General features: G+C 43.5%; 1 protein-coding gene across 6 annotated transcripts; it reads right to left on the bottom strand.

Moving 5' to 3' along the window:
• Window positions 1-21685: 21685 nt before the first annotated feature.
• On the bottom strand, window positions 21686-113714 carry BLM (BLM RecQ like helicase). 6 transcript variants are annotated; one of them, XM_044933423.2, is made up of 23 exons: window positions 113534-113713; window positions 89293-89428; window positions 87891-87992; window positions 85966-86666; window positions 84042-84201; window positions 81270-81391; window positions 77555-77687; window positions 75923-76626; window positions 73771-73962; window positions 72220-72338; window positions 71167-71280; window positions 68254-68352; window positions 67886-68034; window positions 58899-59005; window positions 57220-57380; window positions 48241-48436; window positions 44675-44865; window positions 37883-38030; window positions 31740-31939; window positions 31082-31274; window positions 28135-28257; window positions 25939-26140; window positions 21686-22027 (listed from the first exon to the last, which is right to left on the bottom strand). In XM_044933423.2, exons 3-23 carry the CDS (start codon window positions 87986-87988, stop codon window positions 21850-21852), a joined length of 4290 nt encoding a protein of 1429 aa, XP_044789358.2. In that variant the 5' UTR covers window positions 87989-87992; window positions 89293-89428; window positions 113534-113713; the 3' UTR covers window positions 21686-21849. The 6 variants fall into 6 exon arrangements, with proteins under 6 accessions (XP_044789358.2, XP_006058333.4, XP_044789359.2 ...); XM_006058271.4 differs by lacking the exon at window positions 89293-89428; XM_044933424.2 differs by lacking the exons at window positions 89293-89428; window positions 113534-113713 and adding an exon at window positions 105757-105779.
• Between the last annotated feature and the right edge of the window lie 4557 nt (window positions 113715-118271).

Genomic DNA, 118271 nt, shown 5'->3' with positions numbered 1-118271 from the left:
CCAGGCTTCCCTGTCCTTCACTATCTCCCAGAGTTTTCTCAAACTCACGTCCATTGAGTCAGTGATGCCATCCAACCATCTCATCCTCTGTCGTCCCTTTCTCCTCTTGCCTTCAATCTTTCCCAGCATCAGAGTCTTTTCCAATGAGCAATCCCTCTGCATCAGATGGTCAAAGTATTGGAGCTTCAGCATCAGTCCTTCCAATGAATATTCAGGGCTGATTTCCTCTAGGATTGACTGGTTTGATCTCCTTGCAGTTCAATGGACTCTCAAGAGTCTTCTCCAGCACAATTTAAAAGCATCAATTCTTTGGCGCTCAACCTTCTTTATGGTTCAACACCTCCCCCCTCCAACCACCACCCCAGGTCTCCTGCATTGCAGGCAGATTCTTTACCATCTGAGCCACCAGGGAAGCCATGGGGGCAGCTAGAATAAAACAAAAACATTGTTGTTTAGTCACTAAGTTGTGTTTGACTCTTTTGTGACCCCATGGACTGTAGCCCGCCAGGCTCCTCTGTCCATGGAATTCTCCAGGCAAGAACACTGGAATGGTTTGCCATTTCCTTCTCTGGCAAATCTTCCCAACCCAGAGATTGAATCCAGGTCTCCTGCATTGTGGTGGATTCTTTACCACTGAGCCACCAGGGAAGCCCAGAACAAAAAACATGCTAATGATCAATTGACAGGCATCGATGTGCATGGAAACTGAATATTGCTTGGCTCCGTGTCACCTCCCAATTGGCATGTCTGCAGAGGAGCTGAACATGACTCTTCTCTGGTGAGATCCATAACATCTTCTGACGCTGCCATCTATTCCTCAACAACAGTCAGGGAGCAGACAACAGGCACAGCTAATTTGTTTAATGAGCTCGCCGTGAGCATAGATGCAGGCAAAACTCACCAAGAACAGAGGTGAGCAGGGACACCTGAAGCCTGTGTCTGAAAAGAGGCTTGTTAGAATCGCCAATCTAGGCACCAGAGCCCATAAGATAATTAGCTAAAAAACAATTCCTGAAATGCGCCAAAGAAGGTGAGAGAAACTGGACTGTCTATCTAGGAACGTCATGTAATGTAGGCATTATTTGAAGGAAGCTGGCCTGGGCTCTTCCAGCCTCACCCCACAGGCCTCGGGCTCCAGGAAAGGATTTCTTCATTTCTCTTCCTCCTCCCTCTTCTTCATGTGCTGCTAGTACCTCTGGCCGGAGAGCTGATGGAGCCCCATTTCTTGTCCTCCCTGGGGCCGGGCCCTGCTTAGGGGCCCTCGGCCAGACACGACTTTGCCCCACTCCCTGTCAGTGTGGGACTGGGAGGGTTTCCAGTGGGCCGGAGCACTGGGCATGTATGATGTACCCAGGCTCTGTGCCGGTGCCCATGACCTAGACCCATTCACTGTGCAGAAGGGTCAGGACTGTGGGCACAGGGGCGCCCCCATCAAATATTCCTGCAATACCCAGGGACTCTGTGTAGGCATCTGAGGAGCCAGAATTGGCAAAGGGCAAGGAAATGGCCACACAGGCTCAGCACCCGCCCAGACTGGCTTCTGAGCTCTCTGGAGGGACTCCAGGAACGCAGGATCTGGGGTGATGGCTGGACCCGTTTCCCTGGGTCCGGGTGGTCACTGTACCTTCCTTGAACCCCTCAGGACTCCTGCAGGGGTGGGGTCCCTAAGGTCCCCTTCCTCCCTGGCAGGCAACCCAGCAGGAAAGTGCCCCTGATCCCCAAGCTTGGCTTTCTCATCTGATTTGCTTAACAATCTGCCCAGACCAGCTCTGTCCATTGAGCACCCAGGGCCGGAGCCCAGCACTGCCCTTTGGCCAAAACCCCAACCAGCCAAACAAACAAACCTCTGATGTAAGGACAGGCTATCGGTGGTTCCTGGGCAGTCTTTCTGGGGAGCTGTCTCCTGGGGACTGGCTGGCTTTGGAGTAAGCTTGGGTCAGTCCCAAGTGAGGGGCCCTCCTGGAAACTGCATCCTCCTGGCGAGAGGCCCACCATCCCATCTGTGGGGCTGGAGGGAACCCTGGGAGAATCTGTCTCACACACACACACACACAGAGGCACGGAGAGGGATGTCATCACAGCATTACCTGTCTTAGCAAGACTAGAAATAACCTCCTCCGTGTCCACGAGTCGGGGAGGGGATCAGGGATTCTGGGCTTCCCTGGCAACTCAGTGGTAAAGAATCCCCTGGCCAACTCAGGAGATGTAGATTCGACTCCTGGGTCCGGAAGATCCCCTGGAGAAGGAAATGGCAACCCACTCCAGTAGTTTTGCATGAAAATTCCATAGACAGTGGAGCCTGGTGGGCTACATACAGTCCATGGGGTCGCAAAGAGTAGAACATGACGTAGCACGCAAGCACACATTTCTGTGGAGTACTGCAAGCCCAGAAAAGGAATGAGGGTCTCCAGAGTGTGCTCACAAGGGGAGAGGGTAGCTTCTTCGCGCCCATCCCCTCAGTGCACTCAGTGGCTCAGTCACGCCCAACTCTTTGTGACCCCATTGACTATAGCTCTCTAGGCTCCTCTGTCCATGAGATTCTCCAGGCAAGAATACTGGAGTGTGTTGCCATTTCCTCCTCCAGGGGATCTTCCCAACCCAGGGATAGAACCTGCATCTCTTGCATCTCCTGCATTGGCAGGTGGATTCTTTACCACTGAGCCACCTGGGGAGCCCCCCCATTTCCTTAGAGGCTGCCATAAACCCTGTAGCCAGGCTCCCATGTCCCTCAGAGACCCCCCTCCCTGTGCAGCCTCACTCAGTGCTCCCTGTGTCTCATGACCCTGTTTCAGCCCATCCCTGGGACTGGGGCAGAAGAGTGAGGCAGAAGAGCTCAGAGCTGGGTAGGCCTGCCAATCTCATCTGGGTGACCTAGAGCAACCCAGAGCCTGCTCTTTGCCTCAGTCTCCCTACCTGTAGAATGGGGACAATCTCCCCAACTCGCAGGTGAGATGAGCTCCTGGTTCACAGAGTAGGAGTCCAATAGGGGTGAATGTGACTTAAGTTTTGCTCCCTGGGAACTCCGGGGGTGCAGACCAGAGGCTGGGGGGTCGGGAAGGTGGGGGAGCCGTGGGCGGGGGTGGAGCAGGGGCTCAGACGGCAGCCTTGCCTGTCACACGCTCTGCGTGTGTGTCAGGGGTGCTGAGCCCAGCTCCTCGGGCCGCCCCCACAGCAGACGAGGGGAAGAGTTCACGCCACCGTTTCCTGGCGGAGCGGGGAGGAGGCGCATCAGGCGACACAGGATGACGGCCCCAGTCCTCCCGCCTGCCCCCGGCCTGCTCCAAGAGTCACCCAGCGCTGCTGGAGCGGGGAGACCTCAATTCACCCACGGGCACTGAGGGCTTTGTCCCGGAGCCACGTTTGCTCGGTGAGCTCACTACATGAATAGAGACAACGGTTTTAGGGAACTTCTTGGGGAGCTGATGGACACTGTGTGGGATGATCATTCCCGGGGCTTTGAACAGGGCTGAGCTAGAAAAGCTGGGAGTCTGAGAATGAAGTTCCCACTGGGCCTGCAGGAGGGGGTGCCCAGCCCTGCCCGTGATCTTCCATGAGCCTGATGGCGTCCAACCCCTGGACTGCAGACCGGCAGTGGGCTTTGGAGGGATTTTCTGTCCCCCCTGGAAAGTTAGACTTTTTTTCCCAATTAAACCTTTCCAACTTGATGATTTATTTTCCCCTTTCACTTCCCCCTCCTCCTTTAAGTGCATATCTCATTGCTATTCTTGCAACAGACCTTAAAATAAAGCAATATGAATTATATTCTTTATTCCCTTCGAGCGCCCCATGAGGAAGACTTGACAATGTCCTTGTTTTTCAGATGAGGAAACAGTCAGCAAGGACCAGGGACCTCGCTGAGGTCACCCCGATGGTAAGGGGCTAAGGCCCAGTCTCACCCACACGCTTTCCTGCCTCCCGGACAGCAGGCCCGGCTGGCACTGGGCTGTCCCAGGGGGCACTCAGCCCACAGCCAGAGGGCAGGGGCCTTACCTGAGGGGTTGGGAGGTACATCAGGGAGGCTTCCAGAGGAAGGGGTCTGGGGATCTAGGGGCAAGGGAAGGAGGCAGGAAGAGGGTTCTGGTGGAGGAAAAAAGTGTGTGTAAAGGCAGGGTGGTGTGGGGAGGGTGGACTTAGGTTGAGGTGGCTAGAGTGAGGGGACAAACGGAGAAGGGTGGGGTCAGGGCTCCGCTCAAGAGGTGGGAGTGAGGAACTTCCTTGGAGGTCCAGTGACTAAGAATCCACCTTCGGGGCTTCCCTGGTGGCTCAGTGGTAGAGAATCTGCCTGCCAGTGAAGAGGACACAGGTTCGATCCCTGGTCCAGGATGATGCCACATGCCTCGGAGCAACTAAGCCCCTGCACTACAGCTACTGAGCCTGTGCTCTAGAGCCCAGGAGCCGCAACTCCTGAAGCCACCCTAGAGCCTGAGCTCCACAAGAGAAACCACTGCAGTGAGAACCCCATGCTCCTCAACTAGCAAGTAACCCCCACTCCCTGCAACTAGAGAAAAGTCTGTGCAGCAACAAAGACCCAGCACAGCCAAAAATAAATAAAATTAAGAAAAAAAAGAAATGCCCTTCCAATGCAGGGACATGGATTCAATTCCTGGTTGAGGAGCTAAGATCCTGCCTGCCTCAAAGTGTGGCCAAAAATTTAAAAAAAAAAAAAGAGGTGGGAGTGGGAGGTGAGGGCAGTGGAGTCAGATGGGGCTCAGGCGTCCCCAGGGCTGAGGGAGGAGAACCCTGGCCAGGCACATCCCAGACACTTAGCAAGACTGGGCTGGGCCCCCAGCTGCCTGGTTCCGGCGTCTGTCTCATAGGCTTAGGATCCCAGGGCAAGGATGGGAACCTCTGGCTGAGGGGCTCAGGAGACAAGCTCAGAGATTCTTTCAGCTGAGGGGGTCTGAAGACCTCGGGACCACCTCCCCTCTTCAGCTCTTCCCAGGAGTCAGGTTCCCCAGGTTGGGATCTGCAGAGACTCTGGGTCCTCATGCTGACTTTCTAAAAACCTTATTTACACTAAAGTGTTAATGACTCATATTGCTCACAAGGTAGTGGTTCTCAACTCTGTTCAGAAAAGTCATCTGAGGTGTGTGTGAAGGTAATGACTGCTGTTTTTATAAGAATGATACATGCTCCTCAGACAAAACAAGCAAGTTAGAAAAGTACAAAGAAGGAAGCCATAAATCCCCTGGCTAGAATGCCAACTTCCTGAGCGCAGGAGCTTTATCTCTTTTGTTCTGTACTGTGTTCCCAGATCCTAGAACTTTCTGGCATGGAGTAGATGCTTAATACAGCCAATTATCCACTGCTAACATTTGGTGAATGTCAACTGTACACAGAGAGCTTGGGGGAGATAATGAGGTACAGGTAGAAAGGTAAATCGGTGGTTGTCATTTAGTGGCTAAGTCGAGTCTGACTCTTTGTGACCCCATAAACTGTAGCCCATCAGGGTTCTTTGTCCATGGGTTTCTGCAGACAAGAATATTGGAGTGGGTTGGCATTTACTCCTCCAGGGATTGAACCCTACGTCTCCTGCCTTGCAGGCAGATTCTTCACCACTGACCACCTGGGAAGTCGAAATAATTTTAAAACGTGGGATTGTATCACGCCTGCTCTATTTTAAACAAAAAGTATTTAATTTTTATTGAGTTTAATGGAAAGAAAATGAAAAAATTGCTGAATCTTAAATAAACTTTTATTTTCCACAGAGATATTCGTTCATAATGAATTTATGAAACATAAAGGAAAAAATCATGAAACCCATTAAGAGACTGGAGTCTTGGGGAAAAAGAACAAACCCTTCACTTTGGGCAGGCTCAGTATGTCTTGGGATCACTTCCTCCTTTCCCACTCCCCACAGCTCCTGGTTTTGATGTTAATATTTTCACTTTGTCAGGGTTTATAACACTTATACTCTGTTCTGCATCTATAATTCTCCTAGTATTTTGGCTTAGTTCTGTACTTAAATAGATTTCATTCTTTCTTTTGAGCACATCGCGTCCCTGAATTTTGCATTTGGAGTCATCTCCCAGTTGAATCAGTAAAACCTGTGAAAGACTTTGAATTTGGACCAACAAAAACAACAAAAGATTGGTGGGTGTCCTGTATCTAGAAATGCAAATTGGTTTTGTCCAGTGGAATGCAATTGACTGCTGTTTGTGGCCGTTGAACAGTTCCTGCTCGTACATGTAAATTCATTTCAGTATTTATTTGCCTATATATGTGTGTGTGTTGTTCCAATTTTCCTTTGAACTAGTTGGAAAATATTACTTGTTCTTCATTACTTAAGGAGTTTAATAAAAATTTTGACATGTGTTCATTTTATATTGTCTGAGAGTCATGATTTTACCTTTTTTAAAAAATAAAACAATATTTATTTATTTGGTTGTTTCGGGTCTTAGTCGTGGGGCATTGACTCTAGCTGTGATGTGGGGCTCAGGTGGCAGGTGGATCGAACGGCGTGCATGGCGAGGCGGATTCTTAACCACTGGACCACAAGGGAAATCCTTGATTTTACCTTTGGAAAAAATGGACACTTTTTTTGGGTGGGGGTATCGCTCTGCATGGCTGGTAGGATCTTAGTTCTCCAGCCAGGGAATGAACCCCAGGCCATGGCAGTGGAAGCGCTGAGCCCTAACCACTGGACTGCCAGGGAATTCCCCAAAACGAACACTTCTAACGGTTAGCTGGATTCATGACTACTTTTTTTTTTTTCCCCTTCAAAAAAAGGCTCAAGAATACTATTTCCATGGTGTCTATGAATCCAAACAACCCCAGCGGGTGTAACATTCTTGGTTTCCCCTTTCCATACCACTGTGAACACTCAGCTCTCTTGTCTTCTGGTCTTGAACGTTGCTGTAGAAGAACCTGAGGTTGTCCACCAAAAAAAACAAAACAAAACAAAACAGGGAAGGCTACAAATAAGAAAAGAGTATATTGGGGATCTTAAGAAGCTTAAGTCAGAAGAGATAGACTTGGGCAAAACTGAGTGTTCAGGAAAGAGGAAGAGTTGGGGGCTTGTAAAGACAAAAGCCACAAGGCTGGTCTCTGACACAAGAAAGGAAATTATTTGTACTTAAGGGATGGGCTGTTATGAGTTATTTTAGGGTAAGGGCCCAACAAGTATCTGGAGTTTCTGGAACATGGGCAGATGTGTTGAGTAGATTCCATTTGGGCCATGTGTGGGTGCTTGGTTGCTCAGTCGTGTCTGCCTCTTTTCAACCCCATGTGCTGCAGCCCAGGGCTTCCCACATGGTACTAGTAGTAAACAACCCGCCTGCCAATGCAGAAGACATAAAAGATACGAGTTTGATCCCTGAGTGGGGAAGATCCCCTGGAGGAGGGCATGGCAACCCACTCAAGTATTCTTGTCTGGAGAATCCCCAAGGACAGAGGAGCTTGGCCAGCTACAGTCCATGGGGTCGCAAAGAGTTGGACCAGACTGAAGAGACTTAGCACACATGCACAGACTGTTGCCCGCCAGGCTCCTCTGTCTATGGGATTTCCCAGGCAAGAATACTGGAGTGGGTTGCCATTCCCTTCTCCAGGGGATCTTCCTGACCCAGGGATCAAACTCTGTCTCCTGCATTGCCAGGCAGATTCTTTACCACTGTGCCACCAATTAACAATGCTGTGGAAGTTTTAGGTGAAGAGTGAAGGGACTCAGCCACACACATACATGTATCCATTCTCCCCAGACTCCCCTCCCATCCAGGCTGCCACACAACATTGAGCAGAATTCCCTGTAGTTCAATAGTAGGTCCTTGTTAGTTACCCATTTAAAATATAGCAGTGTGTACCTGTCCATCCCAAACTCACTAATTGTTGCTTCCTCCCCTCTCCCCCAGCATCCCCCACCATAATGACATGCCTTAAAGGTGGAATTCAAAAAGAAGTGATACAAATGAGCTTCATTACAAAACAGAAAGAGACTCACAGACTGGAGAACGAACTCCTGTGCTCTTTTTCCACTCCACTCATCTTATTGACATTTCTCTCTCCTAAAGCTATTAGTTTCAAGGAAGCTGCCTTTGATCCTCAGCCCCATCCCCTTCCAGCCATGCCCTCATGTGATTTCCTTCCCTTTCCTGGTGGTTGGCAGGGTGGCCTTGCAAGTTCTTTTCATCTTGCTCAGTTAATTCAAGCATCTCCTGCAAATGGTCCACTTCTCACTCGGGAACCACGCTGCCTTCCCCTGGAAGGATGGTTTCGAGGGCTGTGTTGTTCTCAGTTTTTGGGAGCCCCAAGTGTGCAGGGGTTGGGGGAGAGGCCCCCCTTGCTCAAGGCATGGGTCTTCTGTTTCTTGCCCTTCACATACCCTGCACCCCAGACCCCTTCTGGCCAGCCAGGCCTGTGTCCTCCTCCTGGGATCCAAGAGATCAGGGGGCCCTGGAGTCCTCTGCTGGAGACTGTTTTCTTAGTGTGTTGATTCATCTCTCATAATCGGTCATTCTTGTTCACGTTGTCAGGTACTGGGGTAGGGAGAGTCTGTGTTCTCCTCTCAGTCTGCCTTCTAAAGCCTGAACTCCTCTCCTAGGCAGTCTCTTTGAAAGCAATTAAAAAATATATTTTTTTATTTTATTCTTTACCATCTGAGCCACCAGGGAAACTTCAGATAGAAAAGAATCCATCTGCAATGCATGAGACCTGGGTTTGATCCCTGGGTTGGGAAGATCCCCTGGAGAAGGGAATGGCAGCCCACTCCAGTACTCTTGCCTGGGAAATCCCAAGGACAGAGGAGCCTGGCAGGCTACAGTCCATGGGGTCACAAAGAGTTGGACACGACTGAGTGACTAACACTGTTATTTTATTTATTTTTCTGGCTGCCTCTGGTCTTAGTTGCATCATGCAGGATCTAGTTCCCTGACCAGGGATGGGTCCCCTGTGTTGGGAGCGAGGAGTCTTAGCCACCGGACCACTAGGGAGGTCCCTGGGCAGCCTCTTAATGCAGATCTCCTTGCCCTGCTCACCCAGAGGCCCAGAGCCTCAGATTCTGTGAGTCTGGGTGGGACCTCTCCCTCTCTACTCTGAGAGAAATGGGTGGACAGGCCAGGGTTGAAGACTGCTGAGTCATCTACCAGGGTCATTTGCATTTTTGTCAAGTTAAAAGAATGTGGTTCGGATTATGTAAAATCACATATCTATAAACATATCACAGTTTTGGAATGTCCTAACAGATGGGCATATTGGATCGTTCGTTCTAATGATGAGGCCACTGAGGCCCAGAGAGGGGAAGTGACTTGCCCAAGGTCACCCAGCATGTCAGCAACAGGTCTGAAGACATGGAAGTGCCAATCCCAGATGTGGGGCCTCGGGATCAGGGTAGCCCACCTTGAGGGCAGGCCTGTAGTAAGAGCAGCTCCCTTCCCACCTTGGGGCCTTGGAGAGAAGATATGGATGTGGCCTTTCCCCGGGGGCATCGCTGGGGAGGGTGGCCAGGCCAGGAGGCATACCACCAGTCCAGGAAGAGTGACCCCACTTCCCCTCCTGCCTGCCTCACCCCATCACCCACTGCCCCAAAGCCACGCTCTCCGCATGAGCACCAGATCTGCTCAGGACCATGGGCCGGGCAGTAGGTTGAGCTGTCCTGGTGAGAAAGCAGCCTCAGAACAGGTGGGGAACCTGGGATGAGGGCTGGAGAGGGGTCGGTCAGCCCTTTCTGGGAGGGACACCTGCTTGCCCAGGGAAGGGGCTGCTGGCGCAGTTGGGCCATGACCAGGCAACACAGCTTGACCATCTATCAAGAGGATGGGCCAGGGACTTGCCTGGCAGTCCAGTGGTTAAGACTCTGAGCTTCTGCTGGAGGGGGCACAGGTTCGATTCCTGGTCAGGGAAGGTTCCTGCCTGCTGAGTGGCTTGGGCGGAAAAAAAAAAAAAAAATAAGGATGGGCCAGGACCCTCAGGCATTTAGGTCAGCCATGCTGAGTGTCCTGGATGTTATCAGCCCCCGGCCTTTTTCCTCCCAGGCTTGCTGTAGAGCCAGGAAGCCCATGCACATGGTGATGTGGTCAAGGCTGGCTGCAGCAGCAGCTGAACGTGCATCCCGAGTTGGCACCTCCTCCCTGGACGCCATGTCTGATGGAGTCACAGTGGTCCTGCCATGGGGTCACTTCCCTGTACTTCCCAGAGCGCAGCAAGCGGAGTACAAGCCCTGGCCTCCCTCATGATTCACATACTCCCTGGGACATTCGCACGCTCCCTGGGACTCTGGCCAGCCTGATGACATTGGGCAGCGTGGGAAGAATCTGGACCCAACCCTGCCTGGTTTGATGGCTCCACCGCCTGCCTCAGAGACATGCAGGACTCTCTCCCAGGTGGCGGGGAGGGTAGATTCCTGTAAGGTGCTCTCCTGAGCTCAGAACAGATCCATTCCACAGGGAAACAAGAAATGCTTCACTGGAGTATTTTTGCGAGGAGTTGAAAAGGAATCTCGCCATTCACCATAATGAAGCTGCAGCTGAGTTTCTCTCCGGGATGTCTCTGCTCTTTCTTTGCTCAACGCGCCCCCAACCCTGTCCTCTCCCGCTCCCGCCTGACCTGGAGTTACCTCTACTGTTCAGCCTCAGCCCTCTGTTTGCACAGCTCTTACCACAACTGGGGGTGCTGACAGTGGCCCCTGAGGGTGCCCCGGGGAGCGTGCGAATCACGAGGGCGGCCGGGGCTTGCACGGGGCTCGCCGCGCTCTGGCAAGTACAGGGAAGTGACCCCATGGCAGGACCGCCGTGACTTCATCAGACACAGGGCGCCCGGGGAGGAGGTGCCAACTCGGGATGCACACTCAGCTGCTGCTGCAGCCAGCCTTGACCACATCACCATGTGCAAGGGCTCCCTGGCTCTACAGCAAGCCCAGGAGGAGACAGGCCAGGTGTCTATCAGCGTCCCCCAAGTCCCATTTTTCAGATGAGGGAATGAGGCTCAGGGAAGCTGAGGGCTCATGTGGCTGAGACACCCCAGAGACTGTGCGCACCTTGCTCTGCAAGTCCTTGGGCGGTTTTAGTCTGACTGCACCATGGACTCCAAGCACCTCTCCACACCCGGCCTCCCAGCTGTCCCAGCCACTTTGCCTAGCTTGCCATCCGCTGGGTTTGTGACAGGGCAGCTCGACTCCCTCTTCTCCAAGTCTTGTCTCCTCCTCGACATCGCAGGCAGCTGGTCATTATGCCCAGTTGTCATCAGACATTTTTTTTTTGTCATCAGACATTTTTGCCTGGGGTTTTACACTTTCTAATTTGCTCTCATTTTTAATTTTTTGGCTGCGCCACAGCATGCTGTGTGCCAGTGGCAAGTGACTGAGCCCCTGAGCCTCAGTGTTCTCATCTGTAAAATAGGAGTATCCTGTATATTAGCAGTATCCTAGGGCTTCATCGGAGAAGGCAATGGCACCCCACTCCAGTACTCTTGCCTGGAAAATCCCAGGGACGGAGGAGCCTGGAAGGCTGCAGTCCATGGGGTCGCTGAGGGTCGGACATGACTGAGCGACTTCACTTTCACTTTTCACTTTCATGCATTGGAGAAGGAAATGGCAACCCACTCCAGTGTTCTTGCCTGGAGAATCCCAGGGAGGGGGGAGCCTGGTGGGCTGCCGTCTATGGGGTCGCACAGAGTCGGACACGACTGAAGCGACTTAGCAGCAGCAGCAGGGCTTCATAGGTGGCTCATGGTAAAGAATCTGCCTGCCAAGTAGGAGACACAGGTTCAACCACTGGGTCAGAAAGATCCCCTGGAGAAGGAAATGGCAATCCACTCCAGTATTCTTGCATGGAGAATCCCATGCACAGTGGAGCCTGGCGGGCTGCAGTCCATGGAGTCACAGAGTTGGACGTGACTTAGTGACTAAACTACAACAGCACGTTGGATCTTAGTTCTCTGACCAGGGATCAAACCCACGCCCCCTGATTGGAAGTGCCGAGTCTTAAGCACCAAACCACCAGGGAAGTCCCGCTCTCATCATTTTATAGTGGAGAGTCCTCTCCTCACTGTGAAGAAGGCTTGGTTCTCAGGGAAGGAGATGCAGAGCTGAGCTGCTCCCATATTCTTCCCGGGTCTTGGTTTCAGGGATTCCCTGTGTGATCCTCGGAGGGGCTATACTGTCCAGGGAGTCTGCTGAGGACTTCTTCAGCCTCTGAGGCAGGGTCTCTGGACCTTCCAGGTGTGCTGGCCTTTCTGACCATCTGATGAAGGTCTTGGCCCCTCTCCCAGAAATCTGCACAGATATACAGAAACAGTACATACACTTTAGGGGTTTATACACCCTCTGCCATCCATCCCTGGATCTTCCAAGGGCTCCTAGAGTCTGCAAGGAGACCTCTTATGTTAGGAGGTGCTGTCTGCCAATCTCCAGAACCCAGAATCTGGCTGCTTATGATAGTTAGAGGACTGGATGCGTCCACACCTGAAGGAGGCTTCTTTTACTGAGAGAGCAATTTCAAAAAAAGAGCAGGTTGAGGGGGGCTTCCCTGGTGGTCCAGTGGGTAAGAATCCACCTGACAGTGCAGGGGACATGGGTGGGATCTCTGGTCCTGGAAGATCCCACATGCCTCGGAGTAACAAAGCCAGTGCACCCCAACTACTGAGCCTGAGCCCTACAGCCCCAGTTCCACAACAAGAGATGCCACTTCAATGAGAGGCCTGAACTCGGCAACTTGAGAGTGCCCTTGAGCAGCAACAAAGACCCAGCACAGCCAAGGAAAAAAAAAAGAATCAGGTTGAGAGTGGCTGAGCCCACTGAGTGACAGCGAAGTCCAGCGTATTCACCAGTCAACTTCTGCACAGATATATGCAACAGAAAACACAAACATAGGGGGGTCTGTGCCACAGGACCAACAGTTCATGTTCAGTGAGCGCCAGGCATGGCACTGCCTGCCGACCATGCATTATCTCATTAAACACTCATAAAAGTAAATCTCACAGGGGTTATGCTCTTACGAGCACTCTGAGGCACAAAGAAGTTAAGGAGCTTACTCGAGGTCACACAGTAAATTGTTTCAGTTGGCCTCTGACCTCAAGCACTCTGATTCCAGAACCACCTGATAGTCCTCGTGCCTTTATAAAAGTGAAAGTGTTAGACTCTCAGTCGTGTCTGACTCTTTGCGATCCCCATGGGCTGTAGCCCGTCAGGCTCCTCTGTCCATGGGATTTCTCAGGTACGAATACTGGAATGGGTTGCCATTCCCTTCTCCAAGGGATCTTCCTGACCCAGGGGTTGAACCCAGGTCTCCCAGATTGCAAGCAGATTCTTTACCATCTGAGCCACATTTCACAGCGGGTGGTGAAACACAGCCAGTGGGGTGGGGGCCTGGGGGCGGGGGACTGGCCTTATCCTCTCCTGAGACGTGGCTTTGGATGTTGTGGGGTCAAGGCAAGGAGAGCAGGCTCTAAGTGGATGCTGAAATGGTAGTGTTCTGGAAAGCCTCTGTAGCACGTTGGTGCCCCCAGCCCTGTATCATGAAGTGGTGTTTGCCTGGCTTGGCAGGGAGACAGAACTCCACTTCCCCCCGCAAATTTGGGTGGTGATGTGACCCCATTTGACCTCACAGGCTGGCAAAGCCTGCGGAATATCAGCCTACACTCCTTTCTAGTGCTTTTAAGTTTCCCTTTACCTCCAGTGCTCTTTGCAAACTGCCTGTGGGAAACCATGTTCCTGTCCCTGCTTCCTTGGTGAAGGCAGACTTGGGTGCTGGAGGAGCTTTTTTCATGAGGCCAGACCACTTCCTGCAAATGGCTTTCCCACCCATGCATTCCTAAACACCCTCTGGAGGCTTCCGGCCCACCTGACAGGCTCAGCTGACGTTGGGGGGGAAATCAAGGCTGAAAGAGGTTGCCTTGGACTTCCCTGGTGGTACTGTGGATAAGAGTCCGCTTGCCAATGTAGGAGACACAGGTTTGTTCCCTGGTCCGGGAAAATGCCACATGGCGCAGAGCAACTAAGCCTACATGCTGCAACTACTGAGCTTGTGTACCCAGAGTCTGTGCTTTGAAACAAGAGAAGCCTGTGCACCACGACCAGAGAGCAGCCCCCGCTCACAGCAACCAGAGAAAGCTCAGGGGCAGCGGTGAAGACCCAGCACAGCCTAAATAAATAAGAAAGAGGTTGCCTTGCCCACAGCCCAAAGCTACATTTCCAGCAGCCGAAGTTTGTATTCACCCTGAGGGCTGACTCCTGGGGCTCTCCCGCTGCCCGAGGCCAGCGGTTCTCAAAATGTGGGCCCCGGGGAGACTGATGGCCTCAGCATCACCAGGGAGCTTGTTAGAAATGCAGACCCTTTGGCCTCTCAGCCCAGATCTTCTGAATCAGAAACTGTGTTTACCCTGCCCTCCAGGGATGCTGAAGCTTTGAGAACCGCTGCCCTGGGCTTCTGCCTTCTCCGCTGGGATGAAGCTCTGCACACATATCGATGATTGAAGGTTGAATTCCAAGCCCTCCCTGCATCGTGGTCCTCCCCAAAGCCTTCCCCATAAGACAGTGAAAACTCCACGTGCAGAGGCTAGAATGGGGAGCTAGAAGCAGATGCGGGTGGTTGTACGAACCTTAGCAAGCGGTGAATGGTGCACCTCTAAATCAGTAAACAAGGAAATCAGCTAGTTTTCTGAGAACAAACAAGACACTGAGAGCCAAAAACAACAATGCACACATACAAAAGGAAATGTAAGTGAATACCAAGGCCAAGAAAGTTGAGAAAAGATGAAAGTGTTAGTTGTTTAGTCGTGTCTGATTCTTCTAGACTCCATGGACCATAGCCCGCCCGGCTCCTCTGTCCCTGGAATTCTCCAGGAAAGGGTAGTGGAGTGGGTTACCATGTCCTCCTCCAGGGGATCTTCCCAACCCAGGGATCAAGCCCAGGTCTCCCGCACTGCGGGCGGATTCTCTACTGTCTGAGCCACCGGGGAAGCCACTGAGGCCAACTGGAAGGCAGCTTTCACTTGGTGAAGCCAACAGACGTGGTGAGGGGGGAGTGTCCCCACAGGCCTGGCAGTGCCAAGTGGGCAGCGAGATTCTAAGATCCAGCAGGCCCCAGGCCCCGGTCCCCATCCTGCTATCTTACCCCCCATGGGGAGGGGAGCCTGGGCAGGCGCCTTCGTATCGGCCCCTTCGCCCACTCATCCGTGAATATCATCTGGCGCCTGCTGTGTGCCAGGTCTTCTCAGCCAGAACCCTGGTCTGGGGCAAAGCACAGACCTCAGCTAAGGACTATGAGGGGAGTGGCAGGACTTGTAGGGTGGGGGTCCTTGCAAGCCATCTGGGGTCCTCTTCTCCTTGCCCCTGGGCACCACCCTCTCCTTGAGCCAGAGTTCCACTGTGCTCCTGGTTGTCACCTAGTCAGGAGACCCAGCCCAGGGCACTTGTCCCCTCGAAGTGAGAAGGATGGCCAGGTGGGAAGTATTGCTTTCTGTTCAGGAATGGGCAGGGTGGCCCCATCGGCGATGGCCAGACCCTGGGCTCCCCGGCCTGGAGGCCACGGGGCCACTCCAGCCTCAGCACCCTGTGCAAGTTAAAGTTCACTGACATCTGTTGGCTTTGCTTGGTCCTGGCTGGTGCCAGCCCTGGGCAGGGGCGTGCTCGTTCCTGGCCCCACGGCCTGTTCCTAGTCCACTGGAGGTTCCGACCCCACCGCCCCCAGCCCTCCTGAGCAAAACTGAACCCCAGAGTGTCTGAACCCCAAAGTGTCCCTTGCTTTCTTCTGATTATAAAAATGATACAGGGCTTCCCTGGTGGTGCTCAGTGGCAAAGAATCCATCATGCCAAGGTGGGAGACACGGATTCAGTCTCTGGTCCCAGAAGATCCCGCATGCTGTGGAGCAACTGAGCCCATGCATCACAACTTCTGAGCCTGTGCTCTAGAGCCCGGGAGCTGAGCCGGTGTGCTGCAGCTAGTAAAGCCCGTGTGCCTAGAGCCTGTGCTCTGCAACGAGAGAAGCCACCAGCATGAGAAGCCTGCGCACTGCAAGTAGAGAGTAGCCCCTGCTCGCTACAACTAGAGAAAAGCCTGTGCAGCAACAAAGACCCAGCCCAGCCATAAATAAATAAATAAGGAAGTCTCAAAATTAAAAAAAAAAAAAAGATATAGAGCTTTTTTGTAAAAAGTCAGGCAATTCAGAGAAGTAAAAATCATCTCAATCGCACCAACTGTTAATATTTTGGTGAGCAACCCTTTATCTAAACACATACACACACACAGATAAAGTGACAAAATCTTAACTAGCCATGTTGTTCTATAGCCTGCTTTAAAAAAAAAATAACAAAAACAAAACGAGCTGTCGTTTAAGATGTCAACGCCAAGTGGGCTATGCCTATGACATGGCCCTCCCTGCAGACCATGAGGGACCCGGGGTCCCGGGCTGGGCAATTGGGGGCAGGGACTTACAGCAAAGCAATGGGACCCTGTTTGGCTCCTCAGACACGTGCTGTGAATGATTTTCTAGGTCAATCAGCACAGCGTTCATTACATGCTCTTAAATATAAAAAATAAATTAGCACAGAGCTGGCTTTGTTGGTGGGGTGCTGGTGCGGCCTCTGAGGATTACTTGCCAAGCTCAGAGGAGGCCACGTGGGCTGCACAGACCACCATCACGCGCACACCAGGCACACCCCATACTTCGCAGGATATGGCGGACCCGGGGCTCCCAAACTGACCCCTCGGGCAACAAAGCCTCTTCCTGCCTGGGAAGGGCAGGGTCTGTTGGTGTCCCTGTTGTGGGAGCGCCATCTCTCTGGGATGTCTTCAAAGCACGTCAACAGCCCCTGTCCCCACCCCATGTCCCCTCCTTGCCGGTGGGATCTGGCTTCTCCTGCCACCTGTTACTCCGAGAACTGCTGCTTCTCTTCCTGGACAAGCATGAGCCTCCTGCCTCTCTGCTGGCGTCTGGCCTCACCCAACTCAATCCTTTTCTGACCCTGTGATCAGAGTCATTTTTCAAACACAAATTGGATCATGTCTCTCTGGCTTCAGAGCCTTCCCCGGGGACAGGTCCCCACTCCTCAGCCAGGACCATCATGGCTGGCTCGTCCACCTCCCTCCCTTGATTGGCTCGTCCTTCACCCCAGGGCAGTCCCCTCGGGCTAGGCTCCATCGCACCTCCTGCCTTTACCTCTGCGGTTCCCTGGGGTCTCCTCCTCCTGTTCTGAATTCCTACTCATTCTCCAAGGCTCGAACTTCAGGCTGGACTAGGTCTCCCTTGGGTCCCGTGGCACCCCGTTCACCCAGTGCTGCTTCTCCTCTCCTTCCCCAGTGGTGAGTGAGCACGGCTTCCCTCTCTGATTGTGAAATCGCCCAAAGCCACGGCCATGCCGGGGTCTCTGGTTTCAGACCGGCAAACATTTGCGGGGCCTCTGACCAGAGGATACCATCACCACCTTGGGCGGCAGGGCTGGCTGTTAACGATTCCCATGCAGATGAGAAGCTGAGGCTCAGGAAGGCCAGGGGGCTTGCAAAGGTCACTCAGCGCGTGTGAAACGAGCAGGGCCGCGGGGCTGGGAGCTGGGGCCAGCGGTGACGCGTGGAGGGTGGTCCCCCACCGCCCCCACCCCCACCACAGTCCCTCGTGGCGGAGCGCGTGCAGCTGCAGGTGGCGGCCCTTGGGGCTGGCGAGGGCGGCCTGCTCTCGGCTGTAACTGTCAAACCACGGCCGCCACAGACGTTCACACTTCCGTCTTGAGGTTGACGGGGTTCCCTGTCCCTCGGGTCACAAGATGCTTGGGGCCCTTGCTGGGGAAGGGTGCTGGGTGTGAGCGGGACTCCAGCCACAGGGCTCGTTTCTCAGACATGCCTCCTTCCAGGCTAGGGCTCCAGACCTCTCCTCCTGAGAGCAGTGAAGACCACCAGGTTCCAACGCCTACCATGTGCCCAGAGGTGTGTGGCTCATTCCTGCCCCTCAGAGGGGACCTGCGTGCTCTGCTCCCGCCCGGAGCTGGGCCGGGGACCCCGACCTCTGTGGGGGCTTGAGGCTCCTGCCAGTGGCCGAGTCCCTCGGGCTGCGGAAGAGGCTGTGTGTGGGGGACCCAGGGGGATAGACGGAGCCCCACTGCGGGGGCGTCCATATCCAGAGTAGGCTGAGGGGCCACCCTAGTCACTGATGGTCACCACAGCCTCTGTGGGATGGGGCACCCATGCAGCTGAGCTGTTATGACACCAAAACCCCATCACCCACACCTCTGAGCAACAAGGATGAGCCTCAGACCCTCCTCCCTGCTTGGGAAACGCCTCCCTGCCCGAGGGTCTGCGGACTCAAGATCCGGCTTCTGCCCAGCCTCTCATCCTGTCCTCTGTCCTCTGCCCAGAACAGAGGCCCCATGGCCCACTCCAGCCTCTATGGGATTTTGTTCCCTCCTTCCTTTCTCTCGCCGACAGGGAACATAGGTCTGGCTGAGAAAAGCTGTTCTGGGGGTGGAGAGAACAGGAGAGTAAGTGCTTTTTGAAAAGCAGGAGCTTTCTAAAGGCCAAGGGTGCTGGTTCGAGCTGCTCTGGTGATGCCTGGCACAGCTGTAGAAGCGGAGCCCTTGATGCCTAGCCAGTCGGGGCTGGGTCCACGGCCTGGGGAACCTAGCAGGGGCCGGTTGAGGCTGGGGTCCCCCGAGCGTGTCCCACCAGCCTGCTTCTCCGAGTCCTGTCTGTGCAGCTATGCGGGGGACATGACTGCTGTCCTGAGGGAAAAGCGATGCCTCTTCGGGTCTCCGCTGAGGGCCCAGGGGCAATGGCCCCCTGCTCAGAGGCCTCCACCAGGGTGGGAGCCCCCGAGTTCACTGAGATTCACCCCAGCATCAACCCAGACTGCTGCTCAGAGGAGAGCCAGGTTGGGGACCCAGCAAGCCTCTCGGCACAGGGTGGGCCCTGGGGACTTCGAGCAGCTCCAGGTTGTAGGAAGAGAGGCAGTGTCTTGAGCAGAGCGAGGGGGCCTGGACCACAGCCTCTGCTTTCTCTTCTGGAGAAAAACCACAGTTCAGCTGTGCTGGCTGATAAGCTCTGCTGCTTCTGTGCCTCGAGCCTGCCCCAAGGTTCTGAAGTTTTGAGCCCTAGGGTGGTCCTTGGGGCTTTGGGAGGGAAAACAGGCTGGGAGAGGAGGCTGGATTGTCCAGGGAAAGAGCACAGACCTGGATTCCTTATAATTTAGCATCGAAACTAGAGCACTTTCAAGAATTGAAAGGGAGTTGTCTTAATTATTACACCAGGGCAGCAGATACCAATTGGGACTCCTCAGGGCAAACCGAGACGTATGTTACCCTACTTACTAGCATTTCTGAGCTGTGTGCATTTGGGCAATTACATAACCTCTCTGAATTCCAATTTCTGCATAAAGGCTGATCCTGTGTGCCTGCCTCCCAGGGCTGGTGGAGGGAATATTGTTTAGTTGGTAAGTCCTGTCCAACTCTTTGTGACTCCATGAACTGCAGCACACCAGGCTTCGCTGTCCTTCACCATCTCTTGGAGTTTGCTCAAACTCATGTCCATTGGGTTGGTGATGCCATCCAACCATCTCGTCCCCTGTTGTCCCCTTTTCCTCTTGCCCTTGCTCTTTCTCAGCATCAGGCTGTTTTCACATCAGGTGGCCACAGTATCGGAGCTGAGGGATTGAAGGAGGCCATTAAGTTATGTGAAAATGCCTGAACAGCCCTCAGCATAGACTGGGCTCTCCGGTTGTTCTCTTTCAGTGAGGAAGGGGGCTCCTTGTCCTTGGAGGGAAGCAGGGACCTGTCACTCTCTGGAGGGACTTCTCATGGGGAGCGGCCAGGGAAGGCGTGTATGCAGCTGGACAGTCAGATTCCAGTCTTCGCTGTGCCTTCCCGCAGGGTGACGGTGTGGCCCCAGCACTGCCCCATCCTCAGGCCGACCTGTACCTGGGGACAGCGGGCCAGTGAAGGGTCCTAGGTGGCAACTCCCTTGTGGACTTGTCCACTGCCCTCCTCCGAGGTGGCGGTCTTTGGTACTCATGGAGGACCCCTCCCAGCACCTGGCCTGAAATGGCTTTGCTTTCTGCCAGAGGTCCCAGTTTTGGTTCAGAGAAAGCCTGTGTACTTCTGTTCTCTGAGGTTGCCCTGTATGAACACAGCTGTTTTCTGGGAGGTCCAGGAAGAATTTAAGGAGGCTACCTCCATTTCCTGCGGCTGCTCCTGGGGACTGAGAAATTGATCAGAACCTGTGCCAACCCAGCATTTTGAACGAGGTGAGTGTGGGACCTGCCTCTGCCCCTTGACCCCGGGCTAGCCTGAGGTCTCCAGGCCCCAGGTTCCTGCAGGGAGTGCCTCCTCTGGGCTTGATGACAGGCGTGGGTGGTGCTGCCCTGCTCAAATCCTCTGCATTTCACCCCAGGGCCCCCAGGCACCACCTTCACCTGCCCCCTCCCCTCCACTGCCCTGGGAGCCCCTGAAGGCAGAGTGGGCACTGTGGAGAGGACAATTAGCTGAGTCTGGAGAGAGGTGCCCAGTAGAGGACTGAATGAGTGCCGTCAGACCTGGGAAGCAGCCCAGTGTGTGGCACACTCTGCATGGAGGCTGCCCCCACATCCTCTCTGTCCCCAAAGCTAGAGCTGCTGCAGGTGGAAGGTGCCAGATGCCCACATGCACGGTCAGCTCTCCATGGAGGCCTCAGGCCAGCAACATGAACCCTACAGTCCAGACCACTGGCTACTTTGTTCTCCACTTCCTCCTCTCACCCCAGGGAGGCTCTTGCGGCCACCTGAGTCAGGACTTGCTGGAAAAGTGGTTTCTGAAAAGGTCTGCTCCGGGAGGCATCTGATCTAACAGTGCATGGCCCTCAGCAGACTTCTGCCTCCCAGTCTCCTCCATTAAACGAAGGCCCAAGGCCTCAGTGGCAGGGGTAGGCATGCAGCTCCGAGGGCGACCCCTCGGGGTGGGTGCAGGGTCAGCCTCAGCGTCGTCTTCGGGCCAAGGCCACAGACTCCCAGCCAACTCCTTCTTTAACAAGTTTGGCTCAGGCAAGGGCTCCCCAGCTCTATCCTCTTGACAAAGGACAAGAAGTGGGGTACCCAACAGGTGTCACCAAGATTACATGATAGCTGAGAAAAGATGTCTCCAAAAATGAGGGGCTGGAACTGCAAGAAGAGGTGCCAAAATCCCACTGTAAGACTTTCTGGCTGATCAGCCAGTTCAGGGAGGGTCTTGACAAGTAAGGCTTCTTTGATGCTGAAGGAAGACACCAGTATTAATACATGTTTTCACAGAGAACTTCTGACCCTTCTCTTGCAGACCCCAGATTTATCATCTAGGGCTGACAATTTCATAGGCAAATGAATGGCAACTTGTTGTTCTAACTGATATTTTAAACAAGGGTGACTGAGCATTTTTCACATATTTGTGGGCTGTTTGCATTTCCTCTTCTGAGAACAGCTTATTCACATCCTTTGCTCATTTTTCTACTAGCTCGTCTTTTTTTCTTAATGATTTGTAGGTACTCTTTATATATTATGGATATGAACCCTGTGTGGTGCATTTTCTTCCCTTTTTTCTCTGTCATTTACATTTTAATGTTGTTTATGTTGTCTTCTACAAAAAGTTTTACAGTTTCAAGCTGTCCCGTTTGAATCTTTCCCTCTGGCTTCTGTGTTTCATGTCGTGCTTAAGATTTCTCTCAATGAGATGATTCAGCTGCTGGTTCAGACATTCTGAGAAACAACGGCCACAGCATTTGCAGTGGCAGCAAATTGTGCATGTGTTTCAAAAGAAAGTAAGAAAATGTTTATTGTAAAAAACCAGAACTGTCACCCCGAGCATTTATTTAAATATTAATAGATATGGGTAAAAATTTACAAATGGTATAACAAAACTAGCAGCTTTATATTCACAGATGGTCAGATGCTGACAAACAAGAAATGAGATCTCTGTACGTCGAGATTTGGTTGTTACGAAAATGCGTATGAAGGCTTCAGAAATGGTCTATTTATAGGCTTTGGTGGAGCCATAATCCCCAGTTTCCTACTGACTCCTGATGCTGCTTGAGAACCATGCAAAGTGGAACTGGGTCCGATTATGTTGGAGGGTTTAGTTTTAGAAGGTATCCTTCGGCATGTGTTGGACCCCCTAAAATGTGACAAAGAAAAGAAAATTAAAATGTCAAATAAAACCAAAAGCGAACAGTCATTTTTATCCTAACCTGCATTATTGTGATTTAGTTGCTCAGTCATGTCCCAGCTCTCTGTGACCCTATGGACTGTAGCCCACCAGGCTCCTCTGTCCATGGGATTCTCCAGGGAAGAATACTGGAGTGGGATGCCGTTTCCTTCTCCAGGGGATCTTCCTGACCCAGGGATCAAACCCGTTTCTCCTGGTTGTCAGGCAGGTTCTTCACCACCGAGCCCCCAAGGAAGCCCTTTAACCTGCATGCACTTTATAATCCATGCTCTTCCTTGGTATGACATGTATCTCCATTTTTGGCCTATGATGGCCGTGGGGTGAGGTAAGTTTCCTTTGCAATTCAAGGAATAAAGGACTGCTGCCCTTTACACACACTTGTCCTAGACGTGTCTTCCTAAAATGTCAAGGCCTCTCTGACTTGAGCCCAGCCCCGGCTGCCTTCTCTCTCCTCTCCAGTCTTTCCACCTGCCCCTCCAGACATCTGAGCCCAGACTCACATTCCCCACCTACTCCAACCACACAGAAAGGTGACAGTACCTCGCCTCAGGCCCCAGCGCCTGGACGACAGGCGTGGTGGGACTCCTGCACTCCCGCAGCCCAGAGGAACGGAGCTTTGTGGGCGGGCGGAGGCGGCGTGGAGCAGGGGCCCGCCAGTCTCCGGCAGGCTGCAGACGTGGTTCCCGGGCGGGAGCAGCTTAGGGCTGCCATGTCTTCATTGGACGCTGTTGCCAGTGGGTCGCTCACTTGTCTACACTCCAAGGTCTGCCTGCTCTCACCTTTAGAACAGGTTGAGGAGCCCCTGCCACAGTCTACTACAGAGGCCTTCCAGCACCTCACTTCCCCCACTGATCTGAAGATAACAGCTTTTCTCTCCCCACCGAATAAACTGTTAAAAAAAAATCACAGGGCCAGTGTGTTTACAAGGCTAACAGCAGGCAGCATTTGCCATAGAAGCCTGTCCCTAAACCAGTATTTCCCGTTGCTTTGCAGCCAGGCTGAATTCCTGCCCTGTGTTAATTTCCGGTCATCAGGGCACCCAAGTGGCCTCAGAGGGCCCGGTGTCAGGGCCATCAGTCTGCTGATGATATTTTGGTGGGGCTGAGTGAAAAGTGGTTTTTCAACATTTTAAAACTCTTGCTCGAGGGCAGTTTTACTGCAGAACTGGTAAAGATCTGCTAAAACTAGCAGAGAAGCAGCCTTAAATCTCCCTATGCTGATTTCCTGCTGAGAAATTAAGCCCCGAGAGAAAACCTGCTGTTGATATTGATTTACAGAATGAATCTGCCAACTGCAGCCTCCATTTTCACCAGAGCCATCCATTTCACTGCCACTCAGGGCCCAGAACACAACCAGTTCATTGTGTGTTGTTCGGAAGATGTGAAACCTTGAGGGCAGGGTGGGGAGGTAAGGGCAGTGGCAGGGAGCCACGTTGATCCCGTGGCCGCTCGGGGCCCCAGCCAGGTGAGCGGCCCGGACACGTGGGGAGCCACCACCTTGCAGAGTGGGTCAGTGGAAATGTGGAGAACTGGGCACGGAGACAGCGAGGCTGCTGCAGGGTAAAGCAGTATTACACAACTGCTGCTTTTTGCCAGCAGGGACTAGCGAAGAATCCTGCCGTAAACACACAGGCTAATTAAAAAGCAGCATCAAAACTGTGCTGGCTTTGGGACAAGTGTGAGTTTCTTTGTGCTGCTGAGTTCAGTCACTAAGGCACATTTGAGACACCCCACAGATTGTAGCCCACCAGGCTTCTCTGTCCATGGGATTTTCCAGGCAAGAATACGGAAGTGAGATCCCTTCTCCCAGGGATCTTCCCGACCCAGGGATCCAACCTGCGTTTCTTGCACTGGAGGCAGGCTCCTGACCACTGCGCCACCAGGGAAGGCCCTTAGCAGCTTAGGTTCCAGGCCGCAGGGCAAAGCGCTTCCCTCCGAAAAGCAACAGCTGAGACAGCACTAGGGGAGCCAACAGTCTGCTCTGTTCCAAAGCAGCAGGAGGGGGTCATGATGGAGTCTCCGCGGGCCGCGTGCAGCAGGGAAAGTGCTCTGCGCAGGCCTGGGCGAGCCAGTGTCCGGCCCCACCTGTGAGACAGGGACCAGGCCAGGGGTGCACACGCCTTTCCCAGGGGAAGCTTCAGGAAGCCCCCGTGTCCTCAGCGTAAGTCCCAGGGAGTGGGACAGAGGCCTTGCAAGGTCTTCTACTCCGTGTGAGTGCCTGAGCAAATGAGTCTTTCCCAAAATGGGGAAACAAGTGAAGAAATTAAGAAAACGTCCCCACGGAAGGGCACTGGTGGGTCACTTGCACATCAAAACCCACAGACATTACTTAGCCGTAAAAATGAATGAAATCCTGCTAGTTACAATACACAATATGTGTGGACCTCAAGGGAGTGAGCCTAAATGAAATAAATCAAATACTCTATGATCTCTCTCATAGATGGAACCTAAATACATATGAATATTTAAGCCAAGTTCATAGATGCAGAGGACAGACTGGTGTGGTGGTTGCAAGAGGCATGGATGGGGTGGGGTGTAGGATAAATGTGTGAAGTTTAAAGTTTAAATAGAATTAAAATATATAAATAAAACCCACAAAGTTAAACTAATATTTACTAATGTCTTTAATTTCTGTCCCCCGACAGAAGGATTAGCACATACAAGATGTTTGTTTGCGGACTTGAGCAGAAAATGACAGCTTGTTAACACTGCCTTCTTTTCTCTTCTCCACTCAATTTTTGGTCTTTATTAACCCGGAAGGAACAGAGGTAGAAAAACTGCAAGAGGAAAACACGATAGCCTGCGCAAGTTTACTGAGTTCCCTTTTCCTATGTTTCTGTCAACACCAACGGATGGTCGCCATCCCACCAGACCTGACCTAGAAGGTGAGGGCAGAGGATGTTCTTCAGGAAGATGGGAAAGAGCAGGGCAATGATGAAGAAATACAAACGCTGTTCAGATCATCACCTCGGACCTGACAACAACGCTTTGTTCCGCCTTGCTGAGCAGACAGCACCCCAGTGCTGGGGCATCCCAGCCCGGGGGCCAGGCAGACATGGGAACAGGGAGATGGCAGGGCTGCACTGACCTCTGGGGGGTTCCAGTCATCACCTCTTCTCTGCTACCCTGCTAAGGTCGGGAGGCTGGCCTCCCGCCTGCTACTGAATGACAGGGGTTGTGCGGGGCCTCCAGGTGGACGCCCTGCAGATGCTGCAGCTAGAAAAGCAGTGTAGCAAGTACTGGCGGGATCATAAGAGTCATGAGGAAACAAAACCCTTTTGTTTATTCAGCTAGCATATGACTTACGGGCTTCCCTGGTGGCTCAGTGGTAAAGAATCTGCCTGCCAAGCAGGAGATGCAGGTTGATCCCTGGGTCAGAAAGATCCCCTGGAGAAGGAAATGGCAACCTACCTCCAGTACTCTTGCCTGGAGAATCCCGTGGACAGAGGAGCCTGGTGGGCTACAGTCCATGGTGTTGCAAACAGCTGGACACAACTTAGCAACTAAACAACAACAATATAGTTTACAGTATTTTAGGTGGAAAAGTCTCTTCAGTGCAAGTGTAAAAAAAAAAAAAAAAAAAAAAAATTTTTTTCCCCCCTTGAAGGTAAGGTCAAAATTGGAGAAGCTTTTTTACAAACTAGAAAACTTCAGTGATAGTCAACCTAGGAGCAGATATAAAAATCTGCAACAAAAAAATTTTTTGTTTTGGATCAAAGCTTAATCCTGACTCCACGAGTTGGACCAGGCAACACTAAACAATGGCTTATTTTAATGAACACCGCAAAGCAAAGCAGGGCAGCCCTGTTCCCTTCTATTCTCCCTTCCACCCAACACTGCAGACAAGGTGGCAGAACTTACCCTTTCGTCCTGGAACCACTGAAACCAGTTCTTCTCCTCTTGGCTTTTTGGGAGGCTGGCATCCTTTTCCTCTTTCTTTCGTTTCTGGTTTTATTTGCAAAGTAGTGAGAAGATATGGGTGCTTCCTCATCCGACTCCTCAGGAGTGTTTTTTCTGGTGCCTCTGCTGCTGGAGGGGCTTCTCCGTGGGGAGGTGTCCTCAGCTACAAGCGGACAATGCAGACGTTTACTGGTGATGCCGCGCTGATGACAGCCCACGTGCAGACTCACAGCACAGGGCGCAGTTCAGCCGAGGCCCTGCTGCTTTCCTGGAGCATCCCGCCACTCGGGTTCAACCATCCCACAAGAACCTGCTCTTCTTTTATTTCAGAAAGCTCCAAAGTCATCAATGGCAATTCAGTTTTAAAGAATCGGGGGTCAGAATTCATTAAGAAAATGTGTGATGCTAACTTAACTACAGAGTCAGGTTTATCAGCTCACTCTCTGCAGCCCAAGTACCTGCTATTGTTTGTGCCATTAACCCCATTAAGCTCTCTGAAAAGTATAAAGTGCTAACTAAAAGACAATTTATTAGTTTACAAATGCTGAAAAAGACAAGCCCAATGTAAGGAAAACAGGACTATGTTCGCACCTCATCTTTAGAGTGATAGTTACTTAGTAGTGAGTGTTGGAAAATTCTAGACTGTATTTTACTTTCCTTTGCATAATAGCTGTGAATAGTTTACATACTGTGCAGGAAATGGGCCTGTACAAAGCACACATTTGCAAAGAAGATGCTAATTTCCATAGGTATTTGCAAGCCAAGGCACTCCCAAAGCCTGAAATCTCCCCACCAACAGTGACTGGGTCTTCATTTCTGAAGGTACTTCTGGGCTGGCCTGGTTGGTTTACCCTCGGGCTGCCCTGCCTCACTGCAGTGGTGGGAAGGGCGAAGAGCGCAGTCATTCCAGCTGTGAGACTTCAGGAAAATGAAAAACCTCGCCCATGTCCACCTCTAAAATGGGTGTGGGGAAGTCCCTCGCGGTCCAGTGGTTATGACTCTGCCCTTCACTGCCCGTGGGTCTCGGTTCAGTCCCTGCTTAGGGAACTAAGATCCCATAAGCTGCATGGCGTGGTCAAAAATAAATCAGGAAGGACTGAATGACACCAAATAGGCGAAGCTCTTCACTTAGCATCTCTCCCTCAGTAAGTGGGAGTGGTCATCACGGCGATTTCTGCACAGCTGCCCTGTCTGATGTGGGTAAATACCCTTCCAAACAAGGTGCTACACTAACCAAGAGTTAAGTTCCCACCAAGAGTTCAGTGTGTCTGAAGTAAGGCTTTTAAGGAACAATTACCATACAGAAGAATTAACGAGAACCTGACTCTTCGTGCCAAGGGATAAAAACGACTGTGGAGAGACAGAACGCGACTCGCTTTCTCACCCCACTACCATTTCCCTCAGCCCTGGGAAGGACTGGAGTCACAGAACAGTTCACTTGGCTCGTATGCATCACAATACCCTGGAGGCAGGCACCGGACTCCCGCACGACTCCCGCACCTGACCTATCGCCCACAACACAGTCTTTGTTCTCAATTTTCCCTGCATCCACACTTTCTATCGTGATGAGCTCTGTAATTAGAGGTGCTACACGACAGGCCTCACGCAACCTCTGGGAACGTCCATAAGGATGCACTCGCTCGGGCAGCGCCTTTCAACGCTTAGCGACAGTAGAGGCTCTCGCGTTTCAGTTACATGTTCATTTTCCAAAACATTTCAACTTAATCTTTAGACATGCTTGTCGGATAACACGTTCCTTCCTCAGATAAAGAAAGTGAAACACGAAAAGGTTATTCATGGCCTGCCAAGGATGACAGAGGGGGATCAATCTGACCAATCTGCAACCGGCACCCAGGGGCTCCAGGGTCCTCAGGCGCTTGCTTTAACAGAATCAACTAATGCTGGGCCCACAGGCCCTCCATTGGGTCCTATTAGCAGGTCTGCTAACTGGCACCCCCAGGGGACCTAAGCACCAGTGTTCTCTATGAAGTGCCTGGCACCCCACCGGGGTCTGCTCGGAGCACTTGGATGTCAGTGTGACGAGGTGTAGGAAGCAGTGACACAACCCAGAAACCACACAACTCTAATCCAGTGAGAGGCACTGCTTAACATTAAAAGAGGCTTTTGGAAAAACACATATTTGGCTGTATACTGAACCTGGCAATGTCCACTCAGAGTATTTCTGTAATATTGGAATCACTTCAGCACCATATTTTTCCAGTTTGTCTTCGGTAACACCATCAATTTGAAGCAAAACCTCAGGATCAGAAGATAAAGATTCTGTACATGGGCATAAAATTAGAAATTTAAATTACCACCCAGAGAAAACCCACTGGATTTATGCTCATTCACCCATTCAGTGCCTGTGTGTTAAGTGCCAACTGACTGCAGAGCGCTGGGTACACGGGCCAATTTTCTACAAAGGCAGCTAGTGCCAACGGAGGCAGCAGACAGGCCCAGAAGGCAGGCGCCCACCATCGCATTCCAGCAGCAAAGGTGTGTGGTCAGGGCAGAGAATAGGAGGGCGTCAAGGACGTTGGGGCGAGCAGAGTAGGGGGGTATCCGGTCTTTGCTCTCACCCACTGTTCACATTACAAAGACGAGTCTAGTTGCAATCATGGGGATCCTTTGTTTGCAGAGAAGGCCCACATGTGTGCTTCCTTCCACCTCTGACTTTTCCCCTGCACTCCTGACTTGCATCCACTGATCAGTAAGGCCTCAAATGAATTCTCACTCCCGCCTCAACCCAAACCTGTCCTTCCTCTAGCCTTTCTGCACATGGGCGAGGCAAGTAGGCCGTTAAGAGTCCTCTGAGCACAGAAGGCACATGAGTCTTACAGCTAGACAAGTCTGTCGTTGTAAATACCACTCTGGCTGCTGTATGCAAAATGGACTGTAAGGGAAAGGGGAGACACTGGAGCCCCGAAGAAGCTCAGGTGCAAGTGAGGATACTGTGAACTAGATGGAGAGAAGCAGCAGATTCGGACATGTTTTGGAGGCTAGGTCGGCAGGATTTATTGATGCACTGGCTATGGGGAGCATGTGAGTAATCCCCACATATTTGAGTTGAGCAAAGGGTGGATTTCAAATCCGTGATTCTCGCATCATTTCTACATTTAGAGGAAAAAGAACAGACCTGTGGGACAGACCAGGGGGTTAGCAGAAGATAAAGTTAGGGAGGCAAGGAGAAATGCCGATCCCTGCAGGTTCCCTGGTGGTCCAGTGGTTAATGTTTGATCCCTGGTCACGGAACTAAGGTCCTATATGCCTCGGGGTGTGGCCAAAAAAAAAAAAAAGAAATGCAAATCCCTGATAGAGTTTGTACTTTATCTGAAGAACTGCTGGAGCTTTAAAGAGTACTTAGAAGATTAAAATGAGTATCATGTTTATATCTGGAGTTAAGGAGTCCAGTTAAGAAACTTCACTGAGAACCTAGGAACGAAATACAGTATTTTATTGATTCTAAGACACATACTCTCTTTTTTTTTTTTTTTGCATTTTGGCATTCCTGAGGTCAAGCTGCGTCTTACCAGTGCAGATGGCCAGATGGCAGCTGTCCAGCGGCTGTCACCGCCCATGCACGTGAGAACATAGTCACAGCATCAGTCAACAGCACCACCGCAGTGCTGGTTCCTCACAAGTTGAGTTTAACTGCACACGAATTGTCTTCAAAAAGACTAGACTGGGATGAGCACTGAGAAAATGATGTGGGGACGTCCCTGGTGACCCAGGGGTTACAAATCCACCTTCCCAGGCAGGGGACACGGGTTCAATCCCTGGTCAGGGAACTAAGATCCCGTATGCTGCGGGGTTGAGCCACAACAAAGACCCAGTGCAGCCAAAAAGAAAAAAATAATAATTAAAAAAAGAAAACGACTGTGAATGTAAAAAAGCTCAGACATGGAGTAATGGGGAACAAATGTGGCATTAACAAAGCAAATGATTTGTTCTGGAGGAGGTGACAATTTCATAGTTTCTTGTAGGCAACAACCAAGCGCTTTACATGACTTGTGTTGCTAAGAGATGTGTGCCCATCCGTGGACAACTTTCTGGTATCATTAAGAAAACACCACCATCACATTGGAAGGGGTGATGGGGATTTTGATAAAATTTGGGGGATATAGTGGAACATGCTAAAAAGGCTGTATCACTAACATCCCTGATGACATGAGGGAAAAACAATGACAGACAGCTGAGTCAAAAAAAAGATTCAGAAGAGTCAGGCTTTGAATGTGAATTTTTACAAGTAGTTAAATCAACCTACTTTGACTTATGCGTTTTTCCACAGAGGCACAGTTATGTATGTTAAAAATCTAAATAAACTAGAATAGAACTCTTTCAATAAAAGTACTGTGTCACAGTTTAATTAGCAGAATTTTTTTCTTTCTCAATAGTCCATAAAATAACAACGTGGCATCTTAGAGTTGATGAGATACTATAATGACCTATGGTGGCCAGAGTGGGAATGGGAGAGAGGGAAGGTGGTGATTATGGGTTTTTATAAAGGATAAGCATGGAAGGAAATGTACACTCATCATCAGTCAACTACTGGCCAACTTATTTTCCAGGGACTTTACTACAAGAATTCTGGGTGGAGCTATCTGAAGCCATGGGGATAATTCAGGTCAGCAAGTATTTATCACAAAATACTTAAGACACAGCCATGTGCTAGGTCTGGATTTGGAGAAACATAAAACAAAATCTCTTTTCATAAGGAACTTATGTTTTAGGAATGTGAAGCTAAGGTCCTCATGAAAACAAAACAAAACCGTGTGCACAATTCATTAAAAATAAGGCAGGCAAGTAATGCACACAAAGTAAGAGACACCTGGTATTAGCAATTACAATTATCCATATCTTAACATGCAGCATTAAACCAAAGTATACGATTAAAATTATATTAATACCATATGTCTGAAGAACAAAGTTCTGTGTTTATCTTCAAGAATATATTTTATTTCAAGAATGAGTTTAAAATTGTTTGAGCTTTCAATTCAGAGATGAAAAAGACTGAGATACACTTATGCTCTTGATGAGTTCTTTATCAGGATTAACTTTGGCCCATTCATTTATGCTGTGCAGCAGGAGACACACACATACCAACCTGCGAGCTTCTTGAGAGTGACGGTATTAAAAATATTAAAGTAGTGGACGCCAAAAACTTTCCCCAGAGATTTGCAGACTTCTGTAAGTTCTCCAAGACATTTCTTCACCACCTCTTCCCTCTGAGACACCTTTGCCACTAATGCTTTTTGTTTTTTCACACTGCTGGAATTTTCCGTTTCCATAAAGTCTACCTTTGTGAGAGAAAAACAGAGCACAAGAGTGGGTGTGTGCATACTTGTAGCCAAACAGAGGCTTTATTTACTGCTTAATTACATTTCTTGGGGTCGGGGAGGGGGGTATTTCTGTTACGTCAAGTAGATAGTAAGTCTCTCGGGAACAGGGGCTGTCCATTCTCCATCTTCACATTTCCAGTGAGAGCACAGAAAAGCTTTTTAATAAATGGTTACTTAATGAATATATGATGATCTAATGATCTGAAAGTCCATATGATTCATTTTGACAAGTATGACATTACTTGGGCTCAAGTTTAAGATCTCTTTCTAAACTAAGAAGAACAGAATATGTTCATATAGGGCATTACATATAAGTTCAATGTCCATCAGCTCATCAGCTTACGAAAAGACACTTTAACTCGCAGTAAAATATTTCTATCTACTCTTTGGGAGATAATAAAATCAACATTTAAAAAATTATACCTTTAAATGCCCATTTAGTACGGTTTGTGCTTTACTTCCGAGCATCACATAGGCAATTGCTTGATCATTGGCATTGATATATAAGTCTTCATCCAAAATCCTGTCCAGTATCAGTTTTTTAAAAAGTCTTTCGGCATTGTGTCTTGAATAAGTAGATCCTTTTCCAAAAATTCCTGACTGAATTTTTGCACTCTTACTCCCTGGCAAGAAGGTACAAGAAGTTAGACTAGTAAATATATGTATATCATAACTGAGGGCTTCCCTGGTGGCTCAGATGGAAAAGAATCTGCCTGCAAGGCAAGAGACCCGAGTTCAATCCCTGGGTTGGGAAGACCCCCTACAGAAGGCAACGGCAACCTACTCCAGTATTCTTGCCTGGAGAATTCTATGGACAGAGGAGCCTGGCGGGCTACAGTCCATGGGGTCCCAAAGAGACGGACATGATTGAACAACTTTCCCTTTCACCATAACTGTAACAAAAGAAGCTAAAAAAAGTTATTTATGGGGACTTCCCTGGTGGTCCACTGGTTAAGAAGCTGCCTTCCAGTGCAGGGGACATGGGTTCAATCCCTGCTTGGGGAACTAAGATCCCACATGGCATGGGGCAACGAAGCCCATGAGCCACAATCAAGAGCCTGCAGGCCACAACTAAGACCCAATGCAGCCAAATATATATATATATATATATTTAAAAGTCATTTATGGACAGGTCTGGATAAAGGGATAGACAACTCTTCTTCAGGAAAACCTATGGCACAAACAGACACTCATTTCCATCAAGTAAGAATATTTGAGTAGAATTCTAAAATAATTTCATGTACTTCTCCTTATATAACAGGCATTGACCAAACACAGCAACAAAATTCAATTGGTCATTTTAAGATGCTGCATGTACAGCTTATAAAATTATATGACAGCAAACAAATCAAAGACAAAGTTTATGTCAACTTTAATAGCTTCACATGACTGCTGCTGTATTAGGATAACTATGCATTGTTGATCTAGTTCCAAAAAATTTTTTTGACAATCAACTTTATAAATATCTCTGATCCTGCGATGAAAGTGCTACTCCTTTACGATCAAAGCATTTAAGTCTACACATTCTGTCATCCTCACAGATGAAACCTATATAAACTCCAAAACAAGAGCATAGCATTCCAGGAGGCCATGTACTTCCCTCCTCCCCCGGGGGCTGACCGAGAGCTCCACAGCAGGCTGGATACTTGTTTCACATCCAGCTGCTGTAATGACAAGTGTCTGTTTTTTTAAAAATCATAAGCAGTTATTTTTTTTCTTTAATAGCAATCTATTTATGAAGGTTGGAGAAGGAAATGGCAACCCACTCCAGTATTCTTGCCTGGAAAATGCTATGGACAGAGGAGCCTGATGGGCTACAGTTCCATGGGATCGCAGGAGTCAGACAAGACTTAGCAACTAAACCACCACCACTTAAGAAGGTTGGTGACGCTGAGTATAATCAGAATTAACAGCTATATTTTGTAAGGCTTTAGCTCTATTGTAAGAGCTCCAAATAGTTATGTTACTGTAAATTTCAGATGGCTTCTGGTCACAGATGCTGAATGATCCAAGTTTTACTTCTTCAAGTGATCTGGACATAAAGGACTACTGCTCTGGTAAAGGCCTGGGTGACCTGGACCCAGTGCTAGTGCTGAGGTAACTAAGGAAGCTGGATGAAACATAAACAGTTTTCTTAAAAACATACAAGAGCTGATAAGAAACCGAAGTATGTGTCAGAAAAATGTCTGACTTACGATCTTTCTAGGACCCTACATGAAAGCTACAGAGATGCAGATGAAGGTGTACTTAAAAGGCTATTTATCACACATTCTGTACACTAGGAAAATAGCGAGTTGGCCAGAAGTTCACTTGGGGTTTTCTGTAAGATGTTATGGAAAACCCCTAACAGACTTTTTCACCAACCCAATATGTCCTACAATAAAACTATTTAAACATATTTCATCAACCTGATAAAATATAAACTAAAAACAACTTCAAGAGAGTAAAAAAATTTAAAAATGCTTATATTATTAAATAAAAATGATAGAAATTATACATTCTATATGATAAATATGTGATTGTGAGCAAACGCATTAAAATATTAGTAGTTTTTTTTCTGGAGTTTGTATTTTTCAGTTTTCTACATGTAATAATGTAGAATGATTATGTATCATTCTTATAATAAACTGCTTAACCTACAACGCTTTGTGGTCCCAAACTAGAAGGCAAGAATCCAGAAAGGGGGTCCAGCATTAAAAGCTGCTTTGTCCTGAGAAATGTGTGGATCCAGAAGCAGCAGCTTAGAAACTGAACAAACCATCTCCCTTCCCCAGTGGAGGCTATTCATGGTTTAATTGCTTTAGATTTTAAATTAAAGTAATACATGCACATAGGGAAAAATACAGTACAGCAGGGTTTGTAATTAAAAGCAACATTCCTCTATTCTACCCTTCCCCTCCCTAGTCTCACTCTTTTACAAGTCAATCGTTTTTTTAAAAATTTAAATTTTTTTTTGGCCGTGCCATGCAGCATGTAGGATCTTAGTTCCCCGATCCCTGGTCGAACCCCTGCCCCCTGCAATGGAAGCATGGAGTCTTAACCACTGAACTCCTGGGGAAATCCCAAGGCAATCACTTTTTAAATGGCTTGTTTTCAGCTCTTCTGGTGGTTACCACTCATGGAACCCACACTTCTGCTGTCATTCCAAGCCATCTGTATACTCCCCTCTTATTTTTATCTGTTTATTGGTTTTGCGAAGGCGTTCTCTAGTTGCGGCGAGCGGAGCTACTCTTTGTTGCAGCGCGTGGCCTTGTCATTGTGGTGACTTCTCTTGTGGAGCACAGGCTCTAGGTGAACCTACGCCCTAACAGGCCCGAACAGGCTCTAGCGCACATGGGATCAATAGCTGCAGCTTGAGGGCTCGAAAGCATAGGTTTAGTTGTGGCGCTCGAGCTTAGTTGCTCCACAGCATGTGGAATCTTCTTGGATCGGAGATCAAACTCCTGTCCCCTGCATTGCCATGGCAGGCGGATTCTTACGCACTGTACCACCAGGGAAATCCCTATTTTTACTTATTCTACTTGCATTCTTATATCACCAGGATTAACCACTATATCCTGTCCTGTTCTCTAACCACGTTTAAGTCTATAAGTTGACTCTGCCACTTATCAGCAGTGTTTAGATTAGGACAAGCTTCCTTTCCCACTCAGAACTCCTGACTCTTATGCAACTAAGGAGGATGTTCACTGTATCCAGACAGATTATTTTGTACATTTTATCAATTACGCAAACGGTGTGGCCACTTCCTTCGTTTTCTAGTTGACCTCCGCTCTCTTGTATAATCCCCCCCCCCCCCCCCCCCCCCCCCCGCGGTGTTTCTAAGTGCCTTTCTCCTTTTGTTGTTGAGAAGTAACATTTGTGGCCTTTTCTGTCACCAAAAGAAAAAAAAAATTCATTTCTTGTTCTTTCTCTATATTGTGTGGGACTTATTTTTCTGACTTTCTGTTAACAATTTGTACAGACTGCTTCAGGACGATTCCCTGGAGAAGGGCATGGCAACCCACTCCAGTATTCTTGCCTGGAGAATCCCAGGGACAGAGGAACCTGGAGGGCTACAGTCCACAGAGTTGCAAAGAGTTAGACACAACTGACTGACTGAGCACGCATGTAAAGACTGCTTACTGTGACTCTGGGATTTCTTCTCCCTGGACCCATGGGTCTGTTCCTGTTTATGGTATAGATCACATCATCTTCTTTGCCTACAAGTCTCCAGGGTTGCAGGTATTAATATGATGTCCTTTGGTTTTGGTTGTCTTTTTCTTTCCAAAGCTTTTGGGAGTATCTTTGAAGGGGTTCAGAATATGCCACAATGGCATCAAAACTATTCTGAGCAGAAGGTATCTGAGCTCCTGAAATCTATCTGCCAAAAAGCAGACACTCCCCAAAGAACTCAATTGTCTTAAATCCTACCCCGTGTCCCCGCCCGGGAGCAACCAGAAGACTGACTCTCATCACCGGAGACAAGAACTTTCCATACAACACCCAGACACTGTTACAAAAATGACCACGTGTTCCCCTCCCCTCCCCCGCCATCTTTCTCCTAAGGGCCCGTTTATGTTCCCCGCCCTGCACATCATTTGTTTCCTCCTAACCCTTCCTGCCTCTCCTTCCCCTTTAAAATGGTAGCTAAGCCTCAGATTCTAATGGCTCCTTTGAGTCACATTTTCCATGAACTCCCATTACATATCTGATTAAATCTGTCCTTTCTCTTGCTAATTCGCCTCCCCTAACTATAAGAGAACAGAGAAAAGGCTTTTCCTCCCTAACATCGCTTTACTCTTGGTATTCTTAAACCTCATCTTATAAAGCATTTATTTGGCATTAAGCAGGCTTTTTTTTTTTTTTAATTTAAATTTTGGCACACCACACAGCTTGCGGGACCTCAGTTCCCTGACCAGGGATTGAACCCAGGCCATGGAAGTGAAAGTGCCGAATCCTAACCACTAGGGAACTCCCCCAGTGGGCAATTAAGGCTTTTTTCCTTTTCGGAGAAATTTCCTTTTATTGTTGGTTTATTTCCTATTTCAAAATTCTGTCAGAGTTTACATTTCCTAAGAATTGATCTGTATTTTCTCTCTCACATTTTCCATATATTTTTGCTGAGGTCTTCAGAAAATTTTCTTGATGTTATCTTCCAGCCTTTCTACTCAATTTACTTTGTCAATCATTTAAAAATTTTAAAAGCTCTTTCTCCATCTTTGTTTCTTTTCCCTACAAGTGAAAGTTGTTCAGTCATGTCTGACTGTGACCCCATGGACTGCAGCCCACCAGGTTCCTCTGTCCCTGGAATTCTCCAGGTAAAAATACTGGGGTGGGTTGCTATGCTCTCCTCCACAGGATCTTCCCAACCCAGGGATTGAACCCATGTCTCCCTCATTGCAGGTGGATTCTTTACCATCCAAGACACCGTAACATTCTATTATTGTTTGTCTTTGTGAAGATACTAATGAAGAGTTCCCCTTCCTGTCTCCCCAGAAGTACTGCCTACTTTCTAAATTACCTCTATCCCCAGGATCAAATATGTTATTTCTTTGGCCTTTCTCTCATTTTTCTTTGTGGCATGCAAACTCTTAGTTAGGGCAGTGGGCTCTAGTTCCCTGACCAGGGATCGAACCTGGATTCCCTGCACTGGGAGCACAGAGTCTTAGCCACTGGACCACCAGGGAAGTCTCTGGTCTTTTCTTGATTGTCTATTTATATTTACTCTTCAGGGACCAGATTAAACTTTTTAAGTGGATTTCTTATTATTTTGTATCTACATCTATTTCCCCCCAAATTTCTCCCTTAAAATGGAATGTCCAGTTATCAGGTTTGTTTTAGGGTAAATGCGCTGGTAGCCCCCAACTTGGCTGTCTTTCTGCTCCTCAAGCAGTTTGTTTATCTTTGTTCTAGAATGAGTTGCAGGCTGGTATTCCATGCAGTTCTTCTGTGAGCAGACTTTCTTCCAACTGTCCCCTCCTATTTGGAGCTCCCCTGCTCTCACTTCTACCCCTAGGTCTCTAAGACTCCAGGTTCGGGCCCTGGGGACAATGGCATTCCGCCTGGTTGACAGTCCCTTGGCTGTAACTTTCTCCTACATTTATTTGCTCTGTGATTTATCGAATTTCATTCCATTTATCAATATGCTTCCATCCATTTTGTAAAAGATTTTTAAAACTTCTAATCCGATGATGGTCTCTTTCTGGTTCTCTATGCTGTTATGGATTGAATCCTCCTTCTATTTCCTTGCTACTATTTTAAAAGGGCCTCAAGGAAGAGTAAAGAAGACAGATACTTAATGCTCAAGCTGCCGTCCCAAACTAGAAGCTCACTCACTCAGATGGAACTGCATGAGCTTTTTTTTTTTCATTTGTGAAAACTCATTTTAGTGACTTATATAAATTCTATAAAAATAATTGTTATAATGCATAAAATGGCTTTTCTTTTATTATTCTAAAAGGTTTTTATTCTAAAGCCCTTAAATTCTTAAAGAAAACAACAATAGAGGTGTTTCTATGTAGCTGTAATGACTTCTTTAATGTTCAAATTTAGTTGATATAATTCAAACGATAAAACAGCTGACTTACCCAAGAAAATGTCGACCAGCATGTTCATAGTGAACCTCCCAGAAGGACCTATATGCTTTATATTTCTTGTTCCCTGAGATGAACTGTGTTCTTGAACAAATCTTACAATATTTTTCACATCATCAGTCACGTCTTTTGTCTTAAAATCCTATGAATAAAAAGAGATTACCTTTTTATATTTATTAGCTTTTACTGTTATCTTTATAATTAAGATAACAATACCTAGATTGCTAGGGTTTAATACTAACTGAAACAGTCTCACAACACGCCATACCCACACTAAAATCAAGACCAAAAACTAAGGAAGTTGCAAATGTCCTTCTTTTCTAAGTTTTTATATTAATCTTGTGTCTAGAACAACTAGCAGTCTGCTCTATTTCATTAGTTTCACAGACCGTTAGTGGAGAGCACTCTGTGGGTAGAAACATTTTTTCCCCCCAAAATCCTTCATATTTTCTCTGTCACTGTATGGTGACCTCTGGAATGAAAAACATTGTCTAACCATGCAAATGTATGAGTTCTGATGTCCTTTGGGTCTTTGGTGCCACAGTCAATCCTTTTTGTTATTTCCAGTCAGTTTCCTTTATCATAGCCCTCAGTTCAGTTCAGTTGCTCAGTCGTGTCCGACTCTTCGCGACCCCATGAATTGCAGCACGCCAGGCCTCCCTGTCCATCACCAGCTCCCGGAGTTCACCCAAATTCTTGTCCATTGAGTCGGTGATGCCATCCAGCCATCTCATCCTCTGTTGTCCCCTTCTCCTCCTGCCCCCAATCCCTCCCAGCATCAGGGCCTTTTCCAATGAGTCAACTCTTCGTATGAGGTGGCCAAAGTACTGGAGTTTCAACTTTAGCATCATTCCTTCCAAAGAAATCCCAGGGCTGATCTCCTTTAGAATGGACTGGTTGGATCTCCTTGCGGTCCAAGGGACTCTCAAGAGTCTTCTCCAACACCACAGTTCAAAAGCATCAATTCTTTGGCACTCAGCTTTCTTCACAGACCAACTCTCACACTCATACATGACCACTGGAAAAACCATAGCCTTGACTAGACGGACCTTTGTTGGCAAAGTAATGCCTCTGCTTTTCAATATGCTATCTAGGTTGGTCATAACTTTCCTTCCAAGGACTAAGCATCTTTTAATTTCATGGCTGCAATCACCATCTGCAGTGATTTTGGAGCCCCAAAACATAAAGTCAGCCACTGTTTCCACTGTTTCCCCATCTATTTGCCATGAAGTGATGGGACCGGATGCCATGATCTTCGTTTTCTGAATGTTGAGGTTTAAGCCAACTTTTTCACTCTCCACTTTCACTTTCATCAAGAGGCTTTTGAGTTCCTCTTCACTTTCTGCCATAATGGTGGTGTCCTCTGCATATCTGAGGTGATAGATATTTCTCCAATCTTGATTCTAGCTTGTATTTCTTCGAGCCCAGCGTTTCTCATGATGTACTCTGCATATAAGTTAAATAAGCAGGGTGACCATATACAGCCTTGACGTACTCCTTTTCCTATTTGGAACTAGTCTGTTGTTCCATGTCCAGTTCTAACTGTTGCTTCCTGACCTGCATATAGGTTTCTCAAGAGGCAGGTCAGGTGGTCTGGTATTCCCATCTCTTTCAGAATTTTCCACAGTTTCTTGTGATCTACACAGTCAAAGGCTTTGGCATAGTCAATAAAGCAGAAATAGATGTTTTTCTGGAACTCTCTTGTTTTTTCCATGATCCAGTGGATGTTGGCAATTTGATTGCTGGTTCCTCTGCCTTTAGCCCTCAGTTGTCTCCAAACTCTGCCAACCATTTTTTTCCTTTGCTCTTTGAATTTTATTTATTTTTATTTTCTTTTTTGGCTCTGCTGTGTCTTCATTGTGGGTTTTCTCTAGTTGCGCTTGGTGAAGGGGTGGCTCCTCTTCATTGCAGCGTGGCTCTTCTTCATTTACTGGCTTCTCATTGCAGTGGCTGCTCTTGTCGCAGAGCACGGGCTCTAGGCGCGTGGGCTTCGGTAGTTGCAGCACAAGGGTTCAGTGGCTGTGGAGCACGGGCTTAGCTGATCTGCAGCACATGGGGTCTTCTTGGACCAGGGACTGAACTCGAGTCTCCTGCACTGGCAGGTGGACTCAGCCACTGGACCACCAGGGAAGTCCCTCTGCCTTCCTCTTGGAAGTCCCCATTACTATGTGATACTTTACTATCATCACATCATAGGATTGCTGAGCACCTGCAGTTCTCAGAATTGGCATCGTGCTTCTGTATATGAGTCCCTCTACCTGCTAATCCTTGCTCAACCCCCACAGTCCTGAAGACAGGTGGGTTTTTCATCCTATACTAACAACTGGTAGTTATTCTGAGGCTCTATCTGGCATTGTCACGAGAGAGTGCCCCCATTGCTCTCTCCAACCTGACTGTCTTAATTTTTGGTGACTTAGTACACAGAAATGATTTTCCCACATGTTGGCCTTGGGCAACTTGATCTCCTGTGCTCTAGTGATCCCATTCTCCACAAATGTCGGCCACTCTAATGGTCACGCCCACTACCTTAGTCTTACTAATACCAGCAACACTCTGTTCTCTGACCATCACCTCCTACCTTTCAAATTCAGGCCAGCTAGTATGCTGACTCCAACAATCCTCTGGGACTGCCTAGCCATTGATCCACACTCTTAGATGTTCTCTAAGTACTAAGATATTCAGTTGATATCCCAGAGCTAATCTCTCACTTTTTTAAAAAAATTATAACACCACCTTTCACACAACACCTTCAACTCCCTTGCCCTTATGTCTCCTAGTTTGACAAACACATTACATCCCATTCTCCACCACTTCATGCCTGTATCTTTGTAGCTACACCTGGCTGGAGAAACACATGGACAACTGTGCTGTTTTCACTTTCGACTTCATGGCTTCACCGACTTGATGGACATGAGTCTGAGCAAGCTCCAGGAGCTGGTGATGGACAGGGAAGCCAGGCGTGCTGCAGTCCATGGGGTCTCAAAGAGTCAGACATGGCTGCTGAACGGAACTGACTTTCACTTTCAACACAGGGCCACAGATCTCAAGTGCACCCTTTGGTGATCATGACAGGTATGTGGTCTATCTTCCTCCATTCTCTTAGAATAGGAGTCAGCAAATTATGGCCCATGCGCTATACACCTGCTTTTGTAAATCAAATTTTATCAAAATACGACCACGGAAAATCGATGTATTTATTGTGCTTTATGTCCCCCTTTGGGCTAAAATGGCAGAGTTGAGTAGCTGGGACAGATACTGCCCACAAAGCCTGGAATGTCTGCTCTCTGGCCCTGTAAGATAAGCCTGTGGACTCATGTCTGATTTCACACTCTTGCTTCCTGCACACACCTTGCTTCCTACTTTGCTGAGAACAGTGAATCGATGGGAAGCAACTTTCGCAAACTGCCTCCACTACATCTGTCACCAGCGCCTCTCCCACATTTTCTCTCCTCCTTCCTGTTATTACAGATGAACTATCCAGGCTCCTGTCTGAACCCATCTTGGTGCCCTCGACGAGCTCCCAGCCCCCCTCGCCACCCCAGGGACCCTGCTGCAGCACATCTTCCTGTCCTCACACATCAGTTTCCATCCTCTGTGGGTGCGTTCCTTTCAGCACACAACTACAGCATTTCTCCTATCTTGTCTTGACTCCAGCTCTCCTGGCAGATATTGCTTCTCTGTTCATCCCTGAAACAAAACTTGAAAGAATTTTCCATAAGCACACTGCCTCCAGCTTTGCCCCTCTCCACCGCAACTGGTCATGTCCAGGTCCCATATTTCTGTGGGGCTACGTTCATGGGGACGTCTTGGTCCTTATGATACGGGGCTTGGCAACAGTGCATGACCAGGTAGCACTCCCTTTTCCCTGAAGCTCTTCCACACGTAGTTGCCTTGCTCTTCTTCCTACCTCACTTGTTCTCTTTCCTGGTCTCCTTTCCTAATTCTTCCTCTTCTCCTCAGGCTTTTGAAGTACCAGGGCTCAGTCTTTAATTTTCTTCTCTTCCATGTAAACAGAAACCACTGAAGATTTCATCTGCTTTCATGACTTTCAATTCAACCCCCAGGCCAACCACTCCCAGTTATGGTATCACCAGCCTCTTTTCAGAATTCCTGAATCTAAGATAAGAGTGTCTAACTCACTGTGCCCCAGGCCGAACTCCTGACCTTCCCTGCCAATAGGTCTCCTCTGCTGAGGGTTGTTCCACTTGGCCAGTCTCTCCGCCCTCCAGATAATGAATGCTATGGCTGGCTGTTACCTTTCCCCTGACTAACTCTTAGCCCAGGGCAGGCTTGTGAGTTCCCTTGCTATCTCTCAAACATACAGGCACATCCCCACCTCAGGGCCTTTTGTCTTGGCTTCTGCCAAGAATACCCATATTTGAGAGCTGCTCAGCTGAACTCCCTTCAAGTTTTTGCTGAGGTCTCATCAGCAAGAGAGTTCCAGAAAAACATCTATTTCTGCTTTATTGACTATGCCAAAGCCTTTGACTGTGTGGGTCACAATACACTGTGGAAAATTCTGGAAGAGATGGGAATACCAGACCACCTGACCTGCCTCTTGAGAAACCTGTATGCAGGTCAGGAAGCAACAGTTAGAACTGGACATGGAACAACAGACTAGTTCCAAATAGGAAAAGGAGTACGTCAAGGCTGTATATGGTCACCCCGCTTATTTAACTTATATGCAGAGTACATCATGAGAAACGCTGGGCTGGAAGAAGTACAAGCTAGAATCAAGATTGGAGAAATATCAATCACCTCAGATATGCAGATGACACCACCCTTATGGCAGAAAGTGAAGAGGAACTAAAAAGCCTCTTGATGAAAGTGAAAGAGGAGAGTGAAAAAGTTGGCTTAAGGCTCAACATTCAGAAAACGAAGATCATGGCATCCGGTCCCATCACTTCATGGGAAATAGATGGGGAAATAGTGGAAACAGTGTCAGAGTTTGTTGTTTTGGGCTCCAAAATCACTGCAGATGGTGACTGCAGCCATGAAATTAAAAGATGCTTACTCCTTGGAAGGAAAGTTATGACCAACCTAGATAGCATATTGAAAAGCAGAGACATTACTTTGCCAACAAAGGTCCGTCTAGTCAAGGCTATGGTTTTTCCAGTGGTCATGTATGAGTGTGAGAGTTGGACTGTGAAGAAAGCTGAGCGCCGAAGAATTGATGCTTCTGAACTGTAGTCTTGGAGAAGACTCTTGAGAGTCCCTTGGACTGCAAGGAGATCCAACCAGTCCATTCTGAAGGAGATCAGCCCTGGGATTTCTTTGGAAGGAATGATGCTAAAGCTGAAACTCCAGTACTTTGGCCACCTCATGCAAAGAGTTGACTCACTGGAAAAGACTTGATGCTGGGAGGGATTGGGGGGAGGAGAAGGGGACGACAGAGGATGAGATGGCTGGATGGCATCACCGACTCGATGGACGTGAGCTTGAGTGAACTCCTGGAGATGGTGATGGACAGGGAGGCCTGTTGTGCTGCGATTCATGGGGTCACAAAGAGTCGAACACGACTGAGCGACTGAACTGAACATCATTGTAATAGGGCTTCCTAGGGCCACTGCCTCCTGAATCCCATTTATCATTCCTGACTCCTTATACTGCTGTACTTTTCACCAAGGCTCTTCCCTCTTCAAAAGACCCTGATGCTGGGAAAGATGGAGAGCAGGAGGAGAAGAGGGCGACAGAGGATGAAATGGTTGGATGGCACCATCAACTCAATGGACATGAGTTTGAACAAACTTCAGGAGATGGTGAAGGACAGGGAAACTTGGCATGCTGCAGTTCATGGGGTCTCAAAGAGTCGGACATGACTGAGTGACTGAACAGCAACAATTTCCCTCTTCACATGTACTTATAACGTATATTGTCTTTATTCAGCCTTCCTCTGCTTGAAAGTGAGCTCCACAAGAGTTAGGGATCTTCATATGTTGTTCGGTGATATATCCCAAACTCCTAGAACAGTGTCTATCACAGAGCAGGCACTCAACAAATATTTGTTGAATGAGTGAACAGATTAGGAACATCTACAGAGTGGGGTGCGATGGGTGGAGATGGCTGGGAATCCACAGAGACAGAGTAAATTGCTCTCTGCTCGGCTAGTGCTGCCTATCTGTAACTGGATTTATAACACAGTATCACAATGATATGAATACAAACATGTCTTTCTCTCCTGTCTGTGAATCCCTAGCACCTTGCACAGACATTTCAAGTAATACATACAACAAGAAAATGCTCCATAAACTGTGAAGTAGAGAAGACAAGGATTGAATTTAACCACCTCCCAAGGTTGTTTTTACGAAAATTGATAGCAAACTCATCTCGAAGCTATTGCCATTATTCTTTATAGTTTAAAACCAATTTACAGAGTAATCTAATTGATCTGAATTCAAACACATAAGTATACTAGTTATAACCCTTTTGAGAATGGGATGCTTAAATGTAATTACAATTGAATGGAAATTATTCTAGCTGCCCATATTGGATCTTTTTGGAAATTTATAGATTAACGACATTTCTAAAGTATCCTATAATTGCTGAAACAGGTACAGTATATATTTTTTAAACAGGCTTCGAATTCTAAGGGTATGTCACAGAATTATTATCAAAATGTTTCTATTTCCAATTAACATGGGGAGGAAGCCACTGTTCCCTTGTTAAACTCCTTAGGGCCGACTTGATTGCAGTCTAACCTATATCTAACTTTTCTAAATTAAGAGAAGAAAAAAAAAATCTTGGCAATTTCCTTATTACAAAGAATTTAAAACCTGCTTATTTTACCTTTGTTTTATAGCAGTTATCACATGAAACATCTGGGTATTTCTTACAAAAATGAGGATTAAATTCATTTTCGCCAAAGTAAGCCAAAAGCTGTATTCTCCTACATTCTGTTATATTTTCACAGTAATGTACCATGCTATACAAATTATTGAAGTGGGTCTCTCGTGTATGACGGTTTCCATCTTTTTCCACTAAAAGAGATGAAGAACATAGTAAAACATACTTATTAAAGTAGAAAAGTTGAATATATCACAGAAGTATTTCAAATAGATTCCTATAATTCTAAATATTTATATTATAATTAACTGAATGTTTATGTTCATCTCCAAGATTCATCTCAAGAGAAGACTCTTGAAGGTTCCTTGGACAGCAAGATCAAACCAGTCAATCCTAAAGGAAATCAACCCTGAATATTCATTGGAAGTATTGATGCTGAAGCTGAAGCTCCAATACTTTGGCCACCTGATGCGAAAAGCCAACTCATTAGAAAAGAACCTGATGCAGGGAAACACTGAAAGCAGGAGAAGGGGATGACAGAGGACGAGATGGTTGGGTGGCATCACCGACTCACTGGACATGAGTTTGAGCAAACTCTGGGAGATGGTGAAGGACAGGGAACCCTGGCATGCTGCAGTCCAGGGGGCTGCAAAGAGTCAAACATGACTGAGGGACTGAACAACCACCACCAAGAATTTAGTTTTATGGAAATAAACACAGGTTGTCAGGAGTAGCTGAAAACATTTTGCATATCTTCATTATTCCTAATGATAACTATCTGAACTATATTTACTATATTTATCAAGACAAGCATGAACTAAACCTAGCATCCAGAGTGAGCACAGACTGGGGCCGTGGCAGTGGGCTGTGCATCTTCTGGAGTATTTGGGACCAAAGTGGTGAAGCCATTGGTTCTGAAACTGTGTGCGAAGGACCTCCTGGGCCAGGGTGGGTGCTGCAATGAATGCACACGGCTGCTGGTCGGTATTTTAAATTTAAGGGAAACACAGCAACACCTAACACATGTTGAACTCCACATACACAACTCGTTTGGGCTAGTTCACAATGAGCTTGTTGTTTAGTCACTAAGTTGTGTCCAACTCTCGTGACCCTATCGACTGTAGTCCGTCAGGCTCCTCTGTCCATAGATTTCCCAGACAAGAATACTGGAGTGGGTTGCCATTTCCTTCTCCAGAGGCTCTTTCCGATCCAGAGATTGAATCTCCCTCTCCTACACTGGTATGTGGGTTCTTTACCACTAAGCCACCAGGGAAGCTCTCATGATGTGCTACTTTTCTTCTGATGACATTGTTATTGTTTTTTATTTAAATTAATTTTTTTTTGTTTTCCTGCCCATGCCAGGCAGCATGCGGCATCTTAGTTCCCTGACCAGGGATCGAACTCTCAACTCCTGCATTGGAAGCGTAGAGTCTTAGCTACTGGACCACCAAGGAAGTCCCTCTAAATGACATTGTGTCAGTTGCTATCATGAACACAATTCAGCTCAGTTCAGTTCAGTCGCTCAGTTGTGTCCGACTCTTTGCAACCCCATGAACCGCAGCACGCCAGTCCTCCCTGTCCATCACCAACTCCCGGAGTTCACCCAAACCCATGTCCATTGAGTCGGTGATGCCATCCAACCATCTCACCCTCTGTCGTCCCCTTCTCCTTCTGCCCTCAATCGTTCCCAGCCAGCATCAGGGTCTTTTCAAATGAGTCTTTACCTCCAAAAAAATCAACCTGAAGCAGGAAATGAGGGTGGTAGCATGTATTCTGATTCCAAGGTTTGAGAACAACATGTTCATAATTTTCATTCATGAGCAACTGTGGTTCGTTAAAAAGGAAATTAAAAAAATTTTTTTTTCTGCTTTATGAGTATTATTTTTTTCAGATGGCTTCTAAGTATTTAGGGTTTAAATACTTACTAAATTATTTGGACCTAACTTAATATAGGTTCTTTTCAAAAACACACTAAGTTTAAAAGTTTCACTTTTTTGGACACGCTAAGTTTAAAAGTTTCATTTTTTCACTGAGAATGATCTTGGTATAGTGCAAGGGAGGTGAATCTTGGATTCAGATGAACCTGGATTCCACCAGGGCTCTGCCACTTATCTAGCTCTGTATTTCGAGGAAATTCTTCTGTAAAATGAGGAGAGTAAGAGTAGTGTCTTTTAGGGATCTTGTGAACATTAAGCGATGTACGTAAAGCATTCCAGACAGTGGCATACAGTAAGTAAGTGCTAAGGAAACATTATCAGCACCATGACAACTCTCCCTGCTACTGCTGCTGCTGCTGTTGGGAGCAAGTTACAAAACTTTTCTGAAGTTCACTTTTCTCTTGGGACTGACTCTATCTCTAAAGCCAGTGGCTGGGAAATCCCTGGTGGTCCAGTGGTTAGGACCCTGCCCTTGCTACCGGTTATGAGCAAAACAGGTCAACATTATCTGGCACAGAACTTGGTAAGCGTCATTTCACACACTCAGTATCTTTGCCAGAGTTCCTTCAAAAGTGGTCTCAAAACAGGCAAGTTTACTTATCTATTAAAAGGGAACTGGTTCAATAAACAAGGAATATGATTCTATAGAATTCTATATAGTCAAGCTATGTATACTAGTTGGAATCATAGTCACACCCTGGTGTTGACTAGAAAAAAATCTGGTCAATATACATATATATTTTAAAAAGCACATTTATATAATAACTGTAAATAGAGTAGGCTTCCCTGGTGGCTCAGAGGGTAAGGAAGGCATCTGCCTGCAATACAGGAGACCTGGGTTTGATTCCTGAGTCGGGAAGATCCCCTGGAGAAGGAAACGGCACCCCACTCCAGTACCCTTGCCTGGAAAATCCCATGGATGGAGGAGCCTGGAAGGCTACAGTCCATGGGGTCACAAAGAGTCACACATGACTGAGCGACTTCACTTTCTTTCACTATATGTAGAGTATAACCTTTAAATCACTGTGCTGTACACCTGAATGACTCAACAATACTTGGGCGGGGTGGGGGTTGTTGGGGGACGACACGCATAACAGCATTTGTGAAACGCCTGCATGTGGGAAGGTAAAAATCAAATGTAAGACACTGCCCCAAACTTAAAGCCGCCACACCCCAATTTTTAAAAAATTATTAAAAATAAAAAGATACTGTTTAATTCCAATGTGGAAGTCAACAGATGGGATATGAGAGGGCTCTATAGGGAGTTTATTTCCTAACCTGGATTGGGGTACATGATAGCTCATTAGTTTTTCAATTTTACTTTTCTGCATGTCTGAAATATACATTATACACAAGGATCCAGGCAGAAAATGGGCCTAGAAGGATACAAAGGAAATTAGTAACTGGAGTTATTTCTTAGGATTGGACTGTATACAAGGCCTGGTTTGGAAATTTTCCAGTCTTCAACATGTTGAACATCTTTAACATAAAGATGACCTAAAATAAAACTTCCATATCTACGTAAGCATCTCTATTTTAAGAACACTGGAACAAAAGCAGCATGACTGCAGGGTGGACGACAGTCATGGGACTGAGTGGGACAGCACAGGTCCCCCAGGGAGCCGAGCTTACTCAGGATAAGCCTCTTCAGCCGGGTCACGTCGTGGTAGGTGTAGAAGAGTATGCAGTGAGAGATCTCCCCGTCTCTTCCGGCTCGGCCAGACTCTTGGTAGTAACCCTCCATGGACTTCGGGAGGGAGGCGTGGATCACAAAGCGCACGTCCGGCTTGTCGATGCCCATTCCAAAGGCAATCGTTGCACAGATAACCTGACATAAAAGCACAAGCCAGTGAGGCTCTTAATGCATCTGAAGGAACATTTTAATAGTAGATGCTTTGAAAAACTTCATCCTCTATTTTACTTAATTTTTTAAAACATAATTTTGTTATTTATTTTTGGCTGCACTGCGTCTTCATGGCTATGCTTGGGCTTTTTCTAGTTGCTGCTCTTGGGTTCTAGAATGAGGGCTCAGTAGTTACGGCACACGGGCTCAGTAGGTGCACACGGGCTTAGCGGCCCCATAGAATCTTCCCAGAATAGGGATCAAACCCGTGTCCCTTGCATTGGCAGATGGATTCTTAAACAGTGGACCACCAGGGAAGTCTTCCTCTCTTTTACTTTGAAATGTACTCTATATAAGATTCTAATAACTTTATTTCATTGAGCGTGACTAATTAGGAAAAGGTCAGTTTTCATTCCAATCCCAAAGAAAGGCAATGCCAAAGAATGCTCAACTACCGCACAATTGCACTCATCTCACACACTAGCAAAGTCATGCTCAAAATTCTCCAAGCCAGGCTTCACCAATACGTGAACCGTGAACTTTCAGATGTTCAAGCTGGTTTTAGAAAAGGCAGAGGAACCAGAGATCAAATTGCCAACATCCGCTGGATCATCAAAAAAGCAAGAGAGTTCCAGAAAAACATCTATTTCTGCTTTATTGACTATGCCAAAGCCTTTGACTGTGTGGATCACAAGAAACTGTGGGAAATTCTGAAAGAGATGGGAATACCAGACCACCTGACCTGCCTCTTGAGAAACCTATATGCAGGTCAGGAAGCAACAGTTAGAACTGGACATGGAACAACTGACTGGTTCCAAATAGGAAAAGGAGTAGGTCAAGGCTGTATATTGTCACCCCTCTTATTTAACTTATATGCAGAGTACACCATGAGAAACACTGGGCTGGAAGAAACACAAGTGGGAATCAAGATTGCCAGGAGAAATATCAATAACCTTAGATATGCAGATGACACCACCCTTATGGCAGAAAGTGAAGAGGAACTAAAAAGCCTCTTGATGAAAGTGAAAGAGAAGAGTGAAAAAGCTGGCTTAAAGCTCAACATTCAGAAAACGAAGATCATGGCATCTGGTCCCATCACTTCATGGGAAATAGATGGGGAAATAGTGGAAACAGTGTCAGACTTTGTTTTTTTGGGCTCCAAAATCACTGCAGATGGTGATTTCAGCCATGAAATTAAAAGATGTTTACTCCTTGGAGGAAAGTTATGACCAACCTAGATAGCATACTGAAAAGCAGAGACATTACTTTGCCAACAAAGGTCCGTCTAGTCAAGGCTATGGTTTTTCCAGTGGTCATGTATGAGTGTGAGAGTTGGACTGTGAAGAAAGCTGAGTGCTGAAGAATTGATGCTTCTGAACTGTGGTCTTGGAGAAGACTCTTGAGAGTCCCTTGGACTGCAAGGAGATCCAACCAGTCCATTCTAAAGGAGACCAGTCCTGGGCGTTCTTTGGAAGGAATGATGCTAAAGCTGAAACTCCAGCACTTTGGCCACCTCATGCGAAGAGTTGACTCATTGGAAAAGACTCTGATGCTGGGAGGGATTGGGGGCAGGAGGAGAAGGGGATGACAGAGGATGAGATGGCTGGATGGCATCACCGACTCAATGGACATGAGTTTGAGTGAACTCCGGGAGTTGGTGATGGACAGGGAGGCCTGGTGTGCTGCAACTCATTGGGTCTCAAAGAGTCGGACACAACTGAGCGACTGAACTGAACTGAACTCAATTAGAGATTTTCACGTTGTTAATTTGCAATCCTGTTCAGACCCAAGAAGGCAGGGAGAAGCTTGGTGTGGCAGGCCCCTGCTTGTGTGACTAAGCGTTATCACCACGGGAGCCAAGGCCAACAGCAGTTGCCTCTCGATGTGTTGCCACTATTTGCTCTCTCATTTTTTTGACGTGGATGTGCAAGAGTGGTGCTCACACAGCCAAGATATCCATAATGCCCGGATAACCGCGTTGCTCTGAAGCTCTGGGTATTTCCAGGGCTGGGGCTGGGTCACTGCTGCTAGCTTTTCCAATGGCTCAGGAATAGTGGTGTTCTCACCTGCTCCAGGTCTTACTAACCATTTTTCCAGCTGATCACACACCGGTTCCTTTTATTCATCAGCTGGTTTCAGAGTCAAACTTTGTGAATTTTTTTTTACTGGAACTCAGATGGGCAAAAAGTCTGAGAGTTGTTTATACTAAAAAAGAAAAAAAGACTAGAGACTGTGGATCTTGGTCTATGCAAGTTACTCAGTGGAAGCAAAGTGGCACTTAAATTTCAGGAGCCTGATAAATCAGTTTTTAGTAAAAAATCATCTTCAAGCCTATCTGTTTCAGTGGCAAATCTTCAAGCCTATCTGTTTCAGTGGCAAATTTAGAGCCTATAACCCAGGTGAAGACACTGTATCTCCAGGCAAAATTACATTACACAAATAAAGCTGCAAGTCTTTTTTTAGGACCTAAAAAGATGAATTGCTACTTCAAGAAGAGTATTTCAAAAAATAACTGGACGATGTGGCAGCCAGACTGAGGTTAATGACATGATTTCAGTCTCTGCGAGTACCAGACCCGGGAACAGCACAGCACGGAGCACACGGATGGCAGACAGGGCGCTCATCCATACCGGGAGCACCGACGGCTGTACCTCAGCTTATCCATCCACTGAAATGTACGGCACTGTGATCAAAGGTGCATCCCCTGGAAAGGGAAGGTCTACCGCAGCCTGGAGGTGGGAGAGCAGGTGGAGAGGCTGTGGAGCGAGCTGTGCCAGCCCACAGGTCTCCAGGAAGCCTGGGTGCACCTCCCAGGGTCTGCTGAGCACAGCCCTTCCAGGGAGCCCGCAGGCTCATAAGGTGGCAGTGGCACCAACTCCTCCTGAGCCTCTACGCCTGGTAACTGGGAACACTGGCTTTGCTGAACTGATAATTCCTTCTTTATATCTGTGTGGCTTTCAAAATTTCAGGGAACCATCATTTCTTTGTGAAGAAAAACAACCAAGTTTTATTCTGTCCCACAAATCTATTAAGATCAAGGCTGCCCAGTTGGTTATTACACCTTGACTATGAGGATTAGCTGCTCTGAGGCAGAAACAATTAGATTAAAAAAACTGAATTAATTGATCAAAGTGTTTAAATATAAAAATATGTATTTTGTAGAATATACTATATATAAAGGGGCTTCCCAGGTAGTACAGTGGTAAAGAATTTGCCTGCAATGGTGGAGACTCAGGTTCGATTCCCAGGTTGGGAAGATCGCCGGGAGTAGGAAATGACAAGCCACTCCAGTATTCTTGGCTGGAAAATTCCATGGACAAAGGAGCTTGGTGGGCTACAGCCCATGGGGTCACAAAGAGTGGGACATGACTGACCAATTGAGCACGTACATATATATAAAGAATTAAAGAAATTAAACAAATTGACTTACTTCTTTTTTCTTATCAGTTTTCTATCCGATTTTTTTATGGTTGAGATTACACACTTCTGAATTATATTTTTTCCTGCATTCATCTATCGTTAACATTCCAACATTTTCATACCATTAAAAAATTATTCATAAACCATTTTTAATGGCAGGAATGTGCTGCAATATAATCAATCATGGTCTCAGAACATTTATTATTAAAAATAACACTAAAGTAAATTCCACACCTGTTTCAGATTTGAGTATAGTCCATCACATTGTTTTCCAGAAAGGGCCTCAGGATTACTATAGGAAATTGCCTCTCACAAAGCTGTTCCCATCAGTTAACAAATGTTTGCTAATACAGAAGGTAAAAATCTCTGTTTTAAATGTTAATTCGATTATTAGTAAAGTTGCACTTAAAATAAATTTGTATTTAGCTCTCTGTGGTTTCTTCCTTTCCGATAGTCTCCTGACAGCCTCGGGTAATTGACTATTTGAGACTCATGCTTCTCTTACCACATTTTTACAAGGTCTTCATTATGTTTTATTTTTGAAGATATAGTTCCCAGTTTGCTGTTGCCTTTTGGTTTTGTTTATAGATACAGAACTGTTTAGTTGTTTAGGTTTTTAATCATTTAGAGCAGTTACTTCCTGTCGGGTTTGTTTTTAAGCTTAGGTTCTCTTCCACATTTAAAAATATCAGTACTTGTATTTGCCTGTAATTTTTTTTTTTTGGTTACATGGTATGTGGAATCTTTGTTCTTGGACCAGGGATTGAACCTATGCTCCCTGCTTTGGAAGCATGAAGTCTCAACATGGACAGCAAGGACGTCCCTACCTGTAATTAATTTTGATATGAGGACTCAGGATAATTCTCCCCATCAGGCAGCCAGTGCCACAAGTTGAATAAACTTTCCTTCCCGATTGTGCTGGGTGCCCAGTCATGTCTGACTCTTTGCGACCCCATGGACTTATAGCCCGCCAGGCCTCTGTCCATGGAATTCTCCAGGTGAGAATACTGGAGCGGGTTGCCATTTTCTTCTCCAGGGGCTTCTCAATTAATTTTAAATTTTAATTAATTAATTAATTTTTGACTGTCCTTGGTCTGTGCTGCTGTGTGGGCTTTTCTTTAGCGGTGGAGAGGAGAGCTACTCCCCTGTTGCGGTGCACAGGCTTCTCATTGTGGTGAGTTCTCTTGCTGCAGAGCATGGGCTCTAGGGCATGCAGGCTTCAGTAGCTGCAGCACAGGAGCTCAGTAGCTGTGATACACTGGCTTAGCTGCTCCACAGCACGTGCGATCTTCCGAGACCACCCATATCTTCTACACTGGCAGGCGGATTCTTTACCACTGAGCCAACAGGGAAGCTCCCAAATTAATTTTAAATGCCTTCCTTATCATATACTGTTTTTACATGTTTCTAGTCTATTTTTGGATTTCTGTTTCACTGATCTATAATGTATTGCAAAGGCAGTGTTCATGCGTTATCATTTTCTTGCCAAATTCTTTTGGTTATTTTCACTTGAATGTTCACCCAGGCAAACTTTCAAAAAAGTTCATCAAAGGAAAAAAAAACTGCAATTTTGATTAGTTAAATATTAATTTGGAAAGAATGCCATCTATAGTTATGTCAGTGAGGACAAACCAGTATTTTCTGAACTTCTAAATATCTGAAAAAGCTGTTCTATTGTTTTCAACATAAACAACAATAAGCTGAGCATGAAACCCGTCAGTCCCAGCCTTCTAGAGATAGTCTGTTTCTCTTTTTTTAATTTACTGACAGTGCCTCAGGCAAATCTGTTTCTCATTCTTTGTAGAGTAACCTATTTCTTTATCTTAATGAATACAATTTCTTCAGTTCAGTTCAGTTGCTCAGTCGTGTCCGACTCTGTGACCCCATGAACCGCAGCCCTCCAGGCCTCCCTGTCCATTACCAACTCCCGGAGTCTACCCAAACTCATGTCCATTGAGTCGGTGATGCCATCCAGCCATCTCATCCTCTGTCATCCCCTTCTCCTCCTGCCCCCAATCCCTCCCAGCATCAGGGTCTTTTCCAATGAGTCAACTCTTCGCATGAGGTGGCCGAAGTACTGGAGTTCCAGCTTTAGCATCATTCCTTCCAAAGAAATCCCAGGGCTGATCTCCTTCAGAATGGACTGGTTGGATCTCCTTGCAGTCCAAGGGACTCTCAAGAGTCTTCTCCAACACCACAGTTCAAAAGCATCAGTTCTTCAGTGCTCAGCTTTCTTCACAGTCCAACTCTCACATCCATACATGACTACTGGAAAAAAAATAGCGTTGACTATACAGACCTTTGTTGGCAAAGTAATGTCTCTGCTTTTGAATATGCTATCTAGGTTGGTCATAACTTTCCTCCAAGGAGTAAGCATCTTTTAATTTCATGGCTGCAATCACTACCTGCAGTGATATTGGAGCCCCCCAAAATAAAGTCTGACACTGTTTCCACTATTTCCCCATCTATTTCCCATGAAGTGACAGGACCAGATGCTATGATCTTAGTTTTCTGAATGTTGAGGTTTAAGCCAACTTTTTCACTCTCCACTTTCACTTTCATCAAGAGGCTTTTGAGTTCCTCTTCACTTTCTGCCATAAGGGTGGTATCATCCACATATCTGAGGTTATTGATATTTCTCCCGGCAATCTTGATTCCAGCTTGCACTTCTTCCAGCCCAGTGTTTCTCATGATGTACTCTGCATATAAGTTAAATAAGCAGGGTGATAATATACAGCCTTGACGTACTCCTTTTCCTATTTGGAACTAGTCTGTTGTTCCATGTCCAGTTCTAACTGTTGCTTCCTGACCTGCATATAGGTTTCTCAAGAGGCAGGTCAGGTGGTCTGGTATTCCCATCTCTTTCAGAATTTTCCACAGTGTATTGTGACCCACACAGTCAAAGGCTTTGGCATAGTCAATAAAGCAGAAATAGATGTTTTTCTGGAACTCTCTTGCTTTTTCCATGATCCAGCGGATGTTGGCAATTTGATCTCTGGTTCCTCTGCCTTTTCTAAAACCAGCTTGAACATCTGGAAGTTCACGGTTCACGTATTGGTGAAGCCTGGCTTGGAGAATTTTGAGCATGACTTTGCTAGCATGTGAGATGAGTGCAATTGTGCAGTAGTTGGAGCATTCTTTGGCATTGCCTTTCTTTGGGATTGGAATGAAAACTGACATTTTCCAGTTCTGTGGCCACTGATGAGTTTTCCAAATTTGCTGACATATTGAGTGCAGGACTTTCACAGCATCATCTTTTAGGATGTGAAATAACTCAACTGGAATTCCATCACCTCCACCAGCTTTGTTTGTAGTGATGCTTCCTAAGGCCCACAATTTCTTACAACTTTGTAAATCAAACAAATATTCTGAATTATCTAAGTTTTTCCCCAGTGATTCTGAGATGACTCTTAATTTCTTATATATTTATTATGTATTTATTTGTAATACATTTGACTATTCTATCAATATCAACTCTCCCGATTTCATTCTTGGGTACACTTATTATTTTTAGGCTGAATATTACTCCCTGTTGCCAAACATTTTTCTGTTTGGCAAAAAAAAAAACAACCCACATTTTTTTTGTTTTTTATTCCTTCAATTTTCATATGTTTCTTTTTCCCTTTACAGTCTCAAGTTATTCACTACATCATTGATTCAAATGTCTGCATTGAATTGAACCATGTGTGTCTTGATATATAATTCTATTTGTTTTGTTTTTTCTTGCATTTTCTTGTTTGCATACATGGAATTTTTATTTTTCCCTTCATGTCAGCCTTTTCATATGATCTTCTTATGGCAAACTGTTTCTAGTTCATACAAGTCTTCTTAAATCTTTCTAAGGATATTAAGTTGATATCCTCTAAGACTTCCTTTTATTTTCCCTCAGAAAATAATTTCAAAAGTTATTTTCTTTCTGAATCTTCAGAGTAATGATTTCTTTTTTTATGAGCTGAAAATTTCATGGGCTCCAAAAAAAAAGTTTAGTCATTCTCAGATTCATCCTTGTATGTAGAGGGATCTATCCAAGTGACAGTATGGGATGCCTAGAGTGTTCTCGGCTTCTTTCTTGATCCACTTGGGTGACAAATCTGTCATATCAGAAGTAGATGCTCAGCATCACTAGTTATTAGGGGATGCAAGTAAAATCACAATGAGATACCACTTTACATCCACCAGGATGGATATGGCTTAAAAAAAGGACAATAATTAGTGTTGGTGAAGTAGAGGCATTGGAACCTCATACATTGCTGGAATGTCTAACTTTATAATTGCTTTGGAAAACGGGCAGTTCCTTAAAAAGTTAAACAATGAGTTTCCATATGACTAAGCAATTCTACTTCTAAGTATTTTTTTATTTATAAATTAATTAACTTTTGGCTGTGCTAGGCCTTTGTTGCTGTGCTCAGGTTTTCTGTAGTTGTGGCGAGCAGGGGCTGCCCTTCGTTGTGGGGCTTGGGCTCCTCATTGTGGTTGTGGGGCACAGGTTTAGGCTCGAGGGCTTCAGTAGTTGCAGTTTGAGGGCTTAGAGCACAGGCTCAGTAGTTGTGGTGCATGGGCTTAGTTGCTCCGAGGCATGTGTAATCTTCCCAGACCAGGGATGGAACCCATGTCCCCTGGACTGGCAGGTGGATTCTTATCCATTGTACCACTAGGGAAGTCCCTCCACTCCTAGGTATTTACCCAACAGAACTGAACGTATGTTTACATAAAAACTTGCACAGAAGCGTTATTCATAAGAGTTAAACAGTGGATACAACCCAGATGCCTTCCAACTGATGAACAGATAAGAAATATGGTACCTCATACAATGGAATATTATCCAGACACAAAAAGGAGTCAAGTACTGATACACACTACAATGTGGATAAATCTCGAAAACATGCTAAGAGAAATCTGTCACAGAAGAATGCATACTGTATGATTCCATTTGTATGAAATGTCCAGGATAGCAAACTCTACGGAGACAGGTTAATAGTAGTTAATAGATTAGTGAACTGGGGGTTGGGGGGTGTGGGGAGTGATGGCTAGTGGATATGCGGTTTCTTTCTGGGATGATGGAGTGTTCTGGAATTAGACAGTGGTAATGGTTGCACAACCTTGTGAATATACTAAAAACCACTGACTTGTAAACTTTGGGAGGGAGAATTTTATGGTATGCGAATTACATCCCAATAAGAAAAATTTTTTTTTAATTTAAGAAAGAAAAAGCAACTTTAGATGTCTCAAAGATCTCCTTTTAGATCCGCCTTCTTTTGATGTTTACTACCTTTAAGGTAAAAACAGTTTTCCAGCCAAGGTGGTTTATATACTATAAAGTGTTGTTTCCCTATGTTAAGAGATGTTACCTGGCAGCCATCCTGATTAACCCACTTGTGCTGCACTTCGTCTCTGGCGGAGTCGCTGAGGCCGGCGTGATAAGCCAGGGCAGCAAGGCCATCGTTCTGTAGCGTTTCAGCCACTGTGTCACATTCTCGCCTGGAGAGGCAGTAAATTATCCCTGAGTCATCTGCCAAGAAACCAAGACAGTCTTGTGAAATGAGGACACATAACATAAACAGCGACATAACTTACATGATGTCCTTAGAATTGTCTGAACTGTAAACAAACCTTCAGTTTTCTGACAGCAGAGGAGAATCACATAGGTAGAATAAATCAAGCAAGGAGTAACATGTGCTGGAAATGACAAGATTTGACTTGCAATCCTGTTCCTCCAAATGGACCTGGAGGCACCCTGGCTCTGTTTCTCACTGCTATACAATAGGAAGGCACTCCTACACAGGCTTTGTAGAAAGCATATGGTAATATGTATCAAGAGCCTTAGAAATTCTCCTTCCTTTTGACTCAGTTTCCTTCTGGGAAACAAATCGAAGAAATAAAGTGCCCCAAGGACTTATTTAACAAGTTCTGTTTATGCTTTTTGGCCGCATTGTGCAGCACGCAGGATCTTAGTTCCCCAAACAGGAATTGAACCCTGGCCCCCTGCAGGTGGAAGCGCAGAGTCTTAACCACTGGACCACCAGGGAAGGCGCTATAGTTTTTAAGATTAAAAAAAAAATTTAAGGGCCAACATAGGACGTAATTAAAGAAAATTATAAGCAATCATTCAGTGTTTTCTAAGTTTTTAAAAAGACACGAGAAACTGTTTAAGATTTAAAAGAGGTAAAGGGTAGAAAACACTGTATATACAGTAGGCTAATGGAAAGAAAAATGCACACAAAAATTACTGGAAGGAAATAAGCCAAAATGCTAAGAGTAACTTAACTTGTCCTATGGTAAGGTTTGTCTTTTGATTCTTTCTTCCCTTCCTTTCTAAATTCTCTTCACTGTATTATATTTGCTGCTGTTTGTATGTACGTTATTTTTAAAAATCGGAAAATTAAAGGCAATAAAGAAAAAGCCATCTCTCTGTGGAAGGGCCAAAAATACAGGTACACACAGAAGGCTATTTATATTAGCTCCCTGGGCGGCAGGGGCTGGGGGTGGGGGTATGGGAAAGGAAATTACTGACTTTTTCTTTGATCTATCTCTGTATTGTCTGATTTACTGAAACAAATTTGTATACAAATTTAAAAAAATAAAATAGAGATGTTTAACAACAACAACAACAAATGCTCCACGGAAAAGTAGCTAAGAGGTTACATGGAAAACTACCATGAATCTCAGAATCTCATTTTAGTTAACAGGACTCAAAGGCAGACACACTTGGGAGAAGGCACTAGAACAGAGTTGCATAATTCACACACTGATAGCAGCCAGAAGAAAGACTGAAACCACGAATAATACAGGTGTGTAGGAGGCGGTATTTAATATGCTTTTTATTAGGGGTTATTGCTAGCAAACCAAATGAGGTTTTCTAATTTTCAGAACTGAGAGAGTTGCAATATTCTGCGCTATAAACAGCAAGTTAGTGCTACCATGATGAGAAAAGAAATGCTTAATAGGCGATTTTATATATTCAACCATGGTACTAAAAAGACATTTACTCATCACTTCTAGACATAATTCATCACAAGGCTGTACTCACGTGGGTGATGCTTTCTGATCCATTCTAAGCAATCAAATGCCACCTTTTTAGGTTTTTTGGGTAACACGTAGTATTTTAGATTGTGTCTGTTGAAGCTCATGCTAAACCTAAAAGAAGTCAGAAACATAAAATTTCGCTATTATGAGAAAATATAGGTTTAGCCACCTTCAAAAACTGAACACTGATTGGGCTTCCCTGGCGGCTCAGTGGTAAAGAATCTACCTGCAAATGCAGGAGACACGGGTTTGATCCCTGGTCCAGAAGATCCCACACGCCTCGGAGTAACCATGCCCGTGCACCACAGCTATTGAGCCTGTGCTCCAGAGCCCGGAAGCTGCAACTACTGAAGCCCAGGCGCCCGAGAGCCCGCCCATGCACCACAGCGAGAAGCCACTGCAACGAAAAGCCCGCACACCACAACTAGAGAGCTGCCCCCACTCCCCGAAACCAGAGAAAAATTCTCGCAGCAACAAAGACCCAGCACAGCCAAAATAAGTAAATGAACAAAATTATATAAAAAAAATTAAGCACTGGTTTCTACAATGCAAACCTAATCATCAAGTTGTCTTAAAGTGAATATAACTACTGGCAACTTACATAATAAAACACAGCTGGAAGTTAGGTTAAAGATTAAGAATGGTGATAAGGAGGGTATGTCTATGGGACTATGACAATCAGAAGGAGGGCCAAAGAAAAAAATATGCAGTAAAGACAGGAGCCCAGGTTCCAAAAACAAGGTAGATTAAAAGCAGAGATGGTTAAAATATTATTTAAAAGATGAAGAAATTCATAGAGAAACCATACATAACTTTAGGCTACCAATATCCCCCAATTCTAACTGTGCACAGATGAGTGGGGGCTTCCCAGGTGGTGCTAGTAGCAAGAACCTGCCAGCCAATGAAGGGGATGCCAAGGGACGTGGGTTCGATCCCTGGGTCAGGAAGATCTCCTGGAGGAGGGCGTGGCAACCCACTTCAGTATTCCTGCCTGGAGAATCCCATGAACAGAAGAGCCTGCTTGGCTACAGTCCACGGGGTGGCAGAGTCGGACACAACTGAAGTGACTAGGCACGCATGCACACCAAGAGTGGAGAGCTGGCTGCAAGGCCCCAGGAGGTGAAGTGTGCAGACCCTGATCACTGCCCTTTGCTCTGTGCTCAGAGGGGGCGTGACTGACTCTGAGATGGATACGCTCTTCGTCCTCTGGCCTTTCGCTATTGGTCCCCCACGTCCCCTGTCTCCTTTGTGAGCTCTGCCTCTCCATTATCTCCTTTCTTGTGCTCCAGTCTCTTCTGTGAATTCTTCCCTTTTATCTCTGTGTATGTACCTGGACCTTCCAATCCTGAAAACAACAAAAGCTTCTCTTGACCCGTCGTACGTTCCACTGCAGCTAGCATCCCACTTTGTTCTCTCCCTCCAAAGGCAGGTTTCTCAGAATCTTCTTGTGCCCCCAACCAGCTGGCTTTTGGCATTACCATTCTACCAAAATTGCTTTATCAGAGCTTTGAGAATATGGAGAAGGATGATGGAATTGTTATAGGGTCCTTGGCCCTGGGGAGCCCCTGAATCTGCGCCAGGTTCCAACATGGCCCCAGGAAGGAGTGAGAACATGAAGTAAGGAGTTAAAGTTAGAGAATGAAGACATCTCAGTGCCTGGGTGGATGGAAGGGAACAAAGATCGTGAACTGCAATAACCTGTGATAAGGAGGTGGTCTATACACAGCGGGTAGGGATCAGAGGAAGGAAAGATGGGGACTAAAACCACTGCCTTTCTGTCTTTGTATCTAAGTTCAAGCTAGATGGGTCCAGGTTTGGTTGCCATTGATATCAAGATAAACACTTAATTTTAGGACTAAAGAATGCTTCACATGTGAGGCAGGCATGTTCCTGAGGGGACCGCTATGCAGATAAGATGGCCACGCAGCAGGCGGCAGAAATCAACTGCATCTGGTATCTGCCTGGTCTTCTGTCAGACCTCATTCTCCTTCCTTTTCTTGTCAACGTCTGCTGTTTGCTAGCCTTACCAAAACCTCTACCTGTGGGGTTTCTCCCCACTTACAGGAGAATCAGCTCCCAAAATGCTTGGCTCTTTTCTTCTTCCCCTGTATTATCCTCTTCAGGGACTGCACTCTCACTGCTTTAAACAGCATCCAAATACCATACCTGCAAGTTCCAACTTCACTCCCACCTTATACCTCTTTTCAGAGTTCTAAACCACTGTTCAACTTCTTCCAAATCAGTGGTCTAAATCTGGGGTATGTATACCCCTGCTGCTGCTGCTGCTGCTAAGTCGCTTCAGTCGTGTCCAACTCTGTGCTACCCCATAGACAGCAGCCCACCAGGCTCCCCCATCCCTGGGATTCTCCAGGCAAGAATACTGGAGTGGGTTGCCATTTCCTTCTCCAATGCATGAAAGTGAAAAGTTAAAGTGAAGTCACTCAGTCGTATCCGACTCTTCGTGACCCCATGGACTGCAGCCCACCAGGTTCCTCTGCCCATGGGATTTTCCAGGCAAGAGTATTAGAGTGGGGTGCCACTGCCTTCTCCGATGTATACCCCTAGGGGTTACAAAGACTTTCTCAAGGTACATGAGTGAAGATAATCTTACAGGAATCAATTTCCAGATCCTGTTTTCACATGTATGAATTTTTCCCTAAAAGATGGATCTGAGGGACTTCCCTGGTGGTCCAGTGGTTAAGAATTTGCCTTCCAATGCGGGGGACATGGGTTCAGTCCCTGGTGGGGGAACTAAGATTCCACATGCTGTGGGGCAACTAAGCCCCTGAGCTGCAACTACTAAGCCCTAGCACACCACAACAAAAGATCCTGCATGACACAACTAAGACCAACACAGCCAAATATATAAACAAATATTAAAGACAAACAAACAAGAAAAGATGGATCTGAGAATGCTGGTAATCAGGACTTTCTGCTCATCATTGTTTAGTTGCTAAGTTGTGTCTGACTCTTTTTGCGAATCCATGGACTGTAGCCCACCAGGCTCCTCTGTCCATGGGATTCTCCAGGCAAGAATACTGGAGCGGGTTACCATTTCCTTGTCCAGGGTATCTTCCCAACCCAGGGATAGAACCCAAATCTCCTGCAAGGCAGGCAGAGTCTTTACCGCTGAGCGACTAGGGAAGCCCTTTCTGCTCGATACTCCTGCCCTTTTTTTCCCTTTTACAATTGTCTCTCACTTTTGAAAAACAAACTTTACTTTTCAGCCATTCTAAACTTACCATGTGCATTGTTCCAGATGTAAAAACCTCCCAACAAACTGACTGAAATGCAGTATGGGTGTAGGTGCAACTTTCTCTAATCTAAGTACCAGAGACCCCGGGTGGGGCTTCCTGTCTCTCAGTGCTTTACACGTTTCTGTTAAGAGTAAACATCAGGAAAAAAGTATTGTGGCCTTTATTGGGATGATCTGATTTCAGATACACTGACAGGAAAGTGGCCGCAGAGAAGCTGATGCTCACTTTATGAGATTGGCCTCTTTCATTCCTATTGTCATGAGATGCATTATGCACAGCGTCTGTGAGATGACTGCTAAACAATACTGAGAATCCACCCCTCTTAAGACACCATGTGTATGTACAAAACACTTAGAGATCTTTCAGTGCTTGAGATGGCAGAAGAATGTGTGGCAGACTGCGGCAAGACGGTAGATGAGAGACTTGATACACCCACAGACTATTCTGATTGTTCTCAATTAATTATTTATAATCACTGCCACAGCAAAGGAAACTGCAGTCTTGATAAAATTTAGGCATAAAAAGAATTGCCCAGGAATACAAATGATGCAGATAATTTAAAAACTTGATATGATTTGGGCTTAAGCTGGGAATGCCACGTGAGTCTCCCTGCTGCTGCTGCTGCTGCTGCTAAGTCGCTTCAGTTGTGTCCGACTCTGTGAGACCCCATAGACGGCAGCCCACCAGGCTCCCCCATCCCTGGGATTCTCCAGGCAAGAACACTGGAGTGGGTTGCCACTGCCTTCTCCAATGCATGAAAGTGAAAAGTGAAAGTCAAGTCGCTCAGTCGTGTCCGACCCTCAGCGACCCCATGGACTGCAGCCCACCAGGCTCCTCCATCCATGGGATTTTCCAGGCAAGAGTACTGGAGTGGGGTGCCATCGCCTTCTCCGTGAGTCTCCCTAGGAATGCTGAAATGATTATACACAAGAATGGCCTTACTGATTTCCCCTACATTTTACACATTAATTTCATAACGGTGTTTTATGCATTAAGCAAAAAAGTTTTGGGTCAAAAAAGGGGAGATAAAAGCACATGCTGTTGAATCCACTATATCACTGGTGGGAATGAAAAATGGTGCAGCCACTTTGGAAAGCTCTCAAAAGGTTAAAAGTAGTTACAATACGACCCAACAATTCCACTTCTGGGGATATACCCAAGAGAACTGAAAACACAGGTACACACAAAAACATGTATGGGAAGTTACTATGCCTGTGTTCAAATTCATGTTGCTCAAGGGTCCACTGTATTCACACAATTTGTTATAATGAAAAAGTTAAATCTCTTAAAGAGTTCATTACATATAACAAATCTTACTTGGCTTGTTGGAAATGGGATGTTTGGAATTAACAGATGCTCTAATTAGAGTTCACATCAGTTGATAAGTGGATAAATAAATGTGAAATGCCTATTCAAAAAAGATTATTACGCCATAAAAAGGAATGAAGGAATTTCAGGTGGTTTACTGACTAAAACTCTGTGCTCCCAATGCAGGGGGCCTGGGTTCAATCCCTGGTTGGGAAACTAGATCCTGTATACTGCAACTAAGAGCTGGCACAGTTAAATAAATGATTTTTTTTTAAAGGAATGAAATTCTGATATATGTTACAAAATAGATGAACCCTGATAACATGTTAAGTGAAAGAAGCAGGGCAGAAACCGGAAGGAGAGAATGGGTGCTGACTACTGAGTACTAGGTTTCTTCTTGGGGTGATAAAAATGTTCTAAACTTAGATTTGGGGGATGGGTACACAGCCTGTCAAAGTACAAACAAACCAGTAAATTCTAACCTTTAAATGGGTGAATTCGGTGGTGTGTCAAATGTGTCTCAATATTTTTTTTAAAAAAGCTTTGGATCCCAAAATATCTTCACCGAGGGAGTACTGGTGTAGACAGTGAAATGGTAAACATTATTAGGTCCAGGGTGTCAAGCTCCAGCCATGCTAAGTGACGTTAGGAAATGGGATCAGTCTGTGCTCGGCTCTGCTCTGGAACCGAGGCACCGTCATGGGCATGTGTCCTGAGTAGTTTATGTGAGTTGAAAAACAAGTCAGAACTTTTTTTTTTAATATAAGAAAATAAGTCTAGTTTGGCCAATTGTTTTGGCAATGAAAACTGGCTTTGCCAATTAGTTTTCATGGTAGTCATGTCTCATTGTTTGAAAGAGCTAATTGGCAGCCATAAAGTTCTGACAAAACTATTATTTAAAAGCATATCACAGAATAAAAACATATGTCAAAAATATACTAGAAAAGATGTACTGAAGCTAATAGTATTTTGATTTCCCCAACTCCTGGATAAAGGAATCATTTGAATGAAAAGAGTAACAAGGATATCTAATAGCCACCAGAAAAGTTTGGTAAAACATATTTTTAAAGGTATATTTCCCAGAAAAAGTAAAGTGAATAAATAATGACCTGACTTATTTTGCCAAATGGTTCCAAATTCTTTCCTTTTCACAAAATTTGGAGGACTTAATTGAGATGTCAGCTGAGAGATCATTACAAATAATTTTCGATGACAGATCATTATATAATTTTGGCATATATATCAGGAGGAATTCAAATAACTGAGCATTAATGTAGAATAAAATGCTTTCCATTCCTATCTACATGCTTATATGAGCAACATTTCTCAATGCTATAAAATATACCTCTAAAAATAAGAAATATGAACTGACTTGATTGATCCATAGATAAATGTACTGAGAAAAAGTCCTAGCTCATTAAGTTACACATTCCCCATCAAAATTTATCCCTAAGAATTATTTTCAAAAATGTATTTAAGCTGTTTTATCAGTCATGTACTACTAATGTTATATATAATTCATTTGTTCAGTTAGGAAGAAAATTTTACTATAGGAAATTAAAAAAAAACAATTAATTTATATATATGTTTTTCTTTCAGGTAAATATGACAGAGTAAGCAATAAGACTTCATGCATAAAAATACATTACCTTAGGGTAAAATTCTATGGGGAAATTGACAGAGAAACAGTATTCTTTGTTACATTAACTGCATAAATGTCTGTTATTTTTCTTTCTCGGTTCATATTATAACGCCCTGAAGAAAAGGGATAAAGCCAATCTATTTTATTTCCATCCTCATATTTCCCAAAGACAAAGAATGTTATCACAGACTGGCAGGAGGAGAGAAGAACAGGGACCGTGGCTTCAACCCTAGGGGCACCTGTCTTCACTAGGGCCATGACACCACAGCAGTGGGGAAATTTAATCCAAACAAGGGGTCTATGGACAGAAAAGAAGATAAAAAATAAAAGTAACAGAAATTGTTGGTTAAAATCTTTTACTTTCAACTCAGGGATTTAAATTCTCCCAAATATAGAAGCACCAAATATATTAAAGGAGTAACAGACCTGCCCAAATTTTCATATTTTACCCACATTTACCAAAATTCTTCCATACGTTTCATTTATTCATTCTTACCGAGTGCCACGTATACACAGGGCACCACATGCTAGACTCAGGGAATGTACAATCCATGACTTTTCCAAGATATCCCCCCCACATCCTTGGGAGGACATATTAGAGGTGTCTACCTCTGAGCCTATATGTGCAATGCTTACTCAAAAAACACAGATTCGATACTTCCAAAAAGCTATTCAAAAGGTGAATTGAATTTGTATCACTTCTCTTAATTACGGACATTTGGTAATTAATATTACTGATTTAAAAGAATAGTAGATTGCATCTGATATCTATTGATGGAAAAATGCTAAAAACACTGCCTATTTTTTAAAAAGGATTTTTTAAACCAGTGGAAGACTTGCAGAAACAAATTTCCAGCATGTGGGTTCTTCACTAGAACCTAAACTTACAAGACATCTTAAATATAAAATGTTGTAATATAAATCAGTTATGGAAGAAACAATCTTTTTCTCTCCCAAATTTTATAAACACTCCTCTGCAAGTGAAATTAAAATATTGCATTCCAGTTTTTGTGATTACCTGCACAAAATTCTGAAGACTCTAAAATTCTTGGGCTTATGAATGCCAGTTTAATCTGCAAAAGGTCTCTGAAGCTATCTTAATCTCAAACCCCTTCACACTAGGGCTTCTCTCGTGGCTCAGATGGTGAAGAATCTGCCTGCTATGCAGGAGACCTAGGTTTGATCCTTGGGTTGGGAAGATCCCCTGGAGAAGGGAATGCTACCCACTCCAGTATTCTTTTTTTTTTTTTTTTTTTTTTAGTATATGTGCTGCCGAAGCGAGCACCACTCCAGTATTCTTACCTGGAGAATTTCAAGGACAGAGGAGCCTGGCTGGCTATAGTCCATGGAATTACAAGGAGTCGGACATGACTGAGTGACTAATACCACCTTCACATCCGTCCCCACATATGGCACTTAAAGAGTTCTGATAACCCACCAAAATGCTGCTGTTGTCTTTACTGATCATAATATTTATAGAGCCAGCTTATTTTCTTTATTTCCAAGTGAGCCAAGCTTTAAAAATTCACCCCAATACATTAGCAGCCATTATTCCCTCAGATATTCCTCAATCTCAAAGCACCCACTAATAAATCAGAAGGAAAAAATACATTAACCTTGGTAGACAACAGCTGTTTAAGTAAATGTTTGCTGAGTAAATGGAACCTGTCAGAGAATGTACTTGTCTTGACAAAGTCATACAGAAGTACAAAACAACTCAGTGCAACCTATACTGGGGATATTTTCTTATAGAAGTTTTTGTTATTGAACAGTTATGGTCAAATGGTGGCAAGCAGAAGCACTTTGCTGTTGAGATGAAAACAAAGTAAAAGAAAAGCTGCTACATACACTTTCTGGACTGTTTTCAACATCCTGGATATAGTTGGGACTTCAGAGGAAAATGACAAAGCAGTATCGTCTGTCCCTTTCATTATATACACTCTACGACAGCAGTCCCCACCCAACTTTTCTGGCGCCAGGGACTGTGCCAGAAAAGACGACTGGAAGACCATTTTTCCACAGGAGCTGGGGGGCGGGGATGGTTTCAGGATTCAAGCACATTACATTTATGATGCTGCCGCTGGTCTGACAGCGGGTGGAGCCCAGAAGGTAAAGGGAGCGATGGGGAGAGGCTGTAAATACAGATGAAGCTTTGCTCACTTGCCCACGGCTCACCTCCTGCTGTGCAGCCTGTTAGTTCCTAACAGGCCACAGTCCAGTAGCAGTCTGCGACCCCGGGTTGGGGTCCCCTGTTCTAGAATACACAGGAGCCAAAATTGGATAAATAAAAGCTAATTTATTTCTGAGACCATCCTAAGGTTTAACAGGTATGGCACACACTTTATCCCTACTTCCAAAATTGGTACTGGGATGAGAGTTTTAATTTCAGTGATTGAATAAAAGCCCCAGGGTCTTGGTTCCCAAATTCTGCTGCACATTGGAATCACCTGAGAATTAAAAAAAATTTTTTTTTAATACAACAACAATACATACTGGCTCCCAGCTCCTCAAATCCTGATGTAATTGGCATTAGAGATGGAAATACACCTTGGAGATGGAAATGGCTGCCCACTCCAGTACTCTTGCCTGGGGAGTCCCACAGACAGAGGAGCTTGGCAGGCCACAAGCCATAGGGTTGCAAAGAGTTGGAGACGACTGAAGTGACTTAGCACGCATGCACCCCAGGGACTGGGATTTTTGAAGACTCCACAAATGATCCTATTGTGCAACAATCGGGGAACCATGGCCCCCAGGTTTTAAAATGAATAACTTTTGACAACTTACACCTGAGGCCTGAGAATCTTCAGCTGAGTGAGTATGTCCTTCTGTACCCGGGGGTTGGCTGTGGCAGTGAGAGCCATCACTGGAACAGAAGGGAACTTCTGGCGAAGAATATTCATTCTTTTGTAATCTGGACGAAAATCATGTCCCCACTAGTTGGGAAAAAAAAACAAAAACCACTACTGCTTTTCAGACGACTCGGATCTTCTTTATTTACAGCATACACTTAATACACATATTAAGAACCACATTATTCTTCAGTGACATAGCAGAATAATTCAATCAATATTTTTTCTCTCGGCACTCAAAATCTAGATACTGTTGGCGGTATGTATTTACTGGTATGTCAAGACGTAGAGAATGGTACTTACCTGACTCACACAGTGCGCTTCATCAATGACAAAACGTGCCAAGAGCTTCCTCTCATACAGATTCTCCAGAGTAGAGATCAGCCTGTTACTCGCACAGACCTAGACGGGAAGTATGTCAGTCAGACATTTAAAACCATTTGAACACATCACCGTAAGAATCTGGTTGTCTTTAAGTTCCACTGTGACTTAAGTTGCATTAAAACCACATAAAACTGGTTCTGATTTCAATCTACGAACTGAATTAGAAAAAGTAATAGAAAATAGCAGATGAGACATTCTAGAATGTTCACCCACATTTAGCAAACAGTTATGTATTAGGTCAGTGCTTCTAAAACAATTTTTCTGCCTCAGTGTATCTCGGAGCCACCACAGGTTTATACTGGTGACAGGGTTACAGACATGTGTTACATGTGTGCATGTTGTTTGGGGGAATCATATACAAACATATGTACAATATATACACACATGTGTGCATGCTCAGTCGAGTCCAACTCTGTGACCCCATGGACTGTAGACCACCAGGCTCCTCTGTCCATGGGATTTTCCAGGCAAGAATACTGGAGTGGGTTGCCATTTCCTCATTCAGGAGATCTTCGAGACCCAGAGATCGAACCTGCGTCTCATGTCTCCTACACTGGCAGGTGGATTCTTTATCACTGTGCTACCTGGGAAGCCTGTATATGCATGGCTGGTACGTACAAGCCTGTATGTATGTATATTTCATAGCTCAGTCCATAACTGGGTCTAGAAACAATGACATCCCAGTAGCAGTGACCATATCTGGCACCCATGTCTTGACAGACATGTTGGAAGGACACAGAAGCCAGTGTGATGGAGCTTTTCCACTGGCCAAACCTAGAACAATTAAAACATCAAAACACACAATGGTAACCAATTATAACCCACTGATTAACTTAAGAATTCATGATTTCATATTGATATAAATAAATATGTGGGTAAAATGAAAAGGTTGTCCTTACAGGAGAATACCAATTAAATTAGAAGAATCATCACTTGGCACTCACTACAATAACTGGTGGGGACAATAAAACTCAAGTCAAAGTCTCACCAGACATAGGATATGTACACAGTTTCAGAATATTCCACAATAAGAGATCTACAATTACAAAAAAAATTACATTTATTCTTGTAATGAATAATTAACAAAAAAAAAGTAATTTTACAGTGGAGAAATCTGGCAGACACCATATTAACCAAATGATTGAAGTTAACAATACCAGTAATAGAATGAATTGACATCAAATGCCTCCTGATAGGCTGCACTGAGAACATATCACCACTTCTGTGATATTCCCCCCAAAATGAACAATGCAAATCTAATCAAGAGGAAATATAAAATCAAATTGTGTGACAGTCCACAAAACAACTGGTTTTCACTCAACTGTCAAGATCATGAAAGACAGAAATTGTTTAAACAGACATGAAGAAAATGGATAATCTAGGAATTTATTTTGCTATAAAGGATATTATTGGGACAACTAGTGAAATTAGAATAAGGTTTCATAAAGTAACAGTATTGTAGCAATTAATATTTTCCAATTTTGTTAATTGTACTGAGAATTCCTTGTTTTTAGGACATGCAATGAAGTATTTAGGGTTGAAAAGATATCATGTCTGCAACTTACTCTGAAATGTTTAAGGGAAAAACAGAGAAAGAATAATAGAGCAGTTACAATAAAACGTTACCATGTGGGTTTCTCAGTGAAAGTTATAGAGGAATTCTTACACTACACGCATCAGAAATTATGTCAAAAATTTAAAAACATGTGTTTTAGTGGGCTTTAATGAGATAACAGAAAAAATATACTGGTCCCTGCTCCCAGTTCCTGGAATAGGGTTCCTGAAACCCTTGTAAATTCTTAAGTGATTAGAGCACCAGGGGCTCCCCTGGTGGCTCAGTGGTAAAGAATCCATCTACAATTCAGGAGACAGAGGTTCGATTCCTGGGTCAGGAAGATCTCCTGGAGGAGGATAAATGGCAACCCACTCCAGTACTCTTGCCTGGGAAAATGCCATGGACAGAGGAGCCTGCGGGCTACAGTCCATGGGGTCACAGAGAGTTGGATATGACTGAGCGACTGAACAACAAGAGCACTGGGAGCACCTTTGGTCCTATTGAGGCGACTCTGGTTGGGCTCCTGGGTGGGAACTGGTCACTAGAAAGACTAGGATTAAAAGCTTTGGATTTTGAGTCCTACTCCCATCCTCCAGAGAAGGGAGTCAATGTAGAAATGGAGACTATAATTGATCATACCTATGTGAGGAGGCCACCATAAAATTCCAAAAGTATGGGGTTCAGAGAAGTTCTAGGTTGGCAAACACATCCACGTGCTTGGGGCTGACACACCCCAACTCCACAGGGACAGAAGCTCCTGTGCTTAGGACCCGCCTCATATACCTCTTCATCTGGCTGTTTATCTGAAGGCCTTTACCACAGCCTTCAATAAACTGGTGAATGTAGCTAAGTGTCTCCCTGAGTTCTGTGAGCTGCTCTTGCAAGTCACTGAATTCAAGCAGGAGGTCACAGGAACCTCATATTTGCAGCTAAGTCAGACGGAAGTTGTGGGTAACCTGTGGCTTGGCACCTGGAGCAGGGTGGTAATCTCGAGGGACTGAGCCCTTAACCTGTGGGGTCTGACACTATCTCTGGGTATGTAGTGTCAGAATTGAGTTAAACTGTAGGACCCCTAGCTGGTATCACAGAGGACCACTTGATGGAAGCAAAGACCTCCGTACCTTTGATGACTAGTGTGTAATATTCTATGTGAGAATTAAAGGAGAGAAACAAGGGAGGGAAAGACTCGGTATTTCCTTACTTGGTAAAGGAGAACTGGGTTGTTTTTCTAAAATAGCTGTAATATCATATTTTAAAATAATGATAGAAATACAAACCTTCTCTGGTGTAACATACAGAAGTTTTATAATTGGGTCTTTTTTTGATAACTGGAGGTAAATACTTGTAGCTTCTGAGTCCGTCTTATCACCTGTCAGATATGTAGCTGGGATCTGAGCATAAAAGTAGTAAACAATTTAAATTTTACACATTAATCTGACTCAAGCTTACATTTATCTTTAGGTTTTATAAATATTTTATAAGTCACATATCAAACCTGTCAAAGGAAAAGAGAATCTCAACATAATAATCAGTACATATTTTTTAAAAACCCTTGTTAACTGTAAGTCAAATAGTCTTCCCACTGTTTATTTCCTTTTCTTTTTCCCTGTTTCTTTACTTTCTTAGCTCTTCAGATTTGTAAGGAAGATAAATGTGAATTCATCATCTAAGAGATTCCAATTCTAATGTATGGCCATATTATTTTTTCAAGTAAATGCATCTTTTGGGTTTTAATGCACCACGACACTAAAAGGACCACAACCTCACGAATGGCTGAACAATGGCCACCATTTCTGTACTGAGACATCATCTTTGGAAAGAAAAATCAAAGCAGTGGTCTTGTTGAGGGGTGATGGTGCATAACCCTGAGAAGAGTTCTGTTTGGTCACAGTATGTAGGATTTAATAGACGGCATTCATAAACTTTTCTTAACCTCAGCCAGGAGGAAAAAGGACATACGTGTGTAGGCATGCACATGTGTGTGCATTTTAAGATATTAAGGTAGTGAGAACTAAGCTGATCTGACAGTAGTATAAAAAGAAATTCTTCCATATTAGAAAAAACAAATTTACATCAGCAATACAGGTTAAAGGTTCATACTAAAATGTGTTCTTCCAGAGTAAAACCAGATTGAACTCTAGAAAGTCATCTGTACCAGAACTCCCAAAGACTTGTACTTAAATGTAACAACCTAATATAACTGCTGTGCTTTAGTCATATAGTTCATGAACTATTTAATAAAAAAGGTTACCCAGAGTACTAAAATATAACTGTTTTTAAGTTATGCTATTCTTAGTATTTTTATTATAATTGGCAGTGTTTTAACTTACATCCAAGGAAGTCAGCTTTTGGACTTGATCTACTATAAGTGATCTCAAAGGGGAAATGACAATTGTGACCCCAGGAGAAACACAGGCAGGAAGCTGGTAACACAGGCTTTTACCACCTCCTAAAGGAAATGACCAAAAAAAAAAAAAAAAAAAATCCGTCAAGTTCTATGTTGAGAGCATGAAGGCAAAATGTACAATGCAAATGATATATAAAATTTAAAGTAACTAATAGGACACCAAGTGATATTCTCCACAGTGCCAAAATACGCCATATTTGAATGAGCCAAAGTATGTGGGCAACTTAAATGCATAAAAATTATCTTTAGGACAATCTTACATAGGTATACATGACAGCAAAAGCAAGCATCAGGGCAGGAAACTTAAATGCATCAGAAATACTTTAAAAGTCTGCTTGAGGATACCCTGAAAAATGCCCCCTTGAAACCCTAGAGGGTCTTGGAAGGCCTTGAATGAAAACTGCTGGATGAGGAGGGTGAGGATTCCACCACTGAACTGCCAATGCCTCAGACTGCTGGGCGAGGACGCCAGGGCCCTCCCTCTCCAGCTTTAGTTTTGCAGCGCCAAACTGGAGTCAAAACAGAAGACACACACTGAACGGCAGTAAAAGTATGGAAAGCTGCTGACTAAACAAACCAACAGCATCTAAAATGTAAGATCAGTCTGAGAAAATTCAGATGCCCAGTCAATGCTATTAATGACGATGGCGACAACTGATTGCTGGAGGCCACAACTAAGGCAAGTAAGAGGCAGAGGGAGACTAGTCCAGTAATGAAACCCCAACTTCCCACATTGCCGCTTGCTTTCTTTTCATTAATTGAAGCATAGGTGATTTACAATGTTCCCCTGCTTCTTATCCTAATGGCTAATTTAATGTTCTTATTTGGATGACTGTAAATCAATCACTCAACAGCTGTTATACACTTTAACAGCACAATGAAAAGTCTTGGATCTCTTCAAAACTGAAGACAAGAAAGAACTATGTCCCAGGCTTTTCACTTAATCCTCATGACACTCTGTGAAGGGGGTGCTTTGGTATAATTCCCACTGCACAAAGGAGGAGCCTGGGTTTGGGGGATGAAGTGCCTTGCTCACAGCCACACCGTTAATAAGTGGCAGAGCTGTGCTTTGAGCCCAGGGCATCACTCCAGAGCCGATGATTTCAACCACCAGGCCACATGAGGTAGTGCCAAATAAACTGCCAGAAGTGGTTGTGGTCTCTGACAGTAATTTTTTTGTTCTTGTTCCAGGCTAATGTAGACTAGAAAAAAAGAAAAATTCCCAAAGGAAAATCCTTGATCAATTCAACACAATGAGCTTTGAGGTGAGGATCTTAAAGGGCAATAAATGCTATCATGTCAACAACCAGAACAGAGGATATGAAATAATATACTTTCCCAACTGTGGCATGGGAGGATCAGAGGCCCCTAAATGATAGAAATATGGTGTAGGTGTTCTTTTTATTTCTATTAAAGGGCTTTCATTTAACATCTGCCAATGGATTCCTGCCAATTCATATCTAAAAATACATACCAGTGGGCATTAAAATAAAACAGTCTTCGCCAAGCAGTGCAGCATTGATCGCCTCTAGCTGATTAGTTCTAAAATTATGCAGGCCAAATTTCTTATGAAAAATCTTCATCATTTCTTTTGTATGAGGAAAATTAAGACTCTGGAAACGCTCATGTTTCGGATTTCTGGATGCTACATTCTGCTCCATCTTGTCTAAGAAAATAATGTTAAGAGAAATCAGGGCGTTATTGTAACCAATAAGCTTTAGCATTTGAACCCACTGCCCTGCAGAATCACTGGTGCAGGGTTTGCTACAGCACACCTTTCTTTACCTGTTTATCAGGGTTTCCTTGCTGCCCAGTGTCAAGGCCACCAGAGACTTCCTAAGGGCCAAGTTCAAATCTTTCCTTGACTTTTTTTTACAGCACCTACCCCTCCTATATATTCTCTCCTCCTTCTCTTTTGAACTTCAAGACAATCATGGGGGGACTTCCCTGGTGTTCCAGTGGCTAAGACCCTGTGCTCCCAATGCAGGGGGTCGGGGTTCTATCCCTGCTCAGGGAACTAGATCCCACATGCCTCAACTAAGAGTTTGCATGTGGTACTAAGACCCCCATGCAATGCATGTACATGGAACAGTCAAATACATACATACATATTAAAAAAAAAAAAAAAAAAAAAAAAAGACAGTCCTGGGTTTTCTACTCACTTTAACTTCCTTTTCCTGGCTCCATTTCCATCTGTCCCTGAAATTTGGGAGTCTCTGACACTTGGGACTGGGCTCAGCAGACATTCTTTTTCGGAATTTTCCTAGTTCTTTGACCTTAAACATCACTGATGTGCACAGAATGCCCAGATCTCTTTCTCAAGACTAGACTGACACCCTCCTAAGTCCCAGGGCTGCATGCACCTCCAACTCTCTGCAAGATACTTCCACCTGAATGACTTCCCAACACTTGAAGCTCAGCAAGCCTTAAAATAGCCCTCCTCAGCTCTGCTCCAAATCTGCCTCTGCCTCCTGACTTCTCTTTCTGTTCACGGTGTCACAGCTTTCTCAGTCACCGGGCCTGAAAGCTCAGAGTTATCCTAGCTCCCTATGACTCTCCCTCCATCATGCCACTCGCCTCTGCCCCCTCTTCCGCCCCCTCGCTGTCGCAACTCTGGGTGGGTGCCCACAGAGTGCAAAAAGTGCTCACTCCAGCTCTGGCAGTTCCTCTCACCCCAGCCCTCAACTGTCTCAAAGATAACTGCGAACACCAGGCATGACACACTCAAACATGACATAGAAATAAATCCATTAATGGTTATTTTAAAGGTCAACAGCATAGCTCCAAGAACAACCTCTGTGGGATTAAGTCATCAATGGCAAAAATAGGGAGGAATGCACTTTACACCATACATATATAAACTTAAAAAAAAAAAAAAAAACACCTTTTGATAACTTTATAAGGTCAATGAAAGGTTTTAAAATCAATTTTGGCTTTTCTCTGCAGCCTTTACAATGGCTAATTTCACTATTCCAAAAAGTTCTCTCACTAAACTGTGAGCTCCAAGCAGGCAGGAACTCTTTGTTATCCATCTATCACTAGGACCTGAGCATAGCACATGGTGGCCACTCAGGAAATATTTGCTGAGTGGATTAAAATGATCCTAGACCAAAAAAATGATTTGACTGACTAAAGAAATTTCTGAATTCTTAGGTTTCTTAGGTTGCTGTAAATTTTAGTATTTTGACATAAAACCTGTTCCACTGCTTTATAAACATCATTTCTTATCAATCCAGGATTCTAAAAATACACACAACGACATTTTAAACATATAAATTCAGCTTTGCTTTTTATCCATCCCCCAAATTGTTAAAACTTGGCCCTCATGAGCTTTATTGTTAGGGACTAAAAAATGTTAAAGGCAAAGCACATTTGTAACGACTTTTAGAGCTTTACTACAATAGGTTATAATTACACATTTTATAAAACTACAGCTGGTACCCAGACAAAAGAGCAACTTGCTTCTGAAATTGTGATTTGTAATTCATATTATCAGCAGAAATTTGCATAGAAACAATGTCATTCTCAGGCAATGATGATTTGCTATGGTTTCTCTTGTACAATTCCTATTTTGGACAGTTTTGTTGTCAGAGAAAATATAAGCATTCCATTTATTGTAAACTTACCAGGGTAATTCGGAATTGACTCTGAGAAGTTTTTATTTTGAGTAGTAGATGCCCCTGGAAGGCAGTCTGTCTTGGCGGAAGAGGGTCTTTCTGACACTGATTTAACTGGTCGACCTTCCTTAATGGGTGGGTAGGCAGCTGTGGAAGATTTGCTGGCTGCTAAATTTTGCATCAGATTTTCCCAGTCATCATCATCATCGTCAAAGTCATCTATGTCAAAATTGTCAATCTCGCAAGCAGCCTGGAGCTCTCTTTCCAAGTCATTTATGGAGGTGGTATGTTTATTCTGATCTTTCACAGCCGTGCTTGTGAGAACATTTCCTGGGAAATCAGGGCTTTCATTTCTTTTCTCTGCCCTCGGTGTTTCAGCCCAGTTGCTACTTACAAAGGACTTCTGTAAATGGGAACTGAATAGCGGTCTTTCAAAGGGACTCTTTGTGGTGGCTGAGACTCCCGTCTTTCCTAGGGGAGGAGTCAGTAAATGTTCCCGGGTGGACATGGAATTTGAGGGGAGGTGTGGAAGAGTGAACTCCTTCACAGCATTCCCTGCAGGACAGGAGTCACCCTTCCGAAACGCGTAAGGTAAGGAAACAGAGGCCGAGTCCTCCAAAGGGCTCTCCAGGGGATCAGGCCTACACCCCCACATGGCGCTAAGAACACTGGCATCACTGGGATCAAAATCCGCTTCAGCTAGGAGTTTCCTTCTGAAGAGAGAACACAGGATGCCAAATTAACAATGAGTAGTTGGCAATGGTGTGGGCTTTCCTGGTAGCTCAGTGATGAAGAATCCGCCTGCCAGTGCAGGAGATACAAGTGCGATCCCTGGGTGGGGAAGATCCCCTGGAGGAGGAAATGGTAACCTCCTCCAGTAGTCCTGCCTGGAGAATCCCATGGACAGAGGAGCCTGGTGGGCTACAGTCCATAGGGTTGCAAAGATTCAGACATTACTTAGCAACTAAACAACAACAGGCTGGCAATGGTAGGGTACACACAAGTTTATATTTAGTTTTCATGCCAAACTGGCAAAATATTTCCAACCTTAAAAATCTGAATACAAATGCTAAAGGAACAGTTTGAAAAAGTAAATTAAGACATAATGTAGAGCACAGGAAACTCTACTCAATACTCTGTAACAACATATGTGTGTGCTCAGTTGCTCAGGCATGTCTGACTTTTTGAGAACCCATGGACTGTAGCCCAGTAGGCTCCTCTGTCCATGGAATTTTCCAGGCAAGAATATTGGAGTGGGCTGCCATTTCTTCCTCCAGGGGATCTTCCCGATCCAGGGATTGAACCCATGTCTCTTACGTCTCCTGCATTGGCAAGCAGGTTCTTTACCTGGGAAGCCCTGTATTTTTGGGAAGCCCAAAAATAACGTATTTGGGAAAAGAATCTGAAAAAGAATAGATACATGTATATGTATAACTAAGTCATTTTTTTGGTATACCTGAAACTAACATAACATTGTAAATCAACTATATTCCAATCATAGAATTAAAAAAAAAAAATGACAGTGATAAGTATGCTACACAATTTGTGGGGCAGAATGCCTGGAAATCTTGCCCTGTATGTTTGACACTTACAATGTCGGTGGAAATGCAATCAGATCCAGAAGGAGAAAAGTCAAGATACCTTATGTCCCGCTGCTGGAGCAGCTTGTTCCCACAATCCAAAGCTTTCAGCTCATCATCAGGAACAGCATCAACTAATTTACAGATTCGGTCCATCACACGGATAAGCTGCTGCTGTAAACTTGTCTGTCTAGCTGTAAAGTAATTATGCTATGAATATTTTTCACCACCAACAAAAAAAGACTTAAAATCTTGAAAGCCCTGCATGTAACACCTGAAGTAGTTTAAAAACAGGATTCTGAACAATAATATATTCTCCCGTTATCTGCCTCTGAAATCATCTGAAATCAGACTGGCTCTAATCTGTATCATGAGAGCTAAAAACTGCTATCGTTTCATTTCCTGCTAATTCTTATTATAAGGTAACCAAGGTTGCGGTAAGATAGAAAAGTTTTATGATTTTTTTTTTTTACTTTTTCAGATGTAAATCTCACCGTGCCCACACAGAATACATCATACAGTTTGGACAGGTAAGAGCTCCACTTGTTGCTCTCGTCTGCCTGCCAACCAGAGCTTCCTGACAGCACGGCACTTACACTTCCCTTTTGGAGACCACGCCCACCCTCCACCCCACCCCCACCTCCTCAGTGGGCATGGACGCGAGGCAGTTCAATGAGAATCAGATCTGAGAGTTTTTTGACTGACTGGAAAAGAGGACCTCTCTCTTCAACAAGCTGGACTGGCTGCAGGTGGCCAACTCTGCCACCCTGAGGGAAAATACAAGCTTGAAAATAAGGCCAACATAAGGGAAAGCAGAAAACAGAGACGGAGGGAAACAGAGGATTGAGATGGGGAGACATGAGAGGCAGGTGTGAGAGAGAGATGCCTGCTAACACCTGTACGGACACATGGATCCAGGCAGCCCACTCCACACTTTCACACTTCAGCTGTATAACTAAGAAATAGATAGAGGAGGGGTGGCTTTAGATGAAGCAAAGGAAAAACAATGGGTTAGGGGAGCAATGGGAAGCAAGAAACATGCCTACCGACCCCTGGGGCCTAAGGTGTTCAGGTGAAATAAACAGTTTAGGCAGCTACAGAGGCAACAGTATTCTCAGAGACAATCAGAGAAAAGGAGGCGGCTGCTGGGAAGTTATTGAGCGAGGGAGCCAGCTGAAGGGTCTAAGGAGAGGAAGCGAGGACAGATGAGCATGGGGGTGTGGACACGACCCCGATGAGGGGACCCGCATGTCCATGTGAAAACGACGTGGGAGTGAGGACTTTCACTAGCGACTGACGTAAACAGGGTCCTGAAGTATGAAGTGGTTCAAGTGCACTCACTGGGCTCCTGTTTGACATCTGTTTTCTCTGGAAGGAGAACGGGCATTGGATTGGAAAGAGGAGGATAAACAACAGTCCAAAGGAAATGAAAACCAAGACAGGCTCAGAGATACAGTTATTGGAAAGGAGCTCAAGTCTCTTTGTCTAGACAGATTACACCTCAGAGTACAAAGGAAACCTGCAAAAGAAAGTCTCACTAATACATGAGGCGTCTAGTTAATAGGAGAGTTGAAGGGAGAGTGAAGACAGTCAAACATTGTTCTAATTTTCAAAAAAATTCTAAAGGGATGCCAAAAGCTACAGGCTGGTGTTCTTAAAGTTAATTCAAGGCAAAATTCTAGAACATGTTATCAAATGGCTGCTTTGTGAGCTCTAAGAAAAAGAGGAAACAATTACAGAGTTTGCAAGAGTTCATAAAAATACAACAGCCATCTCAACGTAGTTCCTTTTTTGAAAGGATCACTAGACTAGTCGGCAGATAACAAAAGGCCCCATTTATTGAAGGCCTGCAATGCAAGGGGCACTTTACCTTGAACCCTGACAACAACCAGGCAAGGCAGATACTATTCTCATTTAACAGAAGGAACAAAAGCTGCGGTCCAAAGAGGCTGAACTACTTTGGCACGGTCACCAGCCAGGAGTAGGAAGAGGAAGGCTTGCACACAAGGTCAGCAATGCTCTAGAGCCAGTGACCCACCTTTTTCCTCTCGCTGCCTCAGACTTTTCAAATTCTGGAGTCAATTGAGCGAGTCTTTCGCATCCCCAGGGACAAGGGAGAGAAACACAGTCTGAAGGCAGATTTGTAACAAGATGAACACGAGGTGGTGATGAACAGACTGCTGTCAGCTGAGAGGGAGGCCACTAAGGACATTGTGTAGGGCTCTGTCCTTGCTCTCGTCTTAGCCAACCATTTCATCAGTGAAACCTGATGATGCAGGAGCAGTATGGTGCAGTGGCTACCAGTGCAAATTCAAGAGTCTCAAGACTGCTGGGTCCAAATCCTAGCTCTGCTGCTGTCTAACTCTATGACCATGAGTATTATTTAGCTCTCTGGTACCTCATACCTTGGTTTCCTTATTTGTAAAATGGGATAACAGAAACTATCTTAAAGGATCATTGTGAGGATTAAATTAATTAATATTGTAATGCACTTGGAAGAGTGCCTACATCAGGTATTTCAGGAGCATCTTTAACAATAAATTCAGAGACGAAAATAAACAAAAATTCAGAGGAAACAGGAACCACACCAAGAGATCACTACACATGTATGTGCGTGCGCGCGCACACACACACACACACCGTACAGCAACTCTCAAACACACATTCACATACCCCCTAAGTACAATACCCATCAAATAAGAATAGAAAACATTACAGAAATACTCATAGATTACAATGCAGCTGTTGGAAATTAATCTGATAAAAATGAAAAATTCCATGCAAGAGTTAATTTAAAAACCGACGACATCTCTCAGAAAGCAAAAAAGGCAAGAGATAAAAAACAGAAAAGTTAATTAACAGAGGTCTAATGGTCCAATAGCTGAAGTTCCAGAAGAGTGAAAGAGAAAAGAGGAATCAAAAAGAAGAAAACAAAAAGAAATAATACCAGGAAAAATTCAGACTGCTGCCACTAAGTCACTTCAGTCATGTCTGACTCTGTGCAACCCCACAGACGGCAGCCCACCAGGCTCCCCCATCCCTGGGATTCTCCAGGCAAGAATACTGGAGTGGGTTGCCATTTCCTTCGCCAATGCATGAAAGTGAAGAGTGAAAATGAAGTCGCTTAGTTGTGTCCAACTCCTAGCGGGTCACCCCATGGACTTCAGCCCATCAGGATCCTCCATTCAGACTAGAAGGAAACAAATTTCTAGTCTGAAAAAGCCTTTGGGAAACAGAAATCAGGAGTGAGAAGGAGACAAAGCAGTTTTTCAAAGCCTTTAGGTGCTACTGGATTATTTATACTAGATATTTAATAGAAAATTTAAAAATGAATTAGAAATAAATCAAGCAAACAAAAAGTATTAAACTTTAAGTGAACACCAAACCCAGAGAGCTTGGAGGATGGTCTAGAAATCAGTACCTATAAAAAAGAGGTAAAAGATCTAATATTTAGCTCTAGGGACTTCACATTTATCTCACAAAGATTAAAGCTACAGGAAGGCAAAATTTTGGTGCAGTATGAGAAAAAAAATTCCTCCTCTATTCTAAAAACACTACTTATTAGAGAGTCATTTGGTGAGAAAACAAGTTTCTGAGTTTCGGAGTTATCTGAACAAATGCTGGTGGTTGGTTATTACGGATGATTCACTATTAGATCAAAAGAAACTACAGATTCATCATCTTATACTATACAGTCACAGGCTAAGAATACAACCTTACTTTGTTTTCAAAAGTAAGCAGCTACAACATGTGTTACGTCTAAAATTCTTTTGTACCTTCACAGCTTGTGCTGGTTTCTCGATTAGGCTGTTGTGTGGCCATTTCCTTGGGTTTTGACAAGTCTTCTGATGTGCTAAGACTATGCTTTTTGTCAGAGGTGTCAAGATCCTTCAACATACTACAAATTAAAAAAACATTAAACTGATCAGAGTACAGACTAGACCAAATGCATACTTTTCCCTCTAATACTTCCCACAACTGGTTAGACACTATGTAACAGAAAAGAGAAACATGTCTCTGTATCTCTATTGTAAAACCTCTTAGGTGGTGGTTTCGTCGCTAAGTCATGTCCGACTCTTTTGTGACTCCATGGACTGTAGCCTACCAGGTTCCTCCGTCCATGGAATTTCCCAGGCAAAAATACTGGAGTGGGTGCCATTCCTTCTCTAAGGGATCTTCTCGGTCCAGGGATCGAACCCTTGTCTCCTGCACTGCAGGTGAGTCCTTTACCAACTGATCCACCTGGGAAGCCATAGCTGGTCCTCAAAGTTTGCCATCTTTTGGCCCTGATATTAACACACATAAACATGGTCGTTCTGGCTGGATATAAAAAATACTTTAAAGTAACAAAATAAATTAGTATTAACTAAGTGTTAGAGAGAAGATACTATGGCAATCCGAAGAAAGCTAAAGCTTATGAAGGAGGGAGACTGTCAGTTTACTCTCATTAGGCAATAGAGCTCAGGGTTACCATAGGAGCATAACTGGAGATAAAGCTGTAAAGACAATTTGGGGTCTGCAGAGAGAGGATTTTGAGGGCCAGCTAAAGAGGTTTAGGAATACAGGAGATACAAAAACATGTTCTCCTTTTTGTTACATATTTTCTGACCATTACATCTCTGAAATAAGTTCAGAAGTCAACCAGCACTTTAAAATGTAATAAAATATAACAAAATTTAAGTGTGCACTGCACATAAAGCATTTGTGAAAATCCTCTTTTAGTTTTATAATATATACAAATATGTATACAAGGTTGCAGTTGAAAATATATACAGAGAATTTATCTCAGAAACAACCTTAGAAAGAACCATTTTCCAAGTGCTGAAGATCTAGGTAAAATATACTAAATTGTGGTATGACAACTCAATAAATTATGTAGCCATTAAGAGGAATAAAAATAATGACTATGCGGCAATATGGAAAACGTTTTAAAAATAATGTCAAAAGAAAAGCAGATTGAAATATGATAGCAACATGTTGATTATGGCAATATAAAAATCATACACACATATAGAGAAGGAACAAAACAATGTGGACAGGGAGAGGGGAAGAACGAATCAGGACTACGGGGTGCAAATACAAACTGGGCTTCCCTGGCGGCTCATAAAAAAGCTGCCTGCAGCTCAGGAGACCTCGATTCAATCCCTGAGTTGGGAAGACCCCTGAAGAGAATGGCTATCCACTCCACTATTCTTGCCTGGAAAATTCCATGGACAGTACAGTACATGGGGTCACAAAGAACTGGACGTGACTGAGCAACTAACACTTTCACTTTCATATACAAAATAGACAAGGTACAAGGATTTACTGTATAGCACAGACCATTACATTCAATATCTTTTAACAATCTATAAAGGAGTATGATCAGAAAAAGAAAAATATAAACCCTAAATCGCTATGCTGTACACCTGAAACTAACACAATATTGCAAATCAACTATACTGCAATTAAAAAAAATAAAATAAAAATAAAAAAACTTAATGTGGATAAAGAAAATGTTTGGTTTGTTGGACTCTAAGACTATCAGTCAATATCCTGTTAAAGTGGCTACAGTGTTATCTGTGCAATACACACTTGAAATAACCCTACACTGGATCTTAGCCCATTTGCCATTAATTACGTCATCTCACACAATCCCCTGTTCCTCCCTAGGCTTCAACTCCTTCACCTGAGAAATAAGAATGCTGTTGAATAATGCTATGTGAACTCGTGCTGAGTTTTTTCCCCACAACTCTGTCTGCATTTTTATGGGGGAGATGAAAGAGGGGAACTTTTGGAGTTTTTCTGTTTTGTTGTCAAATAGCAATCATGCTTCACCCTCTCCCACCTCTGTAAACATCTCAACCCACCTGTTAAAACAAAAACCCAGAGAAACCAGCTTATGTAGACAAACACCTCCTTCCTGTCTGCCTTCCTTCCTTCAGGTGATATACTAGAGGGATTTGTTTCTCATCAAAATATAGTTAGCAGCATAGTATGTATCAGACCTCTCAACTGAGTGGATTTAGGCTGGAGCCAGTATGGCGGTAACAATGACTATTAGTATTTTAAGCTACTAACGAACTATGTGGATTCTCTATTTTCCCATAACACCACCAATTAATCACAATCATGTCACAAATTTATCAAAATTCAGTGAATAACAAATACCAATGGTCAATTCTATTAATATTTGGATTAAGAAAAATTTTTAAAAGAAGAAGAAAGGACACTTTACTTAGTAAAAGTCACTTCACAAAGAAGGTGTTAGTTTGGGGTCATTTCAGGTCTAGGAAATCAGTATCTTTAGGACTACATTCCACATATCAAGATCAACTACATAAAACCATTTGGAGGTGCCATGTAATTAATGATAATTGGACCATATAGTTTTAGAATGCCAACAATTAAATAAAATTTATATAAATAGGAATTTCTTGATGTGTTCATTTGAATACAAAACAAACTGCATTAGCATGAAATTAGTCAATTCTGAGGTGACATTACACAACTAAAATTACTTCAGCTATCTCAGAAACAGTGTTTATTAATTAATAAAACTATTTTACCTAGAGCATTTTAAAGAGGACGAGGCAGAAGTCATTCCTTCTTCTGGAGAAGGTGGGACAAAATCTATGTCATAATCATCTTCGTCAAGCTCAATGCATGAAGACTTCTCCACTGAATGTAATTCTGTTTCTTCCAAGTTTTTCTTCTTTTCACAATTACCTAAGTAAAACAACTGATGGTTATCCACTTTAAACACAGCAGTGTGTACATGCCACCCCAAACTCCCCAACCAACAGGATCCGACTGTGCAGCACAGGGAACTCTGCTCAATGTGATGTGGTGCCTGGACGGGAGGGGAGTCGGTGGGGGGGGGATGGATACATGGATGTGTATCGCTGAGTCCCTTCACTGTTCTGCTAAAACCATCACAACACTGTTAACTGGCTACACCCCAATACAAAATAAAAAGTTTAAAAAACAAAGTAAAATAGTTGATAAGTGTAGGTTATTTTAATATTAATGAGCCAGAAAGAACAGGGTGTGAGCACTTAAAAGTGAGTGCTTTGGACAAGGTAAAAGCATTCGCAGCACTTTGTACTGATGAGTTCTCTCCTTTCACACATTGATGTTGGCTTGTTTCTTCATGGAAGAGGACTGAATCAACTGGATTAAGTCCAACAAAAGCTGGACTGACGCTGATGATTTGCTTAAGGATTTTCATGACTGTCTCCAGTCAAATTATGAAACTCATATTTAGTATCAGTCCTTTCATTTCTCTATTTTTCATTCATATTTAAATAAGGGTAAAGTACAGTAAGTAAGCCTGAGGGTTATACAAGTACCATTATTGATACAGATAAACTATGTCTGCCTTATCCCAAAGGCGTCTTAGTTATTTAAGTCTCCCAGAATACATGTCTCTCTCAACTATGTGGGAAAACAGTGCCAAATCGTTGCTCTCTCGTTTACCTTTTGCCAAATCTTCTCTTCATAAATAGTAACACATTTGATTAGACTATAGTCTTGCGTATAATCAGTCACTTTTCAGTCCCCTCTTACCCTGCAGTAACCTTGATGGGATTCGGTGTTTAAAAATATTAGTCTCATATTTACAATTATTTTGTAAGGTGGGTACCTCCACATATGGCTGATCTCAGCTATTAAGTTCTAGACATCTAATAACTATGAGACCTAAACAGAAAACTATTTGAATGTAATTTATAATACTTGAATAGCATGATTATATTGTATTATTCATCAGCATTAGGCAGTGCAAATCATAAAAGAATCATAACACAAAGGCTTTGTTTTATCCCAATTCTACTACCAACTAGTTAGCACACCATCAAGAAGCCACTTGAACTTCTATGGAAACTTCTCTTCTTTTTATTGAAGTATAGTTGATTTACAATATTGGGTTAGTTTCAGGTATACAGCCAAGTGATTCAGTTTTTTGCAGATTTTATTTCATCACAGGACATTACCAGATAATGGGTATAACTCCCTGTGCTACACAATAAATCCCCACTGCTTATCTATTTTATGTACAGTAGTTTGTATCTATTAATTTCATATTCCTAATTTGTCCCCCCCTCCACTTCCCTCTCCCCTTTGGTAACCATAAGTTTGTTTTCTATGTCCCTGCTTCTGTTTTGTATATTAATTTTTATTATTTTTTAGATTCCACATGTGATATCACAGTAATTTTCTTTCTCTCTCTGACTTATTCCATTAAGCATTATATTCTCTACATATTTCTTTGTATTTAAAATCACAGAACTATCCTTGCTAATATAAAAACTGTATTAGCAGAATAAAATCTTTCATTTCCTTAGTATGCAAGAACGTGGCCCACAGATGGTTTAATAAGCACCTCTATATATCTTAAGGACAAAAGTTAAATCATATTTGCGACTCTTCCCAATGTCTAGCTTTGAATAAACTAATACAATCAACCTTTTGAAATGAAATAATAATTTTTACCTCTTTCCGCTCCCAAATGAGTTTTTAACGAGTGATTTTCCTGAGTATCTTCATTTATCAGCTCTTCGGGATCAGGGTCATCATCAATGCAAATCACATCACTACTTAACCATTCTGAGTCATCCTTCTGTTTCTCAGTCAAATGTTCCTGCTTGCTCTCAGAGAAGGAGGGAGCCAAATCAGTCTCCCCTGTATGTGTTTTATTAAGCTGTGCTTTTACTAAGTTCCTCTTAGATTTTTTTGATTTCTGAGCAGTGCTTACTCTTACGAAGTGGTTTTTACATGGTGTCACAAATGCTTTAGAATTTCCAGAAGTATCGAAGTCATCCATATCATCCCAATCATTGAAGGCAATAAGAGAATCTGATGAGGAACTAAATTCTAATTTCTTGAAAGTAGCATTGAGGGATTGTTTTATAACCGGTGTGTTCTGGGCCGTACATGAAACTTCCTGGGGAACCTGCGACAAACTTGGCAATAATGGTTTTGAACCAGCTCTCTTAGATTGCGGTCTGGATGGAGTGCTTTTAAAGTCATTGATCCCTGTCTGCTGATTGGTGGTGTGGGGTAAAGGTTCACTGAAGGAAAAGGCCTCAGTGATATTAACATCTTTATCACTCAACACAGGTGTTTTTGCCACTGACACACTAGTTACAGAGACATCGTTGGCTGAAGGCACTTTCTTTTTAAAAGTGAAACCTCTGAAAAAGAATTGAAAAACTGAATTAGATGGATTCATTTTAACAAACCCAGAAAGTATACAAAACTCTGGTTTTTTTTTTTTTTTACTAATTTATATAATGACTTACCTTCATTGTATCCCAAATGAGCAAAGAATCTATATGCCTCTCTGACTTTAAAATATGTTAGGAAACTTACATTATGCTTTGTATGCTCTGATCCTTCCTATTCAGGAGCTCATTACTCAGCTTTGAGACTATCCAGGCCATTCCCATTACTTTGCCTCTCAGGCTCATAGTCCTTAATTAACAACCTCTCCAGAGAGGGGGAAAGCAAAAGCAAAGAAGAGAAAAGATGCAAATGTGACTACTTGTTGCGACTCTGATAAAAGTTTTATGCGGAAAAGAATTAAAAACTTCCAGCTCTGCTGAAATCTGAAAGACAAGTGAAAGGGGCAAAGGCCCTGGCCATCTGCGGGCTTTACTGACATGAAGGTCAATGGTAACTTTAAAGTCAAGCACAAAGAATGTGCCTAGAACCTGCTAAGGGCACAATGAGGGCTATACATCATTAGGTCTGTTAGAAGGACTTTGGAGTACAGCTTGAAGGAAAGAACAGAACTGGAGAGCTATAGTTTCCTTACAAATGGTTTTTGAAAAGGACATAAAATTATATTAAGATACTAAAAATACCGATTTGGGTCTGCCCTGCTGGCTTAGTGGTAAAGAATCCACCTACTACTGCAGGAGACATCGGTTCGATCCCTGGTCTGGGACGATCCCACATGCCAGGGAGGAACTAAGCTCGGCTGTCACAACTACTGGTTCTGTACTCTAGAGCCCAGGAACCACAACAAGAGAAGTCACCACAATGAGAAGCCCGTGTACCGCAACTGGAGAGCAGCCCCCATGCATCATAACTAGAGAAAAACCCACACAGCAATGAAGAGCCAGCACTGCCAAAAAAAAATTTGTTTTAAATAAAAAATACCAATTTGCTCATATTTACAAGATTCATTGTTCACTCAAAGAATATTTATTGAGCAAATATCACGTGCTAGAAACTGTGCAAAGGTGCTGAACAATTCATTATCTGGTGTTGCTAAAAGATGCTCTATTATTATTTTGCAAGTGGGAAAACCACTGACCCTCTCATTTTCTCATCTCTACAATGAAAGAGTTGTAAGAGATGTTTCTTTTCACTTGAGTGCTGGTGTCCGTATGAAAGCAAACTAAAGTACTTACGAAGATTTCGGTTTTGAAAGACTCAATTTATTGTTAAGCTTTCTTGCCGAATGACGTTCCAGTTGTTCCTGTAGATTATTTTGAGGAACAGCAGCCATGATCCTGAAAAATAAGGGAGAAAAAATCAGTGGAATTACATGCTTTGCATTAATCACAATATTTACTGTTCCAACTGTGCCCAGAGTAATGAGACTTTTTTTTGGACAAAAAACTGTTTTGACATTTAAAACAGGTGACATTTGAAATACATAATCTTTAACTGAAAGCTCACTTACATAGAAAAATGACCTGGTTTTCCCCCAATGCTAAAAAAAGCACAAAAGATATTATTAGGGAAGGGCTTATTAGGAAAAGGCTTGCAGAAAAAGGGGACCTGGCCTAGGTCTGAAGAATAGAGGGAAGGCAAATGGGGAGAGAAGTGTGAGAAAATGATCAAAACACACTGAAAATACAAAGAACAAAGGAATAACTGAGTTCTCCGCCCGAGGGGAAATCGGAAAAGAAGGATGAGCACTGTCAATGAGAGCAATGGTTTACCAGCAAGATGCTGTGCTTTGGAATCATCTAGTCTCAACCTGAAAGAACACTTTTACCAAGCATATAAATTGTGACACCCCTGAGCTAATTCCTGGGATAATATGTAGCTTAGAGGCTTCCCAGGTGGTGCTAGTGGTAAAGAACCCAACTGTCAATACAGGAGATTTAGATGCGGGTTCGATCCCTAGGTTGGGAAGATCTACAGGAGGAGGAAATGGCAACCTGCTCCGGTATTCTTGCCTGGGAAATCCCATGGACAGAGGAACCTGGCAGGCCACAGTCCATGGGGTCACAAAGAGTTGGACATAACTGAGCACCACCCCCACAAGCATTAACCATCAATGTGTAGGTTAAGCCGTCTTAAAATTAAGGGGGCCAGAGACATTCCTGGTGATCCAGTGGCTAAGACTCCGTGCTCCCAATGCAGGGGGCCTGGGTTCAAAACCTGCTCAGGGAACTAGATCCCACATGCGACAACTAAGACCCAGTGAAGCCAAATAAATAAAAATTTTAAAAGATTACTGAGGCCTGGGGTGAGAGGTGGGAGGGGACACATGTATACATACCTATGGCTGATTCATGCTGATGTATGGCAGAAACCAACACCATATTGTAAAGCAATTATCTTCCAATTAAAAATAAATTAATTTTTTTTTAATTACTGGGGCCAAATCAGGATGGAATAGCAGAATATATGGACAGTAATCAATTCTTATTTGAGCAAAGAGCTATAACCTTCTTTCTCATTTTATCTTTACCAAAGATCTTCTTTTATTTTATGCCATATAGCTTAGGAGGAAGGGCTAACAATACCAAATGATATTCATGGAAATACGAACTTTTACTTGTATCACAGTCCACTCACCAATTATTAAATTATGTTTAACAAGTCTTTAGATAATAGTGAAAAAAGGAAAACTTTGAAGCAAGTTCAGTGGAAGAAATCTTCATGTGTTGAGCTTGATGAAGATGATTACAATATCGATTTTGCTCCACCTTCCCTGAAAGAAAAAATGATGTTTGCCTTTTCTTCCTCTTTCAAATGCCTTCAGTAAAATAACTAATTATGCTAAGTTGCTTCAGTCGTGTCCAAGCCTGGTGTGTTGCAGTCCACAGAGTCACAAAGAGTCAGATACGACTTAGCGACTAAACAAGAAGAAGTCGCTTCAGTCATGTCCAGCTCTTTAGACCCTATGGACTGTAGCTCCTCTGTTCATGGGGTTCTCCAGGCAAGATACTGGAGTGAGTTGCCATGCCCTCCTCCAGGGGATCTTCCCCACCCAGGAGTCAAACCCATGTCTCTGATGTCTCCTGCATTGGCAGGAGTTCTTTACCATTCATACCACCTGGGAAGCCCAATTAATAAACACTGAATAACTATGTGAATTATATCGTAATAAAGTTGTTACAAAATAAACTCCAGTACTCTTGCCTAGAAAATCCCATGGACAGAGGAGCCTTGTAGGCTGCGGTCCATGGGGTCTCAAAGAGTCGGACACGACTGAGAGACTTCACTTTCACTTTTCCCTTTCATGCTTTGGAGAAGGAAATGGCAACCCACTCCAGTGTTCTTGCCTGGAGAATCCCAGGGACGGGGGAGCCTCATGGGCTGCCGTCTATGGGGTTGCACAGAGTCGGACACGACTGAAGTGACTTAGCAGCAGCAAACACCAGAAAGTAGACAGAAAGGTATAATGAACTCTTATGTACTCATTATCAACATTTATCAAAAACTGTCAACTCATCCAATATTGTTTCATCTGCACACATATCCCAGGGTCCCCACTTTACCATTCCAGAAGCCAACCTCTCAAAATAATCATATTTTAATTCTGTCATTCCTTCTTTGTTCATTAGCTGGACTATTTCTACCAAGAGAAACATACTCTGATCTACTATTTTTTTACCCAGCAGCACAGCTCACATAGGAAAGATGGGATAAATGTTGGATTTTTTTTCCCTTTATTAGTTTTCAAAATAATGAGTTAATTCTCTGGTAACCTCTATTGGTCAATTTTTTTTCTCAGTATCATTATAAATTCATGGATTAAACATTAGGTATGTTTCAATTCAATATAATTATTACCCTTATTGATTCTCAAACTATTTCAAAACTGGTCAGAGAGAGCCTTTCCAGTTTGACTCTTCAGTCCTTTTTACTTCTTTAGTTTTGATTTTTATTGGGCTCTAGAGGATGGGCTGGGAAATACCTCCACACATTACGCCCCATGAGGGAGATGTCCATTCTAATTTCCCTGGGATTTTTCTTTTCTTGGAGCCACTGCTCTTGCTGGCAGTAGCCTTTTCAGGTCCACTGCTGAGAGGCTCCTCCTTGGAGGACAATTTCCTCTTTTCCTTGCTGCCGCTAAGTCACTTCAGTCGTGTCCGACTCTGTGTGACCCCACAGACAGCAGCCCACCAGGCTCCCCCGTCCCTGGGATTCTCCAGGCAAGAACACTGGAGTGGGTTGCCATTTCCTTCTCCAATGCATGAAAGTAAAAAGTGAAAGTGAAGACGCTCAGTCGTATCCGACCCTCAGCGACCCCATAGACTGCAGCCTTCCAAGTTCCTCCATCCATGGGATTTTCCAGGCAAGAGTACTGGAGTGGGGTGCCATTGCCTTCTCTGTCCTCTTTTCCTTGGGGACCCTCTTATTTCCTGACTCTTGGGGTCACTAACTGGTTCCTTTTTGGGGAAAGATTTCTTCCTCTTGGGAAGACTTCCAGTGCCACCTCTTTTCAAGATCACTACTGCCCAGCTCCTCCCTGGAAAAAGATTGTTTTTTCTTGGGTTTGGAAAAACAGACAGACAGGTCTTCCATTTTATATTCCAGAGGAGCCTCCTGTTAGCGTTAGTAATAGTCGCTAAGTGTTTGATTCTTTGTGATTCCATGGACTGCAGCCTGCCAGCTCCTCTGTCCATGGAATTCTCCAGACAAGAACACTAGAGTGGGTAGCCGTTCCCTTCTCCAGGGGATCTTCCAAACCCAGGGATCGAACCCGGGTCTCCTGCACTGCAAGCAGTTTCTTTAACATCTGAGCCACCAAGGAAGCCTCCTGGGGCTTTTGTTTTTTCTTCTTTTTGGGTCTTTCACTTGTCTCCTCATACTCCTCTGGGGCACGACTATTTTCTGAAGATGCCAGGGCAACTGCAGCCAGCCTTTTCTTTTCCTTCTTCAAGCGTTTCTTCTCCTGTTTCTCTAGCTTCCTAGTAATCTCAGTAGCCGCTTCCTCTGCTTTAACCATTGCCTCCGTCATGACACCCAGATTCTTTTGTGGAATTTCTCCAGTCTCACAGAAGGACAGACGCTCCTCAACTTGTTTTTGAAGTTTCTCTCCAAATACACCAGTCAATACCTCAGAGAAGCAATCAGTTTGTGAGGCAATACTGGATTTGTTTGCCAGGTTATCAGGAGATGCAGCCTTTGTTCTTAGCAGCTGCTCAGCCAATGAAGGTAGAGTGGAAAATGCGTCCATATTTTGGGGTGTTACCCCTTGTCTTCAAGTCTCTGGAAACTTGGTTCCTTTGCTGGGCCCAGGGAATCACTCAGATACCAGGACTGGCTCTTCAGTCCTTTTGACATAAAGTTAGGCTTTGAGAGCTTCTTTACTATCTGGAATAAAAAGATGTCCCAGACTTCTCTTGAGGCAGTTTTTTGCCCCAGACTCAGAATCAGGCATCTCTCCAAAGAGCCTTGATTTGTGTGTGTGTATGTGTGTGTGTGTGCCATGCTGCACAACATACAGGATCTTCGTTCCCCAACCAGGGATTGAATCCTCACCCCACTCAGTGGAAGCAGAGTCTTAACCACTGGACCACCAGGGAATTCCCCACCCTGATTTTTTTTTTTTAGTGGAGAAGGTATATACTTTTTTATTTTTAAAAGTTTTTTTTTATGTGAACCATTTAAAAAGTCTTTATTGAATTTATTACAATATTGCTTCTGTATTTTATGTTTTGATTTTTTGGCTATAAGGCATGTGGGATCTTAAGCTCCTTGACCAGGGACTGAACCTACACTCCCCACATTGGAAGGTGAAGTCTTAAGCACTAGGCCACCAAGGGAGTCTCAGTGGAGAATATTTTAAGACCATCATTCCCTGCATATCCAAAGGCACCTCCCCATTTTACATCCAGTTTAAAAGCACCGGCCTTTTGCCAAAGTATGTTTTCTCCAAGGCCCAGTCCAATATGGAGGTTTTTCACAGAATAAAGCCACACTACTGATCTCCACCAATGACGCAGAGGCACACTGCCCTTCAGCCTTCAGACAAAGCAGGACAAAAGGCCCACGGCATCATTACACAATCTTTCCTAGCATTCCTTCTCAGGTTTTACTGTTCCTGTCTCATCCCTCTGCAAAATTTTCATACTTTATTGATTTTTGGATCAAAACTAGCCACAGTAGTCTATAATAAAGATTTCTAACATTATTCCACGGGAAGATTTGATATGATTATTTAACCATCTTAGTAGTACATAACGTTTGACTAAGTATTTTGTAACTGTAGTGATATATCGTGGATTCACAGTTAGCATGTAGTCAGTAGTTGTGTTAGTTGCTTGGTTGTGTCAGACTCTTTGCAGCCCATGGACTGCAGCCCCGCCAGGTTCCTCTGTCCATGGGAATCTCTGGGCAAGAATACTGGAGTGGGTTGCCATTTCCTTCTCCAGGGGATCTTCCCAACCCAGGATCAAACCCAGGTCTCCTGCATTGCAGGTAGATTCTTTACCATCTCAACCTTAATGTATCCTTCCCTACTTTCAAGCTACACTGCTCTTTGGTATTCCTTGCAGGGTGGCATCCTCTAATCAGTTATCGGCATCAAGGACATAATTTTCCTATGCCACAGCCTTCAGCAGTAATGCTTTTAAGAAGAGGTATAGAACATTTCTAGCACATTAGTATGCTTTCCCATGCTCTTTCCCAGTTAATACACACCATATATAACCACTATCTGACTTTATCACCATAGATTAGTTTTGCCTGTTCTTGAATTTCTTGATTCGTATATATGGATTCACACAGTATGTATTATCAATGTATATTTGAAATGGTGTCTGTTAAATCATTTCTAATAGGTACACTAAAACATAAAATTAGAAGTACTTAAAATCAAGACCAATACAATATCTTATATTTTATAATAGAGGTGAATCCATTAAAAACAGGGGCAAAAATGAGACTGTTCTCTTATTTTCACTCTCATGCTGGACATTCTTGCCAATGCAAAAATACGCAAAAAGAGAAATATACTAGAAAGGATGAGAATATCATTACATGTAGACAATTTGATTATATACTAACTCAATCCACAGAAAATCAGTCATTAACAATAGACAATTAAAACTTCAGGAAAGTAGGTAAATAAAAGATAAATATAAATCCACAAAAGTCAAATGTATTTTCATGTAATAGTAATAACTAGAAAATATAATTTTAAAAAAGTGTTCAATTAACAATAGCATGAAAAACATTAAGCTACCAACTAACCTAACAAAAGACATACGTCTTTATGATATAAAGAAAATGACCAAATATTACTGGGAAGAATAAAGAAAGATTTGGATCAAGAAATATATTTCATATTCTTAAAAGACAGGTTTAAATATAGCAAAGATATTTCGTTCTATATTAGTGAGTTTAATAAAATTCCAATTAAAATACCACAAGAATATTTCACAAAACTCAACCAAAACACTTCATTTGACAAAAGCATGAGGCAAGAATACAAAATAACAATGGGATGGGAACTAGCATTAGAAATATTATAATCATATTAAGTGCAACTAATTTAAACAGCATGGTACTCAACTTTGAAAAAGAAAAACCAAAATATAATGTTTAGTGTGTAATGAGAGAAACATAACAAAATAAGGAAAGTAACCCATATTTAACAAATATTATTAACATAATGAACACACAATATATTCTAGATCAGGAGTTGAAAAAACTATGACTTGCAGGCCAAAACTGGTCTGCAGCCTGTGTTTCTTAAATAAAGTTTTATTGAAACACAACAATGCCTGTTTATTCACATACTGCATGGCTGGGAAGTTACAACAGAGAATGTCTAGCCTGCAAAGCCTAAAACATTTACTATTTGGCCTCTCACAGAAAAGGCTTATTGACAATTGATCCTACTAGATTAGTGCTGGATAAAATAAGAAATTATTAAATATGGGGTGGGGGGAATAGACTGTGAGTTCGGGATTGACATGGACACACAGCTTTATTTAAAACTGATAACCAACAAGGGTCTACTGTATAGCACAGGGAACTCTGCTCAACACTCAGTGGTAACCTAAAAGGGAAGACAATCTGAAAAGGGATGCATGTGGATGTATGTATAACTGAATCACTGCTGTACAGGTGAAACTAACATAACACTGTTATTCAACTATGCTTCAATATAAAATATAATTGTTTATAAAGTTAAAAAAAGAAGAAATGATTATATACAGTAAATCTCTGACAAGAAGATAAAATGATCAAGTCAAAAGTGAGAACCCAGAGAGGTAAGGAGAATACTGACAGTTATTTTTGTCCTGAGGACAGCTGTCTAATTCTGAGAATTTGAACATTAGTTTTGCTAGCCTTGGAGGGAAAAGATGGAGAGAATCAAAGTCAAGGCAAAACCATGGTGGGAACTGTTTCCCCATAAAACTGGCACACCAAAGGGCTCTATCATTTGGGCAAAGGTAAACTAAAATTAAACCCCACCTCTATCCCCAGGTATCTGCAAAGTTACCAATCAGTGAGGTGCTGAGTGGGAAAGACCCTGAAACCACAAGCCCAAATTTTGAAAATCTTTTCCACCCAATTTTATCAATCACATATTTAAAAAAAAATTCAAGTCATGAATTTAGATTAAAGCAATCCTAACCCCAAGGCACCTGGCAGAAACAAATGCAAAAATGTCTCTGGAGGACAAGCCCTTTATCTTATGCCTTAAATAGTTACCACGAGACAATGTGTAGCAAACAAAAATAGTCAAGCACAAAATGGAAACAAGGCACCAGGAATGAGAACTAGTTGTAACAGAAATAAACAGTATCAGACATAGCAGTATAAAGCTATTAAACTTTGTTTACAAAAATAAAAGACAAGCTTGAAAATATCTGCAGTAAACACAACTGTTCGATTGACCTTGTCAACAGAACTTTTAGGAATGAAAGCTACAATAGCCAAAATTCAGAATTCAACAAATAGACTTTGTAGAACAGTAGACTGTTCAGGTGCTCAGTCGTGTCCAACTCTGCAACCCCATGGACTATACAGTGTACCAGGCTCCTCTGTCCTCCACTGTCTCCTAGAGTTTGCTCAAATTCATGTCCACTGAGTCAGTGATGTTATCTAACTATTTCATCCTCTGCCACACCCTTCTTTTGCTTTCTATCCTTCCCAGCATCAGGGTCTTCTGCAATGAGTCAGCTCTTAGCATCAGGTGGCCAAAGTACTGGAGCTTCAGCATCAGTCTTTCCAATGAATATTCAGGGTTGATTTCCTTTAGGATTGACTGGTTTGATCTTCTTGCAGTCCAAGGGACTCTCTAGAATCTTCTCCAGCACCAAATTCAAAAGTACAGATTATTCAGTGATCAGCCTTCTTCTTCATGGTACAGCTCTCACATCTGTACATGACTACCAGAAAAACCAGACTATACACTGTTTGTCATAGCTTTCCTTCCAAGGAGCAAGCAGCTTAAATTTGTGGCTGCAATCACCGTCCACAATGATTTTGGAGCCCAAGAAAATATAATCTGTCATTGCTTCCACTTTTCCCCCTTCTATTCGTCATGAACCGATGGGACCGGATGCCATGATCTTAGTTTTCTGAATGCTGAGTTTCAAGCCAGCTTTTTCACTTTCCTTTTCACCCTCATTAAGAGGCTCTTTAGTTCCTCTTTGCTTTCTGTCACTAGAGTGGTATCATCTACATATCTAAAGTTATTGATATTTCTCCCAGCAATCTTGATTCCAGCTTGTGAGTCATCCAGCCAGCACTTTGCATGATGCACTCTGTATATAAGTTAGATAAGCAGGGTGACAATATACAGCCTTGATGTATTCCTTTCCCAATTTTGAACCAGTACACTGTTTCAGTAGACAACACAGAGCTGAAGAAGAGGAAATTAGTAACCTGGGGGGAAAACCAGAAGAAAGTGTCCAGGATTTGTCTCCATGGATTTCTCACACTCCTGCATGGTCCAAGCCTTCTGAGCAAAGGACATGTTAAGTAGCAAATGGCCTTGGTGGCTGTATCCCTCTGGAGGAATTTGGGGTCACACACTCCCCAGAGATATCTCACAGTAGCAAAGATAAAGCCCTTTCTTTTCTCTCCCTGGAGACGTCTCCCTACATTCAGGATAATAAACCTCAAGGTCCCTTCCTCTCTCAGCCAGGGGAGATTTACCTACATCTCAAGGTAAAAAGTAATCTCTCTGGAAGATATGCCAGAAACCCTCAAGTGCTCACAGTCTCTGAATTTTGGGGCTCCTTTCCTGGGATGCACACAACTGTATGCACAGGTATCATGTAGCTCTTATCACATCGCCTTGTAGGAATTAGGGTGTAGGGAACGGATGCAAGGTATTGCTATAATAAACCACCTGTAGCCCTCACCCAGGTGTCCTGTGTCATCAGTACATGTGTAAGCATCTCTGTACGTGTCTGGCTAACTTGTGAGCTGAAAAACAGGGTAAAACTTAAGATCCTTCATAGTTTCTGACTTAATAGATGCATACACAGAATGATAAAGAAAACAGATGGAAAATATGAGAAGTTAAAAGGCATGGAAGATAGAGTAAGAAAGTCTAACATAAATCTAGCTCCAGAAAGAGGAGAAACTGGGGCAGAATATTTGAAAACATAACAGCTGGAACGTTTCCAGAATGAATGACACAAATCTTCAGATTCAAGAAAGGAAACATATTCCGAGCAAGACAGATAAAAATAAATCCATACCAAAATATATCAATTGCAAAATTTGTGGGGTGTTTTTTTTCCCCCTTTTCTTTTTTGGCTATACCAAGCAGCTTATGGGATTTTAGTTCTGCAACCAGTGATTGAACCTGGGCCCTGACATTGAAAGTATAGAGTCCTAACCACTGGACTGCCAGGGACTTCCCCTAATCATACAATACTTGGATAGACTTTTGGATAGATTTCTCTTCAGTAAAATTGGAAATCATAAGACAGTGGAATAGAACACAACATTATAAATTTATACTTCCGACAATAACAGTGGATTGATTAATATCTTTCAATCTGCTGAAAGTAAGCAAGGACTCTTTTCCCAGCAAAAACATCGTTCAAAAATTGAGATTGAATTGTAAATTACATCACAATAAGGCTGTTATTTTTTAAACTGGCTATAATGAAAGAAGGAAAGGGAACCCACTCCATTTGGCAACCCCCTCCAGTACTCTTGCCTGGAAAACCCAAGGACAGAGGAGCACAACTGAGCAACTTCACTTTCACTTTTCATAATTAAAGAAACAGAGTATTGGTGAGGATGTGAAGTGAAATCCTTATCCACTGCTGGCGGGAATGTAAAATGGTGCAGTTACTTTAGAAAACAGTCTGGCAGTTCCTCAAAAAGTTAAACACTGAGTTATCATACGATCCGGCAACTCCACTGCTAGATATACACTCAAAAAAGCTGAAAACAGGTATTCGAACAAATACTTGTATCTGAATGCTTATTGGGGCATTATTTATAATAGCCCCAAACTAGAAACAACCCAAATGCCCATCAACTGATGAATGAATGGATAAAGGAAATGTGGGTAACCATATAATGGAATATTACTTGGTCATACAAAGGAATGTAGTACCGATAAAGGCTACAATGATGATGAACCTTGAACTACTAAGCTAAGAGAAAGAAGCCAGGCACAAGGAACAACATATGGTATGACCCCATTTATATGACATGTCGAAAATAAGCAAACCTATAGAGTAATTAGTGATTGCCTGGGGCAGGGGTGCTGGTTAGATTGTGGTTTGATGGCTAGGGGTGTGGTGTTTTTCTTTGGGCTGACAAAGCTGTTCTAAGATTCCGTGTGACAAATGCTGCACTGGTGATACACTAAAAGCCTCAGAATTCTATACTTAAAATGGTTGAATGTTACGGTGTGTGAGTTATATCTAACAAAGTTGTTATTTAAAAGTCAAGACAGGGGACTTCCCTGGTGGTCCAGTGGTTAAAACTTCGCCTTCCAATGTAGGGGGTACAGGGTTGCTCCCCCGTCAGGAAGCTGAGATCCCATGTGCCTGGTGGTCAAAAAACTAGAACACAGACAACAGAAACAATATTGTAACAAACTCAATACAGACTTGAAAAAAAAATGGTCCACATTAAAAAAAAAAAAAAAATCTTTAAAAAATAGTCAAGGCAAAATAAAGATATTTTCAGACAATCAAAAACCAAGAGTTTACCACCAGCAGACTCTCATTAGATGCAATTCTGAAGGATGTACTTTCATGAAGCAGAAAAGTGAGCCTGGATGGATGACAGCTAGACTGAAGGACAAAGAAAGTGGCGGACATTTGGTTAAACCTATGCAAACCTTGACTGTACAAAATAACAGTGTCCAGTGGGGTTAAAAAAATAGGTAAAACACCCAACAATAGATAACCCATAAATGAGGGAGGCAAAGACAGTGAATGTGTTCCAAGACCCTTGTACTGTCTGTGAGGAGTGTAATAAGCGTTGATAAGCTTAAAACTTTGAGAGCATAAATATGCATTTGCACTTTCTAGGGTAACTACCAAAGAACAAAAGCAGAGTATGTAACTTAAAATCTAGAAGGGAAAAAATGATTAAAAACAAACAAACAAAAAAACTTTCACCTGTAAGAAAGCTACATAAAAGAGGAGAAAAATAATACAAAGAAAAAATAAGGTAGTAGATTTAAATCTAAAAATTTATAAATTATAATGTAAACAGACTGTCTTGATTAAAAGATTACAATCTGAATAAACGGTATCTAATACTTGCAGATTATTAGAGTCACATGTAAAAAATTAGGTGTACAGGAAGGTTGAAAGTAAGAAGATGGAAAAAATATACAAAAACTGACCAAAAAAAGCTGATGGCTATATTCATATCAAAGAAAATAAATTTTAAGACATAAAGCTTCAGTAGAGATAAAGAATATAATGATAAAGAATTCAATTCACCAGGAAGATTCACTACTTTAAATTGGTATGGCTCATAAAATAACTGCAAAAATACATGCAGCAAAACTGATAGAATGACAAGAAACAGAAAAAAGCCTGTAATTATAGATTTAAAATTAGCGCTTTGTAAATGACAGAACAAATAACTAAACAATCAGTAACAATCCAGAAATCTGAATAACACAAACTTGATAACTACACCATGTACACTTTTCAAGAACAGACATTTATAAAAACCAACCCTGTACTGGATCACAAAGCAAGTCTCAACAAATTTCAAAGGACTGACATAATAATGACATGCTTCCAACCAATTGTAATTAAGCCAGAAATCAGCAATAAAAAGATAACCAGGAAAAAAAAAACTGTTTTCATATCCATTGATGATTCATACCTGAAGAAATAATATGGTTATATAATGAAGGTTTTTCTAATCCCATTCTTTAGCAGTTGGCATTACCATTTAGTAGTTGGCATTCCACTATCAAGAACTTTCCTGTCTCCCCTATTTGTTTTCTATCAGTAAAGATTCTTCATTTATTCAGTGGGTTGTAATCTATCCTGTCATTATTTATGTTGATGCTCTAATTGTTTCATATATGGATTATATATATATAGATTCTGAACTGGGGGAAAGGGAGCAGGAGTGAGGCATGACACCAGGGCATGCAGAGACTTTTGGGAGAGATGGGTATGTTCACTAACCCGATTGTGGTGATGATATATGTATCAAAGCTGATCAAATCATAACTCAAATGTGTGCAGTTTATTATAGGTCAACAAAACAGCTTCAAAAAAGGCAAACTCAAGGAGCATCTCTAGAAGACTGAATTTTACTTCACTCTAGCTGTTTGATAACACTTGGGGCTTCCCTGGTGGCTCAGTGATAAAAGAATCTGCCTGCAATGCAGGAGACGAGGGTTCGATCCCTGGGTCAGGAAGATCCCCTGGAGGAGGAAATGGCAGTATTCTGTCCTGGGAAATCCCATGGACAGAGAAGCCTGGCAGCCTACAGTCCATGGGGTTGCAAAGTGTCAGACACAACTGAGCACGAGCATAAGAGAGAGATGACTAAATCAATAACAGTAATATGAAGCACCTAATAAGATGTTTTTGAAGTTTCCCTTCATTGGTCTGAAACAATTTATTAGCATTGTGGTGACCTAGACTTTTGAAGTTTAGTAGAATTTTCCCTATGAAACCATTTGGACCTAATGCTTTTTGTTTTCAATGAAATGGTTCTTTCAAAACTCTGTTTATCCTATGGAAATTGAGCTATTTAACTTGTAATCTTTATGAGGATCCATTTTATCAAATTCTATTTCTCTACCCATTTCAGATGGTGACTGCAGCTATGAAATTAAAAGACGCTTACTGCTTGGAAAAATAGTTATGACCAACCTAGACAGCATATTAAAAAGCACAGACATTACTTTGCCACAAAGGTTCATCTAGTCAAAGCTATGGTTTTTCCAGTAGTCATGTATGGATGTGAGAGCTGGACTATAAAGAAAGCTGAGCACCGAAAAATTGATGCTTTTGAACCGTGGTGTTGGAAAAGACTCTTGAGAGTCCCTTGGACTGCAAGGAGATCCAACCAGTCCATCCTAAAGAAGATGAGTCCTGAGTGTTCATTGGAAAGACTGATGTTGAAGTTGAAACTCCAATACTTTGGCCACCTGATGTGAAGAGCTGACTCATCTGAAAAGACCTTGATGATGGGAAATATTGAAGGCAGGAGAAGAAGGGGACGACAGAGAATGAGATGGTTGGATGGCATCACCAACTCAATGGACATGAGTTTGAGTAAACTCCGGGAGCTGGTGATGGACAGGGAGGCCTGGTGTGCTGCAGTCCATGGGGTTGCAAATAGTCAGACACGACAGAGCATCTGATCTGAACTGAACCCATTTCATATAAATATTCAAATATGTTTAGAGGTATGCCAATTAATCTCATCAGTTCAGTTCCGTTCAGTTCAGTCGCTCAGTCATGTCCGACTCTTTGTGACCCCATGAATTGCAGCATGCCAGGCCTCCCTGTCCATCACCAACTCCCAGAGTCTCTTTTCCATCAGTGAGTTTTTCCCCACTTGTCATTTTGTATTTGCAATTTCCCCCTATTTTCTTTAATTTTTAAATCTTGATTTATTTTGGCTGCACTGGGTCTTTGTTGCAGCAGGTGGGCTTTCTCGCGTTGGGGTGAACAGAGGCTATCCTCCTTGCGGTGCATGGGCTTCTCATTGCAGTGGCTTCTCTTGTTGAGGAGCATGGGCTCCAGGCATGTAGTAGTAGTTCCAGGGCTGGGGCTCAGTAGTTGTGGCGCACTGATTAGTTGCTCTGTGGCATGTAGGATCTTCCCAGACTAGGGATCAAACCCGTGTCTCCTGCATTGGCAGGCAGATTCTTAACCACTGGACCACGGGGGAAGCCCAATTCCCCCATCTATTTTCTTAAGTTAGGCAGTAGTTTGCTAGTTTGCTAAATTTTTCAAGATACAAGATTTTGATTGATTAATCAATCATGTCTTCCAGTTCTCTAACTCATTCATTTCTGTCTCTGTCTTTATTATATTTTTGTCTCTTGTGCTTTCATTTGGTTTACTTTGTTGTCCTTTTTCTAAACTTTCCAAGCTTGCAATTTAGCTCATCTATTTTCTTTCCTTCATTTATAATGGCTTTAAAGCTATAAATTCCCCCCTTCATCACTTCATTATATGTGTCTTACAGAATCTGATTTGTTGTTTTTATTTCATTAATTTTCAAGAATCCTTTATTTCTATCTGTATTTCCCTTCTATCCGACAGTACGTTAATAGAAAGTTTTTAATTTTCTAGATGAAGAGCCTTTGCCTTTTTAAAAAAAAAAAATTCTAAATTTCTAGTTTTGTTGTACAATGATAAGAACAGTTCAAAATATTTGTACTTTTGAGGAAATACTAATGTTTTCTTTGTGACCAAACATATTGCAAAAATTAAAAAAGGGAGAAATTTCACTGAAAACAGTTGCAAAGTCTTGAAGGGGGTGCTCTCCTCACATGTATCTTCTTTCATAGCTTGCTTTACGTTCCTGGGCAGGAAGCTTACTTTATCACCTGATTTTCTCCTTGTTAAGCAACAACGCAGTCGATGAGATCTGCAACTCAGCCACTCTGAACTCTTGCTTTCCTCCAATGGTCTTGGGTTCAGAGTATCCCTTTCCAACTTCTTTTTCCATATGAAGTAAGGTTGTTCTCCTATGTTCTCCGGGCTTACCTGTGGTTTGCTATAGTTTGCATGTCCTAAATTGCAATTCCTCTGCCATTCCTGAATAAGTTCATTTTGCCAGTAAAATAACAATTTTATTTTTTAGGTTGATAACATGAACTATTTTTATGAATATAAAATGCACACTTGAGTAGATACATTATTACTGGACTAATCCTACAATTTTCCCATAAAAATTACTTTAATTTTTCAAAGTAAAAAAAAAAGAGAAAGAGAAAGGAGGAAAGAGATCCAGGAAATCCTTATGTTTGGAAATAAAGGAATATACTTATTAAAAAAGCATGCATCAAATAAGATAATAGAGTGGGCATACAATAATGAAAGTTTACCTATAAAAAACTTGTGCTCTGCAACTAAAGATGCAATTACAGGGAAATGCACAGCCTTAACTATTCTATCTCATATGTTCTTCATCTTCACAAATGAAAAACAAAATAAGTCCAATGAACATAGAAAGAAGAAAATTATAAAGAGCCAAAATAATGAACAAATAATAGAGTCAGTAAACAAGGTTTGTTCTGTGAAAAGACTTATGAAAAACAAGAGAAAAGGCATGCATAACTCAGTATCAGGACTAAAAGAAGAAACTCAATCACATATAATATAGACATTAAAATATAATAAGAGGTTGTTATGAACAACTTTGAGCCAGTGAAATTTAAAATTTAGATGAAAGGGACAAATTTCTTTACAAACATAGTTATCAAAACTCATTCAAAAAGACAGAAAGCCTACAGCCTTACAATTAAAGAAATATCTGTGGTTAAAAATCTACCCATAAAGATACTACCAACACCCAAGAGCTGGTGAATTCTTCTAAGCATTTATGACAATAAAATATTCTAATTTTAAAATACTTTACTTAAAATTCCAAATTTTAGAATGATTCAAAAGTACAGAAAGACTGAACCTCCCAACTCTATGAAATTAGCATAATTTTGGTACAGAATTCTGCAAGGGCAGTTAACAAGAAAAATTACAAGTCAATTCTCATGCATGAATGTAGCCACAAAAAATCCCAAACAATATGTTAGCAAACCAAATCTAGTCATGTATAAAATATATTATGACCAAGCCGCACTGTTTCAGGAATGCATGGCTGGCAACATTAATAAATCAAATTATTAAAGCAGAAGAATCTTATGATTTTTCTCAAGAGCTGCAGAATAAGCATATGGTAAAATCAAATAAATATCCATTCACAATGAGATCCATTCTTTATGAAAACTCTTATCAAAGAAGGAATAAAAGGGAACTTCCCTAACCCTAGAGGGGATATACAATTAAAAAATAAATAAGCCTCTATCCAGTGGGATGAAATTTAGAAAGCTTTTCCTTTTAGATCAGGAACACTACAGAGATGCCCACTCTCACTGCTTCCATACGATGTGCACTGGAAGTTTAAGCCAAAGCAGCACAGCAAGAACAGTAAACAAACAGTACAGGAGGACTGGAGAGAAGCAAGAACATTAACATTCACAAATGACACAACTGTGTATACAGAAGGACTAGGAGACCTTCAGATTAATGGAGGGGGAAAGCCTCAAGAAGATGTAAAGGGCAAGGAAACAGATTCTTCCCTAGAGGTTCCAGAAAGGAACACAGGGAACACCAATACCTTGATTTTGGCCTGAGACCCATTCAACTTTGGGACTACAGACTGTAAGATAATAAATCTGTGTTGTTTCAAGCCACTGAATTTGTGGTTACTTGTTACAGCAGAAAACAAATGCAGTGAGTTTAGGCAGACTGTCAGTATACAAAAATTAATTCTATTTTTATATATCACCAATAAACAGAACATTTCAGAAAGCTTACCATTTACAATGGCATAAAAATTTTAAAGTCCAAAAAATAAATCTTCCAAACTATGTCTATGATTCTGTTCAGAAAATTATAAATAATTATTAAGAGAAATTAAGGAGTAATCAAAGGACTCTTTGAGACCCCATGGAATTCTCCAGGCAAGAATACTGGAGTGAGTTGCCATGCCCTTCACCAGGGACTCTTCCCGACCCAGGGGTCAAACCCAGGTCTCCTGCATTGCAGGCAGATTCCTTACCATTTGAGCTACCTGGGAAGCCCACAAGGAGTAAACAAATATTTGAATCATAGTCATGACTGGAAGACAACAACACTATCAAGATGCCCATTCTCCCCAAACTGATGTATAACTTCATGCAACTCTAATCAAAATTCTATTTTTTTCCCTTGAAGGAATTTAATAGATGAATGTATAGTATTTATATGGTGATACAAAATTCCAAAAATAGCCAAGACACTCTTGAAGACCTACAGGGTCAGAAGACTAGTGCCAGCAGACATATGAGGACTTACTAAAAACCTACTTTAAAAACAGTGAGATACTGATGCAAGGATAGGCAAATAGATCAGTTTCTCTGGTCTAAAGAGACTAAAGACTCCACAAGCAAGGCAATACATAGACACTTAATTGATGACAAAAGTGGCGCTGCAGAACGCTAGGGAAGGAGTCTTTCAGTAAATGGGGCCGGGCACTGGATATCTACATGAGAAGAAATGAAATTTAAACACTACTTTACTCCACACACATAAATCATTTTCAAGTGAACTGCAGCTCTAAATGTAAAGGGCAAAACAATAAAGTTTCTGGAAAAGAATTCAGAATAATTGTATAATCACCAAGAGATTTATCAAACAAGATATAAAAAACACTAACAAAAAAGATAAAGATAAGAAAAACTGAACTGTCATTTTAATTAAGAATCTTCTGTGTGCCAACTAGTTTAAAATAACTTGCTTGGTGGCTCAGACAGTAAAGAATCTGCCTGTGATATGTGAGACCTGGGTTTGATCCCTGGGTTGGGAAGATCTCCTGGAGAAGGGAATGCCAACTCACTTCAGTATTCTGGCCTGGAGAATTCCATGGACAGAGGAGCCTGGCAGGCTACAGTCCATAGGGTTGCAGAGTCAGACATGACTGAGCGACTTGCACTTTCAGGACCTGACACCTGAAAATAAAGAAAAATAAGATCCTGATTGGGCTTCCCAGGTGGCACAGTGGTCAAGAATCCACCTGCGATGCAGGAGACTCAGGTTAGATCCCTGGGTTGGGAAGATCCCCTGGAGGAGGAAATGGCAACTCACTCCAGTATTCTTGCCTGGGAAATCCCATGGACAGAGGAGCTGGTGGGATACAGTAGAGGGGGTTGCAAAGAGTTGGATACGACTGAAACAAGCACAAGCAAGCAAGCAAGGTCCTGATCAGCACACAAGTTAGGATAATTGTTCTCTTTGGGGATGAGGATGAGACTGGGGCAGAGAGGAGGCTTTTGACGGTGCTAGCAATGTTCTAACCTGGGACATGGGTACAGAGGTGTTTGCTTTGATACATGTCATTAACATGCTGTTGGTGGAGTCCCCAGAGACCACTCCCTCATGTTCAGTGATGAAGGACCCCCAGGCATACAGTCCCAATACACAGCTAACTTTCATTAAAACAGGCGGTAAAGACACACCATCAGATCAGCAAGGGGAAAAGACACGCCAGTCTCTAGGAATCCATGCTGGCTTTACATACTCTCTCCCTCCTAGACAGCATGCTCTCTCTCAAGGAAAGCGTAACTACATGTGCACAATGGCTCTTCCCTAGGGAACTCACCAGAGATGCAATGGTTAGGGTCTTTATCTAGGGCTGGTCACATGGGAACCCTTTAACCCCAAAATGTCAGCTTCTCAGAATGAAAGCAAGTGTTAGTGCCCCACGTAGGCAAAAGGACCTTATTAGCTTAAGAGAGGTTCCAAAAGGTTCCAAGAGTTCCTAGACACCAATCAGGGGGCCAATCTTGCATGCAGGTCTTTCTAAGGATAATTCTCAGGCCTACTATGTTCACTACTCCCACAAAGCTTATGGGCTTCCCTGGTGGCTCAGCAGTAAAGAATACGCCTGCTAATGGCAGGAGATGCGAGTTCGATCCCTGGTTTGTTAAGATCCCCTAGAGAAGGAAATGGCAACCTACTCCAGTATTTTTGCCTGGGAAATCCCATAGATAGTGCCTGGTGGGCTACAGTCCATGGGGTCACAAAAAGAGCTGGACATGACTTTGTGACTAAACAACAACACAGTTTATATGGATGTTTTCTGCACTTTTCCCCATGAAATATAATGTATATTATTTCACAGTAGGGTGGAGGAGAGGAACTTAAGAGTTTGGGATTGTACATATTGCTATATTTAAAATGCATAACCATCAAGGACAAACTGTATAACACAGGGAACTCTGCTCAACGTTATGTAACAACCTAAATGGGGAAAGAATTTGAGAAAGAATAGATACATGTGTGTGTATAACTAAATCACTTCACTGAACAACTAAAACTATCACAACACTGTTAATCAACTATACTCCAAGACAAAATAAAAAGTCAAAAAATTTTTCATAATAAAAATGTTTAAAAATAATTGACTAAAATTATATTAAATCCACTTTTAAGAGCCACAGATGAGAAGATATCAGCAATATGTATAACAAATAAAAACTATGTGGAATGTAAAAATATCTCCTACAAAACAAGAAAAAGACAACTGCACAGAAAAGACAGAATACTTGAAGAGTCACTTTAAAAAAGAGGAAACAGTCCATAAATACAAGGTGCTCAACTTCATTAATAATCCAGGAACTAAAACCATAAGAAAACACATACACATACTTGACAGGCAAAAAACAAAATCACAGTATCAAATATTAGAAAGGATGTGGGGTAATGAAAAGTCTAATACACATAGGAGTGCAATCACTTTTGAAGACCATTTGGCTTCAGATCAAAAAGTAAAACCTAAACATACCCTTAGACCCAGTGCTTCTACTCTTAGTTATATACAAACTAAAGAACGTGTGCAGCAGGGAGTATATACAAGAACATTCAGAGCAACATTAATAGCCAAAATCTGAAACCAGCCCAAACGCCATCAAAAGCAGGGTGGATAAACTGAGGCACAATCAGACAACAGAATACTCTATGGCAACAAAATAAGCTTTTATTATAAATCATTAAAAAATTAGAAAACCTATATCTGCGCCTTCCCTGGTGGGCCGATGGTAAAGATTCAATGCTGTCACTGCAGAGGGCACAGGTGCGATCCCTTAAGCTAATAAGGTCCTTCTGCCTACGTGGGGCACTAACACTTGCTTTCATTCTGAGAAGCTGACATTTTGGAGTTAAAGGGTTCCTATTAGTTATCCCTGGGGGAAGTAATATCCCCCATGCCACAGGGCATGGCCAAAAAATTAAAGAAGAAAAGGAAAACCTGTATCTACAATATGGAAGAGTCTCACAAACGTAACATTGAATCAAAGAAGAAAGACAAAGTAGAAACAAACCATCAAGCCATTTACTGAGTTCAAAACCAGGCAAAACTGAATTAACTGCATTACTTATACGTGCATATATGGGTAAGTTAATAAGAAAATTATTATTATAAAAAACAGGAAAATAGTTATCTCCAGTGTAGGGAGGACGTTATGATGAGGGAAGCACATTTCTGGGGGTACTGATAATGTTACATTTCTTCATCTGGGTGACAGTTACATGTAATTACAGTTTTATCATTATTTTTTACATTTACATAATTTTAATATAAAGTTCAACTCTATATTCTTTATATGTATATATACACACACAATGTACTTAAAAAATGTATCTACTTTCACATTTTTGCAAAAACAGCAACAAATAACAAATAAAGCATTAATATTAAAAACACATAAAGCTCCAAAGAACAAATGATCAGGGAGTATAAATACACAGTTAACCAGAATATACACATACAAAATAATCTTATGGAAAAATGTTCAACTTTTCTAATAATTAATACCATGAGACATTTCACACCTATTAAAACAAGAAGGAGAATGGAATACTGTGATAATTTACAAGATAAATGACAACCACAAAGCCTGAGAAGCTATGTGGAATAACTTAAAACTGGGGGAAAAAACAGTAAATTATGAATACACAAAGGTTATTTAGAAATTTTAAAATTTAAATTTCATGAGAAAATAAAAACAGCTGAAGTGAGTGAAAGACGGATTATGACTGCAAAATTTTTTTCTTGATATTGAGAACATGGTTCATTAGGATATAGGACTTTTTAGATAAAGTAAACTCAATAGTTCCTTGCTATTCTTTAAGAACAAAGTCCCTATGTCATAATGCCAAGAACTTCCACTAGCTGATTTTAACTTGTATTTTCACTCTGTGCCAGGGATTGTAGGAAGCACTAGAGGACAGAGATAGGCAAGACATAATTATTGCCCTCAATGAGCTTCTAGACGAGTAGGAAATAGCCATGCCAATAAATAATTATAATGGAATGGGGTAAGTCCTACAATAAAGTCTTTTCTTACAAGTCTTATGACTTCCCAGATGAAGGTAAAATTCAGGAACATCATAGAGCAGCTTTCCAAAGAATACTGAATTGGATCTTGAAGGACAACTGGAACCTTTCAGACAGGGTGGAACTTGTGCAGAGTAGTCAATGCACTATTTGTGCAAAGACTGGTGTGGACTAGCAAGGGTTAGAGGAGACTGTTCAAAGGCCTCAGGTATCAGGCTACAAGCAATGGAGACCCACAATGGCTTTTCGCATTTTGCTCCCCAAAATACTCTGCAGTTACCCATGGACCTCTTTTTCTATCCTTTCTTCTCTTAAACGGAATAAATACAAAATACAACCCAAGTAACATACAGCTGTAATGCAATTCCATGAAATTTTTCACAGAATTAGAACAAATAATTCTAAAATTCATACAGAATCATAAAAGACCCCAAACTGCCAAAGCAATTGTGAGAAAAAAGAACAAAGCTGGAGGTATTGCTCTTCCAGACTTCTGACTATACTACAAAGCCACAGAAATCAAAACAGCACAGTACTGGCATAAGCACAGACACATAGATCAGTGCACCAGGATAGAGGGCCCAGAAATAAACCCACATACCTGTGATCAATTAATCTATAATAAAGAAGGCAACAATATACAAGGGAGAAGAGTCTCCTCAACAAGTGGTGCTGAGTAAACAAAAAACCCAATTAAAAAATGGGCAGAAGACTTAAACAGACATTTTTCAAAGACATACAGATGGCTAACAAGTACATGAAAAGACGCTCAATACTGCTAATTATGAGAGAAAATGCAAGTCAAAACAATGAGATAACACCTCATAATATCAGTGATATCTGACTCAAGATATCAGTCAGAATCAGATCAGATCAGATCAGATCATTCGCTCAGTCGTGTCTGACTCTTTGCGACCCCATGAATCGCAGCACGCCAGGCCTCCCTGTCCATCACCAACGGCTGTCATCAAAAAGCCTACAGACAATAAATATAGGAGAGAAAGTGGAGAAAAGAGAACCCCTGTATACTATTGATGGGAATGGTGCAGCCAGCAAGCAAAGCAATATGGAGGGTCCTCAAAAACTGAACTACCATATGATCCAGCAATTCCACTTCTGGGCATATATCTAGAAAAAATGAAAAGACTAATTCAAAAAGATACATGCATCCCAATGTTCATAGCAGCACTATTTACAACAGCCAAAACATCGAAGTAATGCATCAGCAGATGAATGAATAAAAAAGATGTGGTGTATACACACGGCTACGGCTAAGTCACTTCAGTCGTGTCCAACTCTGTGCGACCCCATAGACGGCAGCCCACCAGGCTCCCCCATCCCTGGGATTCTCCAGGCAAGAACGCTGGAGTGGGTTGCCATTTCCTTCTCCAATGCATGAAAGTGAAAAGTGAAAGTGAAGTCGCTCAGTCGTGTCCAACTCTTAGCGACCCCATGGACTGCAGCCTACCAGGCTCTTCTGCCCATGGGATTTTCCAGGCAAGAGTACTGGAGTGGGGTGCCATTGCCTTTTCCAGTGTATACACACACACACAAATAAATAATACTCAGCCATAAAAAAAATGAAATTCCACCATTTGCAGCAATATGGGTGGACTTCGACCATTATCCTGCAATAACATTTAATGGAGTATAATCTGCAAAAATACCGAATTGCTATGCTGTATACCTGAAACAAATACAATACTGTAAATCAACTATACCTCAAAGGAAAATATTACATGTTAAAATATATAGTTAACTAGTGCTAATACGAAGTCGCTTCAGTCGTGTTCGACTCTGTGGGACCCCATAGACGGCAGCCCACCAGGCTCCGCCGTCCCTGGGATTCTCCAGGCAAGAATACTGGAGTGGGTTGCCATTGCCTTCTCCAAAATACCTACTATCTACATCAAAGATCTCTCTCCTAACCTTAGAAGTAAATTAGGGCATTACTAACATATGCAAGAAAAATAATAAATTATTGCTTGGAGAGAAAGACAAACAGGTCTATTCCCTGCTGGTCCAGTGGTTAAGACTCTGCACTTTCGTCGCAGGAAAGTGAAAGTGAAGTCGCTCAGTCGTGTCCAACTCTTTGCGACCCCATCCTCCATCCATGGGATTTTCCAGGCAAGAGTATTGGAATGGGTTGCCATTTCCTTCTCCAACCAGTACTACTATATTTAATATAGTGTTTATATTTAATTTTGTACTATATATTTCCTTTAAAAACTTTTTTATTTTAAATATTTCAAACATACAGGAAAGTACAGAAAACAGAACAATTCCCATGTACCCACCAACCAAATTTAAGAATTTCTAAGTTCTGTCCTATTGTTGTTTAGAAGCCTGCCAAGCTCCTCTGTCTATGAGATTTCCCAGGCAATACTGGAGTAGGTATCTCCAGGGGAATATTCCAGAACCAGAGATCAAACCTGCATTTCCTGTATTGGCAGGCGAATTCTTTACCACAAAGCCACCAAGAAAGTCCAAACTCTATCCTATTTCTCTTTTAAAGGCATAAAACATTTCAGATATATTTAAAATCCTATTCACTTCCCCTATCTTCCTCTCCAGATACTGTGACTATCCTAAAGTGGATGTGTATAATTTCCCTGCACATTGTTCTTTTACTGCACATCTAACACTAGTCTTTTTCCAATTTTTAAATCCTGGGTTTCCTCATTAGTAAAATGAAGGCAATAGCTCCCGGTTGCTGGGAGGATGAGAAATATTATGCATAAGGTGGTTATCATGGGGACTGATGCTGAAAATGATTCAAGATCCAGAAATTTCCTTTCCTCCTACTAGACTATAAGTTACTTTTTGACAGTTAGCAGCCTGGCTAACTAAATGTTGTTTCAATTTGTTTCTACTTATTATTTCACACAGAATACTCTGCCTCTCCCTTCTCCAATTTCGGCTCTCTCACCTAGCCTCTCTCACTATATCCCTTAACCTTTTTTTTTTAATTGAAGTCTAATTGCTTTACAATGTTGAGTTAGTTTCTGCTGTACGATAAAGTGAATCAGTTCCATAAATTGCTCCTTACTCTTGACAGGGGCACAGGAGTGCTATTTATCCACGTTGGTAGCACCAGGAGCTGTCAGGCTGTTGTTTTTCTTCATAACTTGTGGCTGACTCTTTTGCAAACCCATGGACTGTAGCCTGCCAAGCTAAGCCCCTCCATCCATGGGATTTCCCAAGCAAGAATACTGGAGTGGGTTGCCATTTCCTTCTCCAGGGGATCTTCCCAACCTCGGGATCAAATCCACGTCTCCTGCATTGGCAGGAAGATTCTTTACCACCGGGAAGCCCAAGCTGTCAGGTACCTGCTCCATTTCAGGCCACTAGACATCCAAAGTCGCAAGTAATCTAAGGGCAAGTAAGGGGTACATGAAGAATCCCCAGGTTGTACAAGGTGTTTTGGGGTCTGGCAGTTCTTAATTAAAATCCTATCTCTAGCATTTAATCACCAAATGCCCTTTCACAAAGACACTTGTTTGTGCTCTAGTCTCAATGGCTAAAGTGAGAACAATCCTACCTAGTTCTCTGGGTGGTGATAAAAGAACCCTTACTAAGTAGTAAGTACTCTATGAAGCATTTACTGGCATATACAGCATTAAGTCGGTTCAATACTAACAAAAACTCCAAGATGTAAAATAGGTCATCTCCTTCATATAAGAAGAAAACTGAGGTACTTTAAAAGTTGGAGAGTCACAGACCTAGTATGTGCAGAGGCTGGCATCTGAACTCAGGAAATCTGATACAGTCTGTGCCCTTAACCATTTCCTTTTGCTGGAGGTAAGTTACATTAAGATAAAGGGGTGCTGGGCACGTGGTACACAGCAGACACTCAAAACACCTCTGCCTGGCTCATGATTGTGGAAGGCCATTTAGAAACGTACAATGTTTTGGTTTTCCCTCGGTAGAGAAACGGGGTAGTGCCAGGAATCTAGACAGTGACTGTTCTGTGCCAGGCATCAGGGCAGGCACTGGAGCACACGAACAAGAACATAGTGGGTGCTAGGCCGGCTCTGCCCCCGACGCCCTGGGACAGCCTGGTAAAGTTAGCCCCCGCCCCCGGGCCTCTGTTTCCGCATCTGAGGATCTTCTCTCATGCCGCTCGCGGGACTGGAGGACTCCGGACTCTGGCCTAGCCGAACCGAGGGAGACAACGGGAGGAACCGGAGAGGCCTCCCTCTCCATCCCTGGGCCAGATGGCCAGGAACGGAGCTGGGCCAGGCGGACAACCCGTAAGTCGGCGTGTGCGGGAACTCACCTCTCCTACAGTCTGGAAGCGGGCGGAACCAGGATCTAAACTACCCGCGTCGCTGCCACAGCCCCGGGGCCGCGCGCCAGCTCATTTCGCGCCGGAAGCCGACAGATTCCGATTGGCTGCGTCCCGAAGAAGCCGACCAATACTGTCCCTCGGTGGCACCTGTCCCCCGCCCCGTGGGCTGCTGGGGCAGGATCCGCGTACAGGGCCGAGAGGGGCACGTATTCGCAAAGCCCAATCAAAGCCCGGAATTCGAGGTCAGGTGACTACAGTTAATCCCCCGGGCTTCCGGCCTTGGCAGAGTCCTTTGTTTTTAGTGAATTAAGAAGTGTGTTGCAAAAGGCTGTCAGTGAGGAAGGCTCCTGGAACCCGACTGTGGCTGAATTGAAAACCCCCGCGTTTAAGGGGAGCCTGAGATTTTTGAGTTCCCATAGGCCCCGCCAAGGCTCTGCGCCCCGGTCTTTTTGGTTCTGTCGCTGAGACTTTGACTCCTGTCCTCTCCACCTGCTTGGTAACGCTGGCCTCTACCCCACACAGTATGTTCTAAGTGAGCAACTGGAAATTGTCATTGATGGAGAAAAGGGTGTCAAACTCAGATGCATGCAGGGACATGTGCAGTAGCTGAGTGAAAACCCGTGCTGAGGTTCCAGTGATTTTTTCCATCGGAACTGTAGGCCCTCTGATGCCAGATTTTCTTTATTTCCTAAAGAAAGGAATTTCTTTCTCCTTTAAAAAAAACTGAAAAATCTGTTTCAGTCCTATTTTGTGATTGAAATCTGCTAGGTTTTTTTCCATTTGCTAAAATTAGAGTATAATTGCTTTATAATGTTGTGTTAGTTTCTGCTGTACAACAAAAGTGAATCAGCTGTATGTATACATATATCCCCTCTCTCTTGAATCTCCCTCCTTCATCACCACCCCCACGGCACCCCTCTAGGTCATCACAGAGAACAGAGTTGAGCTCACTATGCTATATAGCAGTTTCCCATTAGCTATCTAAATCTGTTTTTCACATGTTCAGAAACAAAGCCTAATGGGACAATCAGAACACATCGCTGTTGAATTACTCTAGGAAAAAAAGCAAAAGCAGAGTCAGCTAAGCAGACTTTTAATAGCAAAATGATCAAACAGGAAGCAGGATAGGGATAAAGAACAAAGAGTGAATAATTTACCAAAAGAATAAAGCGTTAACTTTTAAATTCAAAGGGTACCACAAGTAGGATCCTCTCTCAGAATTCAATCAAGTTTGACCCTCAGCTGAAATCGCCTAAAGCACACACTGCCTGAATTCTCCTTCGCTTTTTTCTTCACTGTCTTTCAACTTTGTGCTCTTTTCCGGTGCCAGGCATTGTGCCAGGCCCTGGAGAGTGTCCTTAAGGAGCATACATTCTTTGAGACATCCTTTGAGGAGGCAGACACTTGCACACTTGATGAGGACAGCACAAGCACTAACAATGCTGACCTGTGTTACAGAGGTACCTAGCAGGGCAGATCTGTCAGGTCAGGTGAGGATTTCAAAAGGTGTGCTGATAGCTGAGTGATAAATAGCATGTATGATCTGTAGGCAGAGGCCGGGAGATGAAAAACTATGTAACGTAGCTTTAAGAAACTATCAGAAAAGGGGAAAATAGAAATTACACATTAGAGGAAACAGATGACACGCCTCAGTTTGGACTTCACTCTGAAGACAAATAACAATTGTTGGTTTTGGGGGCAAGTGAGATAGGGAGGTGTTTGTGTACTACTCTTAGGTAAAATCAATGATTTTATATATATGTGTATCACTTTATACATATATATAAATAAATGTATCTCCACCACTCAAGTTATATACCATTTCCAGCACCCCATAAGGTTCTCTTGTGGAACTTCCATTGTGGACTTAATTTCTGCCCTTTTTTTCCCTGAACATAGTATCTTCAAGCTTCACCTGTGTACCAGTAGCTCATTCTCTTTTATTACGGTGTAATGTAGAGGAAAACTGAAAAATTTTGAAATGGTCTAAAAACATGAGCTCTGAAATGGTTTAAAAATTGAGTAGCCAGTGAAACCATGGTGCTGGTAGCACACCCTTCTGGGATATCTGACTTGCTGTTTGACTTGAGTGTTCCATACCTTTCATCGTCATGGAAATAACTTAGTGTTTTTAAAGATCTATTATTGTGTATAGAAATGCAAATTGTGTTCAGTGCAATGTATTTTATTACTGCGCTGTGGGTTTGATCAGTTCTGCCAGGTGTTGCATCTATTTGTAAAACATTTCATTATTCCTCATTTATTATGTGCCTGCCTGCAGTACTTTGAACTTTTCTTTGAACTTAGTATTAATATCTTCCTGGGTCTCAATAATTAATGACTTAAATATTAATAAAACCTTTGATACATTCATTTTATATCTATGTGAGAGCTTGCTTAAACTAGATTTTTAAAATTATTCTTTAACAACAGTGTGCAGTTGTATGAACACAGTACAGTTTATTTATCCATTCATCTGCTGATGGACATTTTAATTTTTTCCCTTTGCCTATTATAAAGCTGCTATGGATGCCTTTGTATAAATCTTTTTGTGAATAAATGCATTAATTTTTCTTGGTAAGTATCTAGGAATGGAATTTCTGAGTCATGGAGTAACTTTGGTGAAAACGGACTTGTTTTCAAAGTGTAACTTTTTACACTCCCACCAACACCATATGAGTTTCTTACTTTCTGCATCCTTGCCAACACTGGGAATTGTCAATCTTTTTTCATTTTAGCTATCTGTAGTTATTCTATGGTATCTCATTGCGGTTTAATTCACCATTACCAGAGAAGGTTTTTATGAAGGAAGGGACTGAGTAAATTTACATTTTAGACAATTCTTTCTGGCTCTTATGTAGAGAATGATACTTGTACACCAAAGCTCATAGCAGCATTATTCATAATAGCCAAAATGTGGAAAGAAGCCAAGTGTCCATTGGCAGATGAACGGATAAACAAATGTGGTCTATACATGCAAAAGAATATTATTTGATCTTAAGAAGGAATGAAATTCTGATATATGCCACAACATGAATGAACTTTTCATACTGTTCATGGAGTTCTCAAAGCAAGAATACTGAAGTGGTTTGCCATTCCCTCCTCCAGTGGACCACATTTTGCCAGAACTCTCCACCATGACCCGTCTGTCTTGGGTGGCCCTACACAGCATGGCTCATAATTTCATTGAGTTAGACAAGGTGGTCTATGTGGTCCATGTGATCAGATTGGTTAGTTTTCTGTGATTGTGGTTTTCATTCCGTCTGCCCTCTGATAGATAAGGATAAGAGGCTTATGGAAGCTTCCTGATGGGAGAGACTGATTGAGGGGGAAACTGGGTCTTGTTCTGATGGGTGGGGCCATGCTCAATAAATCTTTAATCCAATTTTCTGTTGATGGGTGGAGCTGTGTTCCCTCCCTATTGTTTGACCTGAGGCCAAACTATGGTGGAGGTAATGAAGATAATGTTGACCTTCTTCAAAAGGTCCATGCAATACCACACCCAGTGCCCCCAACCCCACAGCAGGCCACCACCAACCCACACCTCCGCTGGAGACTCCTGAACACTCACAGGCAAGCCTGGGTCAGTCTCTTGTGGGGGCACTGCTCCCTCCTCCTGTGTCCTGGTGTGCACAAGCTTTTGTTTGTGCCCTCCAAGAGTCTGTTTCCCCAGTCCTGTGTAAGTTCTGGCAGCTCTATGGTGGGGTTAACGGCAACCTCTAAGAGGGCTTATGCCATACCCAGGTCTACAGCACCCAGAGCCCCTGCCTCTGCAGCAGTCCACTGCTGACCCATACCTCCACAAGAGACACTCAAACACAGTTCTGGCTCAGTTTCTATGGGGTCTCTGTGTCCTGGTGCTCACCAGGTTTGTTAGAGCCCTCCAACCATCTCTGGTGGGTATGGGGTTTGATTCTAAATGCAATTTTGCCCCTCCTACTGTCTTACTTGGGCTTCTCCTCTGCCCTTGGACATGGGGTATCTTTTTTGGTGTGATCCAACATTCTCCTGTCGATGGTTGTTCAGCAGCGAGTTGTAATTTTGGAGTTCTCCCAGGAGATGAGCACATGTCCTTCTACTCTGCCATCTCAAAAGGCAAGATGGGTGAGGATGTTTGCTATGACCAGTGCATTCTCTTGGCAAAACTCTGTTAGCCTTTGACCTGCTTCATTTTGTATTCCGAGGCTAAATTTGCCTGTTACTCCAGGTGTCTCTTGACTTCCATTGGAATGGGTGAATTTAACTCAGATGACCATTATATCTACTACTGTGGGCAAGAAGCCCTTAGAAGAAATGGAGTAGCCATCATAGTCAACAGAAGAGTCCAAAATGCAGTACTTGGATGCAATCTCGAAAATGACAGAATGAGCTCTGTTCATTTCCTAGGCAAACCATTCAATATCACAGTAATCCAAGCCTATGTCCTGACCAGTAATGCTGAAGAAGCAGAAGTTGAATAGTTCTATGAAGACCTACAAGACCTTCTAGAACTAACACCCAAAAAAGATGTCCTTTTCATTATAGGGGACTTGAATGCAAAAGTAGGAAGTCAAGAGATACCTGGAGTAACAGGGAAATTTGGCCCTGGAGTATGAAACAAAGAAGGTCAAAGGCTGACAGAGTTTTGTCAAGAGAATGCACTGGTCATAGCAAACACCCTCTTCCAACAACACAAGAGAAGACTCTACACATGGACATCACCAGATGGCCAACACTGAAATCAGAT

The sequence above is a fragment of the Bubalus bubalis genome, chromosome 20 (assembly GCF_019923935.1).
Source record: "Bubalus bubalis isolate 160015118507 breed Murrah chromosome 20, NDDB_SH_1, whole genome shotgun sequence".
Classification (NCBI taxonomy): Eukaryota; Metazoa; Chordata; class Mammalia; order Artiodactyla; family Bovidae; genus Bubalus; species Bubalus bubalis.
The sequence above is the reverse complement of the archived record's forward strand: the minus strand, read 5'-3'. Positions and strand labels throughout refer to the sequence as shown.

Bases quoted from the DNA above. Each gene is read 5' to 3' on its own strand.
- BLM (XM_044933423.2), bottom strand. From the start codon at position 87,988: ATGGCTGCTGTTCCTCAAAATAATCTACAGGAACAACTGGAACGTCAT. The intron at 81,392-84,041 runs GTAAAATAGTTT...TTTAATTTGTAG, and splicing joins TCCTCTTTAAAATGCTCTAG to TATGTTGAAGGATCTTGACA. The intron at 31,940-37,882 runs GTAAGTCAGCTG...CCTTCTTGCCAG, and splicing joins GCTGGTCGACATTTTCTTGG to GGAGTAAGAGTGCAAAAATT.